Genomic DNA, 144,179 nt, shown 5'->3' on the forward strand with positions numbered 1-144,179 from the left:
AGCATAGATTGGAATTTTCATTTGTTTTGGTTTTCCCTGGGAAGGTTAAGAATCTCTCTTGTATCTATCTACCAAAGAATGATTAATTTGGAGTAGGGAGTGTCAGGGGAGGTAGAGGGATGTAGCATTCATTATGCACTCAGTCCCTCCAGACACTAGGAAATTCCTTTCTTGATATTGACTGCTGGAGGTGGAGAACAGACAAACAGGAAAACCTGTATCTCTGGCCTCTCTCAAATACCTGGATGGGACGGCCCAATCCTTAGGCTTCTCCCATCCCCGGTAATGGGAGTTGTTCCGAAAGAACTTCACTGTGGAATATCTCATTTCAAGATCTTCCTCCTTGCAGCCCCTCCCTTGCAGTTCTGTACTGCAGTATCAGCATCCAGAAGCCCCGAGCAAGGCTGGGTGTGGGAACTGAACTCGCGACCTCTCATCCCGGAGGTAAGCGATAAACTCACCCAACCCCTTACTTCCTGATGCTTTATTTCGGTGGCTGACTGATCCTGGGTACAACTGTTTGCTCCTATCTAGAAGCCCTGGGGCCCTCTCTGTCTTTTCCCAGTTCTCCCCACCCATTCTCCCACGTGGAAACAGGAACCCCTCAAACAGGTTAAAGAAACGATGCCAAGTGACATCCTGCGCAGCTGGTTTTGTCATCTAGGCAGAGAACATCAACAAGTGGAGATTGGAGAGCGACCCTGCCTGCTCAGGTCTCCCTCTTCTTCCCGGCTCTGAGCCCAGCAGTTCGGGGACTTCCTCAGCCCAAAGGATTTCCTAGAAACGCAAGGACTCTGAGACGCAGACTGGTGGCCGGGAAGCTAGAGCTGACTGTGAGGTCATCCTTAGACCGCCCTACTCCAGCGAGACACCGGTTCGGAGGTAGAGACGCGGCTGGGACCCAGATCGGCTCCCGCTTGGCACTTGCAGAGCGGCGGCGGCCAAGCAAACCCAGTCTCCCTTCTTTTCCTCGCCTTACCCCTCACCGCTCGCTCTCTCCCAGGATCTCCCCCGCCCCTCTAGAGGGGCCGGCAGCCAAGACCCGCCACGCAATCCAACTGCTCCCGTGGCCGTCCCTGCCACCGCAGGAGGAGTTATTTTAAAACTTCAAGCTCAGAGCCTTCCTCCCCGCCCGCTCGCCTAAGGGGGACGCCGGCCGTGAGAGGCTGGCTCACCCCCTTGGGCTGTAACTGAGCAGCGGGGACAGCGCGCCAGTGCCCGTGCACTTGACCGTGGGCGGCGGCAGCACCAAGTATTTCGGCGTCGGTGTGGGGGAGGGAGGAGACGGTCCGGGGCGGCAGGTGGTTTGGGTGGGTCCGGCGGCCCCAGCAGCAGCAGCCCGGCGGGAGCCCCGGGTAAAGAAGAGCCAGCCGGGCTAGGAAGACCGGCGCGCGTCAGGGCTCCGAGTCCGCCTGAGCCCCGGCCGCAGGAGCCAGGTCACCATCGCCCTCTTCCTCGGTGGCTCGGACAGCTCCTTCGCCCCCGCCCCTTGCCCCGCTCTGGGTGGTGCTCGCGGCCGCCGCCGCCGCCTCCTCCTCCTCTTCCTCCAGCTCCGGGGCCCCTCCACCCAGCAGGGATCCAGCCCCTGCCCTTCAGCGTCCCACCTTCCGCACCTATGTCTCTGCCCGTGGTGCTCCCGGGCTCCTGCTGCCCGGTGGCAGGACTCTCCGCAGGGACTCCGGCTGGCGGTCCGGGCGCCGCGGCCGCCGCCGCCCAGGAGCCTCCGCTGGCCCCGCTCCGGCCCCGCTGGTCGCGGGCAGGGCTGCCGCCCCCGGCGCGGCCTCGCGGGGCGGCTGCCTCGGCCGCCTCCGTGCTGTCGCCGCCGCAGCCCCCGCTGTCCGCCCGCCGGGCCGCCGCCGCCGCGGCCGCCGCCGGGGTCCCGGGCTCCGGACTGCTGCCCGCCCGCCCGCTGCTGTCCCTGGGGCTCCTACAGCTCATCTTGGGCTGCTGCATGGTGGCGCTCAGCTTCGGGGCGCTGTCTCTGAGCAGTTCCCCGCAGGTGAAGAACTCCTGCCCGTTTTGGGCTGGCTCCTCGGTAAGTCTGTGTCTGCCTCCGAGCCTGGACAGCCCAAGGTGAGGGGGCTGCATGAGGGGGACGAGGAAGTTCAGACGTGTCTCCTAGTTCAGGCTCTTCTGCGCCCCTCCTCATTTTCTCTTTGGGGTAGCACTTGGGTTGTGCAATTCTACTGTGGCTCATAGCCCAGAGGTGGCAGCCCTTTATGAATGTACGTACAGGTTGTAACTTCTTTCCCTCTGGGATTTAAAATTTTAATACTTAACTGTCATCTTTCTGGAGTAATGTCTAACAGCTATTTCCAGCAGTTATAAGACAGAGAGGAGCACACTGAGGGAGAAAAAAAGAGAAGTTTCCCACGGAAAATGGGTTATGGATGGTGAGCTTGTCTGGGCTAGAATCCACACTTTTCCTTCACTCCCTGGGTGTATACATGTAATTGTTTTTAAATGTGACATTTGCATAGTATTGCTAGAATGTATTTGAGGAAAGGTTCAAATGTAAGGAGAGACGGTAGGTGTATTTTGTTATTTGGGTTTTTAAGTGCAGAAAAGTTTTAAGTAACTGTGTCATGTTTCTAGAGGTATGTCACACTTGCTTACTATGTGCATAAAGGTTTTGTTGATAGGGAGAAAGCAATTTTAACCTAAAATCAGACACTATTGAATTCTAGAGAACCTAGACCCTGGTGTCTTCGTTAATCAGTAGGCACAACTCCAGCAGACATCTAGAGATGCCTGCTTTCAGTCTCAGGATTCCTGTTTTCCACTGCAGTTGCAATTTGATGCTGCTTGGGTAGTGAATGTGTTCTGCAAAGTGCATGAACCCCTATAAACCTAGTCATAGGATTTCCATACTAGGCCTTTGGGAGTGAGAGAAATAGAGTGATAGGACTGCCTGCTATTTGTGATGTATTCACAGCCCACTTAAGATGCTCTGATGAATCTTGATGAATCCAGGCTAAGCATGGGTTTCCTTACAAAACATCATGAGCCTACAGGTTTCTATGGGTTTTGCCCTGTGGGTTAAGAGCCTTGGAAACAAAGGCTCACATTTCACCAAATGGGTTTTGTGGGAAAGCACAGGGCCATCTACCATGAAGTTTAAAGCAAATTAAGTTTTTTGTGAACTAACTAAAATCCTAATGAACATTTACAGAGTGCACCATTTTTCACATGTTCATGTCTTAAGGCTTGTAAGAATGCACATTATATGTCAAATCTCATGCTTTCCTGTAATACATGTCCCTTAAAAATGCAGTGAAACAATTACACAAAGAAAATAATACATAAGTCAAAAGTAACTTCCCACAATTCAATCTTATGTTTGATTAATACATCAACATCAGAGTTATCAACTGGGCTGCCATTTTAGCCTGAACTTTTCTTTCCTCACTGCTGTAGTCTGATGGTAGATGATTTTATGGATGGTACAGTATGTGCAGTGATCAGGAGGGTAGCTGATAATGTGTATACCCTGCTGTGTGATTGCCATTTTCACCTTCTAAAGACCGAAAGTTGGATTTTTGCTTTGCTCTACATTCTGGTGCCTTTCTTTAGGAGGAAATCTAGTGAATCTGTAATTATTGAATCACAGGCCTGGAGCAGAACGGTACCTCATAGCCCCTATCATCCAACTCCCTCTTCCTTATTTTAAAATTGAAGAAACTGAAGTCAAGGTAGATTAAGTGGGCTTGGCCATGGTCACACAGGAAGTGACAGTGTCCTTTCCCTAGTATCATACTACCTCCCAACTTTGTTCAGAGTTGTCTATATTTAACCATTTGGGAATCAGATGCATAGTTCATGTATCAGAGTAAATGAGGTTGAATCATAGTTACAGCAGGGTAGACTATTAGAGTTAAATGGGATCTCAGAGATGATTGAAAGGCACTTGGGTGCAGTGGGAAGAGCACTGGATCTGGAATCAAATCTAGTCTAGTTCAAATCCCATCCCTGATGCTTATTACCTGTCTTAGTCTCCCTGAACTTCAGTGCCTTCATCTACAAAATGAAGTGATTGGATTGGACAGTCTCTGAGGTTACTTCTAAATCTAGATCTACCCTTCCTCTTCATTTATAATCAGAGGGGTAAAGGGTCTTGCTCAAGGTCACAGAATCAGTGGTTACACTGACCAAAATGAACTACTCTTTATCTCTTGGATACATCCTGGAGTCTCATGGCGAGAATACCTTCTCTTTTGCTTGTCAAACTCTTGGCAGTCCTTTAAAATTCCACTCAAATGTAATGTCCTGGAAGTGTTCCCTGATATTCAGTGTACCTGTATCAACCTCTCCCCTCAGAACCACTGCTCATTTGTTTTGTAACTCTAACACACCCGTCATGTCCAGTTTTGTATTTGCAGCCCTCTTCATTTGTATATCATCCTTCTTCAACATCATAAGTTCCATGAGGTCAAGGACACTGTATTTTCTGAACTTTTTCTCTCTCCCTAGTGGGGGAGTTAGTGGCTAGTGGGGTGTTAAGCACACGGTAGATGCTTAACGAAAGTATAAGGTACTGGAGGAAAAACAGTATCATTTCATCATTCACATAGTCCAATTAGTCCAATCATCCTCCCAAGAGTCTATACTGTTCTCCTTCCTCTCCATCTTACCTGTGCCTCCTATGATATGTGATGCTTAGGAAATAGCAAACTAGATTAAATAATTCGTGATTTGGAGCCAAGAGATTCCATTTTGTCCTAGACATTTTTTTCCTATTCTAGATTCAAACTTCCCACTGAGTTATATCCATTTATTTTCCACAAATATTTTCTTTCAATTGATCTCAGTCTTTAATGGGATCACAAAATCAACTGTAACTGAATAAAACAGGAGGACAGCAATAAATGCCCTATTCCATGAATTATTTGGGGATTAACATCTTGACAAAAGTTCACATACCATTTAAAATTTTTTATAGTAATTTTGTCAGTGAAAATCCAGCATCTTTCTCTCCCACCTCATCCTTAATCCCACTGGAAAAGAAAAAACCAAAACCTCTGTTGCAAGTATCTATATTCAAGCAAACCATATTCTTCCATTGTCAAAGAGTATCAAATATTTTGCTAAATATTTCTCATTTAGAGAATGTCAAAAGAATAATTTTTAAAAGTCTCAATCTGTACTCTGGGTTCATCACCTCTATTAGAAGGTGAGTAAATTGTTTCCTCATGAGTCCTCTGATCACTGTGTTGATCAGAGTTCCTAAATCTTTCAAAGTTTTGTTTTTATATGTTATTGTCCTTGTATAAATTGTTCTAGTTCTCTTTACTGCACTGGTTTATACAGTTTTTCTTAGGTTTCCTTGAAACCATCCCCTTCAATGTTTTTTATAGCATAGTAGCTTTCTGTCACATTTATGAACCATAACTTGTTCAGCCATGCCCCTTTGAAACCACAAAAGGAATTCCTCTATTATATATATGTGAGGCTCACACCATTTTAAGTTATTAATATGATATAATATTGTAATAATATAATGATTTTAATAATTAATCACAATTGGAATTTTAAAATAGTTATAAAATTCTGGAACCAAGGAGCTTTTGAGTTATTTCAACATGGGAATGACTAAAAATATTGTCAGATCTCTTATTATTGGGCTCAATTCAAGCTTTCATGGTAAAGCTGAAAATCAACATGGATGAAGACTAGGCAGAAGTTTAGATTCAAGGTAATTGCTTCATTACCATTTGGCATGTAGGGAGCTAGATTAGAAATACCAACATAGCCTAAGTATTGATTTGCAGTAAATACAGTGGGTACACTGGGAATAAGGATATCCTCATACGTCATGATTTGAATGACCATTATGGGCTATACTGACTAAGCGGACAAATCTATTGACTTTAAGGAAAGTTTTGCCCACAAGAGGAATACAGATTAGGTCCCATGAATAAATAAATGTATTACTTGAGAGAGAAATATGACACTGGAATCCATGAACAAAAAGGGTATTTTTCCAAACCAGGAAGATGTCTGAGGAATTTTTGTTGTCTAAACCCTGAAGAGTCTAAGAAGTAAAGATATATAGTTTTATACTTAAGAACAATCAAGTCCTATTTGCTGAAATCCTAAACAAAAGAATCAGTCTTTAGAACTTTAAACAGTACTCCTATCAAGGAGGAAACAATTTAAAGGTGTATTTAACATTAATGTTTATTTATCCTCATTGCATACTTGAGAAGCAGTTCAAATGCCCACTCTGCCTCTGTCTTTCCCCCTCATTCCATACCTGGGAGTCCATCAGTATAGGGACCTCTCAATGAGGAAACTCACTGTGCCCCTATAGATCCTATTCAAATTGTGTCCTGGGAGAATTGCTAAGAACACTGAGATTAAATGTCAAAGGTCAGGCAGAGAGCATGAGTTAAAGGCCCAGTGTATGTTATATATGAGATTTGAACCCAAGCCTTCCTTGACTCTAGGGAGGCAGAATGCAATTGTTGATGAGGTCTGGTCTCAGTCTCAAAAAGCTGAGTTAAAGTCCTGTACCTGAAAGATTCTACTTGAAGGACCTTGGACCAGACTATTCTCTAAGACTATAAGTTAAAGGTAATCAGGTTATTGGAGGGAACTTCCACACTAAGACTTCCCAAAAACCAATAAAATGACAGATACAAAAAAATAAAGATATAGTTAATAGACATATACACTATATCTATCTATCTATATACATACATGCAGTATATACATGTATCTTTACCTTGTAACAGATCATGGCATTAAAGATTACTTTTCTTACAAAAGTATCCAAAATTCTACTCTAGGTCAATTGCAAAATTAGAATTCTTTATTCTAAATCTCATACTTTGTTCCTGAAAACTTGCATCCTGGTTAGGATCTGTGTGTAGTTAATTAATATTAATTACATCCCACAGGGACATTTTACTCTCTTAGTTGACCTAGTTGATCACACTTTGATAGATTTAATTAAAAAGTGCAAAGTTTTATTGCTTCATGTCTCCCACTTAAAAAAGAAAACCATGACTTTGATGTCATATAACTTTTCAAAGTAATCTCAGGTATGTGATTGAGATATTTTTTCACATTAGTGAAATCTTGATTCTGACATTTGTGTCTTATAGACATCCTACCAACACAAGCACAGTGATTTCTGTGGAATTCCATGTGCTAACGGTATTGACATGCATTCAGGATTCCATATCAATAACTGCAGTCCCCTGGCATATCACTTTCCTGCAAGAGACCAATTGTGGTTACCTTCCATTAGTGAGCCTTAAAAAAAAAAAGTCTCAATAATTATTGACTTTAAAAGGAATGACTAAAGGGATAAACTAATAGAAAGACTTGGAAGTCACTATTGTTCACATTAAGCATACATCTTTATGCACATAAAAGCATAGTCTATTATTATTTAAGGGGCCTCTTTTCTTTCATTCCTAGGGATGGTTCTAGCAATTTGATTCTGCTTTTGCTTTTAGAGTGATAGATGTAGCAGAGAAATGTTTAGCAAAACTAAGTCTAAGCCTTCAACCTGCATGATCTACTTTTGAAGATCCTTATAATTAGCAGAGATGCTGCTACATGATACAGGGCAGCACTGGAAATAACCAGTTACCTACTACCCCCACCCAGAAGTATGATGGAGTGTGATGATTCATGCTGGCCAAGTAGAAAAGAATGCCGAGTTCATTTATTTTACTGCCAATGCAATTTTGAGGCAGGATTGTGGGAAATATTTTTTGGAGGGAGAATTAGCAAATTCTTTTGATGTTTACAAGGTTGATATAGAGGACACACTACAGGGTACTTCCCATCTCCTCATCGAATATCACATAGGGTCATAGATCTAGAACCAGGAGGCACATCAGAGGCCATCAAGTCTAACGTTTATACAGGAGGAAACGGGGGCCTACGTGGGGCTTAGTAACTTCCCCAAAGTCATATAGGTAGTAGGCATCCAAGGAGGGATTTGGACTCAGGTCTTTTGAGGAAAGAGCCAGTGTTCTTTGCACTGTACATATTTAACAAATGAGCTTGAAAGTTTTGGTCCAAAGCTGGTGGGTCCATTAAATAAAAGTTAGCTTTTGAGCATAATGAGTTTATTTTAGGTTAGGTATTTCAGAGATAGAATTGTTTATGTTACAAGTGTAGTGGATTGGTATATTTTCACATTCGCTTTAAAAAAAACCCCTCAGCTTTCAATAATGTATGCAAGTTACAAGAAATGGGGAGGGGCACAGTGATAAAGATACTTCACTAAATCTTATTTTCACTTGTGGTTCATTTAGTTTTTGAAAATAAGCTCTTGTTAACCCAATCAAGACTAGTAGGAATTAGCACCCAGCAAAAAAAAAAATGTGCATTTAGAAAAGTTTTTTTTTCCTCTTTATTCTCAGTGCAATTCCCTAATTTGGAGTTCATCAAATTGATGGTTAAAAATGTGGGCTGCCACAGTCAACTTTCAGCTACTGCAGTCTCTGGCTTACGGATGACCTATACACAGTAACAGCTGCTGCTATCCTCCCCCTGCATTTCCTTCCCTCCTTCTGACTGAGCCCCAGCTGTTGCTGCCTAAGGGAGCTGATGCCCTTGAAAACCGTACCCCTCCCATCCTGGACTCATAGATTCCTGCCCCACACTCCCAACTCTTCCCTCATTTAGTAGGCAATGCAGGAATTTCCACACCTTATACTTCCCTCTTCCCATCTTCAATTCACTCTCACTGAAGCCCTGCCCCTTATTCTCCAGTAGAGATCTTTGAGGAGTTGGGAGGGTGGAAGAAGGAATGTTCATTCACTGCAGGTGTGGGTGGAGAGAAGGTGGTTTATGTGCTGGGATGGTGGCAGGGGAGTTGAGTTCTTAGCATCTCTAGTGGGAATTTTCAATGCATTTTCCAAATCAAACAAATTTTTTAAAGGTGATTAGGTTCTGTTATGCCATCAGTACTGTATAGTGTTACTGTTGTTCAGTTGTATCTGACTCTTTGTGACTCCATGGACTTATACAGTTGATGGGGTTTTCTTGGCAAGGTTACAGGATTGGTTTGCCATTTCCTGCTCCAGTAGATTAAGGTAAAAAAAAAAAAAGAGGTTAAAAGACTTGCCTAGGGTGACACAGTCAGTAAGTGTCTGAAGCCAAATTTGAACCAGTTCTTCCTGAATTGTCCCAGGCTTCTATCCACTGAACCATCTAGCAGCCATGTGTTATTTATTACAGCAGTATAATATCCTAAGCAGATTATTGTGATCTAACCTGGGCACCTAACTACAACTTACAGTTTTTGGGGGGAGGAAATTCATTCCAAATTGCAAACAGCTAGTGATAATAGTGTAATCCTTTAAAGCAGTAGTTCCTAAACTTTTGTGGCATGTCCCCCTTTGGCGGTCTGGTGACACTTATGGACCCCTTCTCAGAATGTTTATAAATGCATTAAAAAGTCCATCAAATTCCAAAGGAAGCCAATTTTATTAAAATAGTTGTCAAATTATTCAGTTCACTGACTCTAGGGTAAGAATCCCTATTTTAAGGCAACCAATGAGTAAATTAGAGTTGATAAAATTAATAAAGATGGAGAACAGTGGCAAAGATGACAAAGAGCCCACAAATAGTCTCCAAACTCTTTTTTAAAATATGTTTATTTTCAGTTTTCAACTTTCACTTTTACAAGATTTTGAATTCCAAATTTTCTCCCCATCTCCCTCTTCCCCCCACCCCAGGACAGTGTGCACTCCAACCAAGTCTTTCTCCAATCTGCCCTCCCTTCTATCTTCCCCTCTTGTCCCATTCCCCCTCCCCTCTATTTTCCTGTAGGGCAGGATAGATTTCTATACCCCATTGCCTGTGCATCTTATTTCTCAATTGCATGCAAAAACAATTTTTAGCATTCATTTTTAAAGTTTTGAGTTCCACATTCTCTCCCTCCCTCCTCATCCACCCTCATTGAGAAAGCAAGCTATTCAATATAGGTCGTACATGTGTGGCCATGCAAAGCACTTCCATAAGTCATACTGCAAAAGACTAACCACATTTCCCTCTATTCTGTCCTGCCCTCCATTTATTCCATTCTCTCCCTTGACCTATTCCCCCACAATAGTATTTGCTTCTGATTACCCCTTCCCCCAGTCTGTGGACCTTCTATTTTCCTCTTTCTCCTATCCCCTTCCCCCCTGCCTTCCTGTAGGGTAAGATAGATTTCCATATCCAACTGAGTGTTTATTATTCCTTCCTTAAGCCAAATACAATGAGAGTAAGGCTCACTTATTCCCTCTCACCTCTCCTCTTTTCCCCTCCAACATAAAAGCTTTCTTGCCTTTTTCATGTGAGATGATTTACTACATTCTACCTCTCCCTTTCTCTTTGTCCCAGTACATTCCTCTCAACACTTAATTATATTTTTTAGATATTCTCCCTTCATATTTAGCTCACTCTGTGTCCTCTCGCTCTCTGTCTTTCTATGTGTGTGTGTATACTCACACATATAATATGAACATACATGTGTACACATATATATATACACACATTCATTATACTATACATATATTCCCTCTAACTACTCTAATATTGAGAAAGGTCTCATGAGTTACAAATATCATTTTTCCATGGAGAAATGTAAACAGTTCAACTTTAATGAGTCCCTTATGGCTTCTCTTTCCTGTTTACCTTTTCATGTTTCTCTTGATTCTTGTATTTGAAAGTCAAATTTTCTATTCAGCTTTGTTTTTTTTCAACACGAATGCTTGGAAGTCCTCTATTTCACTGAAATTCCGTTTTTCACCCTGAAGTATTACACTCAGTTTTGCTGGGTAGGTGATTCCTGGTGTTAATCCTATCTCCTTTGACCTCTGGAATATCATATTCCAAGCCCTCCAATCCCTTACTGTAGAAGCTGCTAAATCCTGTGTTATCCTGATTGTGTTTCCACAGTACTTGAATTGTTTCTTTATGGCTGTTTGTGATATTTTCTTCTTGATCTGGAAATGCTGGAATTTGGCTACAATATTTCTAGGAGTTTTCCTTTTGGGATCTCTTTCAGGAGGTGATCAGTAGTTTCTTTTCACTTCTATTTTACTGTCTGGTTCTAGAATATCAGGACAGTTTTCCTTGATAATTTCTTGAAAGATGATGTCTAGATTCTTTTTAGATTATGGTTTTCAGGTAGATCCATAATTTTTAAACTGTCTCTCCTGGATCTATTTTCCAAGTCAGCTGTTTTTTCCAATGAGATATTTCACGTTATCTTCTATTTCTTCATTCCTTTAGCTTTGTTTTATAATTTCTTGATTTCTCATAAAGTCATTAACTTTTATTTGTTCCATTCTAATTTTTAAGGAATTATTTTCTTCAGTGAGCTTTTGGTTCTCCTTTTCCATTTGGCCAATTCTGCTTTTTAAGGCATTCTTCTCCTCATTGGCTTTTTGGACCTCTTTTGCCATTTGGATTAGTCTATTTTTAAAGGTGTTATTTTTTTCAGCATTTTTGGGTCTCCTTTAACAAGCTGTTGACTTGTTTTTCATTATTTTCTTGCACTGCTCTCATTTTTCTTCCCAATTTTTCCTCTACTTCTCTTACTTGATTTTCAAAATTCTTTTTGAGCTCCTTCATGGCATGAGACCATTTCATATTTTTCTTGGAGACTTTGATCTTGCTGTCTTCCTACAGTTGTACCCTTTGATCTTCCCCATAGTAAGAAAATACCTTTTCACCAAGAAAGTAACCTTCTAGACTCTTATTTTTTCCCCTTTTTGGACATTTTCTCAGCCAATTAATTGACTTTTGATTTCTTTGTTAAGTGGAGGGTGTACTGCCCCAAGTTTCAGGGGTCTTGTGCAGCTGTTTTCACAGATATCTCTAGGGACCTGTAAATTCTCAGTTCCTCCAAAGTGGTATGATGAAAGAAGAGGTGTTTACTCCTCTCCTGGCCTGAACTGTGGTCTGTGAACAACCACAAGTACTATTTTCTGTTCTGAATCTGGAATAGGATTCCCTCTCCACAGCCACCACCAGCTCTGCTGTGCCAGAGCTGCTCCTTGCCCCAGAACCACCACCCAGGACTGTTACCCAGATCAGTCACTTGATTCCCCCACCATCTGTAGACCGAGATCTCCAGGAGCAGCCACCACTGCAGCAATGGCTGCTGCCACCCTGGGACTGGGGCTGAGGCCAGACCATTTTCCTCTCTTACCCAGGTGAGAGAGATTTCCCACTGATCTTTGAAGCTGTCTTTGGCATTTGTGGGTTGAAAAGTCTGGAAACCATTTTAGCTGCCAGTGAGTCAGCACCCTGAGACCTGCTCCAGTCCTGTTTGTGCTGGCGTAGCCCATGCTGAACTGTACTCCTCTCTGAACCTGGTACAATACACCCTTCCGATTGGCCTTCCAGATTGTCTTGGGCTGGAAATTTATTTCATTCTGTGACTTCTGCTGCTCTAGAATATGTTTAGAGTAATTTTTTACAGATATTTTGACAAGCTTGGGGGGAGAGCTCTGGCAGGTCCCTGTTTCTACTCCTCCATCTTGATTCTGCCCCTGCAAACTCTTTATATTTGTCTTTGGAATACACTCTATTGGGGCTGTTCTCAATATTTAGCTTTCTTTTCACTTATTGAAAAGCAACATGGTACAGTGGAAATAGACCTGAGTTCCAAAGGAGAGAAGTAAGAAGGCTCCTACCTCCACCCCACATCTTTCCAGAGATGGAAGACTATGGGAACCCTATAGCATGTCATACTTTTTCAATAGTTTTACTGAATTGCTTCCCTTCCTCTACCTCCTTTCTTTCATTCTTTGTTATAAAGGATTGTTTATAGAACAAAAGTGGAATGTAATTTAGACCCTAAATGTCACTCAATGAATGGGAAGTCTCTGCTCACTGCCTTGAGTTTTTGCACTTTTTAAAACATCTCTCTTTGGGAGGGGAGGCATTCATTGAGAAATGTAGATGATTGAAATTAGGATTAGAATTCATGTTTCTTTTTTAACGTTGCCAGTTTCACATTCGTCTCCTAATGCTTGTCCTGATTCCTAAGCGTTTTAGATACTGATTTTTTTACTTTTTTGATATGAGGAATATTCTTGGAATGACTTTAAAAAATTTTGTAACTTCGTAATAAGCACCTAATTTAGTTTTGTTATGCAGATATCAAAAGATAACAATAAAATGGACTTTTAAAAGAAGGCATTGGTTCAAATCTTGGCTCACTTATTAGCTGAGGGGCCTTAGATAAGTCACTCAACTTTTTTGTGCCTCATTTTTCTTATCTGTAAAATAAGAATAATGATGCCTGTATGACCTTCTTATAGGGTTGCTGTGCAAAAAAAAATGCTCTGTAGCCCTTAAATTAATATATAAATGTAAGTTGCACATATCAGTGACATATTTTATATATATATGTATATATATATCAGAAACAGGACTTACAGAAATGTACTAACTTAATAGCTAGCATTTAAATAATGCTTTTAGGTTTGCAAAACACTTTATAATTATTATCACATTTGATTGTCACAAGAACCCTGAAAAGTAGGTCCTATTATTAACCACATAATACAGATAAAGAAACTGAGGCAGTAAAAGATAAGAGACTTGCCCAAGATCTCATAGCTAGCAAGTATCTGCAGTGGGATTTGAACTCAGGTCTTCCTGACTCCAGACCTAGCGCTCTAGCCATTGCACCTCGCCTAACTAACGAAGTTGTTTAGGAATATGAAGCCAGTCAGAATTTAAATTCTTCTATGGATAAATAACAAATTGGATAAATCATACCCAAATAAATAAGTGCTGACAATGTATTTTATGCATGTTTGGAGAGAGAAAGAGAAACTCCTTTTTGAAATGTGTAAAACTTGAAGGCATTTACAGCAATTTTTTTATTTAGTAACATGTCATCTTTAAATCACAACGTGTTTCTGTTTCAGTAGATGATGATGCAGGGAAATCTGTTCTTCCCAGGTTGTTTTTGGCCATTAATATTAAGATGGGTTTGTGTTCTCCCACTTTCACAGAACATATGTCTGGCAGTCTACTCTGTACCCAAAGTATAATCCCCTTTGCAATATTTCCCCAAAAGTTGTCACCTCACCTTTGGCCACAAATGATAGAGAACCCACTGGCTTGGCAACTCTAATTGTTTTGTGTGTGTGTGTATGTGTGTGTGTGTGTGTGTTTTTACATTTCTACCTTTTTATTCTTTTTTTAAAAATTAATTTATTTAACTTTTAACATTTATTTTCACAAAATTTTGGGTTCCAAATTTTCTTCCCATTTGTCCCCTCCCCCCACCCCAAAACACCAAGCATTCTAATTGCCCCTATCACCAATCTGCCCTCTCTTCTCTCATCCCTCCCTTCCCTTGTCCCCATCTTCTCTTTTGTCCTGTAGGGCCAGATAACTTTCTATACCCCTTTACCTGTATTTCTTATTTCCTAGTAGCAAGAACAGTACTCGACAGTTGTTCCTAAAACTTTGAGTTCCAACTTCTCTTCATCCCTTCCTCCCCACCCATTCCCTTTGGAAGGCAAGCGATTCAATATAGGCCATATCTGTGTAGTTTTGCAAATGACTTCCATAATAGTCGTGTTGTGTAAGACTAACTATATTTCCCTCCATCCTATCCTGCCCCCCATTGCTTCTATTCTCTCTTTTGATCCTGTCCCTCCCCAAGAGTGTTGACTTCTAATTGCTCCCTCCTCCCATTGCCCTCCCTTCCCTCATCCCCCCCACCCTGCTTATCCCCTTCTCCCCTACTTTCCTGTATTGTAAGATAGGTTTTCATACCAAAATGAGTGTGCATTTTATTCCTTCCTTTAGTCGAATGTGATGAGAGTAAACTTCATGTTTTTCTCTCACCTCCCCTCTTTTTCCTTCCACTAAAAAGTCTTTTGCTTGTCTCTTTTATGAGAGATAATTGCAACTCTAATTCTTAGGAAGTTTTTCTTTATATCAAGTCTAAATTTATCTTATATGTATTGTGTTATATTTTATTATTTTTGAGGGCGGGCGATTTTATTTATTTTAAAATACTTTTCATTGATACCTTGTATCTTTATGTCACTACCTCTTTTGGAAAAGGAAAAAAAAATTGACACCCTCCCCCTCCTCACCCAAAATAACCCTCCTTTATTACAATTAAAATCAATTAGGCATAAATAGCCAACACAAGAACCATCTCTGACGTTGTATACAACATTCTGTCCTATCAGTCCCTCATTAATATCATACACACACAATTGGGCACAGAAATCTCTCCTACCCTATGGAAAATAGAAGGGAATAAGAGAAGGCTGCTTATAGAAGGGAAGGCGGATTGGGGGAGGCAGTAGTCCAGAACCAAAGCACTTTGAAGGAGGGACTGAGTGAAAAGAGTGAGAGTAGAATAAACAGGGGGAAATAAGATGGAGGGAAATATAGTTAACATTAACAACTGCGAAAACATTTTTGAAGCAAGTTTTTCTGATAAAAGCTTCATGTCTCAAATATAGAGAAATGAGTTCAATTTATAAAAATAAGAGCTGTTTCCTACTGGCCCCTCATTTCTCTGTGGGGTGGAAGCTGTGTTTCATTATCTATCCTCTAGGGCCATCATTAGTTTTTTCATTAGTTAGAGCTGGTCTTTTGAGTGGTTTCATTTATATTTTAGGCATTGTGTATATTATTCTTTTGTTTTTGTTTATTTCACTCCAGGTGGAACAGTTTCCATATGACCCTTACATAGGATCACATAGAGTCCAGGGGTGGGGAACCCGCAGCCTCGAGGCTGCACGTGGCCCTGTAGATCCTCAAGTGTGGCCCTTTGACTGAATCCAAACTTCACAGAACAAATCTCTTGGTATATACCCTTAAGTACTTAAAGACTGTGATCCTGCCTCTCCCTCAGTCTTGTCTTTTCCAGGCCAGATATTACCCAATCTTTCACTGATTTCTCTCATGGCACAGTCTTGAGTCCTTTCAACACCCTTGTTGTCCTTCTCTGGATACACTGCTGTGTCTCCTAAAATGTGGTGCCCAGGATACACAAACACAATCTGAATAGGGAAGAGTTCGGCAGGATTATCATCTCCCTCTTTCTCTAATCTATTGTCTAAATTTAAATTATTATTTTTGGTTGCCATGTCACACTCTTGGCCCATTGAATCTGCCATGGAGTTCTAATACCCTCAGTTCTTTTTTTACAAGCTGTAATCTGATCACATCTGTTTCATCCAGTATTTACGCAATTATTTTTTTGAAGTTAAGATAGAACTTTTTTTGCCCTTATTAAATTATGTCTTATCAGATTTTGCAATCATACTAGCCTGTAACAATGTTTTTAGACTCTGACTGAATTAGCTATAACTCCCAACTTTGTTCCATCTGCAGATTTCATAAGTACATATATTCATCTGAGCAAAGCCATGGAGGGATATTAGCATACTCTGCAAGAGATCTCCTTCTAGGTTGACACTCATCCATCAATGACTATTATTTGAGTGTGGTCACATTCCTCCATCTTGCCCACAAGGATAGATGAGAAACTTTGTCAAATGTTTTGCTGAAATCCAAGGAAACTGTAGCTATGGAATTCTTCTGATCTCCAAGTTTAGTAACTGCCAAAAAAGAAAACGAGTTTAGCCTGCAATGATCTGTTCTTGATGAAACTGTGATGGGGCTTAGGTCATTACTTCTTTCCCAAATGTCACAAACCATCCTTGTAATAAAATGTTGCAGATTTTTTTTTGAGAATCAAAGCTAAGTTCCCCAGCCTCTTGTTTTTTGGCTTTACTCTCTTTCCTTTTGGGAAGATCAAGATGTTTACTTGTTCCTGTCCTGTGGTTCCTGACCAATTATTAGCTGCATTTCTTGGAGGGAGGATCAAAGACAGTGAGTCAGCAACCATAGCTGTTGGAGTTCTTTCACTTCCCGAGGTTGTCGTTCATCCAGGCATGGAAACTTGAACTCATCGAGGGGAGAAAGATAGTTATCATTTATATCTTATCATTTCCTCCTTTATTTTTGATGCCAGCTCCCTGTTCTCTCTCTCTCTCTTTTTTTTCCCGTTCTTCCTAGTATGAAGTTAATTCTCCCTTGTAGGGAAAACAGAAGCAAAATTAAACTTCAGTGGTTGTACCTTTTCTCTATCATCCATTATCACTGTCCCATTTAACAGGATAACAGACCCAGTTCCTTCTTCATTCTTCCTTTAGGCCCCCAAATGACTGGGAAAAAATTCTTTTTTGCTGTCGTTAGCATTCCTTACCAGCTCTGTCCATCCTAACCTTTGGCATTCCTGATACTTCTTACGGAACCACGTTACAGTTTTGTCCTCATCCCCTATTACCTTGCCCTTGTTTCTATTTGTTGTTTAAAAATGTAAGCTGGCTTATGAGTTCCTAGAGTATGCGTACAGTCTCTTAAAACTTATTTGTCTTATAAAAAACCTTAAAACTCTTGAAAGCTCTTCCCCACTCCACCCCACTCCCGTCCTTTCCTGGGATCTCTGGCATTTGATTCTCCAGAATTCCTTGTCTATCTATATCCCTTTAACCGTGTAGCAAGTTTTTCTCCTAATATGTGAAGGTGAAAAGTGTTGCAAGCTTTCTTGGGTGTTGAATATTTAACTTTTCCGGAAAAAAAAACCCCACAAGTATTTTGTTATTAGTGAGTGGTAACTGTGAATTGCTGAACCTGTTGGATTTGGCAAGTAAAAGGGATATGTGAATGAAAAACTCCACCACACGTGGCCCAAACTTCATTGTGCAATGGTAATGGACTTGAACAGTGACTGGAATGTAACCAAGGGGCAGAAGAACTACTTCCATTGTGATTCCTTGGCCAACGCTTGGAATTATAATATCCACAGGGGGGATGCAAATTTGAGGTTTTAGGGGGAAAACCCCAGAACTCTGGTTTCTTTTCATGAGTTTTGAGCTTGTGTTTTATTGAAATGATACCATGACTTTCTAACAAGATTCTTTTTAATGGAAATATTGAATTTTGTCCCCAAAAAGTATAGCATAAGTCAATTTTGTTTAGCCCCTCCCCAAGAGGCAGTGTTGAACAATGGGAAAGAGATGGATTTGAAATCAAAACCCTTGGATCCAAAACCCATTGCACACTACCTGTATAACTCTGGCCAAGTCACCCCTTCAGTTTCCTCAGCCTCAGTTTCCTTATCTGTAAAATGAGAGGGTTGCAATAGAAGGCCTCTAAGTGCCTATCCAGCTCTACATCTATGAGCCTATGAAATTTTTGTTGAAGATCTCTATAATAAAGACTTTTGAGAAGAATGAAACCATTTCTATCTGTGTAGTTCTACCTGACTGAAAAAGAAAGACATTCAATACACAAGGCCATTGTGAGTAGTGGGGGCGTGTTTTGTGAAATAACATACATTACAGGGTCAAGGTGGTGTCTTCCAGGGCTCAGAGCATTGTTTGTGACAAGCAGCAGTGCTAATACTTTTGTATTAGAGAATTTTTCAGTTTTACAGTCTCTCTTAATATAGGTTTTATTAAAAGGGAAACTCATACCTATGTTTACCTTTGCAGGTGATCCTCTCTGGAATCATAGGACTAACAACATGGAAAAGACCGATGATACTTTTGGTATGTAGCAGTTTTACAAACCATTAACAGGGTTAAAATGTACTCGTTAGAAAGAATTCAGTTCTGATACAAAATTAACATTTAAAAAGAAGTTAAGTTTCCTCTCCCTCTCAAAAATGAGTGGTTCTAACAAAGGCAAAATACTGTAGTTTTCTTTCATCATGAAAATATGAAGAGTCCTGTCAAACTTTTCATTTTTGTTGCTTTTTATTTTAACAATGAAAGAGACTACAACACTTTCCAGCACCGAGGATTTACTTAAAGTCTTGAGTATCTAGTACCATGTATTTTCAGTCTTAATTCTGCCAGTGAGGCCATTCTACTCTGTAGTACATAATTTATAGGTAATTTGATAGTAGATAAGTCTGTCTTCTTTATCCCATGTAGTTCTTGTCCATGACCTTCTGTATATCCTCTTTAGAGATTGTACTTAGTGCATTAGAGGCCTTCCTCTCATTCTTCTAACTAACATATTGAAGGTAATCCTCATTAACTGCTTCAAGTCCTAAAATATTACAAATTCCCCCTCCCCCTATGAAATCCATTGTATTTGGGAACTAATATAGGTCCTTTAGAATCTATCAGTAGGTTCACTGATGCAAAAGTCATCTTTTGAAAAATAATATTCTTTGGATGACAGAGTGTGGCTGCAAATTTTGGAATGCCATGGTTGTAGAAGAGTCAAAATTGTAGATTGCCCCAAAGGTAAGAGAAAAGAATTATATGGCAGACATAATTTATACGGAAAAAAGGATCATAAAAGATACATCTGAGGCTAGTCATTTAGTGAGAATAGGGAAAAACATATGGGCAGCCACTGAAAGTATTTGGAGTTTTAATGCCTGAGTCAAATTTGATTTTTCTGGGTCTCAGGGAACAACTGAGTTGGCACTGGTGCCAGATGTTAGACTGGAGGCCCACCCTGGAGAGAAAGTGTGTCCCTGAATGTTAGTGTCTTCGAGCAAGCTCCATGTTCCAGCTACTGGTACTGTTAAATGCTTGGAAATGTTCAAAGAAACCATGGATGACTTTCTGAACAGGAGGGATGATTTATAGATGTTGTTCAGTTGTTTCAGTCATGGCTGACTCTTCATGACCTCATCTGGAGTTTTCTTGGCAAAGATACTAGAGTGGTTTGCCATTTTTTTCTCCAGCTCATTTTACAGATGAGGACTGAGGCAAACAGGATTTAAGTGACTTGCCTAGGACCACACACCTAGAAAGGGTCTAAGGTCAGACTGGAACTAAAGAAGATGAGTCTACCTGATTCCAGAATCTGGGCTCTATCCATTGTACCACCTAGCTGGCCCCGATTTACAGAAAGACATAGACAAAAATTAAATAAGATAAGAAGTTGTGAAGGGTTATAATTGGAGGAGGCAATCAAATTGATATGTTGTATAATATTGATTCATGTAGCCAACATGTAATGCATTGCATTCAACATGAAAGGCACTGGGCCAGGTGCTGTGTTAATGCAAAGATGAATAATTATGTGGTACCTGATCTCAAATCCTTATAATTTAGTAGGTAAGACAAGTTAGGTCCACAGGTCACTATAAGGTATGTGTCATATATTAAAGATGTTCTTTCTCGTGTTAGAAGACAGCTAGGTGGTGAAGTGGATAGAGAACTGGACCTGGAGTCAAGAAGATCTTGAGTTCAAATCCAGCCACAGACACTTAACTGGGCAAATCACTTAACCTCTCTCCATCTCAGTTTCCTTATGTGTAAAAGTGGCTAATAAAAGTAAAAATGAGATGACATTTCTAAAGCATTTACTCTATCAACAATATCTATCATTATTATAATTTTGGTCATGTATCCCAAAGAAATTTAGCAAAAGTTTGCTACATGTATTATTTTAAATAAAAGATTCTCTGATGATTTGGGAGAGGAAACACATTGCTTATTTGATTTTATTTTTATTTGGGTCATTTGGCAGTTAGTAATAGACTTTATATGTGACTTTATCCTTTTAGATTTCTCTTCCAACACTTGCTTCTCTTTTCCAAAACTTTGTGTTCATCCCCTAGCTAAGTCACAGTTGTCAGGTTGCTCTCTGCACACACACCCTTCCCCCTTCTAAGGGCTCTTTTTGGGGGCAGTTCTTGGTAGCACCATTCTAAGCACTTGATCACCCTTTACTGAAGAACACTTATATCCCTGTTTCCTCTCTGATCATTCTTTCAGTGATTACATCAGGATTCTTACTGTGTGTGAACAAAAGAGGGTCAGTTTGACCTAGTTTCTTTAAACTCAAGTTTATTTGAAAACTTCAAGAACTGGAAATTCACAGTAAGCTATCTATTCCTCATACAAATTAAACCTTCCATGTTATTATATATAAAAAAGTAACATTAATATGTTTACAAGAATATATTTGTTTCCATTTGGATTTGAGCTAGGTTTTAGAGGAAGGTATTGGATGTGTGTATGTGTTTTTAGGGGGAACTTTCTAGGATATTTTTTTTTCGTTGAGATCAGATAGTCTGCATTTTTTCTTCAAAAGCTTTATGTATCATTTCTAGAGGTTATTCTTATTTTACTCTACTATAATATTTAACCAGTAAGGTCTCTTAGAAATTAGAACTTTATGGCTATCATCATCATCATTATCATCACCATCATCTTTTCTAGCCTTTGGAAACTGAGGCTGAGAATGGTTAAGTGACTTGCCCAGGGTGATGCAACCAATAAGTATGTAAGGTAAAATTTGAACTTAGGTCTTCCTGTTACCATCTTTAATGCTCTATCTACTCTTACCTAGCTGGAAGGTCATTTAGTAATTATTGACTTTAATCCCTTCATTTTACAAATGAGGTAATGATGTCACTTTTGAGATGCACAACCCTCTTGCTTCTTGGTTGGTTTTGAGGGACTGATTTTTGGTAGGGATATTCAATCTGAAAGCCCACTTTAATAATGCCTGTTTGAAGTTATATACCACTCTGTAGGCACTTTTTAAATAAAATATCGTTGTAACTTTTTTTCCTGGCTTACTTTGGAACAGTTGAGTTGGGAATAGGCATAATGTCAAATGGAATGGAATAACCACAGTCGTTCATTTAACTTCCAGAAATGCTATCCAATAGCTCTTCTGGGTCATAGTTCAGGTGTGTTATTTGTTCTAGTTCACTGGCCATGTTGACTTAACATCTTGTGCTGCTGAAAGGATTGGCTAAAGTCATTGAAGAACCAGTTCAGTTCAGCCAACATTTTATCAAGTAGCTGCTACAAGCAAGGCATTAGTGATAATCTAGTTTGGGGAAGGGGATGCGGGGGTGGAGGGGACCTGTGGCCCATGTGTCCTCAGGTGCAGCCCTTTAACTGAATCCAAACATCACATAACAAATCCCCTTAATAAAAGGATTTGTTCTGTAAAACTTGGACTCAGTCAAAAGACTACTCCCAAGGACCTAGAAGACCACATGTGGCCTCAAGGCCACAGGTTCCCTATCCCTGGAGCTGTTATTATCCAAAAGGGTCAATGAATGAAATGCATCCTTTTGGTTGTGGAAGAAAAATCTCAGAAATGAACTAGACTACATCTAGTCCCAGAAATATGTCTGAATACACCATTATCTAGCCTCAGACATTTAATAGCTCTGTGACCCTGGGCAAGTCACTTCACCCTGTTTGCCTCAGTTTCCTCATCTGTAAAGAGCTGCAGAAGGAATGGCAAACCACTCCAGTATCTTTGTCAAGGAAACCCTAAATGGGTTAATTGTTTCTCCCTGTAGGAGATCCTTGAAATCTATAATGCAATTAATTAAACATCACAGAATAATCGCTTTAGAGTTGGAAGAGATTAACATGGCCATTGAGTCTGACTTCTTTATTTTAAAGGTGAGTAACTAGGTGGGTCAGTTGATAGAGTGTGGGTCCTGGAGTCAGGAGGCTCTGAGTTCACATCTAGCCTCAGACACTTATTGGCTTTGTGACCCTGAGCAAGTCAATTAACCTTCTGTTTCTGGTTCCTCATCTATAAAATGAGCTGGAGAGGGAAATGGCAAACTTACTCTCCTTTATCTTTGCCAAGAAAGCCTCAAAAGGAATCACAAGGAGTCAACTAAAACAACTCAACAACCATAATAAGACAGAAAGGTCACCAGCTAGTTAGTGACTGAGGAAGATTTGAACTTAGGTCTTCCTGATTCTGTGTTTAGCATTTCTACCCTCCGTACCAACTAGCTGCCATCAGAAGGTTTGAAGAAATGATCATAGCACATTGAAATCAAGATGCAGATGAGTGTACATTACAAGTCCTGTCCAAGTGAATCTCATTTTCTCTATCCTGTATCATTATCCTCTATCCTCTATGTTATATGCTTGGCATATTAGTAGAAAACATGCAATTTTAAATCACACTTTTATTCTCACTATCAGTGTCTGAAATCCTGACCAGAGGCTCCCTAAATCTTCATTTCTGAGGCTTCTTCATGCAATATAGAGGCTTCATAGCTCTGTCCTTCATTCCATACATTCATTCAATTGCCAAGTTGTATCTATTCTACTCTCTAGTTTTTATCATGTCTGTCTTTCCCTCATCCCTCCCACAGGGACCACTCTTTTTGAGGGTCTTAACTCCTCTCATCTTGCTGGTGTTCATTCATTTTAGTTCTGTCTGACTCTTTGTGACCAATCCTATTTGGGGTTTTCTTGGTAAAGATACTGAAGTGGTTTCCCATTTCCTTTTCCAGCTCATTTTACAAATGAGGAAACTGAGGCAAACAGGGGTGAGTAACTTGCCCAGGACCACACACTTAGTAAGTATCTGAGGCCAGATGTGAACTCGGGAAGATAAGTCTCCTGATTCTAGGATCTGGGCTCTATCCACTGTACCACTTTGCTGCCCCCAGATTTACGGAAAGACATAAACAAAATTATACAAGATAAGAAGTTGTGAAGGGTTATAATCTGTGCCACTGGAGGAAGAATCTAAGTATATCAAAGACAGGAAAAACTCTATCAGCTGCAACACTTAGCTACCTTCTCACCTAGACTATTGTAATAGCCTTCTAGAGCAACTAGATCTCTTGGTAAATAGAGCACTGGTTCTAGAGTCAGGAAGACCTGAGTTCAAATCTGGCCTCAGACACTTACTAGCTATGTGACCCTGGGCAAGTCACTTCACCTTGTTTGCCTCAGTTTCTTCATCTGTAAAGAACTGCAAAAGGAAATGGCAAACCACTCCAGTATCTTTATCAAGGTCAGATATGACTGAGGTGACTGAACAACAATAACCTCATAACTGGTCTTCTTATCTCTTGTCTTATCTATTTTCCAATCCAGTCTTTAAACTGTGGCCCAAACCATGGTCTTGCTGTAGTGGTATAAAGGTCTGCTCAGAGCCTCCCTTGGCTCCCCACTGATTTGGGCATTTCAGGCATGACTCCAGTTTATCTTTGCTCCAGTATTTCTTACTGCTCCTCTTCTCTTACCCCATATTCCAGCTGGACTGGGTTACACACAAAATCCCCTATTCTCATTTTTCTATTTCTTAGAGCATGGCAGAGTACCTTATGCATAATGATCTAGATGTGTTGAATGTATGCTTATGTGTTTTTCCAACTATTAAGGAGAGAGTACATTATAGATTTCAAGGATCTCCTAGAGGGGCATCTCTAAAGGCATGGAGGGAGACAATGGAATATCCTATACAAGGGGACTGATGACTGATCAATTTGATTGTAATAGACACCATTTATGGAAGAGTATGTAACACAAGATACAGGCATATAGACAATTTACTTTTACATATGGTAATTAGTATGACAGAAGCACTTGATTAGACTTACATTTCTCAATGCATGCAATCAAGATTTATTAACCAAGGAGTAATATGAAATTGCCAGGCCTAGAGGCCTGTGGGCTACCTGAGTCTTCCCTTACCTCTATCGGAGGTCTTCGGCTGGCCAAACCGGATGCTCGTATGAGAGAAAGGACGTTCCAGAGTCGAACAAGGGTTGAGCTTTATTTCAGGGTCTAGTTACAAGTGCAGGGGAATTCTTCCTTAGGAGGGAGCGAAGAATCTCCCAAGGAGGCAAAGATCTTACAATAAGAGATTGGAAGTAGAAGTATAAGTGGGGAGAGAGGGGGAGGGGAGAGAGGAGAGAGGAAAAGCGGAGCCTTGTGTCCTCACACGTGGCCCCTCGTGGCCCCTCCGCCCAAGAGCGCTTTCAGGCTTTCCTGATCCTACTTAAGCTCTCCAGCCGTATAGTTTGCATCTGAATACCGTGCTGTTAGATAACAATAGTGTGCCCAGATCCGGGACAATCTCGAGGGCAATCTCGAGGGTGGGGAGAGCTCTCTCCCATCACGTCTCTCACGGGAAGAGGCGGAAATACACGAGATAGCTCGGTTCACCTCGATTCCCAGTCGTTTTCCTGGGGGGCCTCGTGAGAACTCTAAGATTTAGAAGTTCCCACCTTTACCCGCCTGAGACTGTCCACATGGAATTGAGCTTCCATCCCCAGCATGAAATAAGATTGGAAATTTGATGGGAGGCAGATCATTGAAAACCTTAAATGCTACACTGAAGATTTTGTATCTTATCCAAGAAGCAATAAAGAGACATTAAGGGGGCTTAGTTTTTGGAAGAAGGTTTATTTGGCCAGGTGAGACTCTGGGAAGCTGCCAAGGAACCCCTGGCTTTGCAAACCCAGATGTTAGTGCTTGTCTCTCCAGTAACTATGTACGTTGGTCAGACAACTGGATCTGTCTGTTGATCTGTGATTTTTGTATTGCTTACGCTTAGATAGTTGGAAGCCCTATCTGTTGATTATTATTTCTTTGTATTTTCTCTGAAATTCAGAGTACTAACTTTTCCCCCTGAACTAAGTGAATAACATATGTGCTTGATTAAACTTATTGTTGATCCCTCAAAAGGAAAAGAAAGAGATTGAAAATTTTTGAGTAGGAGTGACATGTTCTGATCTGGGTTTCAGGAATACCTACTTGACAGTTGTGTGCATTGGAGAGGGGACAGATTGAAAGTAGGGGCACTATTACCAGAGTACAATGTCTGGCTTTGGGCTCTGCAAGTCAAATGAGAAGTGCAGAACTGTGAGATTATTTAATGAAGAGCCATTTTGAATAAATGACCTCTTCATTTTCACAGAGACATGAAAAGAATTGGGATTATTTATCTTTGGGAAGAAATGCTAAAGGGACAACTAATTATAGTTGTTAAATGTGTCTAAAGCTGGTATGTTGGCAATTTTAAGTATTTGCTTTCTGTAATGTGCTTAATGCTAGTTTAAGGGATTTAGGTGAGACGTAATTATGGGTTGTTTTTCATACAAATGGCACTCCTGGTACACCAGAAATGCACACTCTTTGAGTTGTTTTCCCAGCTCTACTGAGGGATTGTGCTGACCTATTGGTGACCTCATTTTCAAAGGTTAGGGAGAACTTTTCGTAGTGTAACTTGGGGGAACCTAAGACATATATATATTCAGCTGAATATGGAGGATTTTCTTCTCTGGATTTCATGAATAAAGGAGACCTTTACTTGGACTGATTTAGCTGCCATCCTAATAAACAACTGTAAAAGTGACTGGACGATCTGGGGTAACCCTTTTAGCCTGATCATGTGATGAGCTAAAAATGAAGCAAATAGTCAGTAGATCAGTTTGCAGTTTGAAATTCCAAACTTGTGATGGGGGGAATCAGTTCTTATATCTTTTTTGAAATTTTGGGCTACATATGTTTATATGGAATTTATTGGTCCCAAATGATGTGGTATAATGGAGGCCCTGAAGACTTGGGTTCTTATCCTGACTTTCCTGGTACCTAGCTGGTTGACCTTGAGAAAGTCATTTCAACAATACAACAGACATTTATTTAAGTTCCTATTGCATTCAAGGCATTGTGTTAGCTACTGGTGATATAAAGGTAAGAATTTTAAGCTCCTTGAGGATAAGGATTGACTTTGCCTCTTTTTGTATCTCCAGTGCTTAGCACAGTACACAACACATAGTAGGCACTTATTAAATGTTTATTTAATGAATGAATGAACTGAAATTGCCCCTGAACTCAAGGAGCTTACACTAATGCTCACTTAATTCATTTCAACCAATTTTTATTAAATGCCTATTTTGCGTAAGGTAGAATGCCTTACACACAGTTAAGGAACTAACCTTGGAACCAGAAATACCTGAATTCAAGTCCTCATACTGGACTCACTTCTCTCAGTGCTCTAAGCAACTCTGAGACTGTGACTTGAAGGGATGGTACTGACATGCATTGATAAATGGATTTTTCTCATTTGGGAATTACCTGTTCTAATAAGATGACAGGTCCAGTCCCTATCATACATGCAAAGTACTATGATAGGCACTGGGGATTTAAAAATGACATGGTCACACCCCTCAAAGAGCTTACAATATAGTAAGGGGAATAAGATATTTGTAGAAATTAATTATAAAACAAATGAGAATGAGTGCAGAAATAAGTTTAAAAGAGAGGGCTGTGAGATTCTAGTAGGAAGGAGATCACTAAACTTCCTTAAGTCTGAGTTTTCTCATTTGTAAAATGGAAGTAAATGATTCCCACAGTTGTTGTAAAAATACCTTGAAAAATGTAAAAAGCTTATAAGTAGTATTAGTAATGCAACATCCATCAAACTGTTAATGTCAAAAATTATCTCCTCGCTTGATGTGCCGGTCAATAGCAGAATACACATTTAAGAAGTCGTGTATGCATGCCGTAGTTTAGATCCTAGGCCATCTATAATTTGGTCCTGTTTCTGAAACTTACTAGCTATGTGAGCTAGTCCTGTAACCTGTCTGAACCTCAGTTTCTTGATCTGCAAAATGCACGTTATGATCTTTGCAGTACTGACCTGAGGGTTGCTGGGAAGACAGCACTTTGTAAACCTTAAAACTCTATGTAAATGCTGGTTGCTAATCATCATATATGACACAGTTATTGTTATTTTAATGGATTTATCCAAATTTATTTTGTTTTAGGTCCAGACCTGTTTTTTCATTGGTCAGGGAACTCTTGGGTAAGGAGACTCACTCTATCAACTCATATTGACAACTGTAATGCAATTACAGTCTGTCAGTCAATCAACAAGTATTAAATGGCTATTTTGTGCCTGGCACTGTACTAGGCATTGTGGATACAAGTACAAAGAATGAAACAATCCCTACTCTCAACAAGCATCTGTCCCAAAGGGGGAGAGAGTATACATACAACACAAATATGAAGTTATTCAATACAAATATATAATGTCATTAGATTTACATTAATTTAGGAGAGAGGGAATTAGTAATTGGGGGGATCAGGAAAGGCTTCATGCAGAAGATACATGAAGTTATCATATCTTAAAGAAAGAATGGACTACATTCCAGACTTGGGGGACAGTCTGTACAAAGTGACAGAGATGGGAGAGGGGGTGTCATATGTAAGAAAGAGAGAGAAAGCCAATATGGTAGGATTACAAAATACAGGAAATTGAGTAATGTTCACTGGGGCTGGAAAGATAGGTTGGGATTCAGATAGTGCAGGGCTTTAAAAACTCAACAGAGGAGTTTATATTTTATCCTAAAGACAATAGGAAGTCATTGGAGTTGGGAGAATAGGGTGAGATCTGTGCTTGAGGAAAACAAATGTGGCTGCATTGTGTACCATGAACTGAAATGAAGAGACTCCTGAGGTAAGGAGACAAATTAGAAAGCTGTTGAAATAATCCAAGAGAGACATTGCAAGGGCCTGAATTAAGATGGCAGCTATGAGAGTGGAAAGAAGGGACCCAGGTACTACAGATGTTGCTAGCGTAGAATTGGCAGGATTTTGGCAGCAGATTGGATTTGCTGGGAAAAGGAGGAATGAAGAATCCATGAGAATGCTGAGGTTATGGACCTGAGATATTGGAAGGACAGCAGTTCCTTTGCCAAAAATAAGGAAGTTTGGAAGGGGTGGGGTAATATTAGGAGAAAAGTTCATTTCAGGTTTAGAGGTGTTGAGCTTAATATGTCCCTAGGATGTCCCATTTGTAATGTCCAATAGGCATTCAATGATGCCAAAACTGAAAGATCTCAGGGGAGAAACTAATGGATGACTATAGAGCTCTAGGAGTCATCCCATGAGATAACAGTTAAACCCATGGGAGCCGGTGAGGTTCCTGAGAGAGACAACATAAAGGGAAAAGATAACAGGACCTTGGACAGAACCTTGGGGAAAACTCACAATCAGGGGTCATGACATGGATGATCAGGCAGCAAAGGATCCTGAAAGGGAGTGGTCAGACAAGGAGAACCAAGAAATTAGTGTGGTGAAAACCAAGGAAAAAAGATGATATACAGGAGAGTTATCTTGGGGCTTTGAGAGGTTAAGTAATTTGCCCAAGGTATTTTCCCATGGGTATCAGAAATGGGAATTGAATTGAGGAATTCTCTTCCTGTCCCTGTGGCTAGCTCTCTATTCACTCTACCCTGTTGCCCCTCATTTTTAAAAGATACAAGATAAGTAAGGATAGGATGTTTCACTTTATAGGATTCACAGTGTCATCTTCCTGGTAGTTCAGCTATTTTAACTATACTTCAGTTTCAGTTACTGGTCATCTACTGCCAAGGGCTTTGCTCCTTGTGGAGGTATGGGGGTAAGTGGAGAAAGTGTTGAGGAACTCATCTCAAGGGTACCCTTAAAGTCTAGACAGCCCATCCAAGTACCACACATCAGAAGTGTTCATTAAATATTGGAAGTATTCATTGTGTTGATGAGGAACACTCTCATATTCACAACCAGTTTTGCTCATTGAGGTAATTCAGATCCCCTAAAGAGCTCAAAAGACATATGTTTCTGTCATATGCTGTTGTTCTTAATATGGAGTCCATGAACTTGTTTTAATATTTTTTTGCCATCTCTATTTCAATATAAGTGGTTCCCTTTGTGATTCTATGTATTTTAACTTGTGTATTTAAAACTATTGCTCTGACAAGGGTTCCACAGGTTTCTCTAACCTACCAAAGGGATCCATGATATCTCAAGGTAAAGAGTCCCTGCACCATTAGCATTTTCTATGACACCCTTGCAGTGAATGAAACACCATCAACAACAAAAATAAAAATGCCCTGCATCATTAATTTTTATTAATTTGGCACAGGTGTCAAACTCAGGTTAGGGGTGTGTGTGTGTGTGTGTGTGTGTGTGTGTGTGTGTGTGTGTGCAATAGATTGTAAATAACGATCTCTGTAGGCTGCATATTGACTTAGAAAGCCACACATTAATATATCTATGTTCTATTTCTAGTTATTTTGTTAAATATTTCCCAACTGTATTTTAATCTGGTTAGGTAGCACTCAGTTACAGATGTGGCCAAGATATTTGGCATCTCTAGTTTAATAGAAATTAAAGAATATCTTAATGCACTTTGCTAAGCACTGTGGAACTAGTACACTACCCACTGACAGCAAAGTACATAGATACTGATGACATTAGTAAATCAAAGACTTTCATGTTTGTATTGATTTGGGAATTCTCTCCCCTCAGGGTAGATCTGAACACATCTGTGACTTACACTCTTCGATAATTTCCTTTGACATTAGTGGTCAGTGGAATTAACTATGGTCACAAAGCTAATGGCCACCATTTGAGGTAGAATTTGGATCCAGATATCCTTAACTCTAAGTCTGTGCTTGTTACTTATACAACCATGGTATAAGGATAGAGACCTCACTTGTGATTTCATTGGTATAGGGAACTTCAGGTAAGAAAACTCCCTGTTCCAAGGAAGGTCAGTAACATTTCTGTAACTGATCATTTTGGGAGTTTTTAGAGCTCTGAGTTGTGCCTGGGGTCACATAGTCAATGTAGTATGTATCAGGGATAGGACTTGAACATAGATCTTCCTGGCTTCAAGTGCCTCTTATATTCACATATACATACATACATACATACATGTAGGCATGCTGGTATGTTATGTGACATTTATACACATACACATAAATCTGAATTTAAAGTCATAAGAATTAGAATAAATTATAGTATGAGTGATAATTTACCATTGATACCTATGTACATAATTACTCTTCCATTTAAAGTTAATATAAAATGCAGTTTGAATAAAAGCTAATATAGTTTTAAGAACTAAAGTAAGGATGACAAAGTACTCCTGTTAAAAGGTCATTTAGGCAACTTGTTTTAATGAGCAGATAAGAATGATTTTCATTCGGTTTGTAAATTGCATTTAAATAGAAATTTCTAAAATTCTTTAAAAGAAAGTGCTTTTCATTATTCACTTGGAATTTCACTTGTAAATTCAATTTGCACTTATTGTATTAGGAGAAAGAGGCTGCTAAGCAAAGGTAAATTCCTTCCCACCGTTTCTTCAAATGGTCGCAAATTAAAAATTAGAGATTTATTGTATAAGTTTACTTCATTTTTAAACTAACATGGTTTGTGAAAAAATCTGTATACAAAAGATTAATTAGGAACTGATTCTTCATTTTACAAAAGGAGTCACTGTGCTCGAATGCTTTGATACACTATCATGCAATTAAATACAAAAAGATTCACAATATGATTTTTTACATTATCTGCAAAAAGTAGAACTTTATTTTTGTTTTGCACATGAAACTGCAAATCTATTATGTATAACTTGCTATTAGTTATAATAAAATTATTATGTAAATTTCCTTTTTTCTCTCCCTGTACCTCAACCTAGAGATGGCTACCATTAGACACAATATGCTTCTATTTATCAGTTCATTCTCTGGATACATATAGTGTCTTTCCTTCATATGGCTTTTATAGTAATTTGGGTATTTTTAATAGACAAAATGACTTATTCACTCAGTCATTCTTAAAACAATATTGTTACTATTTATAATGTTCTTTTGGTTCTAGTCATTTCACTCTATTATTTTGTGCAAGCTTTTCTATGTTTTTCTAAAATTATTGAGTTCATCCTTTCTTATAGCACAGTGATATTCCATCATAATCGTATACCACAGCTTGTTCAGCTATTCTCCAATTGATGGGCATTCCTGCAATTTCTAGTTCTTTGCTCTAAACATTTTAGAACATATAGGTTGTTTTCCTTTTCCCCTAATCATCTTTGGAAATAGGCCTAATAAAAATATGATTTTTTAAATAGACAATGCCCCTAAAATTTTTAATACATTATTTAATTTGCAAAAGTCAGATTAACATAATTTTCCAGGTACATGTCATGGAAATTGGGAGCCCACCTTTATTTAAAATACAAGCCAAAGAAAAATTATTTTTGTAGTATCCTTTTCTAGATGTCTCAAGATACTTGATACCCAAATATACCATGAAATCATTCAAAGGAGTGTGGACTGTGTGTTGATTCCCAGTTTTGTTCATGGGAAAAACTTAGTCACTAATTGAAGTAAGCAACTTAGCCAGTCAATCAAAAAGTAGGGATTAACACAGTGTCTTACTCATAGTAGACACTTTATAAAGTCCTTTCTTCGTTCCTCCTTCCCTCTTACCCTTTCTCCCTCCCTCATTTCTTCCCTCTCTTTTTCCCTCCCTTCCTTCCTTTGGTCCATTGCCAAGTATTCTTGTATGATAGCATTGGCAACATTCTGTTCCCATAACCCCCACCAAGGAGTTCCCACTCATAACACCAAGGAGGGACTTGTATTTTATTATGCATTATCTGGGAGCAGGCTTAGTCAATGTACCTATTCAGCATTTGGCTAGGTTTTATGTATTTATTTTGGACTAGACTCCTGATGAAGAAACTGCCTCTATTGATGCGATGCAGCTCAGTACTTGCTCTGTGATTTTTATTGAGGCAATTGCTTGGATCATTGAGAGGTTGAGTGAATTGTGCAGACACACAGAGCCAGACTATTATTACAGACAGAATTTGAACTCAAGTCTTCCTTATTGCAAAGCTGGCTCTCTGTTAACTATGTCATGAAATAGTAGAGCTTTTTAAACCTATAACTTCTGACTTATTCCTTCCTCCATTTGGAAGCTTGCTTCCTTAACTCAAAAGCATTTTATAAATATCTTTTTAAAGTACAGCTAGTGAGAAGAAAAATTTCCATTTAGCTAAAAAGATTAAATGAATTTAGGTTTCCTACATGGGAAATAGCCATTGAGGAAATAGCTATTAGACAGAAAATAAATGTATGATTTTGAAACCAGAATTTCTTGCATAAATTTGATGAGGAATGCTTTGTTAGTTACGCGGGTTTATCATTTATCTTATTTTTTATGGCTTAGGCCATAACCTTCAGAGATGATCTCTAAAATTGGCCCAATTGGTAATTGGTATTGAGTCTAAGTAAGTAATTACAATCTATGACTTACCCAGATGAGCCACCTTGTGTAAACTTGGTAATCTCAGTTTCAAATTTAGAAGTCATTTCAAGAAGTTTCTTTAGAAAGTGGTTTTTTTGGGGGGATATTTGAGATAGAGCACTGTGAAATTTAATCAGCGTTTTTCATTCAAGGCATATTTTAGCTTCAGGTGATACTTTTAAAAAGAAACATTCTTATTTACTTTGAATGAAATCAATTCAAAGTATTCAGTTTGGGGAGTGAATACTCCCGATGATATGAGTAAATGTTTTGTGTTTTTTATGTAAAACACTAGCTGGGTCAAAGTACATTAATTTGGCAATGACATGTAAAAAGTTATGTATAGCTGGCAAAACTGATTAACAGAACTGTTTGGTGCATAAACGCTCATGTTATCTTCAATGTGTGGCAGTTTCTATATTGAATTTTGTTTGATTGTCTTGGGTTTGGTAAAGCAAGTTGAGTAACCTTGACAGAAGCACAGAAAGGACATGTTGATTCAGCCCAACCCTTGGCAAGTGACTTAGTTGGAAAGTCATTTTATGTTCAAATGGAAAGGGAAGAAAAATCTACATGCATTATTATTTCTTAATGGTTTGTTGATATAGCAAAAGATGCCATATGAAAAAAATTTTAAAAAAATATTTCATTTTCAGTGGCACATTACTGGGGTAGAATAATTAGAATGCCCTATCATTCTCTGAGGCATACAAGAGAATATAGATAAGAAAGTAATGAGAAGAAAGCTTCCTTTTTTCTCCATCTTCTTGATTAGAGATGGTTACCTCTAGACTGAGGGCAAAGGAGAGATATTTGATGAAGCTTTACCCAAAAAATTAAGAAAGATATGGAGAACACCACTACTCAGCTAATCTGATACTCTGACCATCCCTCTCTATTTCTACTAAGAAGAAGAAAGTCTAATCAATCACTCAGTCAACAAGCACTACTTTCTGCCAGGCACTATTCTAAGAAGTAGGGATACAAAAAGGCAAAAAAGCAGTCCCTGCTCTCAGAGACCACAATGTAATGGCAGAGACATCATGAAAACAACTATGTACAAACAAGATATGTGTATGAATATATGTGTGCCTGTGTGTATATATATACATATACGTATATATATATATATATATATATATATATATATATATATATATATATATATATATATATACACACACACACACATATATATAAATTAATCAACAGAAGTTTAGAAGACGGCCACCATCTCAGTGCCCTGCTCCCTCGCAAACATAATGAAGGTGGAGAAATCAAAGGAAAGTCAGTGTTTCCTATCCTATTCTCAACTAGGGGGTCTCCTAAGTAATACTCCCCAGTTGAGGAAGGTATAAAAAAAGGGAGATTCCAAGGACTAAACTTGGAGACAGGAAGACTCCAGGTCAGGTTGAATCTCACTTTAGAAGTTTACTAGTTGGGGGTTCTGGGTAAGTCGCTTAAATTGTCTTAGCTTCAGTTTTTTCATCTGTAAAAAATGGGAATATCATCAGGTTGTCTTGGAGGATCAAATGAGATGGTATATGTAAAGTGATTTACAAACCTTAAAGCACTATAAAATGTTAGCTATAACAAGTCCTTTCCAGATACACCTATTCCCTAGCTCTGCCTTCCTGTGTTACAAAGAAAAACTGTGTATGAAACATTCTACACCCATAGTCCCCCACCTCTCTAAGGAAAGGAAGGAGATGAATTTCCTCATCTCTTTTTTATAATTCACAGCACATTAGGTTTTGTTTCATTGTTCTTTTTTGTTCAAGTATCTGTAGTCATTTTGTGTATTGTTTTCTTGTTACTGATTATTTCACTCATCTGTTTCTCTGAGGTTTCTCCAGATTCCTCATAATGTTTCCTAAGTTCTATTATTATTTATATACTATTATTTGTTAAATCACTTCCCAGTTGATATTCACCTACTTTGTTTTTAGTTCTTTGGTGCCACATAAAGTGATGTTATCAATATTTTGCTATTTATAGAGTCTTTTTGCAGGGGTGGGACAGACTTTGAAATGATTAGGGCTATTTTCCCAGGAGTTAGACCTTTAGATCAGAGGATATGAATAGTTTAACAACTTTTCTCAAATACTTCCAAATTGTTTCTAGAATGGTTGGACCCCTTCACGGTTGGGTCATCAATGGAACTATCTTCCTATAATCTCTTTACCATTGATCTTTTGTAATCTATGCCAGTTTAGTAGATATGAGGTGAAACCACAGTTATTTTTCACTTCTCTTATTATTAGTGATTTTTTTTTGTTTTGCTTACATTTTGATTTGGCCATTTGTAGTTTCCATTTCTTTTAGAAATTTGTTGATAGCCATTGACCATTTATCTTTTGGGGAATAGCTCTTGAGCTTATGTATTTGTGATAATTCCATATATGTGTGTGTGTGTGTGTGTGTGTGTGTGTGTGTGTGTGTATAGTGTGTATATATTAGAAAGTAGACTTTTATGAGAGATATTTGATGCAAATTTCTTTCCCATTTGACAGTTTTTTCTTATCTTAACTGCTCTAACTATTCTTACAAAAGCTTTTTATTTTATGGAATCAATATTGTCTATTTTATCTCTTTATGACCTCTTCTATTTCTTGCTTGATTCAGACTTTCTGTTAGCCATAGTTGCAAAAGGTACCTAGGAAGAAGAAATAACAGACAGAGAAAGGTAAGTTCCGAAGAAAAGATATGTTCTAGCAGGAGGATTTGGAATGAAATATTAAGTGAATAGATATAACAGATATGACTGGTAGCTGATGACAATTAGAGAAGATAGCTAAATAACTTTCATATTATGCCTGTTGTCAACATATAAAGTAGAAATCATAGAGGAAGTTGCTAAGAAAATTGGTGAATTTTGTGTACAACCTGTTTGTTTAGGGTTCTTTTTTCAAGAAAAAATGTTTGACTGCTTCAATTGCTAATTAATTCAATTTAATAGGTACTTCTTAAATGACTACTTTGTACACAATACTGTGGTAGCTAGTGGCAATACAAAGACAAAAATAAAATGATATGTAGCCTATATTCTGAAATCACTCTCCTCGAATAGGGCCATCTATGTTTTCTCCTGGAGAGAATGAGGTGTCTCTTTTCTAACAGTATTTATTGTTCCATTCTGGTGAGTTTTATCAAATTTTTAGCACCAATAATTAGTGCTTCAGTTTCATTTAACTATTTTGCCTTGGGTAGCTTTTGCAAAGGGGCATTTACTGTAGAGATATAGCCAGAACCATTCTCTCTCCAGCAAGAGTTATGCTGCTCATGAAGTTTCCTTGTATTTGATCTTGGGGTTATTTATTAGGCGCCTGTCAGGGCTGGTATTGTCCAAGAAATCTTCCTTCTCTTTCTTGATGATTAGATTCTTGGATCATGAGACCTAGGAAATCCTTTCTTTTCTAACTAGGAGATTCAAGTTTAGGGATGCTTTGTCCCTTCTTAGGGATTAATGGATGAGCACATAGCTTTGTTTGTGATGTGTTTCTCCAAAGCTGCCATTAATGACTGGGTAGGAGTGGGCAATTCTCATCTATATCTTTGGGATCTCTCCAGAAGAAAGATGGGAGCAAAAAGATACCCCAGTTCTAGTTTTACAACACCTCCCCAGTTTTCTTTTATAGGTCATGGTAAAGGTGTGGCAGGGTAGCAAACACCCATCCTCCCAAGAGTCTGAGCCAACCAATTCATCTTGGAAGTCCTTGCAATGAAACACCTCCTCCAGGAATAACCTGGAGACAGTTCCAAAACAATTCATACAGTTGGAAAAAAACCTCTCATTTGATTCATTTTGTCCTCCACCTCTCCTCCCTTTCATGACTAAGTTCCTTGAGCAATCCTTGTATACTCATTATTTCCTCTTCATTTCCTTTGATTTCAAACACTTAATGGTTATGTAACTCTGGGCAGACTACTTAGTATCTGTTTACCTCGGTTTCCTCAACTACGAAACTGGGGATAATAATAGTACCTACCTTTCAAGACTGTAGTGAAGAAAAAATGAGATAATATTTGTAAGGCACTTAGTGCAGTGCCCAGCACATAGTAGGCAGTATATAAATGCCAGCTATAGTATTATGATTATTATTAATATTTCTAAAATTGTTACAACTTGACTTCCAACCTCATCTTTCAACTGAAGCTACTCTCTCCAAAGTTGATAATGATCTCATGATTGCTAAGTCTAATGGTCTCTTATTCCCCATCCTTCTCAGCCTCTGCGACTTTTAACCCCCAACGATCTCCATCTTTTGCATGCTGTCCTTCTAGATTTTTGTGACATAGATGATTGTTCTTTTATCTGGGACCACTCCTTTTCAATCTCCTTTGTTGGATCTTCATCTATATCACTTCCAGGAACAGTAGGTATCACCCAAAGGTCTGTCTTGGACCTTTTTCTTCTTTCTCTATGCTATCTCACTTTATTTCGTCATGTTTGGAGGATTCAGTTATCATACGTATAGAAATGATTCTCAAATCAATATAACCTCTCTTAAGTTCCGGTCTCATAACACCAACTGACATTTAGACATCTCAAGCTCAACATGTAAAAAACACAATTCATTATTTTCTCATCTAAATTCTCCCCTCTTTCCTTGGTGTTGTTCAGTCATTTCAGTCATGTCTGATTCTTCATGACCTCATTTGGGATTTTCTTGGCAAAGATACTAGAGCAGTTTGCCATTTCCTTCACTAGCTCATTTTACAGATGTGGAAGTTGAAGCAAACAGGGTTAAGTGACTAGCAAATATATGAGGCCAAATTTGAACTCAGGTCTTCCCGACTCTAGACTGAACATTCCATCATGTGTCCTAGCTGCCCTTCTTACATTTTACTCCTTTCCATATACCTTATGATCCAGTGACACCCACCTTCTTGTTCTTCGTCATACATGATATTCCATCTCCTGTTTCTTTGCCATTTCTCTGCATTTTCTTCATCCCTGGGATGCTTTATATCCTCACGTCTACTTCCTGTAAGACTCAGCTCAAACATTACCTTCCTTAGGAGGCTTTTCTGGGTCTTCCCTTGCTATGTCTTCCCTTTGAGATTATCTTGCACTTACATTACACGTACCTTGTATGTCCAATTTTTTGCATGTTATCTTTCACTCTAAAATGAGAGTCCCTTGAGGAAAGGGTCCTTGTGTTGTGTTTTGGTTTTTATTTTGCCTTTCTTTGTATTTCCAGCACTTAGACCGTTCCAGGCTTATAGTATTTAATAAATGTTTGTTGACTTATTGACTGACAGTGTCACACAAATCCAGAGAGGAGAGAGTGTCTTGGAAGGGAGAGTGGCCAACAATGTCAGATGTTACAGAGAAGTCAAAAAAGGTACAGACTGAAAAAGGGTCACTGAATCTGGCATTTGGTGGTGGTTATTGTCCTTCATTCCTGAAGAGGGCCCAAATGACGTCACATGATAAAGTGAAGTTTCAATGTGTACGACTATGGCTGATCAGACCAATGTGAGCTTGGAATGCTCTGCCATACTTTGGGCAGATAGTCCACGTGAACATTTGGTATGGTTACTCCAAATCTGCACATCTTACATTTCCTTTGTGCTGTTTCAATTCTGCTTTGCTCATAGAGCACAGCACCTTTACTGATGTGGGCACACCATGCTGAGCAGTCCTGTGCCAGTGTCTCCTATGTCACACAAGCAAATCTAAAGTTCTTGAGAGAGACCAAATTGCTGGTAGTTTTGGAGACAGTAGTTTCAATTGGGTGATGTGGGCAGAAACCAGATTGCAGAAATTTTAGAAGAGATTGGAGAGGAGAGCAATTGGGCTCATTGAATGTTAAAAAGCTTTTTCAAGAAAGAATTGCAAGGAACCTTCCTGTTCATCTCATCCAACTGACTCAGAGAGGTTAAGTGATTTGTCCAGTGTCACAAAGCTCTAAGAAATGTGGCTGTTTTTAAGATTATACCCAACCTGGTACCCAGTACTTTTCTGGCTAGGAAGCTGTGATATAGCTGAACTTCTACTTTTATCAACCACCAGCTTCCAAAAATCTCACTAATTTAAATAGCAACTGCAACTGCTTCTGAGTAGAGGCAGCTAGGTGATACAGTGAATAGAGCTTTGGGCCTGGAATTAGGAAAACCTGAGTTCAAATTTGGCCTCAGACACTGACTAGCTGTGTGACCCTGGACAGGCTACTTAGCTGCTGTTTGCCTCCATCTCCTCAACTGTAAAATGGGGATAATAATAACATCTTTCACCCGGGGTTGTTGTGAGGATAAAGTGAGATCATATTTGTTCTTCCTATCTAGGTATAAACACTTATTCCCTTCTCCTTTCCCACTTTTGAGTGAACGATTGAGATCTGGGAGCATGGGGCTGCAGTGCATCTACCCTCATCTCTTCTTCTTCTCTGAGATGTTTTCTTACTTCTACCTTCCAGGGTAAACCAACGTCACTCACTGTCCATCACCAAAAAGGGAAGCCTGGTTCAGAAGTGAAAAAGGCAGACAGTTGATGTTTCTGAATCTTTTCCAGCTTAAAGGAGAGAGTAGAATGGTTGTCATGACTGCTAATGGTCTTTAGAAGCTAAAAAGAAGTAGGACAAGGGAGGGCGTAGCTATGGGGAAGGAGAGACTGAAAGAATTGGGGAAAGTTTGGGATGAGGGACATAGACAGAGTGGGGTAATAGTGATAGACTCAGTTTTGCAACCAGAGGTCCAGAATTCTAAAGAAAATATTGCTTGACTCCTTCTCTGCCATCCTGAATTTATTTTGCCATTTCTATCCTGAGAGGTAAGGAATAGTTGTAAACAACTTTTTCATTAGTTAAACAGCAAATATGGTGCCTAGAAACCTACAGCTGCTGTTAAAGTCAGGATTCCTAGCAGGTTGCTTTGTTAGTAAAATGTGCTACAGAACAGATAACAATAGTGAAATGATGAATAAAGTTCACAGAAAGCTTTCAGTGTCCCAAGGATAGTTTTCACTATCAAAAGCAATGCTGATTCATGAAAAGACTATAACTAGTTTATTCTTTTATGTTCCATATGGAGGAAAGAGGTTGTAACTTCTGTCTAAGAGCTGGAACCATGTCTGAGTCTCTGAAAGGTGCTTTTACCTTCTGTTGCTCAGCCAAGCTACCTGTTTACTCAGATAAGTTCATAGTTTGAGGGTCCCCAAAATAGTGTATGACTCATGTGGTGAATCTGAGAGGCAACACATTTACTGGGGACACAGTGCCTGCCTCTTTCCTCTGTTAACTTAGCCTATGAGCTTAATAAAATCCTTTCCTTAGAAATAAAGGGAGTTGACCTCAAGGTAAAGAAAGGTGAGGCCAGGCAACTGGGGAGCCAAGCTGTAAAAAAGCCATATAGAAAATCTGTCTTGGCAAGAGAGAATTTGCTTTCATGGACTAGAAGTCCTGGAAGGACCATTGTGATTTGCAAGTATCCTTGCCAGGAATAAACAATTGGAGGTGATAAATACTTTTAGTTCTCCTGGTAACTGTGCTTGAACAAAACAGAGTTTGTGTCTTCAGCCCTGGAAAGGGAAGGGAAAAGAAGAGTCCTTTAACTTTACTTAGAGGTAGAAGGCTAATAAAAATTGTCTTTAAAAGAAAAACAAACACGAAAGGGTACTATAAAAATCAGGGCAGGGTCATTACAAAATGAAAATTTTTGAAAGGACAAAGAGATGGCTAATTCTGTTTGCAGTTAAGCCCTTTGTCTGATTTGTTGGCAGAGGGCACTTGTTCTAAGATGAGAATTTATTTGCCAGACTTCTGGATAAGATTTAAAGGATGTCAGAGGAATAGACTTTTAGGGGTCTGAGGATTAAAGCAGCCCAGGCAAACAATTCTGTGTTTATGTAAATTCCAGAAACAGGTTTAAGGAAATTGGAGTCTTGAGCTTTATGGTGGTTTGAAATATAATGGCTTTTGTTGATTTCCTTGGTACTGGATGTTCAGTCATTGAATTCCTTTTCCTAAATGGTACTTCATAAAGATTTTATTTTGTTGTCTCATGGTAGTTGTCTTTGAAACATCACTGTAGCTAATAAGTGATTTTTAATGCCAGGCATTAAAATGTGTGCCACAAATTAAATTAGTTGATAATCTGATTAAAGTTAAAAGAACTGAATAATATATGTCCTATGTGTCCTAGCTGTATGAACCTTAGTTATAGGCAGCCCCCAATTTAGGATCAGTTGTATAGAACTAGGAACACAAACACGTTTTTCCCATAGAAATGATCTAACAAATGACAGCTGGTCCAAATAAACATATTTAATTTATAATATGGTAGAACTACTTGCCTGAACAGTCCTCAGTCTCCTTAGTTGGATAATTACCCATACCACACCCTATAACTGTGAATGTACCCTAAGGCTCTATCCTAGGTTCTTTTCTCTTTCCTGGTACAGATATAATTTCTTTCTTTCTCCTAATGCTTTCTGGCTTTTACTCAGATTTTTGAGCTATCTTTTGAGGAAACTGGGTGGCCACCTGAATAGAGTGTTGGACCTGAATTCAGGAAGGCCTAAGGTCAAATCCTGCCTCAGATACTGACTAGCTATGTGAACCTGGGCAAGTGACTTAACTTCTCTCAATCTCAGTCTCCTCATCTGTAAAGTGGGGATAATAATAGCACCTACCCTCCAGGATTTTTGTCAGAATAAAATGAGATAATATTTGAAAGGTGCTCTGTAAACTTTAAAACACTATAAAATGCTAGCTATTATTACTGTATTTTTGATATAGGTCTAGATTTTCTTTGATCTTGTTCTAACATAAGTTTGAATTCATCCTTTATTAGATCCTATAGATGTGCTACATGCTAATAACATACAATGAACTGTCAATGATCCATTGATACAGAATCTCAGAAATCATTATTATCATAACACATGTACGTAGCATTAAAGGGAGGTCAATCTTTATTCAAGATTTTGATTGACTTTCTCTTTGAAAGATATGTATCAACGTTCTTTAGTGGATGGAAGAATATCTACTGGGACATATCTATTAACGCCTCATTTAGGATGAGTGATTGAGTGTCAGTGACTGTGGATGATTTGGTTGTTGGTGTTACAAGTTACAACTTCTTTGTAGACAAGACCCTTGTGCTGGGCCTGTGAAAGGGTGTCTTCATTGTAGAGTTATTCCTTTCTCCTACCCCTCATTTAAAAAAAATGAATCTAGAGAGAACTGAGACCTAAAGACATGAGAGCAGACTTTGCTTTACAGTCGGGTGATACCTACATATCAGTACACACACACACACACACACACACACACACACACACACACACACACACACACTCTCTCTCTCTCTCTCTCTCTCTCTCTCTCCTCCTGACCCATCCTCCCTCTATCAGCACTATAAGTGGAAGCTACTCAATGGCAGTAATGCAAGTTATACCCCAAGTTTCTGACTCCTAAGTCACTGTGGAACCTGCCCTAAGCATTGGCAGAGGCATGGCCTGTTTGCAAATACTCTCATATATGTTGTATTTGAAGAATTCTGGGCTCAAGTCTTCCGAAAGGAAAATGGAAATACTGGGCAGTATCAGACCTTTGGGGAGAAGAGGATAGAGCAAGTGGTCCCATGACTGGAGGAGCAAAAATTTTGGATTTTGCCCTTTGGAACTACTGTATTGTTTGTGGTGAGAATTCAAGTTCATTTTCCTTCTGAGGAAAATCCAAGTCTTTAGCTTTGTGTTGTAAGACCTACATGGATGCCTGGGGACAGTTTCTCCTGAAATGCCAAATTTAATTTGCTTCTGAGGACAAGTGGGTGCCAAACCACATAATGGCATTTTGAATCTAGTAGACCTGATAGGTCCCTGTGGAGAAGGGAAACTCACTGGAGAAGAAAGAAAATTATATCAATTCTTCATGAACTACTGTGTTTTCAATTCCCTGTCTGTGGGGTAAAATAAGTGCTGTACTACACTGTATGCATTGTTACCTTGAATGCTTGCATAGGACCTGGAGATGCTTTTATTCATGTCTGTGCAAACCTAAACATAAGTTTCTGAGATTTCCCAGAGGAAATTCTGTGTAGGGGCAAATGGGTAACAAAGATATGATTCTTGAAAACCTTCCCTCAAATTAAATCCAGTCCACGTAAACACAGAAATTGGGACTCCAGTCATAGTTTGCACATGTATTTTTAACCATTCATTTCTAACTTCATCCTTTCCTAGTCAGAAGTATTATAGATAAGAGAAAGGTACCATCCATGACCAATTGATAGACAAGGGAAGACAGGTTTTTCTGTGAAGAGGGATCTGTATGGGAGAACTCAATGGAGCTCCCTTAGGAAGCCATGGGCATCTTTAGTGGGGCCTGTTGATTCATTTTTGAGCATAGAGGTTTCTTGTTAGAGTACTCAACTTAAAAGTCAGGAGCCTTGGATTCCATTTATGACTGCCACTTATTAGCTATGTGGTCATAGGCAAGCAAGTCATCTCAGAAATAGGGATAATGAATTTTGCGCTATCTATATAACCGGATTATTGAAGGGAGCTTGCTTTGCAAACCTTAAATAAATTTGCAAATAGGAGTTACCATTATCATTGCCAAGACCTGTACCTCCTTGGCCATTAACTCCTTAAGCAATGAATTCTGAATCTATTGAAAACCAGTTGAAGGGTATGATTATAAATCATTGAGAACCAAGATACAGTTTTCCATCTTCATTCTAGAAATCATATTCTTTCTCCCCTGGAAGCATCTGTTATGTAGATTTCTCTCAGAGGATTTTATAAGTTGTGACATTTGTAAGAATAACTCATGTATATAGCAAACCATCAGCTCTCTACCAACATGAAATCTCTCTCAACAATTCCTTTCTTTTTTCTGCTGGTTTTTTTTGTTGTTGTTACTGTTTCCTCATTTGTAAAATGGGAATAATACCAGTACCTACCTCCCAGAGTTGTTGTGAGGTTGAATGAGACAATAATTCTAAAGCTCTTAGTACAGTGTCTGGCACAGAGTAAGCGCTATATAAATGTTAGCTATTATTAGCTATTGCAGCCGGAGGTTGCGTGACCATTTGTTAGAGATGTTATGGAGGAGAATCTTAACTGGGTACAGGTTGAACGAGAGATCCTCCAATTATGAGATTCCGTGACTATCCCACCATTCTTTTCTTTACACCACAATAGATAGCATGACATTTATTGGGTAGGAATTACTGTTCCCCAGAGAAACGCCAGATCGTGATGGAGATTCAAAGATTTAAAGAAAAAGCGAAAGGTACAGCCTTTGCTCTCTCTGTAGAGACTGCTTAACATTGGGAGTGGGGATCAAGGGGTAAAATGGTAGGAATGAAATGGAATGATATGTAAAAGGATAAGTATAATTAATACAAGGCAAAGTTTGATGGGCCAAAGGGGAAATGACAAATGCTGTGGGAAAATTTTAGGAGGAAAGCAGCACTTTGCCTTGGGAGGCTCAGGATAGACCTCATGTGGGATACAATGCTTGAACTGAGTCTTGAAGGAAGAGAAATGGTCTGAAAGCCCTAGAGAGATGAGGATACAGTATAGGGGATGCAGGAGTATGCTACCCCTCAGCGAATCTCATTAAGTGTTCAGTGTGCATTTTTATACTTTTGTAGTTGTTGAGTTGTATCTGTCATATTTCATCTTCATGACCCCATTTGGGGTTTTCTTGGCAAAGATACTGGAGTGGCTTGCCATTTCCTTCTCCAGCAAATTTTACAGAGGGCTAAGTAACCTGCCCAGGGTCACATGGCTAGTAAGTGTCTGAAGCCAGATTTGAACTCAGAAAAATGAGTCTTCCTGACTTCAGACCTGTTCAGGCGTAGGTGCTGCACCATCCAGCTGCCCCCTTTTACACCTTGGAAATTAGCAAATACTACAAAACAGGACTTGGTTTATTGTTCTTTTAATTATCTAAAGTTAGAAAAGTGATGGGAAAAATGTTACTAATACAGATGAAACTTCAAAGTATCATGCATGCGTGCATTTTTTTCCCCTAGAGAGCCAACTGTTAAACAGTTTGCCAGCACACTGCTGCCTGTACACATGTACAAACAAATGGCGTACCATAGACTCATAGACTGAGAGCTAGAAAGGGCCTTTGAGGCCATTTCCAACACCTTCGTATTATAGATAAAGAAACCGAAGTGCACAGAGGTTAAGAGTTTTACCCAGGGTCCCATAGCTAGTAGAGGAAATTTGAACCCAAGTCTGGCTTCCCTGACCCCAAGTCCAGCCCTCTCAAGTCACTTCATGACATGATTTATTACCAGAACAGCTGGTAATAAATACAGTTTGGCTGGCACATGGAGTGTGAGAAAGGGAGAATGCTAGGGTGTAAGGCTGGAAAGGGTGGTTTGAGACGAATAGTGGAGGGCTTTAAATCCAAGCTAAGAAGTTGGTATTTTATCTCCTATAAAAGGAATAGGAAATCACTGAAGGTTATTGACCAGGGAAGTGGGATGGTGAGATATGTGCCTTAAAAAGATTATTTTAGTGGGTACGTCAAGAACAAATTAGAAATAGGAGAAGCTAGAGGTAAGAGACTAGTTAGGAAGCAATTATAATAGTCAAGAAGATAGAGCAAACCCTGTGAGGATGCAGGAAAGGGAGATGTTAGGGAGGTAAATTTGATAGGACTCAAATTTGACTGGATATGGGGGGGTGGGCTTTGAAGGACAAGTAAGTGTCAAAAATAATTTAGCCTTGGAACCTAGGACTCTCTAATCCTCCTGCTGAGTCTGGTATTTTTTGTTATACCTATGACAGGGTGTTCTTCCAGGCTGAACTTTCTTTTCTGACCTCCCTGATAGAAATCCATTGACCCTGACCAGATAGAAACCCACTTGATTCCAGGTTACAGGCAGCTTTTAGATCATAGACAAGACATGCTCCAGAATCAATCATCAGTGGATGACTGGACATCTCTCCGTTACCCAGCTGCCAGCTCCAGCAATCTCCACGCTGAGTCATGTTTTCCTCCCCAGGGGAGTGGTTTACTATTCTACAAATTCACAATTAGAAAAAAAAATATCCTAACCCACAAAAATAAAAATAGAAATCTTAGCCCATATAAATAGCAAATGATTCCCTTCATTAGTAAGGCAGGGTCTGGTACCACACATGGGATGAAGTTCTGTAAAACATTTGTGAATGGAAAGAAGTTAGTGGAAATGAATTATTGAATTAAATATTTGTTTTTGGATACTGTCCTAGCTCATTATACAGCCTTGTAGCACATTATTTAAATTAGAGCTACTGTATGTTGGTAGGTGAAAGGTCAGGAAAAGGATAGAGCAAAGTAAATTGAGATTACTGCAATTATTCACTGGATTGAAAAATAATTACTGTCATTGCTAAAAGCCCCAAAGGCATAAGCACCATAAAGCAATTTGTTCATATTTGTCTGCAGCAAAAAGCAAAAACCTGAACTACAGAAAAGGGTATATCTTGGGGGGCCAAGCAGACCAGTTTTTAGAAGCTAAGTTTTATATTTTGTCACTAAGCTAGTTAAATTAGGAAGGCCCAGGGTATGGCAGTTAGGGGTTGTCTAATGAGTCCTTTACAGAAAATATCTTCCATTTTCTGGTTTTCCCCAGTATTACCTGAAGAATTATTAGATGTTAGCTGGACTGGAATGGTTTATAAGCTCATAGATTTTGAGCTGAGGAAGACTTTAAAGGACATCGAGTTCAGCCTCCTAATTTTACAGATGAAGGAGATGAGGCACAGAAAGATTAAATTATTTGTCCACTTGTCCACAGCTATTATGTGTTTGAGTCAGGGCACGAACTTTGGGTTTCTACCAAGGCTTTGAGAGCAAGTCATTATGAAGGACTCTTTAGTAGGGCCTTTGAAGGAGAAAACATAACCTTTGTACTATTCCTAGTAGAAAAATAATCATTAATTAATCTGAGGTTAGAATGAAAGGTCTTCAATTTCTCACTGTTCTATGGAGCTGACCCTCAAATTTCGAAGCTTTGTTAATGGAGTACTAGCTATAACTGGAAAGGCTTCAGGTGTGGACCTGATGCAAGCTCTCTCCCCTAGAGAGATGATAGGTTGATGGCCTGAGTTAGAGCTGGAAGAGACCTATTCCAACTCCCTTCATTGTTTGGATAAGGAAATTGAGGCCCAGACTTGTTCAGGATTGCAAGGGTCATAACTGGTGAAGACAGGACTAGCCCCTAATATCAGACTTTCTACCAACCCCTGTGTTTCTCCTTTCCCTGATCTCACAATTAGAGTTTTCAAGGACACCTGCTGTCTGTTTACCCTAGATTCATGCACTTGTAAAAGGTTCCAACTCCCTTTGTTTACCTCAGTGTAAAACTACATATGTAGTAAAACTACATACGTATGATGGCTGTAGATCACCTGGAATCATTTTATATAGTCTAGATAAAGCTGATTTCTAGGATGCAGGTATGGAGCAAAACTGGGACTCAAGGGTGGTGAGAAGCACACTTCTCCTTGTTGGTCTGTCTCCCTGTCTCTACCCTGCTCCCCAGCCACACCCCTGGGAGGGTTCTGCTAAGCATTTGTATGTTTTCATGAAACTCTGTTGTAGGTTGAAGATGAGTGTGGCTGTCTTTGTGCCTTGAAGCCCTAGACCTGACTAACACACACACACACACACACACACACACACACACACACACACACACGCAAACACATTTTCACATGCCAGACAGATTGATCTGATCACGGTCTAGTCTAGCAAAGTTCAGAAGTAATAGCAAATAGCTAACATTTATACGGTGCTTACTCTGTTCTAAAAATGGCTTATCACCGTTTAAACTATTGGCCACCAGATGGCAAATTTTTATTTCCTTATTTTGCCACAGCAACTCATGAAGTATCTAGTAAAGTTTATCGAGTTGTTGCAATCTGTACTGATGAAAGAAATGCCTTTATTTATGAAATCCCAGAGCATTTGATGTGGGTGGCTTTAGAAAGTGGCTTTAAACCATAGCACTGGAAATTTAAGTTAGAGATGAGAATTTTCTAGAATAGTCTGTGCAGTAGAACTAAGAATTTTCTAGAAAAGTGTGTGCAATAAAACACTCACCTGGGCTACTAAATAAACTGTGAAAATACTTAGAGGCATTTAAAAGCAGCGTAGACATTCTTTAGTTTGAAATAGGAAGGGATGAGAAGTGCATCCCAGCTAAACAATTCTACTTGCCATATATTCAGACTGGTTCCTGTCTTGGTCAAGTATGTTTTACAGGTCCAATCTGGATGAGAGCTTGAAGATTAATCTGTTGCAGTACCTAGTGAGGTCTATCTACAGTACCTCTGTTTGGCATTGAAACTCCTGACTCTGGTTCCAACCTACTCTAGCAGCCTTATTATGTATTACCAATAATTCAGTTAAAATAGTTTTCTTACTATTCCTCACACATGGCATCCCAATTAGGTAAGCCTGGGATTCTAGAAACAGGAAGAAGCACATTGGCACAAAGGTCCTAGGGAAAGGTGAATGCTAGTGTGAATTTATGCCAGCCAGAGGCCTGGTCCATGGTCATAGAAATTATAGTAGAAACTAAGGCCCAGGGTTGGTGAGAGGGCCAGGGAATCATCAGTTTAAACAGATTTAGTAAACTTGGGAGTTGTCCAGATTACTCTGAGGATATTTCATGTGCTCATTTTAAAATTAAATTTACCTTTGTATATTATTTCTGAACCTAATTGTATCCTTTCCAAAATAAACCCTGCAAAAGGGCACTTTGATTCAGTAGTGCTGGCAGAGGAGAAAAAAAGAACAACATATTTGACAAGTAAAATATCTCCGGGTACAGACATCACCGATTGGGGTTCTGGGTCAGCCAGAGACCAGCATAGGTTGTAACTCATTTGTGCCTCTCGTTCTGTGCAGTTCTTGTCCATGTTCTTACAGAAGTCCCTTATAAAAGTCCCTTCTTTGAAGCAGGAGGCACATCTCTGGGTCTTTTCACGTGTCATGGTTATTAGTGCAATATCTGTGCTGTTCATTTGTACCGCTAGCTTGTGCGACTTAAGTCTATCTCTTTGATAGCTTTTACTCCATATCATGCATCCATGTCATCTTTGATATTATGCTGAAACCACTTTATGTTCACTGTGCATCTTTTCATTGCCCTGTGACTCAACTAGCTGTTATGACTTTCTAATGATGGTTTTTAGGATTCATAGTCCTATAGTCAACACCAGGAGAAAATGGATGATAAAAAAATATGCTTTGACAAAGAGAAGCTTGGGTGACTGAAAGTGCCGCGCTCATTTCTGAAATGTGATCCAGCCCCCTCTTTTCTTCCTCTGCTGTTTGGAGTTCAGCTAATTCTCCAGCTACATGCCCTGTCGGAGAGATATCATCTAATGGACTAACTTGATGGGTCTGTCCATCTAACTGCACATCATAATCAGAATGGTGCACTTTCTTTGATCATTTAGTTTTTCCTTTGTGGGTTACTGAGTCAGTCTTCAAGTGACTTTGGGTTTTTTGTTTGTAAAAAATTCCCAGTGCCTAGCACAGAGTGTTGAACACCTTTGTTATCGTTCCATATTTCAGCTTCAGGCTCGGGAGAAGCCCTTCAGGATTATAGGGTAAGCATAATGCTATCAGCAAATGGGGAACCCACCTAAATGTAAAATCCCGAAAGCCGAAATTCAAATCCTGGGTCTGTCCCTTAGTAGTTGTGTGACCTTAGGCAAGTTCGCTTATCTATAAACTGGATATGACAACCTTTATTATATTATATAGTATATTATTTTGATATTATATGTTATGTATAATAATTATATATGAACATATATTATATATAAGTATATATTAATATAATATAATATATATAATATTACATGTTATGTTATTATTATATAGGTTGCTGTAAGGATAAAATGAGATAATGGATATGAAACACTTTATAAAACCCTAAAATATTATATAAATTTTGCCTGTGGAAACAGGGATATAATATAATCTTAAATATTGGAGGAAAATTAAATGAAAATATTCAGGAAACATTTGAGATTCAAACATTTATTTAATACTCACTATATGGGCAGTGTAGTACCATGGATAGAGCACTGGACTGGGAATCAGGAAGCCTCATCTTAAGTTCAAATCCAGCCTCACATTGTTTGCCTCAGTTTCCTCATGTATAAAATGAGATGTAAAAGGAAATCACAAACTACTTCAATATCCTTGCCAAGAAAACCCCAAATGGGATCACAGAGAGTCAGACACAGCTGAAATGATGAAATGACAGCTGAAGTGTTCAAGACTCTTTGCTAGGCACTATGAAATTTTTCTAAAAAACCCACCAAACTGAAAAAACAAACAAATGAGTTCCCTGCCTTCAAGAAACTTCTTTTCTAAGAGGAGAAGACCACAGTTATAGGCAGTAGTGGCCAGGGAGGGATGTTTTGAACAAAGAAGCAGAGAAATAGAGGAGTCAGAGCCATCGATTGACATGACCTTTTCAGGAATGGTGGTATTGATTTGGTAACTATTCACAGAGATAAAATCAGAAAAGGAGGTCAGAGGAAGGGAAAATGCTTTTTTATATTGCCTAAAACCACAAAAGTCCTAAAGACATAGTTGTCGTTAATATGCCTAGTCTATAAACTCATTTGTTATCTCCCCAAAACCTCTGCCATAAAAATTCCCTGAATTGAGTATTGAGTTTTGTCATTGTGATGATAACCACTGAACATAGTGATGGATGAATTTACACCACTGAATTATATGGTTTTATATATGGTTTGGGGATTGTGCTAAGATCAGTACAGTGTAGTTTGGTTAAAGAGACAGAGACAGGGTAGGAGAAAAGGGGGGAGAGACAGAGAGAAAGTAAAGGAGAGAGAAAGGGAGGGAAGGAGAGGAAGGGAGAATTGGAAAGGAGAGAGGGAGGTAAGAAAAAGGAAGGAAGGAGGGAAGAAGAGGGAGAGGAAAAGAGAGAGCGCAAAATATGCATGCATATTATTATCTAGGGTTATACATATATAAAACTATGTAGTAGCAGTGGGGGAGTAGGCCTTCTGTCAACCAAATGTCTTGTACCCTACAAGACCTGATGATGCCGGGTAATCCATAGGAAGGGCAGAATTTCCTGTCCAGAGATTCAATGGACTGATGCTTCCCTAGCACACACACTGTACATTCATGGACGATCCCTTCCAATTCCTTTTTGGAAAGGATGAGGGAAGGTGGGAGATAGAAAAAAGAAGAGACACTGTATAGCCCCACCTAGCATCCAGTCCTCCTTCATGGGGATTTTTGCCTTGTGTAATCAATACATTTATTAAGTGCCTCGGAATTAGAACTACTACTAGTTGTCTGGCACTGTGCTGGCACAGATACAAAAGGGAGATAATCTTTGGTTTTAGGAGCTTATGTCCTATACCATGTTCACAGATATGTAAATAATGGATATATACAAAATAAATTGACAGCAATAGGGAGGGGGAAATGAGGAAAATCTTGAAGGAGGCAGCAGGGAAGCTGAGCCTTGAAGGGAATTAGGGGTTTCTAGAAGTGAAAATAAAGCATTCTAGGCATGGGAAACAGCTTGGACAAAGTGGTGGGGGCAGGAGATGGAATTTTGTGGGCAGTGAGTAGAGAGTAGGCCCATCTGGATGAAGTAGACTGAGTATTAGAGGAGTTTGTGCTTTATTGCAAAGCCATGAGGAACCACCAAAGGCCAGGCAAAGAATGCTATAGTGACTTTAGAAATGTCCACTTGTCATCTCTGTAGAGGATAAAATGGAAGGAAGGAAATGAACATTTCTTAAGTGCTTTTTATGTGCCAAGCACTGTGTTAAATGCTTTACAAATATGATCTCATTGACTCTCACAACTGCTCTGGGAGGTGGGTACCATTATTATCCCCATTTTACAGTTGAGGAAATTGAGACAGACAGAGGTTTAGTGACTTGCCCAGGATGATACAACCAGCAAGTATCTAAAGGTCAAATTTGAACTCAGATCTTTCTGACTCCAGGCCCAGCACTCTATCTACTGTAGCACCTGTTGTTGAGTCATTTCAGTTGTGTCCAGCCCTTTGTTGGACCCCATTTGGGATTTTCTTGGCAGAGATACTGGAGTGTTTTGCCATTTCCTTCTCCAATTCATTTTACAGATGAGGAAACTGAGGCAAACAGGATTAAGTGACTTGCCCAGGGTTACACAACTAGTAAGTGTCTGAGTCCAGATTTGAACTTAGGAAGATGAGTCTTCCTGACTTCAAGCTTGGCGCTCTATCCACTGTACCACTCAGCTGCCTATTGTACCACATAATTTCCTATAATTGGAGAGGGGAGAGTCTTTGGAACCCTAATTCCTATATAAGATTTGCCTTTACTGTAAAACAAATTAGCCTGATCATGATCAAGATTGCAGTTTCCAAGGAAAAAAGAAAACATAGTTCTTGGTGCACAATATCAAATATGGGGTTGCTTACTTGAGGCTGATCAATTTTTAATTATATAGGGTTCAATTTGTAAATATCTAGCTCTAGGGGAAATTGTTTTATTTAATCCCTGGTACCTAAACTCTCTTGAGCAGCAACGCTAATAAAGACTGTATTCTTTATCTTAGTTTGATTGTTGTATAACCGTGGTAAATACAAAGACATTATGGCAGTAGATATGTCCTGCCTGTCTCTGATTGCTGTTTCCCAAAACCTCAAAAATGTCTGTTATGTGAATAGGATTGTTTTACAAAGTTAATACCAAAGGAGAGAAAAGAATGGGAAGATAAAATTCCAGTCAAACTTCTGAACCACACCTACTGCCCATAACATGTTATTCATAAATATCAGTGTTGAAGAAGCAGTCTGGCTAAAACTTGTTTTCTTCCTGTTTTCTGTTTGAGAACCCCAAAGACCTGTTTTGTTTAAGAGTCAGGAATTTGGCAAATTTCAAACTTCACTATAGGGACTGCCTTTCAAGTTAACAGCTTTTAAGAGCAGGAGAACCAATAGAAAATCTTTCTCATGCACTCATTTATGTAAGTTGATAAGGTAGTTTAAAAAATTAACTTCAGATTTTGTAAGTAAAAGATAAAAATGGTTAGATTATTTGAAATCCTGTTTAAGACATTAATGGAACAAATCATTCCTTAGAAGTTACGGGCATCTGAAACGCAATGTGTGTGAGTAGTTTCAAAACATCCATCAGCCTCAAAAAACAACAACAAAAAACTGTCTTTCTGTTGACTAGAGTGATGTGTCAGATGGCAGAGAGCCATCAGTGGGATGAAGAGACTAAAATTACTGTGGGTTAAATGAACAGACTTTTTTTTTCTACATGATTTTCTTTCCAGTTCAGGTCAATTTCTTTTATGCCGGTGCCTCCGGTCTTGTCTTATGCAATAAGATTATACTAGGCATATCCTGACCGTCTCTGATGGCTGACTATCAAAACTTCAAAAATGAGCATCAAATTTCTTCTACAAAGCCTCGATATTCCACTCTGGTCACTGGTTTCCTCTCTTCTGCCTGTTCCTTTCATTAGAAATTCGTAAATTGGAATCTATGAACTTGTTTTTGAAACATTTTAAGAACTGTTTCAATATAACTGGTTTCCTTGGTAATCTTATATATTTTATTTTTTGCATTTAAAACCATAATTCTGAGAAGAGGGTCCATGGGCTTCATTAGATTGTCAGAGAGGCCCACAATACCCAAAATAGTTAGGAACTCCTGCTTTAGTTATTTATTACCTACCCCAAAGCATCTTGGTCAAGTTAGAGCCTTTAGGAAGATATGACAAGGGCTGAAGGAGATAAAGGGGAAAAAGCCAATCATTTCTTACCTCTCATATGTATTGGTCATATCCTATTTTTATAGTTTTTGGTGTACCTATCTTTCTTCCCTATTAGATCATAAGCTCCTTGAGGGACTTTGTCTTATTCGTCTGTATTCTCCCAGTGCCTGCACCAGAAGTAGGCATTTAATAAGTATGAATATATGCACAGTAGATGTTCAGTACATAAGTAGTTGTTGAATTGAATTTAAGAAAATGAGAATTAATTAGCGATAGGGAGGAATGGGAAAGATAAAGACTTGAAGTCATTTGAGAGAAGATAGGAGGTAGGTTGAAGGAAGAAAGGTAGCCTTGATCACTAATTTGGATGGTATGTATTTTTAGTTTTGCCTAGTATCTAAAATACAGCTGTTTTAAAAAAAAAGATCCTTCAAGACAGTATTTTCTGATTTTATAATCAACCCAAGCTGCCTCATTGAATTTTATTACCTTCCTTTAAAAATTGTGTGTCTATCTTTTATCATTTCAGGTGAACCTCTTTGTCTTACTGTCTGTGGTCTGCGTCCTGTTGAACCTTGCCGGATTTATCCTAGGCTGTCAGGGGGCCCAGTTTGTGTCCAGTGTACCCAGGTGTGATCTGGTGAGCAGACCGTAAAATTCAATGTAGTTCTGAACTAAAACTCTCATGTCTGCCTTTCCTGGCATGCAAAAGTACTGATATTTGGCATCAGTAACAAAAGCCCTGAAGTGAAACCTGAGGATGGTGAAGGAGGGAAAAAAAATAGGTTGTTAGCTTATTGAACTCTGCCACATTTCTTTTTTTAAACAGGGGAACCAGCCAGGCATAACTTCAGTAGCATCCATAATAACATGCATCATTAGTTTGTGAAGGGGGATGGATTAGACTGTCACAATCAATAACTGTCTATTTCAATTGAGAGCAGGAAGTTGATATTGTCAAAGTACTCTCTGAAACAGTTTGGTTTTTTTTCTGTAAATTACTCAGTTAAATATCTGTTATTCTACCATGAGGTAAGAGGAAATAATCCTTTAAAATATACAATAACACGTCTATCCAGAACTCAGAAATCCAATGACCTCATTTATGGGAAAGATGGCTGAGGATCTAGCAGAAGGTAAAAAAGCTCTTTGAGCCGTTGAATAGAGGTCAGAAAGTCTACATACTAAAAACTCATGTTTTTTTCCTCGTAGTAGAATTCCCTAGGCTCCCTTCTCCTAGCTTTTCATCTCCTTGCTCCCCTATTCACCAAAGTAGCTGGATAACCTTAGGCAAATCACTTAACTTCTCTGAACTTTGATTCTCTCAACTAGAAAATGAGGACATTAATAAAATCTCTAATCTCTAATAATACAAATATGTGATACTTTTCAACTTATAAAGTGCTATCACATATAGTATTCATTGTTTTTTAAAAACATATTTATTTTTCAAAATATTTGTTTTTAATTTGTGTTAAATTTTTTATTTTTCAAAAAAATATTTTTTAAAAATTTAATTTTTTTAACAAAACTTTTTTCTCTTACTCTCACTTCTCCCTCCATTGGGAGAAAATCCCTTTACACAAATGTGAATAGTCAGGTGAAACAAATTCTCACATTAGCCATGTCCAAACAATGTTTCTTCTTTTTAACCTGACACATTACCTCTATGACTCAAAGTGGGTAGAATGCTCTGGAATTGTGGTTGATCATTGAACCGTTTTGAGTTAAAATTTTGAAAGTTTTTTGTCTTTAGGACATTACTGTGATTGTAAAAAGTAGTCTCTTGTTTCTGTTCATTCACTTCTGCATCATTTCATACCAATCTTCCCAAGGTTTCTTTGAAAATTTTCATCATCCCTTATGGCATAATAGTAGTCTATTACATTCACAAGCCACAGTTTATTCAGCCTATCCCTAATGGATGGGCACCATCCCCCCTAGTTTCTATTTCTTTGCCACCACAGAAAGAACTGTTGTAAATATTTTTGATAGTCATTTGTTGGGTCCATTACTTTAGCTGCTGAGTGGAGAGAAAAACTTCATCTTTTCTGATCTGCACGAATACTCTACGAAGTCAGTTACAGAGACGTTGTTGGATGACTAACTTTGACAGCCTTGGCTCTTCTCAGCAATGCAAGATTCTAAGACAACTCCAAAAGGCTCATGATGGAAAATGCTATCTACATCCAAAGAAAGAACTATGGAGTCTGAATGCGGATTGAAGCATACTATTTACTCTCTCTTATTTTGTTTCTTCTTTCTCATGGTTCATTCCATTGGTTATAGCTCTTCTCTGGAACATGACTAATGTGAAAATATGTTTAATGCGAATGTATATGTAAAGCCTATATCAGATTGCATGCTGTCTTGGGGAGGAAGGAAGGGGAGAAAATTTAACACTCAAAAACTTATGGAACTGAATGTTGTAAATTAAAATAAATTAATTAAAAAACCTGTGAAGTAAGTAGAGTGGGTGTCAGTCCCAAATGAGATAATTGACTCAGAGCTGATAGGGGACTTGTCCAAGGTCACAGGGCTAGTGAGTGGCAAATTCAGGACTCAAAAACCTTGGTCCTGGGACTTCTTACCAAGTGCTCTTCTCAACATACCACACTGCCCAAATCCTACGTATGACTCCAAAGCTCTAATCTTCTGTTAGAAGAAAATGTTGCCACCTCAAGGACCTCAAGGAAAAGAGCAAGATGAAGACAAGACTGAAAATTAGGAATCCATCAGTTAGGAAATATTCCTGCTGTCACAGACCTTCATGTCTACAACTTCAAACAAGGAGAATTTAAGATAGCTATCGAATTCTTATTAAAGAAACTAATAGCTTATCACTACTGCAAAGAAACAGGACAATCATCTTCTGGAAGACATACCCGGAGTGAAGATGTTGATTCAGAGACCTCACAGGAGCACTGGAAATCCAGTTGAAGGCCACAAACATTTAATAAGTACTTACTATCTGCTAGGTACTCTATGAAGTTCTGGGCATATGAATACAAGCAAAAGAAAGACAGTTCCTGCTATCGTGGAGCATAATACATTCTACTGGAGGAAGAAAACACATAAAAGGGAGTTGGAAAAAGGGAAGTACAGAGCCTAGCACCTAGCAAGTTCTTAATAATGCTTGTGGCTTGCTTTGATCAACTTGGAACACTGTTGATTGCATCATACAGAATTGGTTTTTCATGATAACCTGCACATTAAGGTTAGATGTATGGGTAAAGGGGAGATGGGGTTATGAATGTAAATTAAAGCATTGTCTTACTTTTTGTCCCCAAGGTGGATCTCGGGGAAGGCAAGATTTGCTTCTGCTGTGAAGAATTTCAACCTACCAAATGTACAGACAAAGAAAACGTGTTGAAACTTTTCCCAGTCCAGCCATGTAGTGCCGTTCACCTTCTATTAAAGGTACCTGAAAATGGATGGCAACCCTGAAATGGTCTTTTGCTTGACAATGCAAACTTTAAAGGGCCCCTTAAATGTTTGTGACTATAATAATGGTGGTTGTTATATGCTTTTAACCAAGCAACATCCGCAAATAGTTAATTACCTAGATGCAGAGATGAGGAGTTTCCCATCAGAGAATCAGAGATAGAAATAATGGGAGAAGAAACTCCACAGGTCAGAGATGACTGTATCCTCTTAAATTATGTAGAGAATTGCTTCTTTTATATTGTTCATAGTGATCAAACTGTGCAAGGTAGGAACTCAGAATGTTTGTGTGTCTATCGATATGTAGAATGGTATTTTCATCTTTCATTAAACTGAGTATAGGACATATTATAACCCTTGAACTTGAGCCTATTAAAGCAGGGAAGAACTATTAGTAAAGTCAGCAGTCATGGCACCCGTTTACAGTTCAATTCCACAGGACAACAATTTGTTTGCTAAAGGAAGGCCTCATGGATTGTTAAGAACTATCATTCTGTGAAGGAAATCTAAGAGAAATTCAAGCATCTTTTTTTTTTAACAGGCAAACATTGTAATCTAGAATTGTAATGCTGTTAGGTGGCATAGTGGAGAGAGCATTTGGGCCTGAAGATAGGAAGAGCTGTGTTTAAATACAACCTCATTTAACCTCTGTCTGCCTCAGTTTCCTTAACTGTGAAATGGAGATAATAATCTATCTCCCAGGGCTGCTGTGAAGAGGAAATAAGATGATATTTGTAAAGTGCTCTGCAAAGCCCAAAGTTATATTTAAATGCTATATATCATTATTATAAGTTGAGAAGGCCTAAGTTCAGACAATAGATGACTACCATGGACAGTAGAAGTGTAAAACAGCTTAATGAAATTGCCAGAAGTTATTCCCTGTGGAATCAGGAAGACCTGAGTTCAAATGTAGCCTCAGACACTTACTACCTGTGTGACTTGAGCAAGTCACTTAAGCTCTGCTTGCCTTAATCCAGTGGAGAAGGCAATGGCAAGGCACTCCAGTATCTTTGCCAAGAAAACCCCATGGACAGTATTGGCATGATGTCATGCACAGGGTCACAAAGAGTCAGACACAACTGGATGGAACAACAACTTCCCTGTGAAAGGACATTAATAATAACATCAGATGATGAGCATATGATCGCTTTCTTCCATCTCTGCCTTAGGTAGTGGTTTTAATATAGCCAGCTATCTATAGCTTCATCCTTTTCCCCATCTTCTTCCACTTTCCTTCCCTCCTTCCTTTCCTTTCCCTGTTTTTTTCTTTTCTCCCTTTTCACCCTTCCCTTCTTTCTATTTTTGTTTCTTCCCTTTCCTCTTTTTCTCTTTCCCTTCCTTTCTCCTTCTCCCCTTATTCCCATTGTCCTTAATTTTTTCTTCTTCTGCTTCAAATTATATTTTATTTGTGTAAGGAAGAGCCCACATACAGAGAAGGAGATTGGGAATTTCAGGAGACTTTCTTTTCCTTGGAATTCTATAGGATTAAGAAATAGCCTTTTCTTGTTCTAGTTGCTGAATCTCTGGAGGAAAACCCTAGTTTAGGAGTTAGGGTTATGGAAACAGAAATGTCTGAGGTTCCCTTTGCTCCTATTTTAAGATTCTTGTGCAGAAGAGAAGAATCTATTTCTCCACAGTCCTGCCTCCTTGGTTGCCAGATGCTTTGCTTTGGACATCCCATCCAGTCACCAAAGAAAACAGAAGTAAGGGTTGTAAATCAAATAGAATGCTAATAGAGTGAAAGGTGCACAAGGAGCCTGGAGACTGGTGACACAGCATTAGAAAAAAAATTGTCACAATTCCATCAGCTGTTTTTCTGCCTGGAATTTCCCCTGAGACATTGACTTGATGTTTATAATAAGATAAAGAGCTGCCCTTAGGACTAGATCTTTCCTAGACCAGGAACTTTTGTGACATTTCTACAAGCCCTGAATTCCTAACCCTTGCAAAAGAGTAGTTTTGTAAGACAAGGAAAAGAAATGCTTAAAGCAATCATTTCTTTAAATTGTTCTTTACAAAGTGACATAGTATCATGTGCCTCGAATACATTTAATTCCTGAACCATGACTTTCTGATGGTTTTGTTTTTTCTCTCCCACTTCAGAAAGTCCTCTTTGCACTGTGTGCCCTGAATGCACTGACCACAACGGTTTGCTTGGTGGCAGCTGCCCTGCGTTACCTGCAGATATTTGCCACCAGAAGACCCTGCATAGTAAGTCAGTGCAAGGTGCCATTGGCAGTTCATACGCAGAATTCCTTGCATAATTCACTGATATGTTTCGTGTTCCTCTGGTACTGGAGACAATAGCTAATCAAGGTGTTGTTTGATTAGGACGAATCCCAGATTTCTACAGAAGAAATAGAAGGACATGGACGCATTCCAGACTTGGAAGATTTTGTACCACCCGTGCCACCTCCCTCTTATTTTGCTACATTTTATTCCTGTACACCCCGTATGAATCGCAGGTACCTCTCTAAATTCCTTGCAGTTTTATTTTTAGAGTGTTATTACCCCAATCTAAAGGGGGGAAAAATGTAACAAGTGGTATAATGGATAACCTATGAGTCAGGATGACTTAGGTTCATCTTGCCTCTGATACATTCTGGCTGTGTGACCTTGGGCAACTTCTCAAAGACCATAACTTGTAGTGCAATTGGTAATGGACATTGGCAGAGGGAGTTTTCTTACTGGAAATCCCCCATACCAATTAAATCAGAAAACTAGACCAAAAAACAAACCCACCTGTATTAAGGCTTGAGATAGACTGATAGGTATGGAGTTAGAATTTGCTTCCTTTCCCCTCTCCCACACCCCTGCCTCACCCCAGCCAATAAATCAGAGGAAAGGTAACCACTGTACTCCCATTTTGACCTGAGGATATAATTATGCAACATCCCACTGCGTTCCAAGGGAAACCTGGCGCCAAGTGAGAGAAAAGCTGTCATCTCTTGTGAGTAAGAGCTTGGTTACCCTGTAAGGACTCCTAATTAAGATGCCTGCAAACTCTGCTTTGCCACCATCAGAATCCACAAATGTATATTCTGTGGTTCACTGAGGCTACTAAGTTCCCAACCCTTAAAAAAAGAAAAAGAAGCAGTTTCTTAATTGCAGCTTCCTGACAGACATCCCTTAACCATGTAAGTGCAGACATTGTTGACCTGGTGATGTTTACCACACAAATCGTGACGCTCTTGTGGAAAGCCCAGAAATTTCTGTTGGACAGAACGAAAATCTGGCCTCGTATTTGTTCACAGGAAAAGATGAACTTGGATTCTGGGAGACTTTTGGCAGGACTTTTTCAAAGGTTAACTGAACCATTCACTATGCCTATGAACTACTGTCGCTTATTTCAGTTCTTAAAGAATTCCTTAATTCCACCTAGGTTCAAGTTATCTTATTCAATTGTGGAAGGCTGGTGTGTGGAGTCTAATTGCATATTGTTTCAATTACTGCAGCAGATATAGAAAATTGTTTTTGGTATTAATGTTGGATGGGGTGGGGGTGGGGCAGTGTCTCCAAACCTGAACTTCAGGCCTGGGGAATCTAAAGGATTTGCCTATTCCCAGAACCGTGACTAGGGTGGGGCCACTTAAGCTTTGCATCAGAGTGGAAAATTAAGAACGTATCATTTGCACCATCCAGAGGCACAATTTCACCCCCTGGCAACTCTACCTCAGCTTCACTACTGGTATTTTCCCCTTTTATCCCCCATGTGGCTGGTCAGTTAATAACAAAGAAACTTCCAGATATCCCAGAGGAGCTCTGGTGAACCTTTACCCCACCTACCTACTTTGCCTCAGGAGCAAAAATTGCTAGTTGGCGGTCCTGTCTTTTGTCATTCTGGGCAATTGTTTTTGAGTCTGAAGTGTATTCTTAACTGGATACACTTCAGAGACTCTGTGTACTTCTTGTCCCATTCCACTTCTTATGGAAAACTGGCATCCTGGTCCAACATCAATTTTCTGCCCTCCAGTGGTGTGCTCTGTCTGTGTGTATCTAGGGGAAAAGGAAAAGGAGAACTCTCTTTATCCTCTGGAACAAGCCAAAAATAAAATCGGAAACATCATGTCCGTGAGCAGCTTCTCAACACGGCAAGGAGAGGACTTTATTAGCATGGTATTCTGACCAATGGTATGATCTAGAAAAGACTAGATTTATCTGCTGCTGCAAGAATGGGAAAATTAGGACTTTAATGGGCTCCACACTCTGGAAAATAAATATGTGTAAGTCTTCTATATGTTTGGGATGCCCCACTTTTCTCCCTCCTTACCGCCTTTGTCTGTTGAATGTCCTTTTTTTCTGCTCCAGATTTGTGATTTTTATTAGTGTGGGGAACTCCCAGGTGTAGAAACTCCATCCAGGTTCAGGGGCAGATTGGCAACTGTTGGTGACTAGAGTTGCTGGCAGCACTTTGGGGAGGAGGAGAAGTCAAGTGACTTGGCCTGGGCTAATCTGAACCCAGGTCTTCTTGAATACTTGCTGTTCAGTTGATTCAGTCTTGTCTGATTCTGTGACCCCATTTGGGTCATTTTCTTGGTAAAGATACTGGAGTGATTTACTATTTCCTTCTCCAACTCATTTTACCAATAGGAAATGGAGGCAACCAGAGTTAAGTGACTTGCTTAGGCTCACACAGACAATGAATATCTAGGTAGGTCTGATTTGAACTCAGGTCTTCCTGACTCCAGACCCAGCGCTCTATGTAACTGCACCACCTAGCTACCCTCTTAAATACCTGCCCATTCTCTTAGGAAGCCTTTCCTTATTCACCTCAGTCCATGTAGGTAAATGACCTTTCCCCCTTTGGACTTCATGAAGCACCTTGCCTCACCTCCATCTCCCAGCTAAATTTATGCCATTATATTATTTTGTACTGCAGTGAATATGTGACAGCTGCTCCCATTTGATGGTCATTTCCATGAGAACGGAGATTGTCTTTTGATCTAAACTTTTCCCTCCCAGCAACTAGTGTGATGCTCTGCATACAGATGCTGCTGCATACAGTAGGCATTAGTAAATCAGTAAGTATTTGCTGTTGAGGAGATAATAAAATTCACTTTCTTCCTGTTTACTAAATTGTTAGTCCAATCTGTCACTATTAGACAATCAGAAATAGCCCCTGGATCTCTCCCGAGCATGCGGAAAAGTCGGTGTTATTTGATGATTTGTAGCTGTGTTCAGGAGGCATGGCTTTGGTGGCCCTATGAGAAGTGACATCTGGTTAGGGTTGGTTTTGGGGGTTTTTTTTAATGGTGCAGTGAGCACAGAAGGAAAAAAGCAACAGGCAGATTTAATTTCCCCCTGTAGCAGAGAGGGAAAGTGACTCATTTGGGATTAAGATTCATGTCCAGCAGTGTGTCATTTAGACTTGGCCTGACCCTTCCTCCTCTTCTTTCTCCTGTTCCTCTCTTCTTGAATAGAGCTCTTGTCAGGCTGTTTGTTCCCTTTTGGAAGATCAGGTTGGGTTCTTGGGCTCTCCTCCTGAAACCTAAGACGACGCTTGATCAGATGTGAAGTACAGAAAGTAAAACCACGCTTATCCTCAAGTGTTCCTATCATTCAAAACATTCATTGCAAGGGCATTTGAAAATAGGACACGGTTGTGAGGAAGGAATCACTGCCAGGTAGAAAACACACGCCAAGGTCAAGATACCCAGAGAGGCACTGAGAAAAATGCACCTTCCTTCCTCCTTGACAGAAGTAGGGGGCGATGGGGCAAAATATAGCGTATAATGTCAAATAGGGTGGATGTTTTACTGGTATTTTTTCCCTCTTTTTAAATCTTTAGTATAGCGGATGACTAGTTGATAAAGAGATAGGAGAGAAATATATTTGGGAATGAAGGGGATGTAAAAACAAAATGTATCAATGCAATTAAGATAAAAAATGGGGGAAAATGAACAAAATGCATGTAGATACAGGGTATCTATCCCCTTTAGTGTAGCTTGAAGTTGTTAAAGCTTCAAACTTCATTGAGACTTTTGGCATACACAGATCTTTGAGCCTATAAAACAATATTATATTATAACCTATGGAAGTTTTCATCATCATGTACACTCCCTACCAAAGATGTTTCCAAAGTGGCTAAATTGATGTTTTAAGAGCCATCTTTACTGATGCTGAATGTCTGTCACCCACCCTCTCTGCACCTTAGTTTCTTCATCTATAAGAGAAGGGTATTGAACTAGATATCCCTGAGGTCCCTTTCAACTTTAGATCTGTTTGACTAATTCCCAAAGATAGTCTTGTTTTCTACTGAAAATTACTGGCTTTGTGGATTGCTTTCAGTTTTATCACATGTAAAATTGTTATTTACTAAGCAAACACAGCACTTAAATTCAACACTAATTCATTAAGTTCCTACTATGTGCATGGCATGAAGAAATCGAAACAGTTCCTGATCTCAACAAACTTAAATTGAATTGATTATTTGACAGAGAATAATGTTAGGTTAATACATTTATAAGCTGTTATGTTAAACCTTTCACAAACAGCATTTCCCATTTCCCTAAGCCTAGAGAGAAGATGATTTGCTAAGGAGACCTTTCCATGTGCTCCTTTCTACTCCTCCTAAGGAATCCTGTGAGCTGCGGAAGCAAAAGCAATCAAACTTCAGGGAATTTTGAACCATCTACAGTCAAATGGACCATTTTGTGAATTCTGTGCAGTAATTCATGTGGGTCCTGTACTGTTAGCAGTAGGTAGAGACAAACCAAGACTTTATCAGGGGTCTGGGTGGCAAGAGAGGACTTTTATAGCATATCAAAGCTGTGGTGGCATTTTCTGTTTCTGATAACTTAGGCTACTTCTCTGCTCATCAAAAAATGCATTGTGACTTAGGGAAAGAACACTAGACGGGGTCAGAAGACATGAAACTACATACTTGTAGGAATTAAGACAACTCACTTAGCCTGTGTCTCAGTTTCTTCATCTGTAAAACAGGAATGATAATACTAGCGGTTCTCATCTCAGACGTTGTAATGAGAAAAGTACCTAACAAACGTAGGTGGCCCAGTGGATAGAGTGCTGAGCCTGGAGTTGGGGTTCAGGATGCTGGGGACACCTAAATATAAGGGTACAGGGGGGGTCCATCTCAAAAGGATTTGATGACTCAAGCCTTCTTTCAGTCAAAATAGCAGGGTTTATTTGTATCACCAGTAGAATTGGTCTAGATTCTAAGTGAATTTGCATCTCAATTGGGGTGAGACTGATACTTTTATATATAAAAAAAAAAAAAGATTGTGGGAAGATTTGGATGGGATGAAAGAGTGGTAACTAGCCTGGGGGGCCCAGGTGCAGACTGTGAAAGGAGTTAAGTGGTCTGGGCTGGGTCAGAGAGCTACAATTAAAGGACTATTGAAAAGGACTATTGAGTGTCAAGGGGGCCAGATGCCAGGGTTGTGTGGGAGAATTCAGTGTCCAGGTCCCATCAACCTCAGACACTTACTAGCTGTGTGACCCTGGACAAGTCACTTACCCTTGTTTGCCTTAGTTCTTCATCTGTAAAATGAGGATTGCATTTCTTACTTCATAGTGTGTTGGGAAGAAAGCACTTTGTAAACCTTGAAGGACTGTATAAAGTCATTCAGTAGCATGGCTAGTTGACAGTTGACCTGATTTATTAAAGATAGTGTGTTTTCATATCTTATAAAAAAATGTTGCCATACTACATAGTATGTATAGTATAGTAAAAGCCAGATTTAACTAGATTGTGGATAAACACCTCCTGTGGTTGTTTTAAAGGGTCTGGAAATCCTTACAATTTTTAAAAGTGGGGAAAGAGATACTGCCATTCTTTGATTTTCCCTTTCCTGAAGTTTAAGTAAAGGAGAAGCACCCCTTAAAAAGGAAGGATTAGCTGTACTTGAGTTTATTTTTAGTATTTTCTGTGAGAGTAATGGAGTTTTTCCTGAAATTCTTTTTTAAAAAATCATCAAAAACTCATGTCATGAAGGACACTCTTTAAAAAGTTCTCTGCAAGCTAGATGACCCAGTCATCTCCACTGTGCTCCAGAGTGCTGGAGTTAGAGTCAGGAAGACCTGAGTTCAAATCCAGTCTCAGATATTTACTAGCTCTGTGGCCCTGAGCAAGTCACTAAACCTTGGCCTTCCTCAGTTTCCTCATATATATAATGGGATAATCATAGCACTTTCTCTGTAGGGTTGTTACAAAAATAAAGCAAGGTAATAATTGTAAAACATTTTGCAGACTTTAAATTCAGGGTGTCCCAAAACTCAGTGCAGTTTAAAGTTTACTAAAAGTTAAATGTATACTAAGACTTGGGGGACACCCCGTATAACTGATTTTTATTATTTGTGTAGGTATCCCTCTCATGCTGCACCAGAAAAGAAAGCCTGATCATCTAGCTGCCCATACTTGAAGCTTAATTTCTTCATTTGTATTTACGTTCAATTTTGAGCTCTTCATAGCTCTTTCATGAGTATTATCCGAATAACTATATAGCTAAAGAACACCCACTGTCTCTTACAAGGGGGTAGTCACTATAGGAAAGGGCCAGAAAATCATTAATAAGAGTAATAACACCGATAAAAGCAGCAGATAAGCAGATGTTTACTTCGTGCTTATATACATTATATCATTTGATCCTGACAAACAACTTTTTGAAATGTTCATACTATTATCATCTTTTTTATGGATGAGAAAACTGAGGCCAAGAGACATTTAGTGACATGGTCAAAGTCCTCAGATTCCAGTTCTATTACCACAATTCCTCTGGCGTTCTCTTCAAGCCAAAGTTAGAATTTTTGAAAATTGTTGTTTACTGAAAACTATAATTTGTCTGGAGGGATATTTCTGGTGAAAAGTTGAAGCTGTGCCATCAATCAACTTTATTGAATTTCTCATGACAAGCACATGAAAGAGAAAAACTGAAGTCCTTGTTTCTCCCAGCATTAACCGATCATATGATATGAATTTGTTGGGCCCTCGGGGAAAAGCTCGCAGTGATTTCTCTATATATGTATTAATCACCTTGTGCAGTGACATCACTGAACTCTTCTCAGTCTGTCTCCTTTTTGTTAACTGTGTTTTAGAAAGGATCCATCACTTGGGAATATTTGTTTCTTTTTATGGAGGCTCCTTTTGTTTCATGATCCATAATGTATAGAATATGACAATTTAGGTTACTTTTGGGTTTTTTTTAATTTATCGATGCCTTTTGTTTTCATATCACGCTCATTTCTACATATATACCTTTCTCTCCTCTATCCAGAAAGTCATTCTTTGTGAAAATGATTTTTCATAGTATTTTATTTTTTTCTAGTTACATATGAGGATAATTTTTAATAAAATTTTTAATTTCAAATTTCTTCCTTCCTTCCCTTGTCTCCCTCCTCCCTAAGATGGTAAACAATTTGATATGTTATATATGTGCAATCATGTAAAATCTATTTCCGTATTAGTTATGGTAACAAAGATTTTAAAAAATCACAGTTCAGCAAAACTAACCAACAGTAATATATATATATAATATTCTACCCATGATCCCCTCCCACCCTGCAAAAAAGGGAGAGAGGTGTATCTGCTCAATTCTTCTCTGGGTCATAACTTGGTCATTATAATTATACATCATTCAATTTCATTTTACTGTTCTATTCATTTACGTAAACATAATGTCATAGGTCATTGTGTATATTGTTTTCCTGTTTCTGCTTATTTCATGATGCCTCAGTTCATCCCTGGTTCCTCTTAATTTTTCATGTTCATTATTTCTTATTGTTCAGGAATACTCTGTTATGTTCATATACTACAGTTTGTTTAGCTATTCCCCAAATGGCGGGCACCTACCTTATTTCTCGTTCTTTGCTGTCACAAAAAGGGTTGCTTTGGAAATATTTTGTTGTCTATGGAAACTTTCTTTCTGTCTTTGACCTCCTTGATGTATATGCCCAACACTGAAATATCTGGGTCAAAGGGTATAGAAATTCTAGTCACTTTGTTAGCATAATTCCAAAATGAGTTCCCAAATGATTGAACCAATCCATATCCCCACCAATAATGTACCAATGGACTTGTCTTTCTGCATCCTGTCTTTTGTTTCTTTTCTATACCAGGCATGAATATTTTGATGTATAGTTATCTTACTATTGGTTACTTGAAAGAGCCATTCATATGGTTGTTAATAATACACAATTCTTCTTTTAAGAACTGTTTGTTCATATGTCCTTTGACCAATTACCTACATAACCCAAATTTTCTGTATAGGGACAGTGTGGTGCTGGAAGGGTTAAATGGTCTACACCCCCCCCCCCCCCCCCCCCCATAATTTTGTCCAGTATTCACTTTACTAAATGGTAATAGTAACAACTTGAGAGGCAGGGTAGTGTGATGGTCACTCTCTTTGGGCAGCTGACCTTGGAGTTAGGAGAGCTTGGATTCAAGTCTTCCCTCTGACTCATACTACCTGTCTATAACCTCAGGCAAGTAATTCCCAGTGCTCCCAGATGACCCTATAAGATTATAAATTACAGACAAGTTGGTGGTCTGTATTGGTAGAGGGAGGTTTCAATGTGAATTAAATCACAGGTCTGGATCATTCCCCCAAAACTCACCTTTGTCATACTTAACAATTTTCTTTCTTCACTACAACCCTGAAAGTTAGACAAAGTGCCAAGTGTTGTGATCTTCATTTTACAGCGGAGGAAACAGACTCATTAGGGGTGTGTACCCAAGGTCATGAATCTATTATATGATGGAAGGTCTTGGCCACTGTCCTCTGTATTATTCTGCCTCTCAATCAATCAGCCAATCAGTAATCAAACAATCAAATGCTTGTGAATTGAGTAGCACATGTTGACTCATGCCAAGGTGTTTTTCCCAGGATGATAGGCTCTGATGTTATTCCACTTCCGCACATCTACGGAGCTCGGATTAAAGGTGTGGAAGTTTTCTGTCCTCTGGATCCACCCCCTCCTTATGAAGCTGTAGTGAGCCAAATCAGTCAGGAACAGGTAACGTGATCATAATTTTTCTTATCAAGGACATGTTTGAGATCTTATTAAGGATAATTCATATTACAGTTTCACTAAAACAAAATGAGACAGAGATCATATAGAAAATCTTAAACTACAAAATATACTCTTTATAAAAAGAAAATATAAACCATAACAGTAGCAATTTGCTCAATGTCTTCTAATCTTAAAAAAAAAAAAGAGTTCTCAAGGATGTTATTCCCTTTTTCTCTACCCTACAAAGTCAGAAGACACTTGAGCTCAAGTGTTTTCAAGTATTTACTCCTATGTAGTTTCACTCTATCTTTTAAAAACACAATCGATATCTTTTATTTTTATATCCCATTCCTCTCTGATTATATCCTTTCTCTCCACCCATTCTTGAGCCATCTATCCTTGCAGCAAAGAAGAAAAAAAAAGCAGTTTAGCAAAATCAATCAACGCATCAACCAACTCTGAAAGTATACGAAATGTCCCATGCCTACAGTCTCCTCCCTCTCTTCAAAGAAGGGAGATCATCTCCTTTGATCATCTCCTCTTCCAATCTTTTTTTCCCCATCTCTTTGTGTAAGGTTTAGTTGCTGTTTTTCCTATATAGCCCCAGCTTGCATATATCTTTTGACTCTGCTTTTTTCACCCTGCACTTTATATGTCCTTACTTTTTTTCTCTATGTTTTCATACTTGTTGGTTTTATAATATGATAATATCTCATTCCATTGGTACAACAAGTTGCCCAGACATTCCTCAATCATTGGCCATGTAGACTATTTCTAGGAATCACTATTAAGGATAAAATCACTATGGATATTTTTGGTACAGATGAGTAAAAATTTGATTTCTAGAAGTAAAAAAAAATGACCTTTAAACGGAACAACTGAGCGTAATATACTTTGCGGAACAAGGCCATTCTGCATCGTTTTCCTCTTTAAAAGAGTGGCTGAAACAGAGTCTAGGTTTTGAACAAAAGCAAACAATCCTGTTTTGTGTGATAGGGGACTTCATTACAAATTCCAGAGGCATCTGAAGCGGTGGCAGGCCCTTTGGACCCAGGCAGTGCACAGGTGTCTCAAGGTAACAGACATTACTTTAATAAGAAATAATCTTCTGCCCTGATCATTTGCCAAACTGGTGAAAATTGCTGGTCATTTCAGATGATTGAAATATCTCATTGCAGCTATCAATATAGATCTGTAGCATAAATTTCTTTTATTGTTTTATCAATATGCTAGACATTATTCTTAAAGCACATTATTCAAACTGTAACCATTGCTATATCCGCTAACATCTGTACTGACAAAGATATAAAATCCCTTTGGAGTACACAGTCTTTGAAGAATACTCTAACTCTTCTCCAAAACCAAGAGTCTAATTTGGCATTCCTCAGCCTTCCCTCCGACCTCCCCATGCTATAGTACTTTTTCTCCCTCTAAAGGTAAGATGGAACTTTCTGGAAGCCTCTCCATTATTGCAAAGTGGATGGCTATGAAGTCACCCTTTATAATTTATAAACTGGGGCCGGGGTCATGTTGCCTTAATATAAAGTGAATTCGGTTTTTCAGTAGTACAGAGAATACAGGGCTTGGTTTACATTTATCCTTGTAAGTTAAAGGTGCATTATTACAGCTTGCCCTCTTTGGGGAGGTTTTAAATGGCCCAGAAAATTGTCCACCAGGACTAAATTGCAAATGGTAATGAATAATGGATCAAGCTACAGCTATTTCAGATGATGGTAATTTTTCAGTAATGCCATTTGGAACATTTGGAACTGGTTTCTTTTCTTTTGCCCATTTTCCATCTTGAGTAGAAACATGGAGAATGGTCAGGTTTCCTCAATACAGTTGTATTCCATAATGCTTCTTCAAACCACAATGAAGGATTACACCTTCTTTAATTTTATTTTCTTCAACAAAAATCAAACGAACTCAGGATGGATCATTTTGCCGTCACTTGCTTTTGGTTTGGATTTTTTCACAGCTTGTAATTAACCCTCTGGGTTATGCACACCTTCTTGGTGGGCATTTTGGCTTCTAGCCTATGGAGGGCAAGGCTATTTCAGGTGTTATTTTGTTGTGTTTCTCCAGATGAAATACCAGGAATCATCTAGCAGTTGTGAACTTGGGGAGATTTTAAACACTGGTTGTTGTTTTTTTTTTTAATAGCTTTAGTGTGAGCTGATTTGTTTTTGTTTTAATATCATGAATTCCTTATAGAGTTGTCATTTAAAGAAAGCTTGCTAAGTTATGACAAAGTGATATTTTTAAAGTGTGGGTCTGACCATGTTGCTCCCTGTTCAGTAAAGTATGGTGGCTCCCTATTACCTCTGGGACTCCACTCTTTGACAGTTAAAACCCTTTGGCTGTAGCCAAGCTTTCCAAAGCTTATTATATATTACTATTTTTCATATACTCAACAGTCTTTCTCAAACTTCTCAATGTTTTTCACACCTGATATTTCATCTCTCATCTCCATGCCTATGCATAGGCTGTCCCCTCAGGGCTGGAATGTATTTCCTTCTCACCTTTGCATCTCAGATTCCATCTACATCACCCCTTCCCTGAGGCCTTTCCTGATTCCTCAGGGCTTTCCTCTCCACCCTCCTTCCCCCATTATTTTTGTTTGTATGTTTATATTTTTATGTGCATATGCTATTTCCTTCTGAAAATTCCTTGAAGATGGGAATTGCTTCATATCCTCAGTATCTAACCTAGCAAAGGCCCCAGTACATAGGAGGCCTTTAGTAAATTTTTGTTTGCTTGCTTAATGTTACTCATTGGCTGGCAAGTAGGTTTAGTTTTTCAGGTACTGCTGGCCTGAATTGTGAAGTGATATGATTGATGAACATTTACTTCTATTTCTCTTTCAACAAATCAGGTGGAGACATTCCTAACACACCTGGGGAAGAGAGCCCATCCCTGTCAACTCCTGATTCAAATCTAGTGCATCTTCCATCAAACAGGAGAGCCTTGCAGCCCTTGAGAGCAAGATCAAAAAGTGACCCTGTGCTCCATCACTTGACAGCCAGAGGTGATGTCATTTGCTGACTTCTAACTAGAACATTTTTTCATCATTTTCTTAAAGATTCTAACTGAATACAAGTGATGTAGGTCAGACTCTGGTCCCTAATTTTAGGTGGTATTCTCATGGAAGTTGAGTTCTGTCCTGGAGAAAAGAAAATGGAGAGCCATCACACGTTAGGGAAATGCATCAGCTCAACTTAGGCGCTCACATCCTTTCAAGTTTCATTTTTCATGGTCAAAAATACTGATTAAGCCCTCCATTGTACATAATATCCTGAGAGGTGATATACAGGAGAAATAGGTAGACCTGGTTTCTGATTTCTGGACATTATTAATCCTACTGGAAGGGGTGTTTTCTTTGGAAGAAGAAGCTAAGGGGGTATGTGTGCTTTTGTTGGTTATTTTTCTTCTAGTATATTCATTTTTATTGTGTTGAACTTAAGCTCTGTAAACAGATTGGCCCATTTAAAATAAACACCACCAAATGGGATTTACTTTAAATGGATAGACACACAACCATGCTTGTGTTTGCCTCTCTGTGGGGATTATCTAAATGAATATAGGTTTACTTGAGCATGATTCCAGAGATGACATATATAATATACTCATATAAAACTCTTCTCCAAGAAAACTTCCTAATACTCCATAAACTTCCCAACTTTTCCGATGGCCAAATTACCTTTTCAATCTCTTGTAAGTTCTGCCTCAACTCCTCTAACATCATCTGTTGTTTGCCATAGTTATAGATTGACCATGTACCTAAGAGAAAACTCCTCTTGTTTCTACAGCTGCCACAGAGTGGGATTTTCCCACCTCCCCGTGACTGACTGTATCACCTCTGCAATCCCAACAGGCCCCAGCAGCCTGGGCTCTAAGAATCCCAAGACCTGTCTTCACCGTGGGTCTCCTCCACCTTTACTCTAGCAAGTTGAGGACTCGGGCTGGCCGCCTGCCGGTTTCAGCTGGAACTTAGTTCTCTCTACAGCATAGTCTTAGAAGATGGACCCTTACTCAATTCCTGCAGTGCTGAAAGTCAGCAGGCAGGAGGGTGGACATGTTTATTTGTTTGGACCTTTTAATGCAGAAGGTGGCCAGGGCATATTCAAGTGAATGAGCATAGACCCTGCCCCCTGGCCCTCACATTAAAGTGTAACTAGTAAATCCTTCCTAGCAAGTGTTGCATCAAGACCATCACTGCCTGGGAGACTGAATGAGTATCAACTGGGAGGGGGCGGTGTGGGGAGGTGGATAGCTTTCTTTCTCTGTTTAGAGCTCTGTGGGCCTGAAAAAGGGTCCAGAAAGTATCTGCATCCTTCACCACGATTTCATATCCTCTCCTGCTTCCTGTCATAGCTTGAATGTTTTCATTCCTGCCTCTGACTTCCTCAGCCCTGGGCAGACTGAAGACTGCTGGTTACTCTTGCATAGTTAGGGAAACATGATTGTATCTCCCTCGTCTTCCCAACATACCTCCTGGCTTATTGGCCCCATCAGAGAGTGGTTCTACATATCTTTAAAATAACTTCACACACTTGTTGATGTAGGAAAACCACCCTGGGAAGCTGAGAAATTTGGAAGTTCTCCTTAAGTGCCCCTGTTAACTAATGAGTTACTTACTTCCTTTGGATTTAAATTTCTCTGTCTACAAAATGAAAATGGTGATTTGCCTTCTGCTTGCCGCATAGATGTGATGTGAGCCCAGATGAAATAAAACAGAAACAGAAAACTTTGAGAATTTTAGGATAAAGCTATATAGCCAGAGTACTAGTAGCATCTTCTCATAGACCTTGTTTCTCTAGCCCTCTCCACACTTGTTTAAGCAACATTTTTATCCCTTCCCTGTTGTGTCATCTCCTTCCACCAGAACAGAAATGCTTTCTCTCTGTGATTCATCAATTTGCCATCCATTTGCAAGTATCACTTGAAAATATTACATATGACCACATGTTATCTTTTGTCTCCTGGTTGCCCTTTGTCACTTGACATAACTCAGAAATTATCTACTGTAACACGCTAAAACCTTTGGGGACATCCTTGGATTGAAAGACATCCCTTGCGTTATAGATTTCTTTTCCTCCTTCTGTGAAATGAAAGACAAGATTTGCATGGATGTCAGTATTTTGCCAGGTGATTTTTTCCATGCTGAGTTAGAGGACTGGGCTGGGGTTTCAGATAATCATATGTTCAAGTGACATTGGCAGAAGTGTGCTAAGGACTTTTTCTCTTTACCTGTAGGGCCTGTGCTTAGCTGTGAAGCTGCGACTCAGACTGAAGTGAGGACCGAGTTGGCTCCAGTGACCTTCAGAAAGGGCCTTCGAGCAAGAGCCATTCGAGCCAGACCTCGCTCTTTGGTAGACTACAAATCTTACATAGACACTAAACTGCTAGTGGCAAAGTTCCTGGAGCAGTCATCCTGTAGTATGACCCCAGACATACATGAACTGGTAGAAAACATCAAATCTGTCCTCAAGTCTGATGAAGAACACATGGAGGAAGCCATCACAAGTGCCAATTTCCTTGAACAGGTAGTTTTGTTGTGCACATTCAGGGTGAATAATCAGAGACCTCATTCTATCTTTACTGGGTTAACTTGATTGTTTACTGTTCCAAAGACACTCATTTCACAACCATTCTTTCAAGGGAGCGAATGGGAAGATGAAGGACAAACCCCCTTCCAGGAGGACTGCCCGGGAAACACTGTTAATGGCTTAAAGATATCACAATCAAGCACCTATGGTGGGAAAGCAAATCTATTAAATACAAAGGGGACAAGATATTTGAAGTGAAAGTAAAGGAAGATGAATGAATGAATGAAAAAAATTCATTAAGTGATTACTTTGTGCCAAGCACTGGAGATACAGATAGAATAGTATGAAGGGCCCTGTTAAGGGGGTAGCACATATAAGAGGCTTCAGTTGCAAGGAGACTGTATGGAAAGATCCAGTGGTCCTTAAGGATTCAACTGCAGAGCAAATGGGAAGGCCCAGGAGTCTTTAAGAGATCTGACTTGATGGCAATGCCTGGGGCTCTAGAGGGCATGTTGAAGGAGGTCCAGTGCACAAGAGGGGAACATAGACAATAAAAGCATGCCTTTTTGATTCCTGAATTTAATGCTTCCCTTAATGGCATGTTTGAAAATGAGGCAAATGGACTTTATTTGAATTGACAGAAATCTGGGAAGCAGTTTGTCTTCCCCTGAAATAGTCTGCAAGGTAAATAGGTAGAATTTGCATTAATAAGGAGTTTTTTATTTTTCTAAAGGGGAAATGAATGAATTTTAGCGTACCAAAATTAAAATGTCCTGACTTCCTTTAAGTCCCACGTGCTACAGGAAGTCTTCCCTGCTCACTCTTCATTCTAGTGCCTCTGTTAATGATTTCCAATTTGACCTGTCCACAGCTTGTTTGTGCATAGTTATTTGTAGGTTATCTCTCCCTTTATATGGTAAGCAGGGACTGGCCTTTTACCTTTCCTCCTATCCCCAGTATCAGAATATCATAGGCACTTAAATGCTTATTGACTGACTGGTAGCAGGGTTTTTCAATGGATTATTCAAAATTACAGAAAAGATTGAAGGTGCAGGGCAGTCTCCCCAAACTGGACCCTCTCAACCAAGACAGATATTCTTCTGCTGGGAAGAAGACATAAAGGACTTGTAAAGTTTTTGCTATACTAAGTTTTTTATGACTCACTGCATTTTACACCAAAGCTGGATACTTGGGATGGACCAACCTTAAATCTAGTTGGTTACAGAGTAGGCAAAAGAAGCCTATATAAGTGCCACGAAAATATGGCTTTAATGGCACATGGTTGTTGTCACCACGACCAGGGCCCTAGGTCGTATATGCATGGTATATAGTTTTGTCCTCCCACCTCCCTTTCTTTCTTCTTTTGTATAACAAATTTATTTTATTTGCAATTTACAGAACAAAGCAAGCATTTCCATAACACAGTACAATAAAAAAAAGATAATTTCGCATGAAACTGCGAATCTACTATGTGTAACTTGCTATTTCCTTCAAACATACAACAAAGTTGTCATGTAAATTTCTTTTTTCTTTTTTTCCCTTCCCTCCCCTCCACTAGAGAGATGGTTACCATTAGACACAAGTATATATATGTACAATTATTCTATACATACTTCTATTTATCAGTTCTTTCTCTGGATACAGATTGTGTCTTCATATGTTCTTTCTTTTCCTTCCCCATCTGATACCAAATGCCACCCCCTCTCTACCTGTCCCAAGCCCTTCTCTGCCATGCCTTTCTTTCCTTCTTCCCCTCTTGACTAAAAAGAATGTTCCTGGGGTGGGAGAGATGTTTTCTCCCTCACCTTATAAGAACTGAAAGAAATTTTAAAAAACCAAAATAATAAGATTTTTTAAAAGCTAGTCATAGGATTATAGGTCTAGAACCAGAAGGGACTTCAAAGACCATCTTCTCCAACTCTCTCGTTTTATAGATGAGGAAACTGAGGACCAGTGGGAATAACAGGAGTATAGCAGTAGAACTAGAGCGGCCATCGAGTTCAACTCCCCCATTGTACAGATGAGAGAACTGAGGACCAGAGATTAGGCCACTGGCTCAAGATCGCACAGGAGGAGGTAGCAGAGCTAGATTTCGAACCCAGGTCCAAGTCCTCCTCTTTTAAATAGACAGGAACTCTTTCTTGAACTGATCTTTTTTTTTCTTGTTTTCTTCCCTCAAAGATAATGACTCCTGCTCAGCCAAGTACATCCAGGGCTCAAATGTTGCCCTATAGAAGACACCCTAGGCTCCTTCATCTGGAGAGTTGTGGAGATCTGAGCACTTTCGCCTCAGCAGAGAGTCAGAGAGTAGAGAGAAGGATCCCAAGAACAGACCCAGAAAGGCCACACAGTCTTATTGGAGTTGTAAGAGAAACTGTGCTCTGAGCTAGCCCTTGGGGGTTCCTTGTGGTCAGAGCTCCTTCGAGAAGTCAATGAGCTGGGAAAGAAAATCATGACTGGAGAGCCCCATCTTGTCTTGCGGCGTGTCTCTATGTACTCTGTTTTGTTGTTAAGGCTGATTTAGGAGAAAGGCTTTTGTTCTACTAGTCTCTGCTGTACTATGTTGTGCCTAAGGAGTCTGGGAACACCACAGGGAATGTTTATTTCTCAACTACTGGCTTCACCACCAAGGACATTCAGGGGGCAATGAGTATATCATTCCAGACCTATGGACACTTTGGATGCATCGTTATAATTTGTGAACTTAGCTCATCTTCCCTTCCCTGGGCATTCCATATGGTATTTGAGTGTTCCAGGCCTTGGTGGGGATGGGATGTGGGGGTGGCGATGCCTCAGCTGCCCCTGTGTCTGTCCTGTGGAAGGACATAATCTGTTTGGAGGCTATTTATAGCTGCCTGTGGCCTCTCGCTGCTCAGTGAGAATGTGAGTTGGCATATAAGCAGGATGATCAAATAACCCTGCTGTTATTGAAATGTTAAAGCCTAAGTTTAGGGCAACTCTCGAATCACTTTCTTTAGGGAAAACAGGAAGCACTTGCGCCAACCGGCAAATTTTTAGCAAAGTATTTTGGAGGAGCAATCGTTGGTTCCACTTATTCATGCTTGCAAGATTAGAGGCAGTAACTCCAGAATTCAGAATAAAATCATTCACTTTTTACATCTGGTGTGAGTGTGTCGCTTCTGTTACATTGTTCATGGCACTGATCTAATGCTCTGGTGGGGATACAAAACTGCCTGAATAAGGTCTTATGAAGTCACAAAAAATTGGGGTCTTCCTAGGGTTGAGCATCTCCTGCATCCTGGACAACATGGAATGACCTAAGATAGGGACATGGACCAGAGGATGATGTAGTCTGTAGAAAGCTGGCTTTGGAGCCAAAGACCTGCATTTAAATCCTACTTCTGACACCTATTGGCTGTATGACCCTGGGCAAGTGACTTAACCTTCTCAAGGCAACTCTCTTAGAACATAAGTTATGGAGAGAGGTACTGACCTGCACTGGTAGGAGTTCCTTTCCCTGGGAGTTCCCTCTGCCAATGAACTCACAGAATGATGCAAGCACCATAGAATATTAGTGCTAGAAGGGACCAGGGCTAGATTATCTAGTCCAAGAGTCCTTAACTTCTTTTGTGTGTGTCATGGACCCCTTGGGTGGTCCGATGAAGCCTATGGATTCCTTCTCAGAATAATATATTTAAATGCACAAAATACGTCACAAATGAAGATGCATTATAGTGAGATGTGCAAAGGAAACCAATTATATTGAGAGTTATCAACATTTTTTTAAATTTAAGGACCCCAAGTGAAAAAAACCTTATCTTCTCCAACCCCTTCATTTTACTGATGAAGAAACTGGGGAATAGGGAGATTGTGACTTGCCCAAGGTCACACAGCTACTTGATGGAAGACATGGGACTGAAACCTAGATGGCTCCACCCAATCCCCAGGGTTCTTCTTATTACAGCATGTTACTCCTTTGCCTCTTTGTATATGGCATCTAAGCAATAGAGGAGGATTCTTTTTTTTAATGGGAAACCTCTCTCTAATGGTCTGGATTTCTGTTTAAAGAATGTCCGGTTGAGAGAGAATTTGGAACTCAAAAATTTTAAAAAATAAATTTAAAAATTTACATGGGCAAGTCACTTACCCTCTCACTTCTCAAGGCAATTCTCTTAGAACATAAGTTATAGAGGAAAGTACTAACCTGCACTGGGAGGAGTTCCCTCACCTGGGAGTTCCCTCTGCCAATGAACTCACAGAATGAGGTAGGCATCATATAGAATATTAGAGTCAGCAGGGGCCAAGGCTAGATGCCCATGGGACTGTTCATGAAACTAGGGGAGAACAAAATATTGTTAAAGACCTTCTATTTCTACAGCAACAAACAAATAAATTAATGAATGAATAATGTCAGGCTTTACTTAATAGTGGTTGAGCTTCGTTGGCATTGTTTTTTAAATAATCTCCTGAGTACTGGACTTAAAGTAAGAAGATCAAAGTTTGAGTCCTGACTCTGTCACTCGTGACTGTATAGCTTTGGGCTAATTATTTAACTTCTCTCAATATTAGTTCACCTATAAAATGGAGATAATCGTAATGTACTGCCTAATTCACAGGTAGATGGAACTTAATGGTCTCTGAGACTTCTTCCAGCTCTAAATCCATACTCTTGTTATTCAATCATATTTGATGCTTCGTGACCCCACATGGGTTTTCCTTGGTAAAGATACTGGAGTGGTTTGTCATTTCCTTCTCCAACTCATTTCTAAGTGTCTGAGGCCAGATTTGAATTCAGGGAAATGAGCCTTTCCGACTCCAGGCTCAGTGCTCTATCCTCTGCACCACCTCGTTGTCCCCCCATCCCTCCCTACCTCACTGCCACCTCCCCCCAAATCTATGATCTTATGATTCTATAAACGGATGTAAAAATGTCTCTTCCAGGAACACAGAGAGGGTCAATCCACAAGTGTTTATTAAACCCTTGTTATATGCCAAGAATGGGCAGCTAGTTGACTCAGTGGATAGAATGCCAGACTTGGAATCAGGAAGACTCACCTTCTTAAGTTCAAGTCTGGCCTCCAATATTTATGTGTGACTCTGGGCAAGTCACTTAAGCCTATTTACCTCAGTTTCTCATCTGTAAAATGAGCTGGAGCAGGAAATGGCAAACCACTCCAGTATCTTTGCCAAGAAAACCTCAAATGGGGTCATGAAGAGTCAGACAAGACTGAACAATGACCAAAGAACAAAAATATACCAGAAACTGTGCTAACTGCTGGAGATAAAAAGAAAGGGGGAAGAAAGTCTGAAGGGGCTCATTTTCTAATGAGGGAGTCACCATGAAAATATCAATGTACATAGATCATACATACATAGACACACATGCACACATACATACATATATACACACACACGAATACATATATATGTATATAGTGTAAACGGAAGGAACTGGGAAGGGCCCCCCTCAGAAGTAGGATTTGAGCTGAATCTTGAAGGAAGCTGGGGGGACATAGGTGTTAGAACAGAGGAGGGAAACCGTTCCACGGAACCAGCCGGAGCAAACACTGTACACGGAGTCAGGAGATGGAGGGTTGTGTGTGAGGAACAGTACGCAGGCCAGTATAGCTACATCATCGAGTGTGGAAGGGAAGAAAGCACAAAAAGACTGGATGAATTAGTCTGAGGGGCTTTAAATTCCAAAGGATTTTTTACTTTGACTCTGGAGAAAATAGGGAGCCAGTGGAGTTTATTGATAAGGGGGTGGGGTGACATGATCACAAATAGGTTCTCAGTATAAACAGGCAATGTTATAGCAGGCTCCGCATCATTTCTGGAAATTAGGGAGTGCTTTCTCTCAGAGGGTGGACGCTTGTCATGGTGCTGGTCAGTGCCCTCTTCTGAGGGCATATTGTGCTATCTCAGTAATATTGCTCATTTTATTTGCAGTTGAAAGAAGCCCTCACATGTAAGGGTTTGCCTATGAGCTATGGACTAAAATTAGCAATGACTTGTGGGAGAGAGAAAAAAGAGGCGGGGGACAGAGATGAAAAAGAGACAGAAGAAAAGGGCTGCTTACAGGCCTTGCAATTGGAAATATTCCCATCCTCTTCTAAAGAATTTGCTTGAATTCTGACTCAGATGAATATATGTGTGTGTATTTTTTTTTTTTTTTTGGCTAGGGAGGAAAAAGATGGTTTGGAAGGCAAAGAGGCCAAGGGAAGCAAAGAAAGAGTGGTTTCTTAGTCTTCGATGGTGGCGGGGTTTTTTCTGGTCTCCTCAAAGTGTAGACATTTAAAGGACTCGACATATTTCTGCAGTGTATTTACTAGAGTGAAAAGCACACATACCCTGTAAGCACTAGGGCTGGGGGGCCTATATGCCCATGGAAAGGGGGCTTTCCTATTCACATGAACATTCTGTTTTTGGGAAATAGAGGTGGGAGGGAAGAGAAGTCATATCAAGAAGGCAGAAGCAGGCAGAAAGGCACCCCCAAGGCACATGAAAGCACTTTAACGAGTCTGTCTAGCTGTCTGTCTCTTTCCTTCAATATCTTCAAATCTCCATATAACATTCTATATATCTATGATTAATAATGCATATATCTCATGTAAACATATGTAACACATTTGTCTATATGTGATATAATTCACAAATCACACATGTGCCTATATGCATCTTTATCTGTATAATGTATATACATATAACATGACACACAGAGAACCATATATAATATGTGCATATCTTATTTAACATATAACATAGACACACATGCATGTACATAGATGCATAGATAATGTGTGGCTAGAGAAATAGCCTTATATATAATATTTACATAATTGTATTAAGCATTTGTATTTTATATATGAAAATATGTATATGTATGGATAAATATTGCATCTTTATTCAATATAATTAGTTTCCTTTGAAATCCTATGTATTTTATTTTATGCATGTAAGAACATTACTTCAAAGACTTCGCCAGACAGCCAAGCATTCCACTACTTCAAAATGTTGTTTTCCTGTGATAGACCTTCTCAACAATCCCCAGGAATGTCCACTCTGTCTCATCTGAAAGGCATTCAGATATAAATTTCAATATTTCCATGAAACTGTGATATTATATATGTGGATATTCCTTCCAATGATACAATTCACAATCTTCTCATGCCTTTTTATCCCATGGGATTCTTGTCCACACTTTCCTATGTATTTTTCCCCATATATTTTCTATTGGTGGTCTTACAAGTCTTACAGGTCTTAGGATTTCAGGAGTTTCAGCGAGGACACTAAGCTGTCCAACTATTGTTACATGTCCCACAAAGCCTACCTGCTTTCCTTTTCTTAAAAAAATCCAAACCCTTTTATTGGTGTCTTGTCTTTACATCACTCATTTCCTGTCTTGCTCTAGGTTGAGCTCTGTCTTATGACAAAGAAAAACAAGCCAGAACATCTGTTATGAAATCTGAGTCTGACCATGTACACGATATTCTGTTCTGTCAGATCTTTTTGGATCATACGTTGCCTCAGTGATATATATCTTTATGCCACTTTTTCACTCAAATCTGCCTTGGTTATGTGCTATAGCCCACTTACATCGGCCATGCGTCTTGCTATTGACCTTTAGGTCACATGCAATTTTGATTCTTTGGAAATTGTGGTGTTCCACCACTGGGAAGATATTGTTGCTAAAAAAAATATAGATTTTTGTGTCAGGGATGGGAGTGATTTGAAAGTATTGTGCAATTTTCAAAATGCAATTTGGCCCACTTTCTATCTCTTGTTCAATTCTGGGCCCAACATATTGTTCATCTGCAGTGTCTAGCAAAGCTGTATGTCTTCGTAGATAGATATACACAGCAGGGTTCATTTCTTGCTTTTCATAAAAAAGTTTTGGTTCCCTGAATCCTTTGATTACACAGTTCTAAATGATTTCCTAGCTCCACTGTTATTTCCTGGGGAATGGAGGGGTGGGGAGTGGCAAGGATGGAGATGGAAAGGATAGTGGCACAACCAGACTCTTAGTGACGCTTGTTTTAAAAAGCTCCCAAATCCAAAACAAACAGAAGGTGCCCCCGACTAGATTGTCATAGTGGATCTCCAAGTTGGCTTCATAGTAGCACCAATGGCCAGTGGAGGGAGGAAAGGAAAGGAAGAGGGTGTGAAAAAAGCAGTCAGTAACTGCCTTTGTCAGTGGCTTGGACTCCCAGTAAACCTCTCTCCCAAATCTGCAGCCCCTAGACGTAGATCAGAAGACACTAAAAATTTTAAAATTACTTCTGTTCTAGTGAATGTTAGGACAATGTAATGAAAATTGGGTTAGTGAGGTGCTATAGTGGATAGAGTGCCAGGCCCGGAGTCATGAAGACTCATTTTTCTGAGCTTAAGTCTGGCCTCAGACACTTACTAGCTTTGTGGCCCTGGACACAAGTCACTTCACCTTGTTTGCCTCAGTTTTCTCATCTGTAAAATGAGCTAGAAAAAAATAGCAAACTACTCCTATAACTGTCAAGAAAACCTCCAAGAGTTGGACATGACTGAATAACGACTGAGCAACGGTTTAGTGGTATCAAACTCAAATAGAAACAGGTTCTTGAGAACCACACAATGACTCAGAAAACCATAAATTAACAATGTCAACGCTATTTTGTATTTTTATTCATTTTGTTAAACATTTTCTATTTATATTTCACTCTAGTTCCAACTGCATTTTGGAGTTTTGCAGAACACCTCTGGTCTAGAAGTGATGGAGAAAATGCTAATAATGCAGATTAAACCTAAAAGTATTTCCTATATGCACAGTCTTCCCTCTCCCAGGAAGTCTGGTGGTTAAATATTTATCAGCACACCTCTTTCTCCTATCCCATATATTCATACGGCCCACTCTGCTTACATGTGGGAATTTGGTCCAAGTAATAGTAGATGAAAGTAAAATCCCTCTTATTAAGTTGTACTAGGTTCTTAGGAAGATACAAGTTTTAGATAAGACCCCATCCCTGACTTCATGAAGCTTACTATTTAGTAGGGGCATAAAACAGAAATACAGACAGCTACATAGAGGGAGTAGAAAGAAGAAATACGAGATTTAAGAATCAGAGGAAATGAGCTCGATGATCTTAGACAAGTATGGATAAACTTGCACAAAATAAGGACGAGAGAAGTGAGCAGGACCAAGAGAATGTTGTAGACAGCAACAACAATGTTGTTTTATGAACAACTTTGTCACATTATAAGTCATTTTAACTATTATAAATATCCAAATTAACTACAAAGGACGTACAAAGGAAGATATACTATCTGCATCCAGAGAAAGAACTGGTAAATAGAAGAATGCATAGAATGATTTTACATATATATATATATACACATATTTACGTCTAATGGTAGCCATCTCTAAGGCAAAAGAAGGGAAGAAAAAAAGGAAATTTACATAACTTTATCACATATTTAAAAGGAATAGAAAATCATACATAATAGACCTGAAGTTTCATGTGCAATTTTTTTTTTGTCATACTAGGTCCCTAAACCAAAAAAAAAGAATTAGAGGAATCTAGTTTTAAATCCTGATTCTACTATTTACCTTCTTATGTAGCTTACTTCACTGTTCTGGAGTCTATCTTCTCAGCTATAAAATAAGAGGGTTAGACTAGAATATTTCTTCCAGCTCTAAATATGCAGTCTTATGATAATACATAGTAAGTGCATTAGAGAAGTATGGTTCAGAATGCTATAAGGTCAGGGAGGATCAGGGATGCCTTTGTGATAGAGCTTACATTGAAGATGGGCATTGAAAAACGGTTGAGTATTTTCCAGGAGAAGCTACTAGACAGAGACAATTGCACTGTGAGAGAACACTCATGTCCATTTTTTTGTAGAGCATGATTCCTATGGAGCAGTTCCATTCGTTAGATAGGGTTGTTTGCTGTAGGGAATTAATCAGAGAAAGGCCAGTAATGAAACTCCTCTCGGCCAGATTCCAGTAGAATTGTAATTATGATGGGACACCAAATCCTTTGCGGAATCTAGAGGTTGCTGAAAGTGCTTACAGTCCTTCAACGATGTAGTAACAACTGATTTCTCACCTAGGTGAGGAAGGAGAGTTAGATAGAATAGAAAACTGACAGGTGCCTCTCTGCTTCCCCCTCTAGATTGGTTGTCTCACTGCTCCCCACTCAGTGATGACTGATTGAGAGGTTGATTGGAGGTTCATTCCATGTTACTTGCCCTGGACCCAGTTTGTGTGTCTCTAGATACAATTATTTCTAGTTACAGCTCTGGCTAGCAAGGCACAGAAATCACTTTATTACAAAGAATGCCCTTCTTTGTACAATGTTGGCTCCTGAGGGTTAGCACCTGTGTTCACATCCCAGTCTAGAACAACCTCTTCTCACTACCATTGAATGAGATTCAATTTTGCTTTGCTTCATGAGAGGAGAGAAAGGAAGTACTGAATTCCTGACTGACCTGATAATGGTGGCAAAGTGCCAGACCAGTCTTAGGAATGCCAATGTCAACTTTAAGAAGTCTTTGATCTCTCCCTAAAGCATCCTCTCTTCTGAGATGGAGATACATCATGGGATTTAGTTGGAAGGGACCTTTGAGAGCACCTACTTCAACCCCCCTCCTTTTACAGATTAGGAAACTGAGGCTCAGAGGGGAAGCAACTCATTCAAGGTTATATGGCAGTAATTGGCAGTTAGAGTTTGAACCCAAGTTTCTGATGTCAAGCCCAGTGCTCTTAAAGATCATTGGTGGTGTATGCAACCCCTTCTGGTGTCCAGGAAGTATAATGTTTCTTTTCTTCCATGATAAGAGGCAACTTCCTTCAATTTTTTGTTTTTTTATCCAGTGGGGCTTAGTTAATAAATAGTGCCAATATAGCAACTGATTTTTTTAACCCTGGCCATGGCTTAATTTTTTAAAAAATGGTTGTAATCTTATCATAGGCAACATAGGTGATAGGTATGCTTTATTTTAAGCATCCTAATAGATTATGTAAAATGAGATTAATGGGGAAAATAATAAAAGATTATTTATTCTCCAAAAGGTTTAATTATACACAGTGTGGGCATTTTAAATTGGATTTTAAAAGTGGGGGAGGGGAACTTGGTTGGGACCTTTGCTGAAGTCAAATTTGGTTTAGGAAATTTCATTTCACCAATGCAAATCAGTGACTCTTCAAAAATATATAGTCTTGAGAGTTGCCTGGTGCACTAAGAGAATAAATAATTTGCCCAGGGTCACGTAGACATTACATAGGTTAATTATTTAAAATGCACTTATTCATAACTTTTATTTAAACTGATAACCTGGACATTTCCCAGGGAAGTCACCTGCACAATGGAAGGACTGGTTGTCATACTTTCTAATGATATGGACTGAAATGATTTAATCTGGTGAAGAAAAGATTTAGGTGGATGTAATAGTCATGTCCAAATATTTGAAAAGTCAGTTATACAAGAGCGAGTAGACTTGTTTCAGTGGGGTCAGAACTTGGCAATAAATAGAAGCTCCAAGTAAGCAAATTTAGGCTTGATATAGGAAAAAAAATTATAAACAATGAGGGTGGGTAGGGGGTACAATGGATAAAGTGCTAGGCCTGGAGTCAGGAAGACCTTACTAGCTTTCTCTGATCTTAGGCAAGTCAACTTTTGCCTCAGTTTCCTCAGCTGTAAACTCCTACCTCACAGGTAGAAAGATCAAATGAAGTATTATTTATAGAGTGCTCAGCATAGTTCTTGGCACACAGTAGGCACTTGTTCCCTCCTTCTTCCAGAGCTGCTCTTGGGAAGCAGTCGTTTCCCTATGACTAAAATTCTTCAAAGGAAAGCTGGTGATGTTATAGAGAGGATTCTTGGCTAGGTACAAGTTGGTCCAGGTGACTTCTCAGCCCCCTTCCTAACTCTGAGAGTCTAAGATCTTAATGGAAATGATTTAGGGAGAAACAGAAATAAAAGATTATTTCTTGAGCTGCTTCCCCAGCCCCAACAGACAAGCCAGTGAAACTCTGGGGGCCTGCTTCCTCAGTTAAGAAAGGGCAAAACAAACAAATCAAACCCTAAATAATACAAGGAAAGGAAACATAGTCTGTGTCATCACCATGTGGCTTCTCTGCAGAATAATTGACCATCTGGGAATCAGAAATGTGCTATTCAGGAAATCTGTTATGTCCCTAGCCATCCACTTGGTGGCTGTAGATCAAAACACATTAGATAGGACTGAACTCAGGAATGGAATCTGTCAACTTTTTTGCTTTGCTTTGTTTTGAAACAACAAAATAGCTGCATTTCAATAGAATTGGTTTCTTTTATGAGACTATGGATCTCATTTTACGCTTTTAAAAATTATTGTAAGAAGGGATCTCTAGGTTCAGTAGACCACCAAAAGGGTCCATAACACAAAAAGGTTCTGAAGGAACAGTGACTACTGGTAAACAGCGACAAAGCATCAATGGCTTTAACTCAGGTGTAACCTTCTACACTTGGCCTTTCTTGACCTCCCTCTTCCATCCCCAAGTCATAGTTCTTTCCCTCTTGAAACTATGCTGCATTTACCTACTTGTGTACATAGGATCATAGCTTTAGAGACAGAAAGAACCTTAGGGGTCACCTCATCCAACCCTCTCATTTTACATATGCAGAAACTGAGGCACAGAAGGGTTATATGATTTGCCTAATGCCACATATATAGTGAGTGGCAGAATAGAAATCCAAACACAGACCTACTGATACCAAGTCTACTTCAGCATTGTACCTATGTAATAATACCATTTCTGATTCCCCCGAACCCCCAGTAACATCATCAAGGAAAGAGTTTCATTTCTGTTTTTATAAGCTTGGTATCTAGGACAAAGTCTGGAACATAGTAGATGCTTAATAAATGTTTCTTGAATTTTATTGAATTAAGTTTTCTGGGAATCTTTAGTCATATTCCTTATCTGTAAATATTTCTAATTAAAAATTATTTACTAATTTTTAAAAAATAATAACAGGGTAGCTAAGTGGTACAGTGGATAGAGTGCTGATCTGAGTCAGGAAGATATATACTATGGGTAAAATTATATCCATTTTATAGATGGGAAAACTGAGGCCAAGAGAGGTTAGGTGACCATGGTACTGGTAAGTGCCAGAGCTGGATTTAAAATCCAGGTCCTTCTTGACTCCAAATGCAGTGTTCGTTCTATACCAAGCAACAGTGGGAATTGTAAAATGAAAAAAAAAAAGATATTCAAGATGTGATCTAGTAGGTACTTGATAAAAGCTTGTTGACTGACTGACTGCCCTTGGAGAGCTTTTGTTTGTTTACTTGCCCATGGAAAAGAGTTCACAAGATAGCAAAATGTGAGGTCCTGATTCTAATAGCAGTAGCACTGGGGGGAGAAGAGAGCAAAGCGAGTCGAAGCAGTCAGAGAAGGCTTCATAGAAGAGACCTTGGAGACAATAGTGATGAGGATGACTAGATATTGCGGATACTTAGTTCTTTATAGCTATTTCATCAACTCTGTGAAGCAGGTTTTTCATCACAATAAAACTAAAAGTTTTAGTATTCGCAGTTTAGAAATAAGAAAACGGAGACCCAGAAAGCAGGCCTCAGTGACTTGTCCGGTAGCTAGTAAGTGGGATATGAACCCAGGTCTGAAATCCTAGCTATTGAAATTCTGCAGACTTTAGATAAACAGAGAAGATAGACAGGCTGAGTTGAAAGTTGAAAGTTTCAATATTTAATGATCTCAGTGTGATTGCTTGGCATTTAAGGCTTCATTTTTGATGGTCTATCCTTCCTGGAGTTCAAGCTCACGCAGACCCTTTCCTTGGAAGGGAGAAGCCTGGCCACAGTGATTATATCCTACTATCTTTTTCTTATTGGTATATATGATGAGACATTGATCTGTGTTGTTCAGTGAGCTGGAAGCCGAACAGAATGACATTCCAGGCCTCTGCCTGGTTCTACATATTCTTTTGGTTCCATTAAGCAGGTATTTCTCCTCTCCATAATCCATTTTTTTCTCTCCACCTCCACAAAGGCCAGGCCCAATGGGATCTCCAGCCCATATCCCTGCAAACGGTGGAGATCAGTAATAGCTTATGTTGGAATTGTACTCTACAGTTGAACAAGGTTATGGTCTGGTCGCGGCTTCACGGACATAAGGAACTCTCAGATGTGGAAACTCCCTTTACTAAAGCAGGCTGACACCTTCAGTGAAATGAATAGTCCTTGAGAGTTGTTCATAGCACCGAGGAATTAAATGACTCAGTATCTTCTTGGTTGGGAGACTAGCTCTGTATCCACATACTCCATATTTGTGGTCACAATCATTATCAGATTCAATCCCTGTGACAGAGGTAGTACCACGCTTAGTCTCATTTCAAACTGCTGTTCCCTGAACTCACCATTCCATCTCCCATCTCCATTTATTTGCCTAGGCTGTGCCCTTCAACCTGGAATGCACTCCCTCCTCACCTCGGTCTCTTAGGATCTTTGTTCTCCTTCAAGACCCTGTTCATGTGTTACCTCCTATAAGAAGCCCCTCCTGGTCCCCCTAGGTTTTTCTTAATGTTCTCTACCTTTCCATGCAAATATTTATCAGTTTACATATTGCTTGCCTAGCAAGGTCTTTGTACATAGTAAGCATTTAATAAATGCTTGTTGCTTGAATTTTATAAATGAAGAAACTGAGATCCAGAGAGTCAGGGCTGGCGTGAACTTCAGAGGCATGAATTCTAGGACAGGAGTGAGGCTTCAGGACAAAGAGGTCTCTGGGCAATTATGGAAAAGTTTGCAGCTCAGTCTGGGGAGAAATGGAGTAAGGTTGCTTGCCCATAGCTCACAGCTACTTATATCAGGAACTCAAATTTAACAGATTCATAGATTTGACAGATTCAATATTATTCAATTAATGTTTAAAGTATACAGACTTATAGGTATTTGGGGGGAGCATAGATACTGATAATAAGATGTGCAGTTATATAAAACTGAAATATGTACACATATTGTCATTCAGTCACTCAGTTGTGTCTGACTCTTCATGACCATGTCCATGGTTTGCTTATTTGTTTTGCAAAGATGCTGGAGTGGTTTGCCATGTTCTTCTCCAGTGGATTAAGGCAAACAGAAGTTAAGTGACTCATCACACAGCTAGGAAGTGTCTGAGGCTAGATTTGAACTCAGGTTTTCCTGACTCCCGGACCAGCACTTCATCCACTGAGCCACGTAGCTGCCATACACACATGCACACACACATATGTGCATGTATATACACATATACTTGAATGTACATATGTATATTACACATAAATAATAATCATGGAATAAAGAGGAAATATAATAAAACATTATATCTTGCCAACATTGTTTTATAGATTAAAATGACAATTATCTCTAAGGCTACTCCCTTCTAAAAGTTCATTTCAGCTACTGTCTCATCTCAAATCTGTGTACCTTGAGCTGATCTTTAATTTAGACAACACCTTGTCATTAGCTGGGTTTCATCCTCCCAAAGCTTTGACTATCAATGCATCACGATGCACCCAAAAGCCTTCTTGAACCAGATGCTAACAGACTCTATGATATTTCTCAGTTTCCAAGGCAGAGTGTCAATTTTTCGAAGGGTATAGCAATGTCCATCATACAGTTGGTATACTTTTTATTTTCCAAAATGACTAGGTCTGATCATAAAGTTTCTCTAAGTTCTGGAACTATCAAGTCATTGTAACATTGATACAGTGCTTTTTGCCTTACTACTTTGTGATTTGTGAGGCTTCTGGGAGGAGTGGACAGAGTACAGGACTGGGAATCAGGAAGAGCTGGGTTCAGATCCTGTCTCAGACACTTGTTCAATGTGAGAACCTAAGTTCTACTATCAACTTCATTTTGTAGATGAGTAAACTTGAGTCCAAGAGTGATGATGTCACTCCTTGTTGCCCAATGTCACTCAGCGAATAATAATTCTCGGTAGTTTAACACTAAGGTTCACAAAGTGCATTTACTGTCTTTTGCCTCTTTTTGTTTCCCCAGCACTTAGCATAGTTCCTGGCACATAGTGGGCACTTACCCTACCTTTTCCATATCAACCCTAAGAGGCAAGATCATGGAGGAGTCCCAACCCGTCATTTTATATAGACGATTTGGAAATTGAGACCCAGAGAAGGTAAATGACTTGCACACAGTAAGTATCAGAGTAGAGATTTAAACCTAGGTCCTCTGACTCCAACTATACCTCTGCTATAAAAGATATTTACCTTTATTATCCTCATTTTACAGATGAGAAAACTGAGGCAAACAGGATTAAGTGACTTGCCCGGCTAGTGCCTGAGGCTGGATTGGAACTCAGGTGCTCCTGACTCCAGGGCTGACACTGCACCAACTTAGAGACTATCAAGTTTAACCCCCTTCATTTTACAGATGAGAAAACTGAGACCCAGAGATGTTATGACTTAACTTAAGGACACACAGCTAATAAGTGTCTGGGACAGGATTTGAACCCAGCTCTTCCTGATTCCCAGTCCTTTACTCTGTCCACTACTCCAAGAAGCTTCATAAACTATTTTCTCACTGACCACGATGTTCTTTTGATTGCTTTTTGCGCCTGTATGAAGAATCAGTGGATCTGGTCACAAACGGGCCACAGTGAACAAGAAGAGTCTCTTTGGAGCCTCTTATACTAAAACCCTTTTGTAGCCATCTCTACCAAGGAAGGCTGGAAAACACAACTGGAGATGGCAAAGGGCCACAAAACCACCACAAAACCCGCAAGCTGTTAACAACAACCACAAAAGGCTGAAAGTCTGAGAAGGAACAAGAAACGCTGGCAGGGCTTCTAGAGTTTCTGATGTCAAATTACGCTGTCTTGTTATTCATGCAGCTCCTTTAAGGCCTACCAGCTGCTTTGGGCCCCCCAAAGGGATTTGTAATCTTGAATATTCTGCTCTGCATTGAGGCTTGACTCAGTGGCTGATTGTTCGGAGTTGCTGGGCCTTTTCTATAGGGTGAGGAAACATAGTCAAGTATCCTCACCAAGGAGAAAAGTAAACTTCCCCCTTTTATCTCTCTGGAGAGGTTTAATGTGCTTTCTGTCCTTCATAGTGGAAAAGTTGCTACTCACCCCTTGTCAGTAAATCATGTGCTCTGAGCTGTTTCATCAAACCCCTCCTTCTAAGTAGAAAATATGTTGTTTCAGTCATGTCCAACTATTCAGGAGCTCATTTGGGGTTTTCTTGGAAAAGATACTAAAGTAGTTTGCCACTTTCTTCTCCAGTTCATTTCACAGATGAGGAAACTGAGGCCAACAGGGTTAAGTGACTTCCCCAGGGTCACATAGCTAGTAAGTGTCTGAGGTCAGATTTGAATTCTGGTCTTCCTGACTCCAGGCCCAGAACTCCATCCCCTGCTCCACCTAACTGCTTTATGTAGACAATATACTGCTTTTCAGATTTATAGGCAATAAAGTAGGGAATAAATTTATTGTACATAATTTGAAGCTTAAAACTTGAGGGACTTTCAAGGCTTCAGGCTACACTATTGTCACAGTCACAGAGAGTCCTTACTATATCCTCTACCTGAACTAGAATCCTTACTATAATATACGAGACAAATTATCATCTAACTTTTGCTTGAAGACTTCCAGTGAAGAGGATCCCACAATCCCTTGAGGTAACCCATTCATTCCACTGTGGGTATTTCTAATTGCTAGGAAATTTTTCTTTACATCAAGCCTCAGTCTGTGCCTTTGCCACTTTCATCCGTTCTTCCTATCACTGTCCTCTGAGGTAATACAAAACATGTCTCATTTCCACTTCTGTTTGTTCTTTTAATAATTAAACTTTCCTTTTTTATTATGAATGTAACAAATTCCATCAATAATACATTTTAATATTCAAAGTAGAACAGAGAAGATTGTGTGATTGTGAACTGGACCATATAGTTTGTGTTTTAAAGAAGTATATTTAGGAATACTGACTGGACCTAAGATTCTATTTAGATAGGGAGGAAACTCCCTTCATCAGTGAAGGTCAGCATCTTCTCTTTGAAAGTTGCCTAGAGAATGAACAGGTTAAATTATCTGCCTAGTATCACACAGTCATTTATGTTCGGGGTAGGATTCTATCCCTGTTCTTCCTGACTGCATACACAAACACAAACACATGTGTGTGTGCACACAGGAAACATGAAATACATACCAACACCTGCTGATGGAGCCACATCGATTGGTGATAAGGACATGATCCTAAAGAGATGGACTGAACACTTCCATAGTGTTCTCAACAGACCATCATCAATCAGTGCTGAGACCACTGACCATTTTTACCGCAGGTTGAAGTCTATTCCTCCTTAGCTGAATTTCTCAAAAAGAGGTTTTGAGGCCATGAGACTTCTTTCATGTGGCAAAGCACCTGGTGCTGATTCTATTCCAGTTGAGATTTACAAGGTAGTCAGACCTTTTGCTCACACAAAAGCTGACTGACATTTTTCCAGGTTATACAACAAGAGGAGGTTTTCACCCAGGAGTTCAAGGATGTCTCCATTGTCCATCTGTATAAAGGTAAAGGAAATAGATTGTCCAGTGACAATCACAGGGGGGTGGTCTCTCTCTTAGTCATTGCTGACAAAATTATTGCTAGAATCCTCCTTAATAGGCTGATCTTTCACCTGGAAGATGGTCATATACGTGAAAGCCAGTGTGGCTTCAGAAAGGACTGAGGAAGGTTGATATGGTGCTTGCTGCCCAACGACTCGAGGAGAAATGCCAGGAGCAGAACAGAGGTCTGTACACAATATTTATAGATCTGACCAAAGCCTTTGACACTGTCAGTCATGATGGCTCATGGAAAACTATGTCAAAATTTGGTTGGCCAGAGAAGTTCATCAGTATTGTATGTCAATTTCATGATGGCATGTTTGCCCAAGTTCTGGATTAATGGGCAATGCTCTTGTGCCTTCCTAGTCATGAAGGGAATGAAACAGGACTGTGTGCTTGCTCCCATGCTTTTTAGCATGATATTTTCAGCCATGTTGTCAAATGCTTTCAATGAGGATGAACATGGATGGCATTAAGGTCAACTACTTACTGTATTGATGGCAAGTTCTTCAATTTGAAAAGGCCAAGACCAAAGTGGAGGGAGTGTTGGTGCATGATTTTCTGTTTGCAGATGATTATGTACTCAATGCAGCCTCTGAAGCTGAGATGCAACAAAGTATGGATCAATTGTCTGCTGCCTGTGCTAATTTTGGCCTAATAATTAACACCAAGAAAACACAGGTGCTTCATCAGCCACCACCACACCATCCATACATGGAAACATTGGTTACAACAAATGGAGAAGTTTTGAATGCTGTGCATTCAAAAAATGCTGTTCACTTACTTTGGTAGTGTACTTCCCAGGGATGTTCACATTGACAATGAGGTTGATACATGCATTGCCAGAGCTAGCTCAGTGTTTGGGAAGCTCCAAAGAAAAGTTTGAGAGAAAAGAGGTATTAGGCTGACTACCAAACCGAAGGTCTATAGATCCATTTTGGTGACCTCATTGTTATATGTTTGTGAAACATGGACCGTCTACCAGCTCCATGCCAGGAAACTGAATAGCTCCCATTTGAACTGTCTTTGGAAGATTCTGAGGATCACCTGGCAGGTTAAGGTACCACAACAATAAGGTACCTGAACAACAATCAGGAGATCAGGAGCCATCTCCAGCTCAGGGGGGAGTGAGTACATCTGGGATTATTTTTAAAGCAAGAATACAAAAAAGTCCAAAAAATCCTTAACTAACTTTATTGGTATGAAACCATGGTTACAAGCCTACTGTGCTTATGGATCAATTCTGTTCAAGTCATTGAGAATATTTGCATTAACTAGTCTATGCTCCAGACCATGAGCTTGCCTGAGAATGTGCTGACATCTCCTGGGGAAATCTTCCTATTGGCTCCTTCCTAAGCATACCCTCAGCTCCATGTCAGCCTATATAGGATGGACCTATGAGATATATTCAGTTAGGGTGCTCATTTCAAATTTACATCACTCAGGAAGATTTTTAGGTTCCACTTCAGTAGCTTTATAAAAGAGAATATCTTCTCATTGAGTTTGGCCACATAGCAACACATGGTTGGTCATCGGTCCCTACTGGCCTACTATGTGGTCCATGTGTGTTTGCTACTTTGAGGACTTTTTTCCCCTACTACTGCAGCTAGGTGATGCAGTGGATAGAGTGCCATGCCTGGAATCAGGAAGATTCATTTTCCTGAGTTCAAAATCAGTTTACATTTACTAGCTATGTAATCCTAGGCAAGTCGGTTTCACCCTATTTGCCTCAGTTTCTTCATCTATAAAATTAACTGGAGAAGGAAATGGCAAACTGCTCCAGTATTTTTTGCTAAGAAAACCCCAAATAGGGTCACAAAGAGTTGGACACAACTGACTGAACAGTTAGATGTTATTTGACCTGTAGCCCACATATTGATCACAGAACCACAGATTGTTAGCTATCAAAGAGCCCTCGGAGCTCACTTAGTCCAATCCATTTGTCATTTCCAATTCTTATTCCATTTGCCATTTTCAAATCCACTATTATTTTAATAGACAAACGTCTATCTCAATAGGCAAGTAATAGGCAAATAAGGTAACATGCTTGGGGCCACATAGGTAGTAAGAAAGTGATAGAGCCAAGGCTCAAAGCAAATTTTGTTTTCTTATTCTATGTGCCAGGCTCATTTTACTAAACTTTTTTGGATAAGGACCGATTCTCTCTTATTCTCCAATAACAGGAGGTGAATGGAAAAATTAAGTAGGAAGAGAGGGAAGGACTGCTTGGAGGTCTCTCAGCTCTCTCTCTCTCTCTTTCTCTCTCTCTCTCTCTCTCTCTGTGTCTCTGTCTCTCTCTCTCTTTTTCTCACTCCATTTGCTTCTTTCTCTACTAGTGGATGCTCATGACAATAGGCGTTGGACCACAGTCCTAGAATCACAGATTTGGAGCTAGAAGAGACTTCACAAGCCACCTAGTATAGATGAGAAACTGAGGCAGAGAGAAATGAGGTGATTTGCTTAAGTTCATAAAGCTAATAAGTGGATGAGGTCTTCCTGATTCCAAGCCCAGCACTGTACTACACCTCTGTCAATAGGTTGGTAGCACACTTCATTATCAGTCCTTTGGAATCCTGATTGGTCATTGCCTTAATTAGAGCTCTTAAGTCTTTCAAACTTTTTTTACCTTTACAATGCTGTTGTTATTGCACAGGTTTTTTTCTCCTGATGCTGCTTACTTCATTCTGAATCAATTCACACAAGTTTACCCAGGTTTCTCAGAAATCCCTCTCATCATTTCTACAATACAATGATTTCCCATTACATTCACATATCATAATTTGCTTACCAATCTTCCCACTGATGCATACCTTCTTAGTTTTCAATTATTTGCCACTCCCCCCCAAAAACCTGCCTTTTTGTAAATATGGGTCTTTTTCTTATTTTTTTTTAATCTTTTTGGGATAAAGGCCTACTAGTGATAATTGTTAGGTTAAAGGTTATGCAATGTTTAGTAACTTTCAGGCTATAGATCCAAATCGCTTTTGAGACCAATTCAAAGCTCCTACAAAAGTGCATTCAAGTGCCTGTTTTCCCTTAGTCCTTTCAATTTTGTCATTTTCCTGTACTGTCAACTTTGTCAAGCTGATAAGTATGAGGTGATGCTTTATTTGCATTTCTCTAGTTATAGTGGTGTGGAACATTATTTTTCTTATGGCTCTTGAGTGCTTAGATTTCTTCCTTTGAAAATTGCCTGTTCGTACCTTTTGACCACTTATCATCTGGTGGCTGGCTACTTACAGATATTCTAAATGTGAGAACTTTGGCAAAGATAAATGAATTGACTACTGGAAAAGGACTTGATCTCCCTGCCTCAAGCTTCTCCCCACTTTAGTTCAGCCTTGCCTCAACTGTCAAATTGATCTTCCTCAAGTGCCGATCTGGTCATTCAATAAACTCCAGTGTCTCCCAATTATAGCCTTTGGAATCAAATACAAAATCCTCTGTTTGGCTTTTAAAGCTCTATATAACCTGACTCCTTCCTCCCTTTCGTCTTTTTTATACCTCAGTCCTTCCATGTGCTCTGTATCCATTGACATGTCTCCTTGATGTTCCTCTCACAAACCACTCCATCTCTCCATTCTGGCCTTTTTCATTGGCTATCCACCAATGCCTGGAACGCTCTCCCTCTCCATCTCATGACTTCTTTAACTTCCTTCAGACTTAACTTGCTGCAAAAATCTTTCTTGTTTCCTCTTACTTGTCAGGGCAGGTAGGTGGTGCAGTGGATAGAGCATTGGGCCTGGAATCAGGAAGACCTGAGTTCAAATGGGACCTCAGAAACTAGCTGTGTGACCCTGGGCAAGTCACTTAACCCTGTTTGCTTCAGTTTCCCCATTGAATTGGAGAAGGAAATGGTAGACCACTCCAGTATCTTTGCCAAGAAAACCCCTGATGGGTCCATGACGAGTTGACACAATCAACCGTGTCCATATCTTGTTTAGTTAGTAGTTAATATGTAATCAATATCTTGTTGAGTTAGTAGTTAATAGTTGTTTTCACATTGCCTCCTCCCATTAGAAAATGAACTCTTGGCTTTTTGGTTCGTTTGCTTTTTGCCTTTGCATCCCCAGTGCTTTTTTAGTACAGTGCCTGACAGAATGGGAGCTTAGTGTTTTGTGATTTGACTTCTCATTCTTGGGATAAACATAATTTGAAGACAAAAGGACTGTGTAGGATTTTGCAGCTAACTAAAGGACTGACTTAACTAGTTTTCCTTGGAAAGGCAAAGGAGTTTGGAGATTTGGTTTCCTGGTATGCCTAGAAGTAAGAGTGTCATTTCTTGGGACACCTCGTCCCAAGTGATCACAATGAAAACAAGTAGACAAAACCCCCTACCATCTGAAGTTATTTATGCAGTAACATGTTCCAGAGAAAGAAAAATGGAGAAATTTATTCTATGAATAACTTAACAAGATCTACTGAACCAAATCAATATATAGTTTAGTGACTTCAGTACAAAAGTGGACATGAGAGAATAGCAAAAATGTATCTGGAAATGAAAGAAGCCAAAGGCTTATGGGTTGCTCAGAAGCCACAATTCTCATGTATGCATGAGGAACATTTTCTTGAGGAAGAAAGTTGCTTTTTTCTAAAAATGCCTTGCCTCCATCATCTCATTAGTGTCTCATAACAACCTTGTGTGCCAGCTGCTATAGGTGTTATTAAAGTGACTTCTCCATGGTCTCGCAGCTAATTAGAGACAGCAACAGAATTAAAATTCAAGTCTTACCAATGTCTAGTCAACACTGTATCCAGTATACCAAAGGATCTCTGTGGCCATTCAAACTTTTAGTGGGATCTACTGAAGACCACTGCTTTCTTCATGTTTGTGAATGGTCATAAGATTTCTTCTCATTTTAACTTTGGGAAGGACATTGGTGGGCACATGAGTCTTAAGAACTAGGGGGAGGGCATGCTTTGCTTAAACAAGAGTACAGGTAATTTGGGGGAATTCCCTAATGAGCTTTTGGAAGCATGAAATCTTCCTATATTCTATTATATAGAAATAACAAAAAAGCTACCCAGGTGACCTGGGGTTGGAATTTCAACTGTGCCATTAACTAGCTGTGTGACTTTAGATTTATTACTTTTGGGGAGTCTCACTTATCTTATCTGTGGAATGAGGGAGCTTCCTTTCAGCTCCATGATAGCATAATAGGAATTGCCCATTTTTTCCTTTTCCTGATGGGCAGTTATGCTGGGGGAGTGCTCGGTTTCCACTCCCCCTAGTTAATGCCCCTATTCTGGATGGCAGCAGCACGTATGAGCAGTTCTACTAAAAAAAAAACAAAAAAAATGAGATACATGCATTCCCCCAGAACAACAAACTATGCAAAATTAAGCAAGAGAAACACAAAAACTCCAGTAGCATGTTTTTATACATGCTAAATGGTTAAGGACGACACAAACATACAATGAATAGTGGCTGAGTCCAGTCTTGGGCTGCAGCTTCTGCCCTGGGCTGCCTTGTACAACCAGAGGCCACAGCAGAGGATGGGGCTGGGAGGAGATGGTCCTCTACCTATGGCTCTCACCACACCAGAAGATAAATAATAAATAGGGCACTTTACCTTGACAAAGCCAGGTAGTTTTCTCCTGAGGTGGCCTTCTGAGAGCTGCTGCCTGTGAGTTTTGTCAGGCGTTTTGAATTCTCTTAACGTTCCTCAACATTTTGAAATTCTCATTGTGCTCAAAATGTTCCCTAATTTTGAGGTTTTGAAACAGGTATTATAGCAGAACTGACTGTAAGTTTGAATGAATCCACCCTATGAATTTAGAGTCAAAGGGCTAACTCAGAGGTGGTGGAATTGAGGGCCTCTGTCCCTCCAGAACTATGGCAGGTGTTTATTGTGTTCGGAGGGTAGGAGGTAGAATTGCAAAATCAGTCTAGTCTAGTTCTCTGGACAGTTTCTCCTAGGCTAGGGTCAGAAGTCTCCATCAGTTTTGTTGTGAGCTTTATTTATGTTCATTGACCTGCAACAAGAAAAACAACGCCGCCTCCCCAAACTGGTTCATTCTTTGAGCCTTGTGAACTGAATGCTTGCAAAACAAAAAACCCCCAAACTGGCCCTCTGCTGTAGCATCGGACAGAAAATCTGGGTGGGAGCAACTAGCCAGGGAAGGGAGAAATTCCCTAACACCTCTAAGTCCTTTGTGTAATATAATACGTAGCTAATAAAAATAATAGCTAGTATTTATATAGCATTTACTCTGTGCTAGGCATTGTGCTAAGTGCCTCACAATGATCTCATTGGATCCTCACAACTACCGGAAAAGACAGGTGCTATGATGATCTCCATTCTACATGTGGAGCAAACCGTAGTTAAATCAAATCACTGCTCAGAGACCCAGCTGAAGTTGAACTCACAGCTTCTTTCACAAGAACTATAATGATCTATGATCTCTTGGGATTTATCCTGTTTAAAAAAGGCCCTGCCACCTTTTGGTGATGTGGGATGGGAAAATTAAATTCTATGCAAGTCACTGAATTCCTTCAAGTCTCCCTCCATTTGAATTCTAAGATCCCCTGTGGTAAGAGGGGCAACATTCTCTCTACATCACCCCCAGAGATGGTTGTGTGTGCGTGTGTGCGTGTGTGCGTGTGTGTGTGTGTGTGTGTGTGTGTGTGTCTGGGGGAGGGTATTCCTTAGTGAGCTCCCATCTTCCAGCCGGCTGGTTAAGGATATAGTCTAGCTGTGTCACCACATCATGGCCTTTAACCATAACAGGAGAGGGGCTAGGAAATGGGTCGAATTACAATTGTTATTCTGGGTCACCAATACTCTGCGTTCATTATGCATTTACTTATTTGCGTACACAGTTTTCCCCAGTAAAATGTAATCTCTTGAGGGCAGGGATGGTTTCCCTTTTTGACTTTGTAAGCTCAGTTCCTACCATATCAGTCACATGACAGGGTGTTTCCCAAATGCTTGAACTGAATTCAATCCAAAGCAGAAAGCTTCTTCCACAGCGACCGAGAAACTTTTGCCCTGGCCATGCCAGGACAACCCATCAAAAGTGTCAAATAGTCAGCCATGACCAAGATACAAGGGGTAGTTTTTTTTTTATTGTCATTGCAAATCTTACAGACATCAGCGCTCATTTAAATAAGGGAAGGTAGCACAGTAAATACATCACACAACCCCAAAATCAAACCACTGCTGCTGTGTGCACAGAGAGGGGTCCAGAGACCTGTGACCAAAAGTGTCAGAGGAATTACATTCAATACATGTGCAATATCATCAACATTCCAGGCTCACACACATGTTTTATATAGATTTATATCTGTATATATTTATATATATTTATATTTTACATAGAGAGATCATTAAGTTTAGTGTATACAAAGAAAACGATAGTTACAAATACAATACTGTACTTCTCCCCACGCTTTACAGCAAGTTCGATCTCACCTTCTTTACAGAACGAGACTACAACGGCATAGTCTAGGTACTGTGCTAGATATGTGCAAGCAACCTCACACCCACACCGTCATCTTCAGACACTGCCGAGATTCAGGAAAGCATAAACGAAAGAGTCCTGCACTCAAGGAAACCCGAATCAAAGATCTGACAATGGATACAGTTCAAACCAATGAATGGATTTTTTTTTCAAACCTGTGAAGGAAACAGAGGCAGAGTCGAGGTGGTCCCTTACGTGTAAACACTGACAAGAGTTATGCGACTGGGTCAAACCCTGCCATGAGAGGATAGATAGGTGGGTTTTTTAATCTGACAAATTATGGGAAATGTGTGTGTGTTCGTGTATTGAGTGTGTGCATATGTGTATGAGTATACAGAATGGGAGAAGGAAGAAAGGGGAGATAGCAATTTATTCCAGGGCCTTTGGGGGACCTGCGCTTATGGAAAATGTGACTTACCGTCTGTTTTGTTGTTCCTTATTTCTGTTAAATGGCAGCCAGCCCTTTTGTGTATCCAGTTTCTTCCAGCTAAGTCTATCCTGGTGGGCAGTGGCAATTATTATTGGAGAAGTGAGCTCTGGCTCCCGGGTAATTTAGGCAGAGGGTGGTCTTCACTGTCCCAAAATCCCAGGGGCTCCCTGCAACCCTCACATTTCAGAAATAGAGCTGGACTCTTGTTATCTCCACAGAATGAAAAAGAGGTAAAGAAAAATGGGGGTTGATGCCTGAAATGAGTTACCAGCGTGCTTGAACTCCATGTGGAGTGGTTTTTCACTCAGGCAACTTATGGAAAGGCTGCTCTGTACATAGTGTTCTCAATTATACATGGTATTTATCATATTTACATATATTACTATATATAGGGATGTTAAGAAAAACATTTTTTTTTTAAAAACATGATCTTATAAATTAAGATGCTAATATAAAGAAAACTCCTACTCCTGAATCCCAATAGCTTCTGCCCCTGTGGGGGCCGTTAAATACTTCCCATATGATCATCAGTGCTAGTGTTGTTGCATTCAAAATCCTGCAGCAAGGGACTACTTTTAGTTAATGTGAATGGTGGGTTAATTTTAATCTTGTGCTAAAATATGTATCGGGTCTACTCACTTTCTAAGTTTGCCATTTCTGTTTCTTTTCTTAAACTTGTCCAAAATTTTATCAGTGGTAAAAGCACAAAATACATTGTTTTTCACCCCTTCCTTGGACTCTCCCCTGCCTCCCTTGTATCATTCACTGAGCGCCAATCCTGGGTAAAGTGTTATTCTAGGAGTTGGGGTGAGGAGGAGGTGTGTGAGGTGGCAGGAGAATCTTTAAGCACCATCCAAAGCCAAAGCCAGAATTCTCTCTAGTAGCAACAAATAAGGAGAATTTTACCAGCATAGCTAAGATAGCCCTCACACAAAGAGGGGATTACCTACCATGGTGTACTTGCAGTGAAATTCAGGAAAGGTCTTTCCCCCACAAAAACTCACCACCTTTGGATACTATCATTATCCATTCATTCCTTTTAAATTAAGGCATTTTTCTCATTTAAATTTTAATTACTCCCCAAAGCTAACATATTAAATCCCTAACCCCCTTTTGGAGGAACAGTGAGGAGGGTTATCAGAGGAAGACACTCCCAGCATGGAAAACTCATCCCTGATATAGATGAACAACTCCTCTGGACATTGTCTTAGAGAGCTGTCTGGGGGACTGTAACATCCCTTGTTCTTTCCTGACTCCAAGCTTAGATTCTATTGCATGCTGATGCCTGAGCTTAACACCATAGCATGAAATCTTTCCTCACAGGACAGCTGTGTTAGCAAGAGAAGGAATGACACGCCTATGAAAAGCAATGAAGATCAACTTGTGATTCTTCATAATTCAGCCTAAGGCTGGCCTTCAGTCTAAATTCTAGAAGGTGACTTCAGGGCTCCTACAGCTTACTTAAGCATAATGTTGAGGAAGGGCATATCTCTTCCTCAGGCGTATTATCTGGATCTGTCTGGCTTCATTTCCCCATCAAGTATGTGCTCAAAAACTGAAGACTCAGCTTTTGATAATTTCAAGATATGGAACTCCCCTATTTTTTGTTTTTTAGAAAGAAACTGAATTGCTAGAGCCCCAAAGAAAAGTAGATTAGACCTTCTGAAGTTAACTTCTCCTCCTGGTGGAGATGTGGGCCTGGTTTTTGGTTCTTTATTATTTTCACTCCCTTCCCTTCTCTCTCCATGGTAATAAATACCCACTACCCACAGTTTGCTCACTGAATTCCTACGTCAGCAGACATAATGAATAAATATCTTAAAAGCAGAGGACGGGGAGTTTTATATTAAGATTAAAAAATATATTCGTTTTTCTTCCCCTGATTTCACTGAGGTCACAAAGTAAGACAAAAAACCCCAAAAGACAAAAATACAACAAAAGAACCAAATCTACACCCCACACAAAATCAAAAATATTCTTTGGACCAAGAATATGTAAAAATTGGCTCAGAGTAACAGTATTACTGAGACGCCTTTGCTGAACTAAGAGTCCATAAAAATGAGGCACCTGAATAATATGAAAGACATTCAACACCAGGTCCATTCTCTCTCAGATCCACAAGGCTAGGAGATGAAGCTTAGAAATTATCAGCCAGGGCCATAGGGATACCCTCCACGATCACTTCTGCCGTGCAGGGAACATGTACGTCTTGCTGGTCCCAAGCAGCAGAGAAGCTCGTTTCAGCCCATGGACCAGAGGAACTTAAAATTTAGGAAAAGAACAGATTAATGGTCTCCTGGTAACCAAAGAGTTAGTTTCTAGATGCCTGTCTCCAAGCTAGCTAAGGGAGTAGCTTTCATTCACTGAATCTTGGAGAGCTCTGTCAAAATGCTAGGGAAATGTTACTTGGGAATGTGAACACTAGGAAGTACCTCAGTTAAAATGAAGCAAAATGCCCAAAGGACAGAGGGCAGTTGGAATTTCAACCCAAGCAGGCCCTGTTGGGACCAGGAAAAGATGGGGTTACATGATAAAGACATTCTAGGAGAGGTGTGGACCCTTGACAGATGGTGCTTGGGGACCTAGAGTTTAAGCTTAGAACCCTGGTGGAATGGGATAGATGAAAAGGAGTGCAACAGAAAGGCCACATATGACCCCTTTTGGTATTCACTGGCTAGTGACATGGGAGGAGCTTACGTCAACTTTAAGCTATCTGCAAGGCCATTATAACTGCTTTCAGAATGTCAATGGTCACTTCCCTCCCTCTTTATTTAAATGCCAGTGGCCTTCTAATATCTATACTTAAAGTAAATAAACATATTGCAAATTAAAGACCAAACATGGAATATGTTTGAAACCTGCTCAGGAATTCTGTGAGGAAATAGTAAAGAGAGTTAAGCCCTCAGTCTACTTTGGTCAATCAAAATCTTGTTTGGCTCCCTGTACCTCATCCTATCCCAACACACGTACACCAAGGAAAGGACAAGAGCACCAAAGAACTTCTAGCCACTGCACCATCACCCCCACTGGATAACCCTTTTTGTGAGGTATGGACTCCACAGGAGAGCTAGTCCTCCCTTCTATTCTCTACCCCTCCCAGGATGCCAGGTATACCCCAAATGCCAAGCATAAATTTTCCACAAGATTCATTTGCAGGTAAGTTTGCTGGGAAGATCTGGGCAGCTCTCCCTTCTGCAAGGAACTACACACATTAAAACATCACTTGTATTTGGGGATGGGGACTGGGGTGGGTGAAAGATGGAGCAAGGGAGAAAAAAGGGGTCCTCATGGATACTTCTCTTCTGGTGCACGACAAAACGTTGTGTGTGAGAGAGAGTGCAAACAAAATGATTCCATGGTCACAAATAGCATCACGAGAAACAGAGCCAGTAGTGAGGAGGCGCCCTCATGCATGTTATGAAGGTGAGGAACATGGGTCTCAGATGTAAACAGGCTGTTCTTGTGCCGTCAACAATCTGTACATGGCGGCTGGCATCGTTTTCATGTGAATCTAGGTGGGGAGAAAAGAGACACAGCCAGTCAGTCAAACAGTATAACCCACAAAGCTTTACAGCTATAAAGCAGGGCCAATCAGGAATTTCCTTCCTGGAAAAGCACAGGAAATGAGGGGATCCTGCCAAGTTAACACAGGGAATTCCTAATTGGTAAACCAGGAAAATAAAATTCTGTATTTATGTACATTATATAAAAAACACCATCACTTGTACATAAAAACACTGTCATCTTTGATAAGCATAGAGCAGCCTAGTAGAAAGAGAGCTGGCCACAGAGTGAAGAAAAGTTGGGTTTAAGTCCTACCTCTGACATTTACTGGCTATCAAACCCTAGGCAAATCAACTAACCTCCATGACCCTACGCTACTCTCTAAGGCTATATAAGTTACAAAGTAGGTGCCAAATCCCTCAGTGCTACTGCAAAACCTTGTCGTTTAGTCATTTCAGTCATGTCTGACTCTGTGGCACCCAACTTGGGATTTTCTTGGCAAAGATACTGGAGAGTTTTGCTCATTTTATAGACGAGGAACCCGAGGCAAATGGGGTTAAGTGACTTATCAGGGTCACCCAACTAGTAAGTATCTGAGGCCAGATATGAACTCAGGAAGATGAATCTTCCTGACTCCAGACCTGGTACTCCATCCGCTGTACCACCTAGCTGCCCCAACATTTACTTTGTGTTTAATTATTTTGTGTATATTTGTATTTACCTAACTTTTTATACTGTGAAACACACAGACTTGGAGGAGCCTCTGTGCTTAGATTCTAGAGGAATGAAATATATCATAAATACTTTTTTAAAATGTTTGTCATTTGAATGGAAGGTCTCCACATGATTAATTCCCCCTCCCCTATTAATCCATAACGGAAAGACATGAAAATAAATTTGGGAAAAGTTTAAAGGAAATTCTAGTATCAGGTCCATTTAAATTGTTAGCCATATCTCTTGTTCAAATTTTTTATTTATTAATTCAAATACACTCAATTACATAAAGCAAATCTGAGAAGAAACAGCTGACGTTGTGTAATATTTTCAGTAATGATACTTTTTTATTGTGTTTTTTTACATAAATGTGATGTCCTTTTTCTTGATTGTAAAAACTAGCAAAAATGAAATTTAATTTTTTTTAAATGTCAAAAAAAGGTTTATGTTATCTATACTTGTACTTATAAACTCCTTAGGAATAAAAGGATTGTTTCATTCTTTGTACCTGGTAAACAGTTGGTGCTTCATAAATGCTTACTGCCAGATATTTTCAGAGAGGGAGCTCCCTCTATCAATGAAATCACAGTTCTTCTCTAAAGCAAAAACCTTCTTTGATACCTATTACAACCCTATGAGGTAGTAGTAAGGATATTATTATCCACTTTTTACAGATAGAGCACTGGGCCTGAAGACAGAAAAATCTGAGTTCAAATCCAGCCTCTGCCACTTGCTAGCTGTGCAGCCTTGGGCAAGTCACTTAAATCTTGCTCAGTCTTAATTTTCTCATCTGTAAAAGCAGGATAACAAAAGTATCTACCTCCCACAATTGTGGTGAAGATAAAATGAGATAATATTTGTTTTAAGTGGTATGCATATAAATGCCAGCTATTTTTATTGATAAGTTTTACAAAGTACTTTTCATTCATTATGTCATTTGATATTACCTAAGGACTACACATCTAATCACCAGCCAACAGATGAGATAACTCAGGAAGTTTCAATTACTTGTTGAAGATTAAGGATTTTAAATAGAGTCTCTCCAAGTTCCTATTATAAGTTACTGCTGCCTCTAGAGCCTCCCATTCTATGTTATGCTTTCTGTGGCTACTATGTTACCACTACCACTACTACCATTACCACCACTACTACTACTACAACTGAAAATTTTTTCAAACATGTCAGATTCTATTTTTTTGGCAGAGATACTGGAGTAGCTTGCTATTTCCTTCTCCAGCTCATTTCACAGACAAGGAACTGAGGCAAACAGAATTAAGTGCTACGTCCAGCTAGTAAGTGTCTTAGGCTGGATTTGAACTCAAGAAGATGAGTCTCTTCCTGACTTCAGGTGGTACACTCTATCCACTGTGCCACCTCCCTGCCCACACTACTAATAACTAGCCAGTGAAAAAGAGGACAGTCACAGCTCTAGAGCTAGAGGGATTGGGATCTGTAGAGGCCATCTAATCTAACATCCTCATTTTACAGACAAGAAGACTGAGGTTTACAGAAATGAAGTCTAAAAGATTAAGACTTGCCCCAGTTCACACAGGTAGCATTCAAGAGAGCTAGGATTCCCGCTGCAGTCCACTGGCTCCAAACACTAAGCCATGCTGCCTCTTCGTATGCTGGTGTTACAAATATAAAATAAAATGACCATTTAATACAAAAGAAGGTCTAAGGGCAGAAACACTAGAAGTAGACAGAAGACCTGGGTTTGAATACTTCACCTTATTTCTCTCCAGGGTTTTAAAGAGAGATAAAAATAGAAAGGAAAAGATAAAAAATACTGTGTGACTGTTGTTCCAGACTCTCCCCTTTGTCCCAGAAGACATGACTAAGAACATGAATCGATAATACAGCTGTGTCCATGGACAAAAGGGAAAGGCTTTGGGGAGCTTTGTGGCTGCAGTTGTGGTTGCGATATCATTTGGTTTTAAGTTTTTTCTTTGATACAAGGGAAAACTCACTGGGGGTCAGGAGTTGATGAAAATATAATATCTGGAACTGTTACAATATAAAAACAAAAGGTATTAATAAAATGTTCATTTTAAAAGGCTGTGGGAAGCAAGAGACTACTGAGTCTCCCTTAGCTAACTCTGATTTTGGTTTCTTAAAAAGCAAAAGTGACTCGTGGACTTATCTTTGATAAGTCTAAATAATTAAATAAATATTTTATTTATTTATTTTAAAAATAAATTAATATTAATATAAATAAAATAATCTAAAAACATTTATTAGCGATTCAAAAAAAGATATATAAGGATGGGCTTATGTAAACAATAATCACACCACCCACGTGGTGCTGGGGAGTTAAACATATTGAAAACATGTTTGAAGGCTACAGCTCATGTGGTGTAGTGAGCCCCATGGTCTTACACCTAGGTTTAACACTCTCTCTTCTTTTCTAAGACGACTTTCAGTTGAATAATTCCCGTATTGTTATCACAGCCTCCTCATTTCCTGCCCTTCGCCACACAGTCAGCATTGGATGGGTCATAACTCAAGGTCAATTATCCCACCTGACATTGACAGCCAGCTGAATCTACTACCTGAGACTTTAGTTCCCTTAGAGGCCTTGGCAATACTCAACTAGTCCTTTCAAAATGGCAGTTTACTGGTTGTTGATTCATCCTGTCCTTGTAGGATATCCTTATTAGGACAATTATCAATTAATCAGTGGTTGGAGGCCCTGACAATTAACTGGGGCTAGGGTGGCAACTGGGACCCCTCATTGGCCAAAGTATGTTTCAAGCTGATAATCTGACCCACTCAATACATAGCGCATTTACATATGTATATAAAATATATACATGTACATCCCTATATATATGTGCATATATACAGCCCTCATAAACACGTATACATATTTATGATATGCATGTATAGGAAACTTTAGGTGATTTTCCATTGTTTTAACCTTAACAAAATAATTAAAACTGTTAAGCTTAATGTGGAGGCCCACATGCGGGGCGACAGGAAGAACTGAAAAGACTATAAAGAAGCAGAAAAATAACAAAAGAGATGGAAAACAGGTTAGGAAGTGAGAAGCTAAAAAAAGTCTGGGTGAAAAGAAGGCCAAAAAGTGATTTAACTTTACTGAACAGAGAAGCTCCAATACTAGTTATTCTGTCTGTCCTCAAAGCACACTGATTATCACATCTGGTCCTCACAGACACCCCTGTGAAACAGGTATGATTTTTGTCTCCATTTTACAGACGAGGTCACTGAGAGCTCAGAAGTTAAGTGACTTGCCCAGGGTTATACAGCTAGCACTTAATTAAGTGGAATTTGAACTCAGGTCCTTTTGACTCCAAGTCTAGCCCTCTATGTCATAGAAGTACCTTGATAGAATCAAAGGAAATGGATTTAAATTCTAACAACAGAGAGGTAATTTAGGTGTGAGGAGAAACTTCTCTGATTATGCAGGGATAATACTGGGATGGAAAATCAAGGAAGCCTATGGAGCCCCACCTTTCCTCAGATATCTCAGACAATCCTCTGGCTGGGATGCCCAGGGGCTAGGATGCCCAGGGGCTGGGACGCCCAGGGGCTGGGCAAATGATCTGTACAGACTCCTTTTCTAACCCTACGGATTTCAGCTCCTACCTCCCCAACAGCATTGGAGAGAATGTGAACAATCTTCTCGTGGGGTGTAGCTACAACACTCTGTCCATTGATTTCAATGATTCGATGTCCCACTCGAACTCCGCCCCGTTCCGCTATCCCTCCTCGCATGAGGCTGCAGATCTAGCAAGAAAAAAGATCAAATTAATCCCTGCTGAGCCCGGAATCACCACAGTACCACAGCTGATCTCTGAGCAAGTAGGTGGAGTCTGCAAGGAAGAAAAAGGGGTTTAAATCTCCCAATGGTCACCCTTCCACTAAAAACATGGCAGAGTTAGCTAAGTCTCCCCTAGGACACTGAATCACAGAATCTAATACACATCTCAATTTACTGAAGATCACAGCTCAGTCAGGTCTTGGAATAAACCTCTGGACACCTCTGGCCACTTAATTACTCATTCTTTCAACTCTTAATTCTCTATAACAGACTATTTTTCTAAAGGTCACAAATCCTGAAATCCAATATCCTGACTAAGATTTGATGGATGAAAACACGACTGCCTTGTGACATCAGTACTGCCAAAGGGTCCATGACAGACAGACAGACAGACAAACAGTCACACAAACACACAAAACCTTTGGAGCAGGGAGCCAATCCGAGTGGACAAGAAGAGACTTAATAGAAGTATTTGGGATTGCTATTAAAGTACCGGTAATGACAATACAGAGAAAACGTGATAGAGAAAGCTCCTTAAGGAGAGGGTCTCTTGTTTGTCTTTTGTATTCCCAGCACCTAGTACAGAGCTGACCAAGTTTTGTTTTGTTTTTTACTACAATTGTAATTTTGTTGGTCATGAGGGGGAGGGGTTCTCTTTCACTCTAGGAGCACAAGAATGAGGAAATGACTCTACTAATGAAGACTGTTTCATGCCTGGGATAATCAGTCATTCCACAAGCATTTATTAAGCATCTACTATGTGCCAGGCATTGTGCTAAGCCCCTGGGAACACAAAGAAGGGAGGAAATCCCCCTCTCCCCACTCCAAAACTAGCTAGCAGGTGTGAGATGAGATGACTCTAGGTATTCCTGAATCTGAGATTGCCTCTTTACCTACACCATTCTGCATCTTGCCTGGTATAAAGTGGGTACTAAATAAATGCCTCTTCATCATTTGAGACTAGTAAATGCTTGTGAATTGAGTGGTTGACTTTTCATTAATAATAATAATAGCTAGTATTAAAATAATAAGCTTTAGAGTATCTTAAGACTCAAAATAACCCTGTGAGATGGGTGCTATCTTTACTCCCATTTTATAGATGAAGACACTGATGTTGAGAGATTTTAAGTGATTTTTTTAAAGTGACTTGCCCAGGGTCACACAACTAGCTAGTGGCTAGTATTTGAATTCAGGTCTTCCAGACTCTGAATTTTAGCACTCTATCTAAAACGTCACCTACCTACTGCTCTATGGACTGTGATTCCAAAGTCTCTAGCACAGACAAGTCAGACAGCTTCTAGTCCTGGAAACTAGTCCCTGAATCAGTACCAAACACTACTATTGCTTTAACTACCCTCCCACCCACCCCCACCCCCAAAAGATGAATGCTTTAAATGCAGTCATTCTGGCTGCCAAGAGATCTGCTTCTTTGGGGTAATTTCTTTTTTAAAATTAAAAAAATATATATTTATTTTGTTAAGCATTTCAAAGAAAGAACTGATAGCCTTGGTAGCTGAATGAAAGGTAAGAAATGAAGGAGATTCAAGTATAAAAAATATAATTGGATGGTTTAGAATAAAGGACACTGAGTCCAGTTAGGTATTGCTGTTAGAAATAGTGAAATCAGGAGAAGGGGGAGAATGAGTGCGTGAGGTGACAGACAGGCAGAGTTTGATGCTCCATCTAGGCCTACAGTTTGGAAGAGGGATCTGGGCTAAAAATCTGCATTTGGGAGGGATCTGCATTGGTGCGATGGCTTAATGTCAGTAATGACTGTCCAGGAGTCTATGTAATGGCCTAGAATTTAAGAGAATGCAAAAAGTACACAAAGTCAAAGTCATTTTTAAAATGAAAGGAACAGTTGATCTTCCCTTGACCTTCTCCGCATTTCCAAATATGGTCCTTTACTGGAAACAATGCATAAGCATTTAATGAGATCATCTAACAAAATACTTAATGCTTCTTTGAGAAAGGGAGAACATTTTCCTGTTTGCATTGACTCTTGGTCAAAAACAGTCCTCAGGGCAGGTAGATGCCTTGGGTCTCTCCCAGATCTGCCTGACTGACTCAACTTAGCTCTAAACATTTTCTGGTACTAGAAGGAAATGTGAATTTTTTTTAATGTTCTAGAAAAAAACAATTAAAAGAAAGGGGGAAATAATATATGGATTAAAAAAAATGACTCATGCCGTGTAGCTTTTTATTTTTGCTGATTTACTTGCTCCTTTCAAAACTAAATTGCAGGGGCAAGCATTCCTCCAGACTAGCAATACTATGCTGACAGGTTTTGCTAATGAGTAAAGAACATGCCAGAATACAGCAGTATAGCCTGTCACTAGAATATATAGAGTAACTGCATTTTTGGAGAAAAATTTAAAAAAAAATTCTGAGGGGAAATGAAACCTATCTAATATACCAGGATGTTTTAAGAAGAGTAAATAAGTGTGTCGATAAAGTGAGAACTAGAGATGGAGACTAGATCTGCGATTTCACTGAAAGAAGGGGACTTCCAGGTAAGGAAACTACCTTTATCAATACAAGTTGGTATTCCTACAATTTATATAATCTTAGAGAGTTGCCTTGGGCACTGGGAAGTCAACTGACTACCTAAGCTAGTGTATGTAGGTAAAACTTGAATCCAGATCTTTTTAGCTTTAATTAAGGCTTGCTCTACCTACTACACCTTGGCTACCTCCTGAGAGATAATGAATTTAACTTAATTAAACTTGGCTTTCACAATGCCTTTGACAGGGTTCTCTATAGCAAAGGCTATTACAAATTTGAATTTTAAAGAACTGGTTGTAACTTTTCGTCATAGATAAGCCCATAACTTAGCCACAGAAAACAAAGAGAATGGATGAAAGAAGTCCAGCAAACACAGGTAATTGTAGGTGGTGTGGGAAACAAGGAAGAAGGTCTGTTTCCACATTAAAATTCCCAGTTTTAAGTGATCAGAGTTGTGATTTAGCACGGTCAGATTAAAGGTCAGAAACTTGTGCGCAGGTTTGAGGGAAAGCCTATCAGAAAGGAGAACATGAAGTCACATGGCCAATGGATGGTGTGATGCAAAGTCTGCATTGGTCTAAACAAACTGTAGTCTCCCTCTAGCCTTACTTGGGAGCTACCCATTCATTCAGAGGGAATAAGGTAGAAGGTACTCCTTCCTCCCAAAGAGGGGTAGTCAGCTTTGCCCAAAGTTCAATTCCTCTGAACTCTACTTTAGTAAATTTTCCTTGATACTTTGCAGTGTTAAGTGTGTTTCTAATAGTGGGAACTTGCAACAGAAAGAGGTGAGGGATGGATCCACAGGGTGTCCCAAAAGTCTAAGTGTCCTCTTTCTTAACTTAAGCTAGTAAAGCTTAATAGCTTTATTTCATTAAAGCTATTTAATTAAACCCTGTTTAGTTTTGGGAGTCATCTGCATAGAGATGATACTTGAACCCACTGGAGCAGATAAGATCTCTAGGAAATAAGAAAATGGTACTTAGAACCAAGCCAAAAGGTACACTCATATAAAGAAGAAGGGGTGGGGGAGGATGGAAGAACTAAGAATTCAGACACTGCTAGTGAGTATGAGAGGCAGAACTGGAAATGCACCGCTTCCTCCGAGCCTCTCAGCCTGATCTGGAGAGAATGCTTGTCTGACCACTGGGGTACCTTTTATATTTTTAAGTAAAAGTGGTCAGCCTGTATCGGCTCCAGCTTATCTCAGCCAAGATGAACTCTATGGGGGAAGGAAAGGTGAGTGAGTGTAAGTGTGCCGATTTTCCTTGTTTCTTTGGAGACACAAGAGACTTAAAAAAAACACAGCTGTAACACTACATTTCTGCTGGGGCTTCTGTCAAGTATTCAGTGGATGGTACTTACAATTCCATTCTGGACACTAAAACCCAGCTGGTATCGGAGGTCTGGTCTTCTGATCAACACAGTGGTGACTGGGGGGCATCTCACAATGTTCAGCTTCACTCGAGACTGATTCTTTAAACCCTAAAAGGAACCCACAGATATGGTGAGGGCAAGAGCTAAGCAGCAGGACAGTCAATAACAAAGAAAAACTCAAATTCCCAACAGACATTTTTTTTTAAACAACGTTCCCCTTCCTCCTCTGAGATCCTGCCCAATTGACCTGTTTCTCTTATACAACATCCTATCTCCCACCATCTCTCTCCCATCTCAGCACCTCTGAATGCTCAGAACATCCTCTCTCCTCACCACCACCAGCATGAATCCCCTCTTCCCTCAAGCATCACCTTTTCTACATTAGTCCTTTCCAAAGCCCACACTGGGGCAAAGGAAAGGGAAAGCTCCTTAACTACCATCTATTTATTCTGCAAATACTTATATGCATGAGCCGTGTCCCTGGATAGAAAGCAAACTCCTTAAGGAGTCTCATTCTCTGTAGGCCGTGACAACAGCAAAATGCAAGGTAAGTACTTGATAGAAGCTTGCAGCTTACCTAAGATTTGTTTCTGTTATACCTCCCCCCCCCATCCTAGTGGACTATAAACTCCATGAGGGTAGGTATGTCTGTGTGCCAGCCTCCTACCCAGCACTGCGCCAGTTACATGGAAGGTGTTTAGTAAATGCCTGTAAATTGAGTTGATTTTTCATTAATAATAATAATTAATAATGATAGCTTGTAGTCCTGGAAATTCGTCTCTGATTCAACATCAACCACTATTATTGCTTAAACCCCCCTCCCCCCCAAAAAAGGTCCAAAACCTGGATGCTTTAAATGCAGCCATTTTGGCTGCCAAGAGATCTGCTTCTTTTGGGTAATTTCTTTTTTAAAATAAAAAAAATTATTTATTTTGTTAAACATTACATGTAAGTTACACATAAAGCATTTAAAAATAACCAATTTTTAACATTTTGAGTTCCTAATTTTCGTCCTTCTGCCCGCTCCTACCCCGCCTATTCAAAGGCAAGTATATAATATCAAATATATATGTGAAGCTGTAAGAAACTTATTTGGAAAAATGGGCTGTTTTCTAGCAAACCATGAAAACACTGCAGCTTCCTGTAGTTCTGTAGATAACTGTCACATGGACTCTTCTGCTAGAAAAAGTACTGACTAAGAACAGGTCAAGTCTTCCTGAAGTTAGTGTGGGGGATGTGGAAGAGGGGGAAATGCCTCTTTTTGGTGAAAATACAAACTTCACATTTTCCTCTTTTGCAAAGCACAGGTGCATCAGATTGGCATGGCCAACTTCTGGTTACCATCTGTACATAATTCAGAACCCCTGGCATCCACACCTTCCAAATGCTGGGTGCTCTTTTGGAGTTTCATTGCTTACAGGCACCAACAAGAGGGAATGGGGACAAAACAGGGATGGATGAGGAAACTCAATTTAGCGAATTCTACCCCTTGCAGAAAGTACTAGGTTTCATGGTGAGGCAGGATGTTGTTGAGATGAATGTGTGAACTGAAATCTGGAGATGACCCATAGATTTCAACTGTCCACAGTATTCCTGCCCAATCCTTTCCTCTCCCAACCTTATTAAATTTTTCTCTTAAAAAAAGGATTAATAGTCCCCTTTCAGGGCCTGGTTAAAACAATCTCTCTACCCTTGTTCTAGCTTGAGTACTCTTCTTCCTCCCCCTTCCTGCCTCATGTAGCTGGAACAAAACATTCTATTGAAGAATCTATCCATCACCACATAGTTTTTTATTTCTTTTAGGAAAGTCCCAAAGCTGGATTTACTGTTACTATTGGAGAGCGTAAGAGAACCAAGGGGAATATATTTAAAGCATGAAAGAGGTAAATTTTAATCTCTGAAACAGAAAAAAAAATCCGTAACTTTACTGCTGGAGGTCATTGTTCCAACAGCAAATTAAATAGCAACGGCCATTTCCAAACTGAGTGTTAACAACTGGGACTGGGTATACTGTTACTCATGGATATGGTATTAGTTTAGCCAGGAGAATACAGAGCAGGGATAACTGGGGTCTCCTCTGATCAGACAAATCCACACACGGTATGGTTTCTTAGCGATGTATCACCTAGAGAGAAAGCAAATTGTAATGGTTCAAGTGCTGGATGAAGACATCAAAAAGATGGGATTCAAACACTGCCTCTGACATCGAGTGGCCACGTGCCTGAGAAAGTTAATTGACCTCTCTGAGGCTTAGTTTCCTCATCTGTAAAATGAAGGTAGAGAACAGATGGAATCTGATATCTCTTCCAGATCTAAGTATACGACTGATGTTAGAACCAATCTTGTTTAACATTTTCACAAATGTTCTGGGATAGGTCGTGGAAAGGAATAAATGTTTATTAAGCCCCTACAGTGTGCTAGTCATTGTGCTAAGCACTTTACCAACATTCTCTCCTTTGATCCTCACAATAACTCTGGGAAAAAAGTGATACTTTTATCCCAATATTTTAAAGTAAAGAAACTGATGCAGGCAGAGGTTATACAGCTAGTGTCTGAGGCTGGATTTGAACTCATGACACCAGCATCTTCCAGGTAGTGAAATCCTAAGCTGATGTGTGTGTGTGTTCATCCTTTGTTGCCAAAGAAGACCATGCCATCAGAGAAATAATGACATGACTTGCACTTGACTTTGTTTTGAGTGAGTGAGGGCTGTGCAGGTCACCAGCCTCACTTCTCCTCCAGAGCCATCTGAATCCAGTGACCAGATATTCATCAGGATGGCTGGAGATGACCCAGGATGAGGTAATTAGGGTTAAGTGACTTGCCCAAAGTCACATAGCTAGTGAGTGTCAAGTGTCTGAGGTGAGATTTGAACTCAGGTCCTCCTGACTCCTGCACTGGTGCTCTATCCAAAGCTGATGGGGAAAGAATGAAGGAAGACATTATAAGATTGTGTGAATGGAGAGAAAACTGACAGCCTTAACAGATTTAGGGGAAAATACTCCAAATTATATTTAAATATCAATGATAATATTTTGTGGGGAATAGAACGAGTTCTGTTTTGGAAGTGAGTGGGAGATATGTACAATCCATCCAAACAGAGTTTTCTCCGATCATACAAGTGCAAACAGTTTGGTTTTCTCATGACTGACGTTAGAACCAGTCTTTAACAGGGCATAAGGAGATCTGTAAGTCTGAAAGTGACTCTCATCTTTGAGAAAAGATCTGAGTTACTTGCAGTGGTGTGCAGTGGAGCCTGTCATTAAACATTCAGGGTGAGCATTCACTCCTCAGAAACCGGCAACTGTTACAAATCAAAGCGTTATTTATGGTTTTGTTGTCAATAGTTGATAAACGTTTGGTAAGCACCTGCTATGTGTCAGGCACTTTGCTGAACAATGGGGACCCACAGAAAGTTGAGAGGTAGGCCCTGCCCTCAAGGGGCTCATAGTCAGATGAGGGACACAGCACATAAAAAGGAGCTGAAAGGGAGGTGTGTGATACACACACACACATATCATACACACATGATGTATATATGTATATGTACATACAGCATACATAACATTTCAAATAACATGAATATGGTCATCAGATATACATATATATATGTTGGTTCTAGCTATAAATCTATTATCCATGAACCCTATTCTGTGTGAGAGGATGTTCAGTTCCTCTGATAGAGAGGTAACACATGCATATATCTCATATATACATGTGTGTACATACATATGTACACTGCATGCTCATGTGATTTTATCGGTGTAATGAATTCCCAGTGTGGAAACTCTTTGCATTGATGCAAATCAATAGCCTATTTGCATGCACACACACACACCTATATACATATATATCATACACATATGTTACTTACAGTTCCAAATATACTACCTAATAATGATTCTATTTATGCTGTAAAAAGATGCTTTATACATGTGTATGTTTATGTGTATATATGTATGTGTCTATGTATGTATAGATGTATTGTTTCTAGTCTAAATCTGGATATGTATATTTATGTGTCTACATGTATGTGCGTGTATACACACACATACATGTGTGTATATGTATGTACCGCTTCCAGTTTTAAATCTATTATCCAATGACCTTATTTTTGCTGTCTCAGAGCATGCTCATTTCCTCCGGTACTCTATATGCCCCTTAAATTTCAGTTGTCATATACCCACTCCTAAAACTTCCTGTTGTTGAGTCCTTCTCTCCAACCACAGAGACACCCAGATAAGACAATTATTCTTGAAGGAGTTGACATCATTGTCGGAGCCCTCTCCCAACAGCCCACCACACACAACCCTTCTTCATGAGTTTCACAGAGCTTCCTTAAGCTAGGCCATTAGGGCTGGGATTATCTAAATCCCTACCCTGATGAGGCAGATTACTTTAGGGAAAACCCCAGTTTATTAATGTCCCTATTTCCAACCAGAGCCCCAGGCACAGAAGAGAAGCTGTTCTCAAGAAGTCACATCTTTCTTTCCAGGGACCAAGAGATGCAGAGTGAGAGAAAAAGAGGAATGGAATGGATTTTGGTGAATGGAACTGATTTAACTTATAAATAGGCCAAATCTGTAGAGGCCATAGATGGAATAGGGAAAAGCCTCATGTGAGAGCCGACAAATCAGATTCAGTGTGAGATACTGTCTGGGTAGGGGAAGCCCTCCCACATGGATACAGTCATTTGCATTTCTGAAACAGCTGTTAACAATCACCATACTCTGGCCCCATATAACTGAGAAAGATGACTGCTATTTTCTGCATTTTTACAGACACGCTAAAAACCAGAGACCTAGAAAGGTGATAGCAATCTAGTATGGAGCCAAATCCACTGAACAGAATCCAAATATTGAAGCAAACTGGTATATTGGGGAAAGAACTGGAATCCCAAGAACCGGATTCTGCTACTTACCAGTTATATGATGAATGAGGTAGAATGTGATGAATGTAAAAGCATTTTTTACTAGCTGTGTGACCTTGGAGAAGTCACTTAACCCCAATTGCCTTGTCTTACCCCCTCCAAAAAGCAAAAAAAAAAAAGCATTTACTATTGGGCAGCTAGGAAGTTCAGTGGATAGAAAGCCAGGCAAGGAGTCAAGGAAGACTCGAGTGCAAAGCCACCCTCAGACAGTAGCTATGTGACCTTGGGCATGTCACTTAACCCTATTTGTCTGTTTCCTCGTTTGTAAAATGAGGTGGAGAAGGAAACAGCAAACCACTCCGTTATTTTGCCAAGAAAAACCCCAAAAGGAGTCAGGAAGAATTGGACATGGCTGAAAAATGACTCAACAAAAACCATTTTAAGATTCAATTACTGACATTTTAAAATAAAAGTTCACGGACCCCAGACAGCAATGCTCTACAATCCTTAGTCATTTAGTTTTCTCTTCTGTAAAATGAGGCAGTTAGATAAGCTAAACTCTAAAATCCCTCCTAGCTCTAAACCGATAATGTATCACTGCCACATTCCTTCTCTTTTTGCCAAACTTTCCTCTATTTCCTGTTTATTAAAATATGCTTGCTGGAAAGATTAGTCTAGGCAGTCTCATGCAAGGATAATACTGAATGAAAATTTTGCTTCAGAAGTGTTCTTCCTCCCCCCTCCTAATTTTCCTCGCTGCGCCAAGGAAGACCAGCAATTTTCTCCTAAGCAAATGAAACCATGTTTACTTTGAAGCGGTGGGCAGGGACGGGTTAATTCAGCAGGGAATATTCAGGCTCTCTGTTCTCTGCCTTATGTGGATCCAGGGTGAAGATACTCAATAAGTAGTGGAATAAGTAATTTGTGGAATGCTTTAGTCCAGGCTAGGTCAGTTTACCATGAGTGCTCATTTCCAAGCTTCCAATTCACTCAGATGAATTGGTTAGTTAACCACTCAAATGGTTAGTTAGACCAGGGAGTTAAGAAGGTCAAAGTTGTTGGTAACCCAGGTGAGTCGGATGGCTTTTCTCTGTGATGAGCATAATCCATTCTCAGTCATTCATTTCACAAATGTTTGTTCTTGGTCATAAAGGGACTAGGAAAGAGGATAGATGCATAGAATAAGTCTATCCCTACTACTATAAAAAGTTAGCTAGAAACTCAGACCCTATTGTGAGGAGACCAGTACCATTAACTTCCTGTCTAAAGGGTTGCATGCTTGAGTGAAAGGAATTCTGGATCAGAAGACCTGTTTTAAAATCTTGGTTCTGCTAATTACGAGCTGTGTGACCTTGGGCAAGTCACTCAAACTCTTGGGACCTCAATTTGAGCTGACCTCGTGACTCATGTAATAAGTCAGGAAGATTCTTCTTCCTGAGTTCAAATCTGGCCTCAAACATGTACTAGATGTGTGACCCTGGGCAAGACATTAACAATGTTTGCCTCAGTTTCCTTATTTGTAAAATGAGTTGGAGAAGGAAATGGCAAACCACTGTAATATCTTTAAAAGATCAAGAAAACCCAAGATGGGGTCACGAAAAATTGGACACAACTGAAATGACCGTATGACAACAATACAAAGGAATTAAAGGAGATAATATTGGAGGTCTTTTCCAACCCTAAATCTATGCTCCTGTAATAGGACGTGGCACTGGAAAGGCCTTAAAGATTGTCTAATATAGGAGTTCTCAGCATGTTTTGGGTCATGCATCTCTTTGGCCATCTAGTGAAGCCTACAGAAACTCTCTTCTCAGAATGTTTAAAAATGCATAAAATAAAACACATAAGATTTTACAAAGGAAACTTATTATATTGAAATACAGTTATTAAAAGTTTTTTAGAAGTCCACAGATCTCAAGTTAAGAACCCCTAAACTTGTCCAACTCCCATCATTTTATAGAGGAAAAGAATTGAAACCTAAGGAATTTAAGTGACCGCCCAAGGTCACAGTTACTAAGTGGTAGGGCTAGGACTAGTTGTTCTTTCCATGAGGCTGATATTTCCAGAGTTAACTCCTGGATAAGGTTTCCTCAGCCATTCTCAGGACCCAGTCAGGCGAAAACTAGCACAAGATGACTGGATTGATATATGTATATATGCTAAGAGATCTTCAGGGTTCTTTATATGCTAAGAGATCTTCAGGATTCTTTGTTCTAAAATTTCATTCATGGATGTCTTTACTGCTTTAAAAAAGTTTAACCTGAGTTAGTTCTCTCCGTATGGGAGCTTTGATTCTGTTTAATTTTAATTCCACCACCGTCAACATCCCTGTCTGTTTCTTTGCTATTTGAGGCTACTGTGTTTTCTTAAGAGATTTAAGCCTTCTAATCACTGGAATTTAGTTAATGGTCTCCGGTTTACTTAATTTCGTGCAGACACTGCTGAGTGTCTCCCAGCCTCTCCCAAGGCTCCCTGTAAAAACTTCTGTGTGGGCAAATGATACGATGCTTCTTAGCAATAGAATGGGATGAGGTCTGTCTGGGTAAATGTCAGTCATCAGAAGTTCGAGACATAATGCAGAACAGTGAATCCTTTCATCCTCCTTGACAGGGATGACATACCTCTCTGGACTGGCTCCATTCCTGGAATGCTCTCAGCTGGTCATGGGACCCAAACTAACTCACTCCTTCCTCAGGAAGGACAAACAAACACTGCCTTTTAACCACCATTTCAATAATGGGATAGGGACTGGATCTGATATTTTGTTGGTACACAGTAGATGACAGTGGTGGGATTTGAACCCATGCCTTCTTGACTTTGAGTCCAGCTCTCTATCCATTATACCAAGCTAGCTATTTCTTATTTCTATGTTCTGGGCCTGAAGTCAGGAAGATTCATCTTCCTGAGTTCAAATCTGGCCTCAGACACTTACTAGCTGGTGACTAGGCAAGGCACCTAACTCTGTCTGCTCAATTTCCTCATCTGTAAAATGAGTTGGAGAAGGAAACAGCAAACTACTCTGGTATCTTTGCCAAGAAAACCCCAAATAGGGTCAGAAAGGATTAAAACAACTGAACAACTCTTATTTCAATAATAATACCTTACATTTATAGTGTCCCAAAAGTCTCAGTGCAATTTAAAGCCACTCAAGTTCTGCAAACTAATCAACATATTAAAAAAAAAGGCTGAAGTGAAATACCCCCCCACCCCACCCCCCATCTGCAAAAGAGAGAATAAAGTGCCTTCTTATACTTCTCCTTTGGAACAATTCTCATTCTAATGACAGGCTTTTCCTCATACCTGAGGAATTTCTATTACATTCTATCATGCCAAAAATCAGGTGTGACTCACAGAGTGCTAGAATAATTTCTGTCTTTGTTAAATTTGCTGTGAGAAGGAGCACAGGGTAGAGAAATCTGGTTTTTCAATGCAGCTAGGAGGGGCAGGGGATAGAGGATTGGCTCTAGAGTCAGAGAATAGTATTTCCTTGGTGCTTACCATGTGCCCAGGTCTGTGCTAAGAGCTTTACCATTATTGCCTCACTGGATTCTCAAGACAGCCCTGGAGTCAGGTGCTATTACTGTCCTCCCTTGACAGCTGAGGATATGGAGGCAAACAGAGGCCGAGGGATGTGCCCAGAAGGACACAGCTGGCATGAGCTCTGGTCTTTCTGCCTTCAGACTCTCCTGGGCACTGGTCTATCCAGTGAGCCACCTCACAGACCTGAGTATAAGTTTGACTTTAGATATTTATTACAAGGTGACCCCAGGACAAGTCGCTTAATTTCTCTGTGTCTCAGTTTCCTGATCTATAAAATGAAGATGGTAATAGTCTTTACCTCCCAAGCTTGTCGTCGAGGATCGAATGAGGTAATATCTGAAATGCCAGCTGCTATTATTATTAACATCACTGTTATTATCTTTTCAAGAAAAAATGGCTTTATTTGGCCTGCCGTTCCTAACCAACACAAAAGTTTCCTCCATTAACTTAGATGTGGGGGCTGACGTCTTTTTTTTTTTAATTCAAGATGCCAGCTAAATAAATGGTCTGCAGTCCCCATGACAACTCTGGACTGTTACAATAAAATAAAAAAGACAGTGGGAAGGGGATGGAAGTGCAGGTGCCATAATGGTCTCTATAGCAACAGCAGGGAAAGGAAGATCCCGTAGAGAAGGGGAAGCTGAGCTCTGGACTTCCCTTTCCCATACCCCCCAAAAAGACTCTTTGGAAGGACTGCACAGGAAGTGGATAAGGGAGACTGCAGAGGGAGGGAGGAGTGGACATAAATCAGTAAACAGCAAATCACTAAACTTTTCAACAGTAATTTAAAATGCCAACGTTCATCATAAGCACTCCACGGTAACCCCTAGAGTATTCTGTTTTGGTTGACAAGGGTACACTGGCAACATAGCCTCAAACTCCACAAGTAAAACATGTTAGGGGTGCTACAGACAATATGCCACAGCCGAGCTCCAATATCATTCAGCTGTGACACTATGGACAAGTGACTCCCCCTCTCAGTCTCAGTTTCTTTATTTTTATTTGAGATCAGTGTGGGGAATTCCTGGGAAGGAATGCCCCTCTACCAATGCAGATTAGCTCCTTGTCAGCTATTTAGAGCTTTAGAGAGTTGCTTGTGGGCACTGGGGAGGAACCAAGGTGTCTTAGTGGGCCTGGAGTCAAAAGATCTGAGTTCAAATCCAGCCTCATGCACTTAATAGCTGTGTGACCCTGGGCAAGTCATTTAACTTCTGTTTGCTTGAATCGAGTGGAGAAGGGCAAACCACTCCAGTACCTTAGGTAAGAAAACTGTATGGACAGCATGGTCCACAGAGTCGGGAAGAATTAGACACAGATCAGTAGCAATAACAGTTGTGACGTTAAGGACCTGCTCAGAATCACACAGGCAATAGGTGTCAGAGATGGGACCTGAACTAAGGTCTTCTTTCCTCCAAGGCAGGAAAGGCTCTCCATCCACTGCTCCACACTGCCTCTCACTATTGTCCTATCTATACTACTACCTCAGGATGTATGCTCAGGATATACAATACTCACAGGATTGGTATGTAGATAGTGCATTATAAACCTTAATAAATCGCATTTACAAGGAGCTTTAAGAACACCTATTCTCACATTAAAAAATAAACCAACAAACACTGGGGTATGGAAAACAGAAAATTCACCCTCTAGTTAAATCATGAATTTTCATACAAGAAATCTTATTTAAAAAGTGAGCGACCAGGAGCCAAGATGGTGGAGAAAAGGCAGACTTGCCTGAGCTCTCCCCTAACCCTCTCTGAACACCTTCAAATAATGTCATAACACAATCCCTAAAGTGGTAGAACCCTTAAAAGACTGGGGTAAAATAATTTTTTAGTCAAAGACAACTTATAAGGTCTGCTGGAAAGGTCTGTCACACCTGGGTGAGAATGAAGCATAGTCCAGGGCAGGCCAGGCCAGCACAGATTGGGACACAGCAAACCAGGACAGGCCTTGGGCATCACTCATTCATCATCAGCTGTTTGGAGCTCTCGGCCCACAGACAATAAGGGGGTTGAACAACTTATCAGAAGGAGATTACAGGGTGTCTCTGCTAGCACTGAGGCAGGACTCTATTGCTTTGCCCATACTCACATCTGGGTGCCAGTCTTGGGTGGCAGTCCTAGGGTGAGGAGGATAACTAGCATAGCACAGCTTGCAGCCTCAGTGCAGTGAGGGGCGGAAAAGAATGCTTATGATCACTGACAGAACAGAGCACAGGCCAGGAGTAGTAAACGCACCTCTTCTTAGGTCATACCACCTTGGAAGAACTGAAAACTTATAGGTCCCTAGACGTAAGGACCTGTGCAAAACCCCTGACTCTTGGGACAGTGTGCCCTCTACCCTGGAAATAGAGCCCCACCTTAATAAAGAGTTAAATAAAAGTCAAGAGAAAAACTGGAAAAATGAGCAACAGAAAAAATTCTGACCAAAGAAAGTTACCATAGTGACAAAGAAGATCAAAACACACACTCAGAAGAAAACAAAGTCAAAGCTCCAACATCCAAAGCCTCCAAGAACACTATGAATTGGTCTCAGGCCACAGAACAGCTCAGAAAGGATTGTGAAAATCAAGTAAGAAAGGTAGAAGAAAAATTGGGAAGAGAAATGATGCAAAAAAAATCATGAAAAAAGAGTTAACAGCTTGGTCAAGGAGGCACAAAAAAGTTTGAAAAAAATAACACCTTAAAAAATAGACTAGGTCAAATGGTAAAGAGGGACAAAAACCAATGAGAAGGAGAATGCCTTGAAAAGTAGAATTGGCCAAATGGAAAAGGAGGTACAAAAACTCAGCGAGGAGAATAATTCCTTAAAAATTAGAATTGAGCAAATGCAAGCTAATGACTTTATAAGAAATCAAGAAACAATTAGACAAAACCAAAAGAATGAAAAAAGAGAAGATGATGTGAAATATCTCATTGGAAAAAACAACTCATCTGGAAAGGAGAGATAATTTTAAAATTATTGGATTACCTGAAAGCCTAGACATCATCTTAATTCTGAAACCAGAGGGTAAAATAGAAACTGAAAGAATCCACTGATCACCTCCCAAAAGAGATCCCCAAATGAAAACCCTCAGGAATATTACAGCCAAATTTCACAGCTTCCAGGTCAAGGAGAGAATATTGCAAGTAGTCAGAAAGAAACAATTCAAGTATTGTGGAACCACAGTCAGGGATAACACAAGATTTAGCAGCTTCTACATTAAGGGATCAAAGGGCTTGGAGTATGATATTCCAGAGGGCAAAGGAGTTAGGATTACAACCAAGAATCACCTACACAGCAAAAATGACTATAACCCTTCAGGGAAGAAAAATAGATATTTAATGACGTGGAAGACTTTTAAGCATTCCTGATGAAAAGAATAGAGTCGAACAGAAAATTTGACTTTCAAATACAAGACTCAAGAGAAGCATAAAAAGGTAAATAGGAAAAGGAAATCATAAGGGACTTACTAGGGTTAAACTATTTACATTCCTACATGGGAAGATGATACTTGCAACTCATAAAAACTTTCCCATTATTAGGGCAGCTAGGAACATATAAAGACAGAGGGCACAGGTGTGAGTGGAATATGAAGAGATGATATCTAAAAAAATAAAATTAAGGTGGGAGAAAGGAATGCACTGAGAGAAAAAGAAAGGGAGGAGTAAAATGGGGTAAATTATCTCACATAAAAAAGGCAAAAAGATGGGGAAGCTGTGGGGGAGTGAGCAAATCTCCCTGTCAGTAGAATTGGCTCAAAGAGGGAATAACATACATACTCAATTGGGTGGGTATAGAAATCTATCTTACCTTACAGGAAGTAGGAAGGGAAGAGGAAAAGAGAAGGGGGGTGATAGAAGGAGGGCAGATTTGGCGAGGTAGTAGTCAGAAGCAGAACACTTTTGAGGAGGGACAGAGTGAAAGAAGATAGAATAAATGGGGTAGGGAGAAATAGGATGGAGGGAAATACATTTAACATTCATAACTGTGAAAAAAAATTTGAAACAAGTTTCTCTGTATAAAGGCCTCATTTCTTAAATATACAGAAAACTGAATCAAATTTATAAAAAATAGAAGCCATTTACCAATTGATAAATGGTTAGGAGATATGAACAGTTTTCAGATGAAGTAATCAAAGCTATCTATAGACACATGAGAAGGTGCTCGAAATCACTATTAATTGAAGAACACAAATTTTAAAAATTCTGAGGTACTACCTTATATCTATTAGATTGGCTAATAGGACAGAAAACAAGAATAACAAATGTTGGAGGGGATGTGGGAAAAATGAGACATTAATGCACTGTTGGTGGAGTTGTAAACGGATTCAACCATTCTTTACAGCAATTTGGAACTATAGCCAAAGGGCTACAAAATTGTGCATATATCCAAAGAGATAAAAAACAAAAGGAAAAGGGGCTTTTATGTATGGAAATATTTATAGCTGCTCTTTTCCGGTGGCTGGGAGTTGGAAATTGGGAGGATGCCCATCCGTGGGGGAACGTATGAACAAACTGTGCTATGTAATTTTGATGGAATACTGATGAGCAGGATGTTCTCAGAGAAACCTGGAAAGACTTCCATGAGCTGATACAAAGTGAAATGTATTGTGTACAAAGCAATGGCAATATTGTAGGATGAACAGCTATAAATAGCTTAGCTACTCTCAGTAATACAAAAATCTGAGACAATTCTGAAGGACTTAGGAGGACAAATGCTATCCATCCTCAGACAAAGATGATGGTGTCTGAATATAGATTGAAGCAGACTTTTTTTTTTTTTAAATTTCTTTGGGTTTCTTTCGGCATATGTTTCCTTTCACAACATGACTAATATAAAAATATGTTTTACATGACTACATATGTATAATCTATATCAAACTGCTTGCCTTTTTAATAAGGCAAGTGAGGAGGGAAAAAGGAAGAAAGTTTGGAACTCAAAGTTTTGAAAATGACTGTTAAAAACTATGTTTACATGTAATTGGGGAAAAATAAAATACTAAATAAAGTGAACAATGTCTGACACTCAGTCCGAGTAAATAAATCTCTTTTCTAACCAGGACCCTTCAAACACTCTTGGGCGTAAAAGAGTCACACATTGGGTCAGTGGGCTCACATTCCTGAGCGCTGCTCAGACCACATTAAAATATAATTGTAATTACATGTAATTAAAATGTGATAAAATTTTTCCTTCTATCAAGTCTAAATCAGCCTCTTTGCAACTTCCAGGCAAATTCAGAGGCAGCAAGGTGGTGCAATGAATAACTAGGCCTAAATTCAAATTCAGCCTCCAATACTTATAAGTTATGTGACTTGTTTTCCCTTGTTGATTTCTACTTCTCTCATTTAAAGATTTTGGATCTTTGATTAGAAAGAGCCAAGTATCTTACCTAAGTAATACTTGGGGATTCAGGTTCAGCAAGCATAAACATTTCAATGACTAAGAACAGGGGTCTTTAACCTGGAGTCTGTAAACTCATTTTTTGAATATTTTGACAATAGTATTTCAATGGGCTTGGTTTCCTTTGTAATCCTATGCATTCTATTTTATGATTTTGGGAAGGGTGCCCAGCCCTTCATCAGACTGCCAAAGGGGTTCAGGACATGCCAAAGGTGAAGAACTTCAGGTATAGACAGTCTGCTTTCAGGTACAGCAGAATATTTTTGATCAGCTGGGATCTACACCTGACATGCCATAGACCTTCCAAAAAAGTACCTAAGAAGCATTATTATTTTTTGCCCTGAGGCAATCAGGGTTAAGTGACTTCGCCAAAGTCACCGAGCTAGTAAGTGTTTGAGGCCAAATTTGAATCCAGGCCCTCCTGAGTCCAGGGTCAGTCCTTTATCCACTGCACCACCTAACTGCTCTGAGGCATTATTGTAAAATGACTTTGAGTCTTCTTTTATATGCTGTTATTAATTAAATTAAAATGGAAGCTTTCTGAGGGCTGAGACTACCTATACTAATCCTAACCCTAACCCTAACCCAAAGCCCTAACCAGAGCTTGACATATATTAAGAACTTAATAAATGCTTGCTGACCGACTGATTTCCTAAAAATATTCACATTCAGTTTTCCATCACATTTTTCAGTTTACAAAAGTTCAGTTTTCAAACAAGTCATTATGCTTGGATGTTAAGAGACTACATAAGACTGCCCCAGGGCACCACTTGAGCCATACTAAGTATGCCATAGCAGAGTGTGCCTCTTCCTTGCCTGCAGTCATGATCACCTTGCAGAACAAATGTATTCCATTATTTCAAGTACTATAAATATCTAACAATGCTTCTTTGAACCTGTTTTTAGCTTCTGAATGACAATTTTCAGCCGGATCTCTTGAGAGCCTTCAAAGCTATCACTACTCAGTCCTGTTTTTAGGTCTTTGAGGTAGGATACACAAACCCCACATTCCCTAATCCCCCCAGGTATGATTAAGATACCTTAATAATGCTCTGACAAGTGGAAAGAGGGAGGCCAACAAGGCTGGTGCCATTGATGGACATGATTTGGTCCCCGATATTGAGTTTTCCGGATTTCTCTGCTGGCCCTCCATGCATCATGTTGGCTATGATCACTGTTGGCAAAATGGAGCCCCAGCCAGACTCCACAATCACCACACCCAGGATTTCACCCTTCTGCTTCTCTATAAAAACCTAAAAAAGAAGAAACACAGAAAGCCTGAATCAGACACTATCTTAGGACAGCAGGAGACAATAAGGTCTTTCCCTTCTTCACTTTTCTGAAATAGCCTATTTCCCATATTGCTCTCTGCCTTTTCTGATGTCCTACAGACTGAGTTTGTTCCAAGTGATTAGTCACTTAATCATATTCCTTTCTATGACTAATATGTGAATGTTTTACATGTCGCACATGTATAACCTATGTCAGATGGCTTACTGTCTTAGGAGGGGAAGAGGAGGAAGAGTGAGAATTTGTAACTCAATTTAAAAAAAGAACGCTGAAAATTGTTTTTATGTGTAATTATTAAAATAACAATATTTCTTTCTGGGTTAACTTACATAGCATTTTCTCAGAAAGAATATAAGAAACTCTGGTACCTGTCCCCACCCACCCTCTACCTCCAGCACCTAGTAAATGCTAGACACTTTTCTAAGTTTTTCATCTGACATTCAATAAACAGTTAGGAACGGCAACATGAGCTGGTAGAAAGAATGCTAGACGTGCCATTAGGAGAGACCCGAGTTTGAATTCTGGCTCTTACATTTCTTAGCAGTGTCTGTTTTCTCATGCACAAAGGGAAAGGGAGTGGAGTATAATGGCTAGAGAGGCATCTACTCCGTCATCAAGACCCAGGTGGAAGCTCTGCTTCTGGGTGACCCTGGGGGAGTCGCTTAGCTTGTAAGGACTCTGGGGCACTCTACAGAAAGACTGTGATCTGCACAACGGTTCCTATTTTTGCATTGGCTTAGAACATTTCCTTGACAATGGAATCATAGGTATGGACCACAAAATGAAATACGTGCACTGGTTAGAGCACTGGCCTCAGAGTCAGGAAGACCTGAATGTGGCCTCAGACGTGCACTAGTTGTGTGACCTGTGGCAAGTCACTTAGACTCCCTTGGCCTCAGTCTCCTCATCTATAAAGTGGGGATAACAGGGTTGTTGTGAGGTTCAAATGAGAGAATATTTGTAAGCAAAGTGCTCTGCAAACCTCAACGCACCTTATAATTGATAGCTATTATTGTGTGTCATCACAGTATTGTGAGAAAAATGCTCTGCAAGCCTTAAACAGACCACACAAATGTGAGTTGCTGCTGATTTATTAAATGTCCATTGTGTGCATAACACTGTGCTAAATGTTTAAAAAATATCAACTCCCAACTATTCCTGAAGTTCCTAAATTTTTCAGTAAATTTTTAATCTACTTCAGTCTTTGTAGGGATGACGTTCCCATAGAGAGGCAATGAACTGTGGTGATTAAAGAGCTGGCCTCTGAGTTGATAAGACCTGGATTCAAGCCCTAACCCCTCCCTCCCACTATATTAGCTGGGTGACCTTGGGCAAATCAATTAACTTCTCAGATAACAAGACCAGGTATAGATCTACGTTGTTACAGGGAGGTTCCTCATTTGCATTTTGTCTTCTTCCCACTCCCCTCCCCTCCAAACAACAAAAAAATTATCGGATTCCAAAAAAGGCTGGGAATCATTGCTTTGTAATCTAGAACAGGGATGTCTAATAGGAAAACCATAATCAAAATATGGGGGAATCATGGGAGAGAAGGGGAAAGGATACATCATAATGCCTTTGCTGGTGTCAGGAAAAAGGAGATGGCAGTCAGCTTTGGGTACTTTAAGCCTAATGTCAAGGTGGGGCCTAACAAGAAATCTTGATAAAATAAAAGCTTTTCCAAATTTGGACTCAACCTAATTTCCTGGTCTCCACTCTCATACATCAACTTTGCTCTAGGCAAAATGGTTTTATTTTCCTCAAACACAATGTTTTTCTACTGCAAGTATGATTGAATTTTGTTTTCACAGAAATTATATAAAATGATAATTCATACTGATGGCTAATCTCAGAGATAAAAAAAAAAAAGCCAACCTGCTTATAGAGAGAGCAGTGGGGGAGGCTGGCTGCTTGAAAATCAACATATCTAAAAGGTCTCTTCCTGTAAGTCAAAGACAACTTCCAGGCCAGATCTAATTCACAAAGGATGGGGATAAGGGCCATAAACCCACCTTTGTCACTGATCTATCTTCAAACTCCCAACTCTTGTCAATTCCCTTAGCAACTGAAAATTCCTCTCTATTTGTCTGCTATCTGACAGACACAAATAGACTAAAAATATAAAGAAAAAAGGAAATGAAGATGTAATCGTGGGCTGGGGTTTACTGAACCCTAGAATGCTGACCAATGGGGTTCAAGGCATGAAATGCGAATCTGGATGAATCATAAAAGATTTATGTAACTAGCATTAGAGGGGCTTGGGCCAACCTCTGCTTGGAGGCCAAATCCCCTGTTTTTTTAGATGTAAAATTAAACTCTTTTTAGTCTAAATTCACCCATGGCCAGAGAGAATTCCTGGTTATTTCTAACACTACCTCCAGGCTTTTCACTCACATGGTTTATCTACCTGATATACCAACCCCACTCAGTCTTCACCTTTCTACATTCTCCTCATCCTTGAAGACCTAGCTCAACTCTTACCAAGACCATAATGATTTTCCACCTCAAAGTGATTTAACTTTTCTCTAGTACTTTTATGAGAGTTGTTTTCCACTCTTACAAGACATCTCAAAAATCGGGACAATTTAAAAAAAACTTTTAGGCCACCCTGTACTTTAATCTTGTATTATTATCTAGCTGTTCATACCTCTTTTATCTCCTCAATTAGATTTTAAGCTCCCTCAAGATAAGTTCTTGCTTAATATTAACGCAGTCATTAATATTCCTCCTCTGAACCTAGCTTAGAGCTTTACAGGTGTTTGGTAAATAATGTTGGATCCCAGGCTAAAAAAAGATATGCCCTGTTCTGTGTATCTATTCTTCCTGCGGACACTCCTCCCCCTCCACTCTCTACCTCCCAGCAGGGGGTACTCCATATTGTCCTCCATTTTCTGTCCTGTATTCATGGTACTCAGCCTGGAAGTTTGAGTGGTGCCTACATCTTTGCAATTTTCAGACTTGGAGAAGTGGATCAGGTCATCATTGTACATGTCCTGGGTGTTGAGTAGGTCACTGTATTCCTTCTGGCTCAGATCTTCCGGGTTGATTCCATTTGCCCTGAGGAATTCCTGGTAGGCCACACTAAAGGCTTGACCAATGGACTGTGCAATCAGCTGGGCCTAGGAGTAGCCAAAGAAAGAGAGGAAAAGGTCAAGTGTTTGCCAATGCACTGACCGGCCTCTTAGATAATGGGTTAGAGAGCTTCTGGAATTTCTCCCCATAGCAATGAATTCTCAAAGTTCAAATTTTAGATATTTTTCCACTTGTTTTTCATTTTGGGGGGTGGTATGGATCACAGGTTGCTATAAACCTAGAGTTAGAAGGGGCCTCAGAGGCTACCTACTTCAACCCTTCCATTTACAGATAAGGAACCTGAAGCCCTTAAGTCATACAGACAGCAGTTATTCCAGATGATGTCTGACCATAGGTTCTCTGGTCCCAGAGCTGGTACTGCTGCATGCTTAAAATAATGAGGAGGCAGCATAGTATAAGGAAAAAGCACTGGTTCTGGAGTCAGAAGACCTGATTCTTCATATCTATGTGACAATCACTTCATCCTGGGCCTCTGTAAAATGAAGGTGCTGGACAAGATGGCTTCTCATCCTTTCCTTCCCTACTACCCTTTGACCTCTAGTTATGCGAGCTAGTGGACGCTGTGTACCAGGCAGGAGGAGAAACACTTGCCTCTCACTTGAAGAAGTGACTGTTCACATGTCAGGGTTTGCATACAGGACATGATGAACAATCGTCCTTGATTACATAAGGAGTTCAGAGACGGACATTATAAGGTTTTGTTAAATTGACTAAAGAAATGGGCCTTGGAGCAAAAATATGCTCCCCATGGTGGAGCTTTCCTGACAGACACGAATGGACACAGTCAGTCAGCTTGCCCCCCGGGCCTCCTGAAATTACAGGGGGATATGTGCTCTATCACGTTCTGTTTTCTTAATTTTTCTTGCTCCCTTCTCATAAGAAAACAGGAAAAAAATGAAACTTTTTTTTAAAAAGAAAAATAAGCCTCAAGCAAGGCAAAGGTAAGCAGATTTTAAATGAACAAAAGACAGGAAACATAAAATCCAGACTTGCAGGCAAAGGATTACTTTCATAGAAATTCAACGACGAATGCAGTCATTAAGCCAACATTTAGACTTAAACTGAGGAACTTGAGGATATAAATTTGAAATATTTGTGTCTCCTCCTATTCCATCAGGAATTTTTTCTCCTAGCATATTTTTCTTACAAATGATTCAGGGGCAAGGAGAGGAATTTTACCTGATGCCTACTTATTGGCATCATTTTAGATAAAAAGAAAAGGGAGGGAGGAAGCAATGCCTATTGGATAGCTCACCGGACTTGGAAAGAACTGAGTTCAAATCCTGCCTGAGGCAATTATCAGCTGTGTGACCCTGGGCAATTCACTTTAATTTCTCTGAGCCTCAGTTTCCTTTTCTCTAAAAATGAAGGCAGGGTGGTGGTAGGGGAACCTAATGGTCATCCGAGGTCTTTTCCAGTTTTAATGACTGTATGAATGGTCAAGATTACAAAGATGCTAACAGATTCGGTCCTAGCAAAATTTCAGGTAAGTAAATTATGGTCCCCCTTTCTAAAATAACCTTTTCTAGTCAGGACTACTAAGCACTTGGAAAGAAGCAATTTATTTCCCCACCAGAGGAACATTTATTGGAAAAGAAACCCATTTCTTTTTTCAGGGAGTCAAGTAACTAGGCCACCAAAGTTAATTTTCCACTGTAACCCCCTACGGAGAACATGGTTTATTCACTGCAGAATGCAAACTTAAAAAAAAATAACATTTTTCATCATCAACAGTACCGACATAACATTTTCTTATTTGTCAGAGAGCTGAAGAACCCAAGTCTATTAATTACATGGATATGATGGCCTCATCTGAAGGATAAAACCAGAGACATGAGACCTGCTTCAGTGCCACCAAGGATTTGGAAATGGCCCCTGCTGCTCCAACACTGCCCAATGCATGGTGCACTTCAACTGAACAAGCACTGATGAAGCACCTCGTCTGTGCAAGGCACCGTGCTAGATTCCGGGGTGGGTGTCCAAAGACACACAAAAAAAGTGATGAATGACAGGCGACCCCACCAAAAGTTCTGTCACAAGCCAGACATTTCTCGTCAGACCAATTTATAGGTAGAACAACCAGCAAATAGAGCAATGGGTGTCATTCCTCCTGAACTTCCTTCTCTTCTCCTCCCCCAAGCCCAGGCTGCCCAGATCCCTTTAGAAGGGAGACGTGATTCACTCAAACTGCTCGTAGGAGCTGGGAATCAGTCACCTCCTGGAATCCTTCCAGTGAGATAGAGAACCACCTGCCAGGGTTTAGTGTTGTTTTCTTCTACCAATGCATCTTTCCTCTACACCTTATCTACAACAATGGTGTCAAACTCAAAGAGAAAACAGGGGCCACTGAACCATACGTAAGGATTCCAGTAAGCTGCATGTTGACTTATAAAACGACATATTCATCTTTTCTATGTTCTACTGTATTTTTATTTATTTTGTCAAATATCTCCCAGTTACGTTTCTGGGTGTGTATGACCCCTCTGCCATGGAGCACTGAGAAGTCAAGGTCATGCAGTCAGAATGTTTCAGAAGAAGGACTCAAACGCAGGTCTTCTTGACTTTGAGGCCAGATTTTTATCCACTAAGCCACACTGTCTCAATACAAACTAATTTTCTCTATTTCCTAAAAAGTATGGAGAGTCTAGGATTTTATCCGGAGGCAGGGAATATACATTTTTGTGAAGGGAAAGAAAACTAGCCCATCGATAGGAGGGAGAGGTAGCATGTTCAATGGGGAGAGCATTTGATCTAGGAACTGGGTGATTCCTGACTTTGTTAGCACCATTCCAAGATTTGCCACTGACTACCTCTGTGAACCCTTGGGCAAGACACTCAACTCACAGAGCCTAAGTTTTCTCATCTATAAAATGAAGGGCCTATAGAGTCTACATGACTTTTTTTAAAGCCTTTTACTTTTGTGAAATTCTGTGGCTCTATGAAAATAAATCAGGGGTGTGCTGGAACCAGCTCAAATAGGCTCTTAAAAGTTGATTGTTAAGCTTTCCTTATGACGACTTACATCTCAGAAATCAGCAAATGCCACAAATCAGGGCTGGATCTATTGTTTCATTGATTATCTGGACTTAAAGGAAGGGATGGAGAAAATGTTAATAATGCAAATTAAACTTAATATGTACTATGTCATATTAATATGTCATATGTACTTTTCTGGGGTGGGGGAAGGAAGGGGTCAGTTCTTAAACATTTACCAGCACATCCCTGAATTCTCCTTCCTTTCATCTCAGCTCAACATCACAGAAGAGGAGAGAAATCCTTTGCCCAACTACACCACCAACCCCCTGGAAATCAGTCCTTACATCTTCAGACTCAAAGACATGGCAGATCATTTTGTACTGCCTCTTCCCATCCTGGGATGGATGAGAGGCTTCCACATTATCTTGGGAATTGGAACGGGGCATTCGCCTGCGGGCCATCAGCACGACAATATTCCCAATGTCTGCAATGTAGGAAATGGTCCTCAGAGGGTGATCCATCATTGTTTCCTAGAAGGGTTGCAGGGAGAGAAGAGGAATGCTACGGTCAGGGACCAGAACAGGCGGTGACATCTAACCACACTTATCTCAGATTTGTGCTTTTTCCACACCTCACTCAAGAGGGCTTGTGAAAAACAGCCTTAAAATAACCCTCAGTACAGGGACAGCTGTGTTGAACATAAAGACCTAGTTTCCAGATTTATGGACGCCTTATCCTTGCCTTCTCAATACTCCCTCAGCTACTCCCCAGTAGTGGGGAATCAATTTATGGTAGGTGAAAAGAAAAACTAATTTAATTCATTTTTACAACCAGTGTAATATTTGTGAGAGATGCTGTAAAACATTTGTGGGGATGGCTATACTTTAAAATAACAAAAAAACTTCTTACCAGGCTGACCTGGCTGAATTTATGGATCTGAATTTAGATATTTTAAGTCGAGGGGTTCTTAAACATTTCTGTGTCATGACCTCTCTTTTGGCAGCTATATTATTCTTCTCAGAATAATGTTCTTAAATGTATAAATATACAAAAGATTACAAAGAGAATCAATTATATTGAAACAGAGCCATCAAAAAATTATTTGAAGTTACTTTAAGTTTTCAAATAAATATCTGACATATTCTCTCTATTTTTTATATTTCCATAGCTCGTACAATAGAGTTAAGGAATTTTTCTGTATGATAGTACAAAAAGAAAATAATTTAACTCCAGTAGATTGGAGGGTTTCCATCTAGGATGCTGGCAAGAAATTTCTATCCTGCCAAGTTTCAACCCCAGGAAAGGCTGTCCCCTATCTATACCTGTGTATCTGCATTCAAGACTTTTATTCTCTGGGTAGAGATGAAGAGATCCACTTCTGTCATGGGCTGAGATTCTCCTTCAGGAGCCTGAAAGAAGCACCATGAGGCATATTAACACCCCTGTGTAACCATGCATCCTTAAGAAATAGGTTAAGTCACAAACAGGGGAACCAAGACACAGTCACCAGAACAGCAATGCAGAAAATATATTAGAGCTTGCAAAAGCTGAAGGGGAGACAAAACTATGGAAGCTGGGGCTGTAGGCATGAAAGTGAGTTAGAATCATTGTATTACATGGCTTTGTTTTTAAAGTTAATTCCCTTTGTTTTTCCCCCAATGGAACAGTGTAACCCACTGTAGCAAGAATGAGTTGTACAAGCATTCTCTACAGAAAAAAGAAATGATTCCAATCCTCATTTGAATGAGAAGGGCACTTTCAGCCAGGGTATCTTGATACCAACAGCCCAGGGGCACTTAGGGTTGGTCCCAAGCCTGGGCTGCTGAGGAAAATGTGGAGGGGAGGTGCAAATCAAGATCTTTCAATGCAGTTCTGGTAAGAAGGTCTTCAGGATCACACAAGGGCAACAAGAATCATTCTAGCAACAATCCACTCCAGAAGTTATACAATTTATAAAGATACAGACCAAAATGCCTGTGCTGTTGAGATTAATAGTTCATAGGCACCTAGAAGCTTCATACACAGAACTCCTCAGTTAGGATTATCTCTGGGTTGAATTGTGAATGTTGTGTCTATGTGTGGGTATCTATCGGTACTGTCAATTTTTTTTTTTTTTGCATCCAGCAATTTGACATATCCACAAATCGAACGAAACTCTCATATGCTGAAATGTGAAGGGAAACTTTTTTTGAGTTAAGCTACAGTGGAATCCAAGTCCCTTTCGTATCAATCCTGTTTAATGGGTAGAAAAGACGGGGGCTACTACTGCCTGACCCAAGGAGTATTTCCAATCTTTGCCCTGTCATTCATTCTTGGCTCTAACATGAAATGGCAAATGACAAGCAACTAAAAATGGCCAGTTTAACGGCAATTGATTTTTTTTTGGTAGAAATGCTGGTTTTATATGGAGACTCAAAAGTAAATCTGAACAGAAACTTGCTGGATGCAGAAAACAAAAACAAAAAAACACAAAAGAGGAGGAAAAGCGAAATTAAATAAAAGAAAAGGACAGGCATAACACCAAGCTGATGAGTTTGTAGTACTGCACCTTCTTCTTGCTTTTGGCTAATTTCTGGGCCATCTGCTTAGCATGGAATAAACAGAGACAGGAGAATGGTTAGAGAAGGATTCGCAGAGACTCCAAGTCAAAGAGGGGAGGGGGATTTACAAACTGACCCCAAGGGCTTGGTCTACTATCCTGTCTACTTGGATTTGGGGGAGAGAAGGATGACCTTGAAACATTTCACTCTGAAGAGATTCAGTTTTCTAAGAATGGATTCAGTAGCAAACCCTGCTGTCACTAGCCATAATGTGTCCAGAACTAGTTAAGATTTTTTCTTCCTTACAAGAAAAGCGTTACTAAGGGTTCTTCCTGATATTTTATAACTCTGTATACACCAGTCCTGCATAAATGATTATCAAATTAATGAAAAATCTGAAGACCCTGCTGCCTCAAAGTGATGGGACCGCCATCTTGGTTTGGTACTCACCTGGTAGGAGAGCTCATTTTAGTTCCAGCAGGAATCTCTGCTTCATTAATTAATTAATGATTTGCTGGGCTGCCTTATTGTGGAGAAACGGGATGAGTCAGGCATCAAATATCACTTCCTAGGCACTGGAAGGCCTGAAAAACTAGCAGACCCCATAGCCTGCACTCACTAAATAGTTTTCATGGATGTTTTTAAGTTCATGATGAATGTTTGACTCTGAAGAAGTCGGAAGGCAGCAGCTGCAGGGTTACCCCCTAAATATGATCTAATTATGGTGTAATCATTTTAGCATCTAAAAAGTAATTTTCCTCAGGTTGTGTACAACATGACAACTTGGTGACCCTAAGACAGCTGCCAGGGAAAGACTCACCCTGTGTTTGCCGAGATTCTCACGTTAAATAACCGTTTCTGGAATTCTGGAGGGAGCTTTCATCTTTTTAACCCTGCAATGACCGTGATAATCCAGGACTGAATGTCCTACCAAACAAATCATCAGTATCCTTTGACAAAAAAACCTAGTTGATGTCCTGAAGAAGCAGATGCTGGCCAGGTCCCATGAAGTGAGATATGCCAATCACAGCAGAGATGTCCAAAAAAACTGAGGGCAAAGTTCCCCTCAGAACAGGTCAGAAGGGAAGCAGATCCAATGTACAAATGACTTGAGCAAAAGGTCCTTTCAAATAATTTATACTGAGTCTATTTCATTTTATGCAGCTGGAATAATACCAGATCAAGTCTGAAATCCTAGTGATTTGGAACAAACTTACATTTATGATTTGGATAGAATGCTGAAAAAGATAAGTTGGCCTAAAGCCTGAATTATAAACTAGACTAGAGAAAAGTGGTCCATAGAAAGCATAATGAGAACATGCATTATAAAGCAAGAAAAAGCAGCATCCATTTAAATCCTCATGTTTCATGTGATTAATTAGGGCTTACTACCCAGCTGGCTCTTGAGTGACCTAAGTAAAATGGAAAATTGCATATTTAACCATAGCCACACCAACAGCTTCCATTCTGCAAATAAATTGAAACTCTTGGGGGAAATTGTTTTTTATTTTAAACTTAAGTCACCCACTTAAGGATGGAAAATATCTTTTATAAGTAAATGATGAAAGGCAAGTGTATAAAAAATATATGAGTGACTAACCATGCAGCTGTGACAAGGATGCGTTCTAAAATGTGTAGACCAAAGAAAGCCAAGATACAATCCATGATCTTGGCCCAGGGCATAACTAATTTATACCTCACAATATTAGAAAGAATGGAGAAATATCCATTGAGTTGAAAAAATGGCATACTGTGTAGAGAAACTCACTTGAGATCAATTACTTCACAATGAACACTGCTGTTGATTCCTCTTTTCCCCAATCTAAGAAAAGAGGCCAAGGGATTCCTCCTGGAAACATCTAGGGGATTCTCGAAGAAAATAATCACTTCTTGTGTGTTCATCCTTTGTTGCTAAAGAAGACCATGCCGTCAAAGAAATGAGGACATGACTTGCGCTTGACTTTGTTCTGAGTGAGGGAGGGCTGTGCAGGTCACCAGCCTCACTTCTCCTCCAGAGTCATCTGAATGCAGTGACCAGATATTCATCAGGATGAGTAGAGATGACTCAGGATGAGGAAATTGGGGGTAAGTGACTTGCCCAAGGTCACACAGCTAGTGAGTGTCAAATGTCTGAGGTGAGATTTGAACTTGGGTCCTCCTGACTCATGCACTGGTGCTCTTAAACAAAAGCCAAAAGGAATACCTATGGCAGAAAAGGTCAATAACACCCAGAAATTCTAACCCTGGAGGGTCATTCACATGCAGCTATGATACTACTCATCCATCTCTCTAAAATGGCTATACTGGGGGAAGAAATCAGCTTCACAGATTCCTTCTTTTTCTTCACTGTTCAGGTCAAATGATGCAGGGGCAAGTCCCCTGGAGACCGTGAAACCAGGCTCTACCTTGTGTAACCATAACCAAGCTGTATGAGCTTGGGCAAGTCATTTAAGCTCAGTCTCAGTCTCCCCATCTAGAAAATGAAGGAAATTATATTTACTCTACCTACTTTTAAGGCAAGCACTTTGTAAACCTTAACGTGCCATATTAGAGCAAACTGTCAGCAGAAATAATGCTAAATGAAATTATTTCATTTCATTGGTGTAGGGTGAGGAAACTCCTTGCCAATTTAGGTCAGAACCTGCAAGATAGCCAAGTAGTACAGTGGACTTTGAGTCATGAAGTCCTGAGCTCATTCAGCCTCAAACACCTCCTGGCTAAGTCACTTAACCATGGTCTCAGTTTCCCCTACTGTAAAATGAGAATGCTAACAGTACTTGCCTCTATTACCCTGCTGCTGTGAGGATTACATGAGAAAAAAATATTTGCAAATGACAGGCACGTATTTCAAACGCTTGTTTCCTTCCTTCTCTGAAACTTATATTCTTAAAGTTGCCTAGAGCTTTGAGTGTCTTGCTCTGTAGGACTTAAACCCAGGTCTTCTTGGCTTCGATGCTGACCCACTACACCATACTACCTCTCAGTATTATTAGCAATAATAATATTTTAGGATACTGTAGATTATTAATAGTCCTCAGACTTCTATTCATTAATGGATTTGTAAAAAAATAATTTTCTCAGTAACAGTAAGTATACAGACTGTAATTATGACTCCACTGGGAGTTGCTAATTCAGTCTAGTTAGTGCTACATGAGTGTAACGTGGCAATGCTGGTAATAAAAAGGATGAAAGTCAGTTTCAAAGTCAAAAATCTCCAATGGGATAGTGTCTAGCTGATGGACCATGGATATCCAGGTCACAGCAGGAAGCTCCTGTATCACACAAAGTTTAAGCAGGTAATTGCAATGAACCGCAGAATAAACAGCATCCTGTAAATCAGGGGCAACAGGGAGTGGTTGGTCTGATGGGAGAGCAAACAAAGAAGGGAAAATGTCCTGAGGTTTGTTTCTTTGTTCTTCAGAGATTTTTATCATCAGTTCAGCCACTTATTAAGGACTCTGATGAATGGATTTTTTTTTTTAAAGTCCATACTGCTCTTCTCCTCTCCTTATATGAGTGCTGCCCTTTAAGACCTAAGGCACAGATGCTCAAATGCTTCCTCCTCTTGATGCTTCTAGCTAAGCAGTGCAAAGGGCACTTACCCACTCATTTCTGAAATGTCAGGCAGGTATTGAAAAGTATGACACCTTCCTTCATGATTGGTGCCTGGGAGGTGCAGCTCTATGTATGTCAGGGCAGATGTTCCTCTGGATACATAGCAACACAATCCAACTTAGGTTTCTAAACATCTCAAGGCCCAAATGTATGTGTTTCCATGTGCTGATATTCTCTCTAATTCCAACAATCCAACAAAATCAAATTTTTGGACATATTAGTTCTTCAAGTTTAAAAACTGGAGGCTGGGTGTAAGCTCTTTTAATCTAAAAAAAAAAGAATTTAAATGGATGTAAAAGGAATGAGGTAGAAAATATTTAATGGAAGGCAATGCTTTTATATAAGCACTCTCTAAAATGATATTTCTGAGTCATTAATGAAATAAATTTGCCATTCTATCACAAATTAATTAGCTACAGAAAACTGCTCTAAGCAAACACAGCTAGGTCCTAATAAGTGTGAATCCTCTGAAGTGGTTGCATCATTCAAATTCACACAAGATATTTCCGTTAGGGTGGAATTAATGACCACATTTTACATAATTATTTCTCTGAATAGTGTGGGTTGGAATAGGTGTGACCACTACGGGGTGGAGTTCATGTTTTGCACAAATCAAGTCCTAGCTGTATTCAATTCCTACCTCTCCCCTCCAAATCTGAATCCTAGGTAGAATGAAAATATCTTTGTAACTAGATGTTCTTCAACGTTGTGTTTCTGACTGACAGAGCTTTCTACTTCATGTTCATGTGGACCATGAAACTTTGGGATGTCAACCCTGCAAAAATGCAAAGCAAATTTTCCGATCTGTGTCTGGTAGCTGAATGTATTTTAAAAAGGAAAAATTAACACCCTATTGAAGACCACTGAGGAAAGAGGATTAAAAAAATATATTGTGCATGAGATCTATCTTCTGATACCACCACAGGCCAATATGTGAAAGATTCAAATTAGATTTAACATGTGTTTTCCTAGATAAAAGTCAGAAGGTGTTTTATTTCAAACACTTAAACATTTGAGCTAGCTGAAGACTTATAGGAGTGTTCTAAACTAAGGGCAGTGGCAAAGTGATGTCTTCTGGATCTTGGAAATTAAATATGGAAAGAGGGCTGGATTGGAAATTAGAGGACTGGGTTCCAATCTCAGCTATGCTACTTAGTACTTGTGTAACCCTAGGTAAGTTATTTAACTTCTGCTTGCCTCAATTTCCTCAACTATAGAATGGAGATGATAATAGTACCTACCTGCAGGGCTGGTTCAAATGAGACAAAATTTGTAAAGTGTTTGGCACACAGTAGGTGCTAAATAAATGCTTATTCCCCTGCCCTCCCTCTGCCTCCCCCATCCCCACATTTGATGCTCTGGGTCTCATTTTCTACATAAAATAAAGGCTACGGAGTAGGTGAGCCCTGGAAAGAGAGCTAAGAATGCTAAAATCATCATGGAAGATGCCAGTTATACCTTTTTAAAATGAACAATCACTTATTAAGTCCTTTGATGTGTATACTCACCTTTCTTACTGAACAGCTCTCTGACCAGTTAATGGTCCCATTCAGGGAATTTCCATTCAAGAAGTCTTTTCCACTAAGACTAAGCTGAACTATCTTTTCTTTGTCTGGAATCATTTAGCCCTTATCACATATTATCTTGCATAATTCCAGTTACCTTTGAGTTTCTTGTCTCCTCTTCCAGAACATAAGTTCTGTGGGAACAGGAACCTGTTATAACTTCTTGGTAGGGTGCCTTGCACATTAAGTAGTCTAAGGACATTTGTTCAGTGATGAATTCAGCACTGTCTCTAACTCCTAGGCTACTGCCTTCTGTCTCCCCATCTTTCTCCTTCCAGAGTTATCAGGCAAGCACCATGGCGGACCCTAGGAATGTGTCCGAGGAAGAGACAGGTAAAGAGTAGGAGGTGGGTAGCCAAGTTTCCTCAAAGGTACTTGTGGCTTAAAAATGCACCTCCAAGAAGAGAAAGCTTCAATTTACCTACTGAAGGATTCAAGCCTAATGCTTTATTAAAATCAGAGCTTAAACTCTTAGTAGTTACAAAGGTAGAAATAAATGACTGTTCCTCTCAGGGATGCTTTCCTTAATGAACTGGGTTTTCAGTGCTCCTGGTTAAATGCATAGGGCTATCTACGAATTGTATCTAAGGCTTAAATGAAAACAAAGTCCATAATAAATAAATATGAAGAATCAAACCTACTCTGTGTAAATCACTTTGCTACTCAGTACCTGAGTCTGATACTCTCTTGTATAACCAGAATGCATAAGAAATCAATGAAAATAAAATCTTTGAGTTCTAGTTACAATATTCAATCCACTTCTCTTTCAGATTCTTCCAGATTCAGTAGTGAGGACATGATCTAAGGGAGTATGGGGTCATAACTGGGTCAGACCCTTGATTTTCACTATAAGAGGTACTCATATTATTGAATACAAACTCCTCAAGGAAGAGATGGGCTTCCACCTTCAACCACTCTGATAGTTTTAAATCCCTCCTACAAACAACATAACAACACATCACAGACGCTTACCTTGATTCTGCTTACTGCTTCCTGTGCCTGCATCATTCGGACATTCTTGGACGGGGTTTTGTCAGAAAGCAGCTGGGTGGAGCCAAGGTAATTGGCTGCAAAAATGATGCCATCGATCAAATCTTCAGGATCACAGGGGCCTGGAACTGTAATACAGAAAACCACAGCTGTGAGCAAAGCCACATTCTGCTGGAGACAGGCAGAACACAAACTACTCAACTTTACGTTCCTTTTCACTATCACTAACACATTCAGACAAGTTAATAGCATATCTAGGCTTCTCACTCAATCTGCCTATCCAGCAGTGTACTCTGACAAACTGGTGAAAAGGTAATCTATTTTTTTCTTTATCCTCACTAATGGGTTGTTTTCAAACAAAAGTGAAGACATTTTTTTTCCCTTTATAGCAATTTCCCTACTCCCTTACAATTTATGTAGAGAAATGATATGAAAAAGTATTTAGATGAGACATAAAGCATGGTGATTATGTTTGCTGGGTGAATGTAAAACATCATTCCCTATTCCCTATCACATCCTTACACAACTGTCTTTAGAGTTTGGGAGACCAAATATCCCAAAAGGGGCATGTGAATTCCAAAGGTTACAGTATCTTCTTAATGGCACTCTGCCCTGATTCTATCAGTTAATTTCACACTGCCCACCATGATAGTTGTACAAAGCAACGTTCCCAGGATGGAGCCATAAAGACTAACTCTACACCAAATTCTCCTCTATAATGTACTTAGTAAGCCACTGGCATTACATTTTTTTTTCATAGGGGTATAGGCTCTTAAAAGAAGACTGCAGAGTCTACTAACCATGATTTACAATTAAGCCCCATTTTAAACTAAAATTTATTTGGTAGAACTTCCTTTTAGTATATCACTTTTAGATTTAAAAATTGTCTTCTTTCCCTAAGGTTTTTATATCTTGCCCCATAGAAATCACAGAATAGTAGAGCCAGAAGGAACCTCTAAGGGTCCAATTTCCGCATTTCATAGATGAGGAAACTGAGGTCCACAGCTAATTAGGGGTAACACCGTGAATATAACCCAAGCAGACCTCCAATTTTTTTCCCCTACTTCATAATGAACCAATCTTTTCCTGACTCTTAAGAGAATTCAGTTCTGCTGCACTAAATAACCATATAATCACAGGCTCTGTAAAGGTACAAGGAATCTTAACAGTTCCCTCGTTCTGGGTCCTATCTGAAGCATAAATCCCTATCTTCAACATCCCTTGATGACTCCCTCATCTTACAGGTGAGAAAACTGAGGTGCAGAACAGAGTACGACAAATCTCTTGGCTTGCTTCCTCCTTCATTGCAAGAATCAACTTAAATCCCATCCTCTGGAGGAGGCCTTTCCCTCTGTATCCTCCTTCCCAAGCAGGTGCCCTCCCTCTGAAATGACCTTTCATTCACAGTGTATATATTTCATATGTATAATTATTTACATATGTCTCCCTCATCAGAATAGGAGCACCTTCAGAGCAAGGACTGTGTTTTTCACTTTGCTTTGTATTCTCAGGGCTTAGTGCAGTGGCTGGCACACAGTAAGTGTTTAATAAATGTTAACTGACTGACTGACCTGCCCAGGGTCACAGATAAGTGTCTGAGGTAGGATGGGAACCCAGTCCTTCCTTGCCTTGTCTGCCTGCTTGTAAATCCTGTGGCTCCTATGGCTATCTTAGTTTTGCTTGTGGGAGGGCCATGGGGAGAACTCTTTCAAATCCTTGCATTCTACTTCCTTTTGACAGCCTTTCAAATAATTAAAGATAAGAAATATTACTGGAAAAGATATCCTCTTCTCCAAGACAAACATCCCTAGCTCCTCCAACTGAATTTCAATTTAGCAATCAAAGAGAACGGACTTTGTTTTGCCTACCATGGCAACCAACACATAGTGGGTGCTTAATAAAAGTCTGCTGATTTAAGTTGGATGCTGCTCCTGGTCCATTGGCCATGGACACAATCCTTGATTGTGTGAAGTTGATCATGTCTCCTCTTGCAGAGTAATTCTCCAATGAATTTAATTTTTACCTGAAAATGCCAAACTCGTCTTGAGCTCAAACAGCTGTTCCAGATAATAAGCTGCTTACCAAGGCAGGAGAAAAAATAATCCATTCATTTTCCTCAAACTACAAGTACAGTAGTTGCAATAGAGAGTCAAGCAGTCTCCCCAAAAAATCTTTAACAAAGCACTAGCTACTAATTAAATAAGGGAATCTGTTATATGGCTTATTTGGTGTTTTTAACAAGAATGATTTCTGCAGCAAACACTATAAGAAATGCATATCCCTCTCCTCAATCACAGGAGATCCATACTCAACATTCCATAATGAGTTACTGGGGATGAAAAGCTTTTTTTTTTCTCTTTTAGCCTTTATGGATGTGATAAGAATTCAAGGTAATACCCATAATACACAAGCAAAAGCCTTAACCATACACCAGGGAAGTGTATAC

General features: G+C 39.6%; 2 protein-coding genes across 13 annotated transcripts in view; one reads left to right on the top strand and one right to left on the bottom strand.

The window, feature by feature from the left end:
* Window positions 1-237: 237 nt before the first annotated feature.
* On the top strand, window positions 238-76,676 carry ENTREP1 (endosomal transmembrane epsin interactor 1). Of its 3 annotated transcripts, XR_011967444.1 has the most exons (12): window positions 491-2,035; window positions 18,507-18,563; window positions 54,128-54,238; window positions 56,890-57,018; window positions 59,146-59,253; window positions 59,374-59,507; window positions 67,884-68,013; window positions 69,007-69,085; window positions 70,886-71,038; window positions 73,267-73,556; window positions 75,494-75,635; window positions 75,741-75,872. XR_011967444.1 is itself a non-coding variant. In XM_072611175.1 (11 exons), the coding sequence occupies exons 1-11, from the start codon at window positions 286-288 to the stop codon at window positions 75,942-75,944; spliced, it is 1,554 nt and encodes a 517-aa protein (XP_072467276.1). In that variant the 5' UTR covers window positions 238-285; the 3' UTR covers window positions 75,945-76,676. The 3 variants fall into 3 exon arrangements, 2 of the variants coding, with proteins under 2 accessions (XP_072467276.1, XP_072467265.1); XM_072611175.1 differs by lacking the exons at window positions 491-2,035; window positions 75,494-75,635 and adding an exon at window positions 238-444 and having other exon boundaries at window positions 75,741-76,676; XM_072611164.1 differs by lacking the exon at window positions 75,494-75,635 and having other exon boundaries at window positions 498-2,035; window positions 75,741-76,676.
* Window positions 76,677-99,143: 22,467 nt separating this feature from the next.
* The window catches only part of APBA1 (amyloid beta precursor protein binding family A member 1), a 278,713-nt gene continuing 233,677 nt past the window's right edge, over window positions 99,144-144,179 (bottom strand). For 3 of the 10 annotated variants that reach the window (XM_072611193.1, XM_072611184.1, XM_072611212.1), the window contains 9 exons: window positions 141,716-141,861; window positions 135,572-135,604; window positions 134,346-134,432; window positions 133,368-133,553; window positions 129,894-130,073; window positions 126,705-126,917; window positions 111,858-111,977; window positions 107,816-107,956; window positions 99,144-103,499 (listed from right to left, as the gene is read on the bottom strand). In XM_072611193.1, coding sequence (XP_072467294.1) covers window positions 103,428-103,499; window positions 107,816-107,956; window positions 111,858-111,977; window positions 126,705-126,917; window positions 129,894-130,073; window positions 133,368-133,553; window positions 134,346-134,432; window positions 135,572-135,604; window positions 141,716-141,861 — 1,178 coding nt within the window. In that variant the 3' untranslated portion in view covers window positions 99,144-103,427. The remainder of the gene's footprint in view (window positions 103,500-107,815; window positions 107,957-111,857; window positions 111,978-126,704; window positions 126,918-129,893; window positions 130,074-133,367; window positions 133,554-134,345; window positions 134,433-135,571; window positions 135,605-141,715; window positions 141,862-144,179) is intronic. The other 7 variants (XM_072611207.1, XM_072611219.1, XR_011967451.1 and 4 more) reach the window with 6 other exon arrangements.

This window comes from Notamacropus eugenii, chromosome 1 (genome assembly GCF_028372415.1).
Source record: "Notamacropus eugenii isolate mMacEug1 chromosome 1, mMacEug1.pri_v2, whole genome shotgun sequence".
Classification (NCBI taxonomy): Eukaryota; Metazoa; Chordata; class Mammalia; order Diprotodontia; family Macropodidae; genus Notamacropus; species Notamacropus eugenii.

What these genes read in the sequence shown, in the direction of transcription:
- ENTREP1 (XM_072611164.1), top strand. Translation starts at nt 1,616, where the DNA reads ATGTCTCTGCCCGTGGTGCTCCCGGGCTCCTGCTGCCCGGTGGCAGGA. An exon ending in AAAGACCGATGATACTTTTG is followed by an intron (nt 18,564 to 54,127) that starts GTATGTAGCAGT and finishes TTATCATTTCAG; the next exon opens with GTGAACCTCTTTGTCTTACT. An exon ending in CCATCACTTGACAGCCAGAG is followed by an intron (nt 71,039 to 73,266) that starts GTGATGTCATTT and finishes CTTTACCTGTAG; the next exon opens with GGCCTGTGCTTAGCTGTGAA.